Source organism: Lepus europaeus, chromosome 16, assembly GCF_033115175.1.
Source record: "Lepus europaeus isolate LE1 chromosome 16, mLepTim1.pri, whole genome shotgun sequence".
Taxonomy (NCBI): domain Eukaryota; kingdom Metazoa; phylum Chordata; class Mammalia; order Lagomorpha; family Leporidae; genus Lepus; species Lepus europaeus.
Genome location: NC_084842.1, coordinates 24857244 through 25001422, shown reverse-complemented (window position 1 = coordinate 25001422; position 144179 = coordinate 24857244). Strand labels below are relative to the sequence as shown.

Here is a 144179-nt window from a genome sequence, read left to right as displayed (position 1 = left end):
CAGGTACATTAGCAGGGAGTAGAACAGCAAGCAGACTAGCCTGATTCGTAACCCACACGAGGAGTGGGAGGCAGGCATCTTGAGTTGTGTGATTTTCATCCCTCTCAATGTCACAAAAGAGTCAAGGCAGAGCAGAGGAGCCCATTCCCTGGAATCTAGTGAGAGAAGCAGTCAGACCTAACAGCCCTGCCATTCCCATTCCCCACACCCCAAATCCTGCCTGAAAAACTCTTGCATTAAGACTGACTCTAACTCGTTCCTAATTTAAATAATTACAGTTTCACAAAATTACAGCCATTCCTGTCAGTGCTAAAGTAACCAATTAAGGGGTCTGCATTGTGGTAAAACTGCCTCCTGAGATACCAGCATCCCATATGGGAGCCAGTTCCTGTCCCGGCTGCTCCACTTCTGATCCAGCTCCCTGCTAATGTCCTTGGGCCCCTGCATCCATGTGGAGAACTAGTTGAAGTGCCTGGCTCCTGGCTTGTCCTGGCCCAGTGATGGCCTTTGCAACCATCTGAGGAGTGCACTAACAGATAGAAGGCCTTTCTGTCTCTCCCTCTCTCTCTGTAACTCTTTCAAAATAAATAAATAAATCTTTTAAAAAGTAATATAAGGCCGGCACTGTGGCTCACTTGGCTAATCCTCCACCTGCAGCACAGGTACCCCAGGTTCTAGTCCCGGTTGGGGCACTGGGTACTAGTTCTGGTTGCTCCTCTTCCAGTTCAGCTCTCTGCTGTGGCCTGGGAGGGCAACGGAGGATGGCCCAAGTGCTTGGATACTTGTACCCACGTGGGAGACCGGGAGGAAGTACCCGGCTCCTGGCTTCGGATTGGCGCAGCACTGGCCTTAGCAGCCATTAGGGGAGTGAACCAATGGAAGGAAGACCTTTCTGTCTCTCTCTCACTGTCTATAACTCTCTGTCTCTCTTTCTCTCACTGTCTAACTCTGCCTGGCAAAATAATAATAATAATAATAATAATAATAGAAAATAAAGTAAACAGTTAAATAATGTTGTTCCCTTTCACTGAAAACATTCTTTTGAAATAACGTTTATCAAGTTTTTTTCCTAAGGAAAATTAGGTGCATTTGAAAACTAGATAGAAAAGAATGCCTAAGGAAGTAGGCAAGTAGGCTTTTGTTATTGGCAACCGGTCCTTAACATTGATGCCATTAATGTTTGATGAGCAAACAGATCTACACACTGACCTTCGGCTCTGCTCTTGGTGCTTTTAACAAACAGATGCCCGAATAAACCGCATGAGCAGTCAACACCAGTGTTAGTCTTGGTTCTTAAACATGTTATCCCACGCTTATATTGGCTCAACATTGGTAAAAGATAATTGTTAAATAGCAATGTAGTTGGCATTATTTACAGAATGCATTAGCAAATGCATACAGTTTTACTGAGAGTGAAAAATCTGACTTTTAGATAATTGCAGTTCCAAATATGATGCATTGAGATGTGCTTTCAGGAAACCTTGTGATTATGTGTGCTTCCACTCTCTGGAGCAGTAGGAGAAGGCTTAGACAGAGCATACTATAGTTGTTTTTAGTGACAACATATTTGCTTCTTCTCATCATGGCCCATTCTTTTCCTAACCACTGATATGTAGAAAGGGGCAAAGGGGGAAGAAGAAAAGATCAGGCTGATTTTTCCTACAGTTCTATGGACCTAGTGCACCTTGAAGTGTAATTTTTGCCTCCTGGATTTTTGTAATGGCTATTTATGACTTTGAATAACCCAACACCACAGAACTGCAAACTTAAATGATCTATCATCTCTTCTGACAGCAGATAACTATTGCTGTACACCAGCTTGGTTAATATTCAAATCTTATATGTTATTTTCAAAAGCCTGGGAATATGGGAGGGGGGGAGGAAGGAAGGGAGAGGGAGAGAGAGAGAGAGACAGAGACAGAGAGACAGAGACAGAGACACAGACAGAGAGAGATTCTGGGCCTTTTGGCTAAGATCAAATGAGAGAAAGGGAAAGAGAGAGAATGAGACTGAATGTAGTAGTAGAAAAAAAATGATTAACAAAAATGTGAATACATGTAAAACAAATGTAAACATATCCTTGAGAAACACAGATACAGTTTTAAGAGTAGTTCAGCCTAGTTAAAAAGGAAAATCCTAATATAAAATTTACATATATTTTTAAAACAATCCACATGTTTTACATTTGACCTGATGCTATACTTGACTTTTATTAAAAATAAAAATACTGAAATGAATTTGAGTGGGAAAATATGCAAGCTCATTTATTTCAGACTCCCCTCCTGCCAACCCATCCCCCCAGGAGTGGTGCATGAGTTTTGCTGTCTGAGCCACAGATTCAATGAAGGACTTGCCCTTTTCATCCTGCAAGATGTAGCAACTGCTACATCTGAGCCACAGGTGGACAATGTTGTTTTCTTTCTGAACTTCACTGTCTTACCCCCTCCCTTACCCAGATATGTGATCCAACACTTTATCCGCACCTTCACTTATGCATTTTAATTATACAGTATACTTCATTTACACTGTTTTCCAGTCTCATTCAACCCTCTTCAGTGCTTGTTTTGCACTTCCAGTTGAAGCCATGCAATAATCACCTTGTAAAGGTATTATTCTTTATTCTGCAAATAGAAGAATTCCTCAGAGTAGATAGGTAGGGAGGTACATAGATAACTAATTGCTGCATAGGGATGATGTCAGATTGGAAACTTCATATGATCAGGAACTATTTATATCTTATGTAAGTTAACACCATCAGCATACCTGAATTCCTTTTTTGAGTGATAGAGGTTCCACTGTTAAAATTATGTTAGTGTGGACATATAGGACTTGTAAACATGGCTAGTAATAAAATGATATGGAGGAACCAGCATTGCAGTACAGCAAGTTAAGCCACCACCTATAACACCCACATCCCATATTAGAGCTGATCCAGCTCCCTGCTAATGTGCCTGGGAAAGCAGAGGAAGATGATCCAAGTACTTGAGCCACTGCCACCCACATGGGAGACCTCGAAGGAGTTCCTGACTCCTGGCTTTAGTCTGGCCCTGCCCTGGCCTGTGCTGCTATTTGGGGAGTGAACCAGCAGACAGAAGATTTCTTTCTGTCTTTGTTTCTCCTTCTCTTTCTGTCACTCTGCCTTTCAAATAAATAAAAATAATTCTTTAAAACAAAAAAAAGGCAAAAATAAGATAATTTGAGAAGATTCATATCTCAATTTTGATCTGCCACTGAGGCAGTCTAAAGCTGGCAGAGGGCAAGAAGTAGTTCTTTTCAGCCCCCATAACCACACAAGCCAGTTCCCATAATAAATCCCCTCTTATATACACATGCACATACAGTCATGTGTCACTGAATAATGGGAATATTCCTGATCAATGCATTATGGCATAGTTTGTCACTGAGTGAACCTCTTACACAAAGCTAGATGGTATAGACCACTCACTCAAGAGATGAGGAAAACAACAGATATGTGAGGCTGCTGCCAGCCTAATATGACATGCAGTTTTAGAGTAAATGTTTTTTATGAGTACACACTGAAATAATTACAGAAAGTATAGCATAGTAAATATATAAACCTGTAACAGTCTCTCCAATCATTCCCAAGTATTATACACCATAGATAATTGTATGTGTTATTCTGGTAGCACAGTAGGAGGTTTGTTTGCACCAGTGTCTTCAGAAATATGTGAGTAATCCCTTGTGCTTTACATGGCCACATTACAAGGGTTGCAGAGCTACAAGATGATGGGAGTTTTTCAGCTCCATATTATGTGGCCAGTCGTTGACCAAAACTGTTGCTATATGGTGCCTGACTGTGTATCCTGTTGGTTCTGTTTGTCTGAAGAACCCTGTCCAACAGAGGGGGAAATCAAGGGAAGCTTGCTCTTTACAAGCATTTTACAAGTTGTTGTGCATGCCAGTTACAAATATGGTTGGGCCACTGATTTCGCAGGCATCAGCAGTTGTTTGTGTGATTCTGAGAATTTTTCCCTTCCTGCTGGGTAGAATGTTCTAGGGTTGATGGTGCTGATTGACAAGAGCCAGTTGTGCACATCTCTTTTCCACTCCACTCTTAGTGGTAATACATTGGTAGTTTGACCTCAGCTAAGGAGGGAGTGTGTACAACTGCAAGCCGGCAAATACCTTAAGTTAGGGCTTTAGTTCCTTTCAGAGAGCTGGTTTACCAGCACATGGCTACTGACAAGTATAGGAACCATGTTTATTTTCAAAGCCATCATGGGAATGATCTATAGATTCAAACGATCATTTTGACAAACATCTTTGAGATTATTGAAAATGGTTCTGTCACATAAATCTTCAAGGGAGATGCTGAGAGCTTGGCGTTTCAGAAGTCACACAGCTGGAGTGTTGGCCCTAGTCCCTGCATAAGTGGTTTTCAATGCTTGATATTTTTGTGCTACAGCACCCGTCGGATGATGATGTTACATGCAACACAAGGTTTCGTGAGTAATTGTTAACATAACAACTGTGGTGGTTATGTATCCCATACTGTCCACAAAAGCAAGAATAAGGGAATGTGAGTGAAAAGAATAGATTGAAAATATTCTATTCTTAGGGATTCTGTTGATCAAATTATTCCTATTTTTTTGGAGATCATACCTCACAACTGATATTGAGTTAATAACCATGACTTTAGATGATATGTGGGTAAGAAGAAATTGTGTTCCATAGAACTCAAATTGCAGTTTTCCATCTTTAAGAGCAACCCAGGAGCAAGCAGTAGGTGCAGAGGTTAAATTGCTGCTTGGAACTCTCACATCCCATATTAGAGTGCCTGGTTTGAGTTCTGGCTCTGTTTCTGATTCCAGCTCCTTGCTAACACTTAACCTGGCAGGCAGCAGGTGATGAGAGACCCAGACTGAGTTCCAGGTTCTTGTCTTTAGTCTGGTCCAGTCGGCTTTTGCAAGCATTTCCAGTTGATGAAATACATCTCTGTCTTCAAATAACATGAAAAATTTTTTTAAAATAAATAAAGATTTAAGAGAATTATAAAAAAGTAACCCAGCTAAATATTATAAAAATACAGATCAGAAAACACATAAAAAAACACAAACTGGCCATAGAACATCATAGTACACAGTATTTTTTTCTTCTTTTCAGTATTTTTGTCTTCTTTATGGCCAAGAGCTGAGCTGTGCTCAATGAAAATCTAACTTTTCTATTCTAGAGATCATGATTTTTATGAATTCAAGGTCAATATTAAATTTAGTTTGTTTATGATTAGAATCTTTATCTTCACTACTAAGTGTGCTTCCATTATTTGGTTCACACACTTTGCATTTATATTGTATGTGTGTGTGCATATGTGTGTGTATCTTTGTGCTACAAATACCCTTCTAGCCCTTATGATTGATATCCTTGTTGAAAGCCTCTGTTTTGCCCCACACTGACTTTGATGCTGTATGAAAACCTACTGTCCCATAAAGAATTTTTGTTGCATTAAATAATTAGGAAAAAATACAGACTAATAAAGATTCCATAGAGAATATACTCTGGGATTGGATTAAGATGGCAGAGTAGGGAAGGGGCTTACTGCTCAAGTCTAGGAGAAGATAGCTTAGAAAAAGTGGGAAGAGTGCAGTCTTACGGAAGAGTTAGGGAGAAAACAGCAGAGGAAACGCTACACAAATTAGAGAAACACAGTGGAACTATGTAGAGGACAAGGACATGCACAACTTAGTACCCCAGGTGCCATGAGGCTCTGTACCAGCACTGGAGAGTGAGGTGAGACCAGACTGCAGCAGCACAAGCCACTGATGAAAAAGCTGCAGAGGAAAACCAGCTTGGAGCCCCATGGGCAATAGCATGCCCACTAACTAGAGAAAAAACAAAGCGGGGGCATGTTTTCTCTCTCCCCGATCACCCTGCAAAGACATCCTATAACAAACTGACAGAGAGCAGGTGTCATTTTGAACATAGGTAACAGCTGCAGCAGCTCATGTCCCTGCCCAGCAACCAGCCAAACAGAGACTCCTGGGTCTGGTAGAGAGAACAGATAAGGGATTGGGTGCTCATGACTTGGGAGGCTTGTGTGCTAGGACTGTGAAAACACTGAAGTTGCATGGGAGGACTCAAGGTGTGGATGGGACATTGGGCAGTCACTGTGGAGGCTCCACACAATCAGGACTCCCTGGTTACCTGACAAGAGACATTGCTGGAGAATCTGAGCTTACCCTGAGGACCACACAGATCCTTTGTGTGGTCCTTGTGGCAGAGCAGAAAAATAATATATACTCATTGGGGCTTTGGCCCAGGTACTGGTCTCTTCTGAGGAGAGGAACTCAGCTGACTCTATGCCAACAGACAAGAAGAAACCTCCCCTCTGATAAAAAAAAGAGAGAGAGAGAGATTTATAAACCTGGGTGTGTCACCTCAGACACCCTTGACCCTGGAGCACTGAACAGAACTCCCTGGCTACACCCATAACAAGTCTCTAGATAATCCCTGAAAGCAGACACTCCACTAATCCACTCAGACCTCAGACATGGTTCAAAGATAAAAGTTGCCACAGCAAAAAAACAAAACAAAACTAAACTAAACTAAAAAAGAAGAAACCAATGAGTATCTCCACAAATGCCGAATAACAAACGCACCAATTCAAAAAACTAGAATAAGGATGACAACATGACACCCCCAAAAGAACATACCACTTCAATACTAGATTGTGAAGACAATGAGATTGAAAAAATGCCAGAAATGGAATTCAAAAAATTTATCATAGGATTACTTAGAAGTAATCAGAAGCAAATGCATGAACTAATGCAATCTATACATGACATGAAAGAAAATTTCTCCCACAAAATTGAGATCCTAAAGAGAAATCAAAATTAAGTCTTGGAAATGAAGAATTCAATAGAACAAATATAAAATGCAGTAGAAAGACTTAACAACAGAATTGCTGAAGCATAAGAAAGAATATCTGACTTAGAAGACAAAGCACAGGAAATTATACAGTCAGATAAAACACAACAAGAAGAAATTAGAAAACTAAAAAAACACTGTTGGGAATCTAAAGGGTACTATCAAATGACCCAGCATGGGTTCTAGGAGTTCCTGAAGGCATGGAAAGAGAGAAATGATTAGAAGGCCTTATTAGTAAAATAATATCATTTACTAATAAAATATTAGTAAAATAATAATTTTTTTGGAAAAACTATTAAAAGAGACAAAGAAGGACACTGTGTAATGATTAAGGAATCAATTCAACAGGAAGATATAACAATTATAAACATATATGCACCTAATTACAGGGCACCTGGCTATTGAAAAGAAATGTTAAGGTACCTAAAGGGAGACATACACTCAAATACAATAGTAATGGGGGATTTCAACACCCCACTTTCAGCAATGGACAGATCAACCAGACAGAAAATCAGTAAGGAAACAGCAGAGTTAATCGACACTATAAACCAAATGGACCTAACGGATATCTACAAAACTTTTCATCCTACAGTTGCAGAATACACATTCTTCTCACCAGTGCATGGAAACATCTCTAGGATTGACCACATGCTAGGCCATAAAACAAGTCTTAGCAAATTAAAAAAAGTCAAATTCAATGACTTGAACAGCACTTGTCTTGACTGTCAAGGAACAGGGTTTTTTTTTTTTTTTTTCCAATAATGGAGAATGGGACTGGGAATGGGAGAGGGAGGAGGATGTGGGGTGGAAGTGGGAGTGGGAGGGCAGGTATGGTGGGAAGAATCACCACTATATTCCTAAAGTTGAACTTATGAAATTTATACTCATTAAATAAAAGGTTTCTTTGGGGAAAAAAAGAGCCAGGAACAGGCCCAGCTGGGTGTCTAGCTGTCCACAGCAATACTGCATGACAAAGGCTTATGTGACATCAGACAATAAAGTCAAGAGACCAGCAGGATGTTTACCACCAGAAACATTGCCTTTCTCCCTTTTGTCTATGATTTTTTGCCTTCTCTAAAAATTATCTATCAAATCATATAAATAAGATCAAATGTCTGATAATAATAATAGATAGAATTAAAAAGGAGATAATGTTCCAACATGGGAAGTAGTCCACACAGCAGACTCATAGAATGACAACTGCTTTAAATAGCACTCTGACCTCAGAGTCAGCCCTTAAGGCATTCTGGTCTCCCTGAAAAGCCCATGACAGCATTTCAGGCATGGAAAGCCAAGACACTGGGGCAAAAAAATGTCCTACATGAAGGATCTCTGTGAGAGAGACCCCAGGGGAAGGAAGGGGCCATCAAAGAAGGATCTACTTTTCTCTAAAGGGAGGAGAGAACTTCTACTTTACTTATGGCCTTGTCTAAAAACTGATAGAGATTGTGGATTCAAGAGGCTCCTATAGTCTTGGCAGCTCATGTTGAGAGCCTCAGGTGATCACTGACATCATGCATGAGTGTTAATTGTTAAATTAACAGCAGGAGTTACTGTGCACTAATTTCCCATGCAGTACCTCTGTCCTCAGTGAGTTGATAATGAAAATTAACTGTAAAACTTGTTCTCAAACAGTTTTTGTGTGTGTGTGTGTGTGCAAATTGTTGAAATCTTAGTATAGAGTTGGTCTGCTGTGTATAAAGTTAATTAAAAATGAATCTTAATGGAGGATGGGACTGGGAATAGGAGATGGAGGAGGAGGTGGGGTGGGAGGGCAGGTGTGGTGGGAAGAATCACTATATTCCTAAAGATGTACTTATGAAATTTGTACTCATTAAATAAAAGGTTTCTTTGGGAAAATATTCTATTGGAAGGTGAATGGTGATTTATGAGATACTTTATACAATATTTCTCTACAAAAATCCCTTTAGTTCTACTTCCAGCAGTGGTGGGCTACACTGTTTCAGATTTGCCACTAGATGAGATCTAGAAAAGCCGAACGATAATTTTTTAAACATCCAGGAATTAAGATGAACTGGAAATAGAGCAACATCACAGGGACTGGCAACCAGTTTTACATAGCTCAGTTCCTGATTGGATTAAGGTGACCTCAGACTGTTGGAGCCCCTAGCTTAGTATACTATAAGAAGCAAATGTAATCTTCTCTGAAGCTAAGCTGCAAGCAACAGGTATATGTTGTTTGCCAGACACTCTTTAAATACAGTCATGTATTGCCTAGTAACAATGATGCATTCTGAGACATGTGTCCATAGATAGTTTTGTCATTATGTGCACATCACAGAGTATGCTGATACAGACCTAGTGGGTACTGCTCACCACATACCTAGGACACATGATATAGTCTCTTGCCCATGGGCTGAAGACTTGTAGAGCAAACAGTATTGTAGGCAATTGTAACACAGTGTACTTTTGTATCTAAACATGTAATTATACAGAAAAGTTACAGTAAAAATGTGGTATTTATGATAAAAACTGGTAAACCTGTGTAGAGCACTATATAGTCAGCTTTTCATCATGATAATAAAACACCTCAAAGAAGCTGCATGTGAAGGAAACAGGCTCATTTTGGCTCAGGGTTTTGAAGGTTCACAGTGCAAGAAAAGTCAGGTGGGCCCCATGGGTTTGGCTCTCTAGTGAGGCAGGAAGATGGCAATGGTGGAACATTTACAGATGGTTCATATCTTGAACTATGAAGCATGCACACACACACACACACACACACAGAGAGAGAGAGAGAGAGAGAGAGAGAGAGAGAGAGAGAGACGGGACCCAAAGTGGCTTCTATAACTCCCCAGTGACCTAAGGCCCTCCGCTAGTTTGTGCTCTATTAGTACCATTAATTTATGACTTTGAGATGACTTTGAGGATTAATTTCCTATTAAGACCAAAGCAGGCACTGCCTGGGAGTGGAGTTTCCAGTACTGGAAGTTGATGTAGGTGATGCAGTGAATAGTGAATGTGAAGATCACAGATGAGCCTGCACACTTCATAGTCACTGAACGTGTAGGCTATGCTACATTTATAAAAATATTTTTCTTTCTTGAATAATAAATTAACCTTAGCTTACTATAAATGTTTTACTTTTTTGTAATAACACAGGTTAAAACACATATTGTACAGCTGTACAAACATTGTCTTTAGATCTTTATTCTACTTTTTTCCTATTTTTAAAATTTTAAATTTTTTTTGCTTTTCAAACTTTCCCATTAAAAACTAAGACATAAGCACACACATTAGCCTGCACTTCTACACGGCCAGGATCATCAGTATCACTGTCTTCTGCCTGCACATCCTGCCCCACTGGAAGGTCTTCAGAAGCAAAAACAGGAGTGGAGCTGTGAGCTCTTTTGACCACAAAGCCTCCTTCTGGACACCATCTGATGGGTCTGTCTGAAGCTCTTCTTAAGGAGGTGTCACTATTTTTAGAAATAGGCCCGTGTGATTGTTTGTTTTTCCATTATAGATTTGCCTGTGAGCAGGTAATGTACCATATAAGTTTCTTTCTATTAAAAACTTTTTGGAGGTGGGATCCATGTTTTCCAAGTTTCTAGGGAGCTTGTTGAAGTTTGCAGTAGCTTCTGTTAAACTATTGCTTGTAAGTGTTCTTGGAAGATCTTTTTCTCCTGTAGTTTCCTTTTTACTTTTGCTTCTTCTTCAGTTATGCATTTACTAGGAGACAGGAGTTTTTCAGCTCCAGTATAACCTTATGGGATCACTGCCATTGTTGTTGATCTAATTGTTGTTGCAACACCTGACTATTTGAGGCTATTGAAATGATAGCAATGAAGGCATGGATGAAGTGTTGGTATGTGCAAATATTCTCAATAAAAGGATATTGCAAGTTTTATAATATCAAACCAAAGCAAGAAACATTAGTACAAGTAAAAGAGCTATTTCATAGAGATAAAATAAAAGGTCAATCAATGAGAAAATGTAAAATGTCTTAACTTAGGTATTAATAACATACTTTCAAAAATATATGAAGATGAAACTGTTTGATAAATTTGGAAGAGTTTTGCCTGCTGTTGAGGTTCCTCTATAGATGCAATAAAAAATTGTCCTCAGATGTTATGTCCATCTGTTTGTGGCAGCCAGGATTGAATGGAATAACAGGAATTACAAAGTGGGGGAAGAACAGCATTTTTGCAACTCAAAATCAAACTTGTATAACAGTGAAAAACTTATGTCACTCCAAAAATCTAATCTAAAATGTGAGATTACAAAATATGTATATCAACAATTGACAGAATTAAAAGAACAAATCCAAAATAGTAGTGAGAACTTTTTAAATTGATACTTAAAAATTGTATATATTTATGGGATATTATGTGATTTTTAAGTCTTTATTTATTTATTTGAAATGGAGACCAACAGATGGAGGAGGAGAGGCAAAGACAGAAATATCTTCCATCCACTGGTTCACTCTACAAATGAATGTAATAGGTCTGGGCTAGGCTGAAGCCAGGAGACAGGAATGCCATCCTGATTTCCTACATGGGTGGCAGGGGTCAAAATACCTGGGCCATCGTCCTCTGTCTTCTCAGGCATAGTATCAGGAAGCTAGATTGCAAGTGGAGTAGTTGGGATTCCTGGTGCTCTGATATGGGATGTTGGTGTTGCAACTGTGGGTTAACCAGCCTGTGCCACAGTGCTGACTTCCCATGTAATGTTTTCATACTTGCATGCATTGTAGAATAGTCAGATCAGGATAAAGTTATCTATCTCTTCAAACTGATCATTTCTGTTTGATGAAAACATTCAAAATCATTTATGATCATTTTTAATAAAAGCATATCGTACATTATTGCTATTTGTAGTCACCAAACTCTACAGTGAACATCAGAACTTCTTTGTCCTATCAAACCATAACTTAGCACCCATTAACCAATGCAGTGGGAGAGTCTAACAGTATCTTTCACAGTAATTATGTATAATATTTTAGTAAGGTTCATCCATGAAAAATACCATCATTACCTTAGAGGAATTCAAACAACACAGTTATTACTAAAGTGGATATCAAATTTATTAAAAAATTGCAGTAAATTAGTGTATTAACAGAGGAAAAGATAGACAAATAGGCCCCTGAGTTATTATAAAAGTCAGGGCCAGACTTACTTGTACAGGCATGTTTGTTTCAAAGCTGGTATTGCAGATATTAATGAAAAAATCTTTGTTATGAGCTGGGTATTTGTGTGTGTCCCCAAATTCATATGTTAAAGGCCTACCCACAGTGTGCTGGTTATTTGGAAGCAGGACCTTTGCAAGGTAATTAGGTTTAGATTTGGTCGTGGAGGTGACACTCTCATAATGGATTAGTGCTTTTGTCAGAAGAGGAACACAGAGGTGTTGCTGCAGGTGATGGCCCAAATATCTTTCCATATTTACACAAGACGTCATGTGAGCACAGAGCTTCCGCAAGCCAGAATGAGGTCCCTCACCAAGAATCAAACCAGGCAGCCCACAAGCCTCAATCTTCCCAGCCTCAATGTCCGTGGTTTAAACCAGTCTCTGATATTTTTGTTGCGGCTGCTGAATTGACTGAAACAATGGCCCTTGCAATTGATGGTACATAGTCAATTGTACATTAAGAAAATTGAGTGACATTGACCACCTTTGTCACACTACACACACACACACAATTTCAAGTGGATTATAGATCTAAATAAGAAAGATAAAACAATAAAGCTTCTAAAAGAAAACAGGATACAATCTCCATGCCCTGGGAAAGTTCTCTTAACCAACAAGACCAAAAAATTACTAACCAGACAACAAAGGATTTACGGTTTATACTCCGTTAAAACTAAGAACTTCTGTTAACCAAGAGAGACCATTTACTGGAAGGATTTAAGTTACCACAAGCAGGCTTTGTGAGGCCAGCTGGCCCAGTAATTGTAATTAATTGTTGGAAATAAAGTCCTTTAGAAATTTGGTTTTGATTCAAGTTTAGCTTCTGTTCTGGCTTCATCTATTATCTCCATAAAAATTTCAGAGTCAAAAACCTAAATAGTCCCAGACTGTGCTTTAAAAACACGGATACAAGTATCATTCCCACGGAAGAAACTTATTATCATTTGACAAATTATCTTGATACAAAGGTATTTTTCAGTTGATGCTGATTTTACTAAAGGGCAAATCTTTATAATGAATTATTAGATATTTCTATAAATTAAGATACTGTTGTTGAAAAATTCCTTTCAAAATCAGGAAGTAGGAGTGGGTGTTTGGTATAGAAGTAAAGAGGCCACTTGAGATGCCTGCATCCTGTATTATAGTGCCTGAGTTCCAGTCCCAGCTCTGCTTATGATTCCAGCTTCCTGCTAATGCATACCTTCAGAGGCAGCAGGTGATGGCCCAAATATCTGAGTCCCCACCACCCATACTGGAAACCCAGACTGAGATCTGGGCTCCTGGCTTTAACTTGTTCAGAATGTATGAGAAGTGAACCAGTGGATGGAATCTCTCTCTCTCTCTCTCTCTCAAATAAAAAGAATATAAATAGAATTTTAAAAAAATCAAGTGCTGAATTTCTTTGACTCTAAGATGCTGTTGATTATAAAGCATTATTATTTTGCATTCACTATAAAGCAAAATGTTGCCTGTTAAGCTATCATGTAACACTTCCTTATCATTTAGATTCTAGTTTTATTACTACAGTAGATATCTGAGATTTAATCAGACTATAAAAATCACTTGTGTGCTGATACAAATTGAATATAGGTGCTAAACAAATTTCTGAACATTACTAACATTCTAAGATTGCTTCTTAAGAATCCCTCTTCTGCTGGGCAATCGGTATTTTCTGCGCTGTTGGAGCACAGGTGAGGCAGCATTTTAACAAGAATCCATTTAGATAAAAGAGCTATGGGTGTAGAGCTTTAAGCCGGCTAGAGTGAGTCTACACTTGGCACCGTGCATAAAGACATCTGATTCAATACTTTCTATACCTGTTCCCAGGACTGGTGAAGGTGAAACAGGTGCTCATGCAATGTCTGTAGACTTTCTTCCAGGTCACTGAATGAGGAAATTTTGAGAAATTGTGGTGAGTATACATAGCAAAATTCACTATTTGAATCATTTTTAAGTATACTGTTTAGGGCATTACATACATTTATAACACTGCATAGTCATTACCATCCACCTTCAGAATATTTTCAGATTCTCTGACCCATTGCCAGTAAATCCCTAGTCCTCCCTCCCTCCAGTTCCTGGCAACCAGCGTCTCACTCTCCATCTCTGTGAATCTGATTACTCCAGGTACCTTGTATGCATGAGATCATACAATATCTGCCCTTTTGTGTCTGGCTTATTTTGTTTTACATGGTGTCGTTAAGATTCTTCCATGATGTAGCGTGAATTGGACTTTCACTCCTTTTTGACTTAGTAGCATTCCATTGCAGGTTCATACCACATTTTTTTTTCCCATTTATCTGTCAATGGACACTTGAGTTGTTTCATCTTTTGACTATTATGATTAAAGATACCATGAGCACTGGTGTAAAAGTATCTCAGAGTTCCTGCTTTCTGTTCTTTAAATAGTCAGAAATAGGAGTAATGGGTAATGGTAATTTGATTTACCATTTTGAGGAACCACCAACTACCAAATTTTTCCATAGTAGCTGAAGCATTTTACATTCCCACCAGCCATGTACAAGGGTTCCAGTTTATCTACATCCTACATCTCTATCTTATGCCTATGTTCATTTTTTTTTGTTTTGAATAATAGCCACTGTAATGAATGGAGGGGTTCAGATCTTTGCTTTTTTATGATCAGCAGAGTGCAATTCTGGTTGCATTTGATGATGGACACCACCCAACATCCAAGATCAAATGTGAGAGACGCTAGTCTTAATTCTTACATCTGTGACTATTTATGCTGGAATCTTTGTGGATCTGAAATGGAAAGAAAACTGTATGTGGAATATTTTTGTGCCCAACCCTGTGCTAAGTGCTGCAGTGGGCATGGGGGAAGGTAGGGAACTTGTGTGGCTGCCAAGGTCTCCTTTCAGTTTTACTCACTGGGCAGTGGTGGCACTGAGAAAAGAGGAAGCTCTTCTCTGTTCTCATGTCTGCTTGGGTCACCCTTTGGCTTTCCCTGGGTACCTTGTGCTGTCACTGAATCAGACAGGGAGTTCTGCTGGTATCCCCACCATCAGGAAAGAGGGTTATACTGAAAATGGTGGTGAAACACTGCAGGAGAAAGCCCGACTTAGAGGTTTTGTGCTGGTGTTTGCAGGAATCTGGTCCACCAGAGTGGAGGCCTTGCCTCCCTCCTCTGTACTGTGAAGACTGTGATTAGTTCCTCCATTTCTTCACACTTTGATTAAAGCCAATTATGTGCTCAGGCTGGGGTTACAAGGTTAAGTACAACGTGATTCCTGGCTCAAATAGTTGTGGGACATTGGAATGTGGATGAGAATGGGATAGAGGATAGAATTGTCAAACAGATGGAGTAAAGCAGTGGTTCCCAGCGTGCCATCCTGGGCATCAGAGCCAGACAGCACTTGGGATTCTGAAAAATACAATTGCTCACCCCAGACCTGCTGCATCCAAAACTCTCAAGGCAGTGACCCACATTAGCAAGTGCTCAGCAGATTCTGATATGGGTGTTAAAATGTGAGGACCACTAAATTGAATTGTGATCTGATAAGCAAAATGCATTATGAATGGAAAATAGTGAGTACTACTACTTTGCCTTCTAAGTTTAGACTTTTTACTGTAGACCTAGTCCTAAAAAGTACATGGAAATGAATTTTATAAAAAAAATAATGAATAAATTTCAATCCTTGGCACCCAGATAAATTTATCCTTTAATTCTGCTTTCCCAAAAACTTTTTGAAGTGCCCTTGTATAGAACTTGTACAAACTCCCAACTGTAGTAATCTGAAATTCCATCTGTCTATTCATCATAATTTACTAAGGTTTTGAAGTTAGTAGACATTTATGGAGACCCTGTATAGTAATGTTCTATAAACAGTGATAGAGATCATACAGCCGATTCTCATTATTTCTAGTACTTATGTTTTATAAACCGGTGGCAAACACTGAAATAGTGAATGTTGAACCACTGCTTCTCTGTGGGAAACAGAGGGCTAGGTTCCCATCAGCCTCTCATCTCAACATTTTTATCAGTTTATTAATACATAATCTTGCCTAATGTGTATTTCTATATAAAGATACTTAATATATATTGCTGGTGCATTAGCATTGAACTCATAACCAAGAAAACCATAACTTGCATCTGAACAACACTTATCTAACACATGACTTTGATCTTCCTAAAGCGCTTCTCAGCCTTCTTGCACTTTGGAACACTACACAGCTGCTCAGCACAATGCTTGGGAAACATTTTCAACAGAGGAATAACTAACAAAAGGCACAGAATTCAAAACACTGGATGCTGAATAAACCTTTTTTAAAAAATGATTTTATTTATTTATTTGAAAGGCAGAGTCACAGAGGCAGAGAGAGAGAGAGAGAGAGAGAGAGAGAGAGAGAGAGAGAGGTCTTCCATCCACTGCTTCAGGTTCATTCCCCAGATGGTCCCAACGGCTGGAGCTGCGCCCATCCAAAGCTAGGAGCTTCCTCCAAGTCTGCTACGCAGGTGCAGGGGCCCAAGGACTTGGGCCATCTTCTGCTGTCCCAGGACACAGCAGAGAGCTGGATCGAAAGTGGAGCAGCCAGGACTCAAACCGGCGCCCATATGGGATGCTGACACTGCAGGCGGTGGCTTTACCCCCTATGCCACCAGCGCCAGCCCAACACTGAATAAACTTCTAAATACACACACACACACACAGCTTGGAGTATGCACTTTGGGCAACTCAAATTTTTCATCATTCTGCACATGTCCAAGAATGAGTACAATGCATAGTGAGCCTGATAAAAATTTCATCATGTAGGCAAACTCAAAAATATTGAACCAGAGAATCATAATAGTCAACTGTATGTTAATATTTCAGTTACATAAAATGAAATAGGTCTTTACAGTTAGCAGTACTATTATAAGAATATATCAAATAAGTTATTGAAAAATATATTTTCAGAAAATGTATTTCAGAAAATCTGATCATATTAAGGCTGCAATTTGGAAAATTGAATTCTTCATAGGTGGTATTTGGGTAATTATTTTTCATTTAGAAAGACTAATGAATTCTTTATAAGAGTATTTGCTTCAGGTTTTTTTACAGTCTATTGATAAACAAATAGTAAAATAAATATTAGAAATCAGAAGAAATATTAAGTATTAAATAATATCATTGACCTCATATATCCAGTGTAGCAGGGTATTTCAAACAGTTCATGGAAAATGCATACTATGAAGAAACCATGCTTGGATTTCAAAATATTTTGCATCAAAATAAATTCATCACTTAATTCTATTTTTTCCATGAACTGTTTGAAGTACCCTCACATTGAGTTAAAACATAGGAAACTTTCTGTTTCACTGGCTCAAAATAGTGTAACATTGACAATTTCATATGATCCTGCCTAATAATTATCATTCTTCAGAGATTTCAGCACTTATTTTAAAAATCTGGGTTATCATAACTTAGGTGTTTTATTTTGAATGGTGAACTAATTTCTTATCTTTCTATAATTTTAAAAAAGCTTATAAACCTTATATGTTATCTAGGACATTTTTATACTCTTCGTATTAAAATATCTAGTAATTTTTCACCTGCTATCTTTTTTTGGACACAACATTTCAGAAACTAAAAATCTCCTTTATATTCTTGGGAAACCTAAGGAGCTTTAGCTTCTCCACATCCTTTGTAAAGACATCAGGGGTAGCCCTGCATGGACTGAAGTATGGTGTTGAAATCAGCCATGCAGCTGACAGCTAAGTCAGAATGCTGGCTTTGCCATTCACCAGCTTCTCTACAACTTGGAGTTCTAATCTGCAGAAGGATACTAACATAGTGCTTCCTTTAAAGAATGATTGTGAAGCTTAAATACACCAACATATGAGTATATTAAGTGTCTAAACCAGGGCTGGACATGTGGTCCACATTCCAAGAAATGTTAGTAACTATTGTTATACATTTTATAATATATATTTGATATATAATTTTTATAATATATATTTGATATATATAAAATAGACCCATAGTGAAAGGAAGCAGCAACAACAGAATATTATTCAGACTTCAAAGAATGAAATCTTGTCATGTGTGGCAAAGTGGGTGGACTGTGGCAAAGTGGGTGGACTGGAGGACACAATGTTGTCAAATAAGGCAGAGAGAGAAACACAAATAACACATATTCTTCATATCTGGAATGGTGATTACTATAGCCTGGGAGGGTCAGGAGGGAATAGAATTTGGATTTTGGACAATGGGAGCCAAATTAGAGGTAGAGTGAAGGAATGAGTCTCTAGTATTTCACAGTAGAGTAGGATGACCATAGTTTGCAGTAACCTATTAAATATTTAAAGAGGAGAGAGAAAAAGGAGTTCCAAGACTCCAATCACAAAGTGATGTCAAAGAGAGGGAAATGTTGATTGCCTGCTTTGATCAGTTCACACTGGATACATGCATTGAAATGTGTCACCCCTACCCATAAGTATGGACAATTATTAATAAAAAATTCAAAAAAGCAAATTGGACTTGATATGAATCTTACAGGTAAACTGTTACAGTCAGGCTGGACTGATTGAAATAAATAGGTTTACAGGGGCCAGTGCTGTGGCTCACTTGGTTAATCCTCTGCCTGCAGCAGGTTCAGGGCACCAGGTTCTAGTCCTGATTGCTCCTCTTCCAGTCCAGCTCTCTGCTGTGGCCCAGGAGTGCAGTGGAGGATGGCCCAAGTGCTTGGGCACCTGCACCCGCATGGGAGACCAGGAAGAAGCACCTGGCTCCTGGCTTCAGATTGGTGCAGCGTGCCAGCCGTGGCAGCCATTTGGGGAGTGAACCAACGGAAGGAAGACCTTTCTCTCTGTCTCTCTCTCTCACTGTCTATAACTCTATCTGTCAAATAAAAAAAAAACAGGTTTACCTGTGGTATCTCAATATTTCTGGCTCTTGGTTTTCTTTTCTTAAATGAGCAGTCACTTTTCAGGGTAGTTGTGGGGGTAAGAAGCAAGGCGTGTGGTCTCACTTCATTTGCCTCCATCCAGGTGACTAATCTTGGAAGTTCTCTGTTGTGGGTGCCAGATATTGTTCACTGCAAGAAGAGAAATCCAGTAAATTATAAATCTTGAAAAAAAAAAAAAAAAGAAAGAAAGAAAAAGGACATGCTATTAAAATCCGTCTCCAGGAAGGTTTTTAGTGATAAAAGGGGAGAAATGGTGACACCCAGTGACCATCTGGCAATATTGCATGCAAACATTTCCATCCCGAAGTGAATTATGTCATCATATTTGGCTTTTCCTAGCCATTTTTTTTACATAAAAAATAAAGTGTCTAGTATTATTTAATATCAGATTCTCCTTATATTTTTTAAAAGTTTTTAAAAATGTATTTGAAAGGCAGAGTTACATATATATATATATATATAGAGAGAGAGAGAGAGAGAGAGAGAGCGCGCGAGAGATCATAACTTCCAGCCAGAAACACAATCTTCCTCTGCTGGTTCACTCCCCAGATGACCACAATAGCCAGGCCTCCCCTGTGGGTGCAGAGCCCAAGGATTTGGGCCATCTTCCACTGCTTTCACAAGCGCTTTAGCAGGGAGCTGGCTAGGAAGCAGAGAGCCAAGACTTGAACCAGCACCCATATGGGATGCCGGCATTGCAGGTGGCAGCTTAATTCATTTCCCCATACAGCTGGCCCCAGGTTTCCCTTATTTTAATTTTCTGTAATCATTTAAAAATAATAACCTTGGGGCTGGCATTGTGGTATAATGGGTTCAGTTGCCACTTGCGAAGCCAGCATCACACATGGGTCGCCGTTTGAGTGCCTGGTACTTCACTTCCAATCCAGCTCCCTGCAATGGCCTTGGTAAACAGCAGATGGCCAAAATCTTTGGACCTCTGACACCCACTTGGGAGACCCAGATGAAGCTCCTGGCTTCTGCCTGGCCCAGTGCTGGCCATTGTAGCCATCTGGGGAGTGAACCAACAAATGGAAGATCTCTGTCTCTCCCTCTCTGCAACTCTTACTTTCAAAATAAATAACATTGTTTTAAAATCCTATAACATTCAGTACTTAAGTAAATTATTTTTAGTTTTATTTTCAATAAGATACTAATTCCATATTTTTCTATAATTTTATGTAAACTGTGGACTTCATAGTTTACCTAATACTTTCTAAAATTTTTATAACCCTACCATAAACTAATAAAACATGATGTTATTTTATTTGTATACTCTGAATGTAGCTATTGACTTGTAAGATAACTATGTAAAGGTGGTTAATGGAAGCATTTTAAAAATACTTTTCATTTGAAAAGAGTTTTAGATTTACCTCTTGTATTATTAACATCTTGTATAATTATTAGTATCTTATATTACTATGGTACCTTTGTCATAATTGATGAACCAACACTGATACATTTCTATTACTGGCTGTTTCATTCTAACCTTGCCAGAGTGTCAGGGTTCTGCAAGAGGGTGTGTGTGTGTATGTGAGAGGGAGAGGGAGAGAGATTTGACATTTATTTAAGAGACAGGGACACAGGGTCTGAAAGAGAAAGAGAGAGCTCCCATTGGCTGGCTCAGTCCCCCAAAGCCCCTAATTGCCTGGACTGTTCCGGGGTAGAAGCTGGGAGCCAGATACACAATCCAGGTGGTCTCTCACATCGGTGCCAGGAACTCAGACTGGAAACATCCTGGCTGCCTCCCAGGGTGTACACTGGTGGGAAAGTGGACTCGGGAGCCAGAGCTGGGAGTGGAACCCAGGTACTCTGACGCGGGACCCAGGTATGTAGACCTGTGTCCCAGCCACCAGGCCAAATGCCCGTCCTGAGCAAGGCTTCTTTTAAGGAACTGACTTACATTGTTGTGGAGGCTCGGTAACTCCTACGTCTGCAGAGAGGGCGGGCAGGCTGGAGACCTCAGGGGCGGAAGAGTTCAAGTTGAAGTCCACAAGACCTAGTGCGGGCGGAACTCCTTGCTGCGAAGGGGAGGTTGAGCGGGAGTCCCTGGAGGCCTAGGACTGCGTGAACGCGGCACCCGCAGTGCCCGGAGGGCGCCCGCTGCGCTCCAGGCCCGCCGCACCCACGCGCGCCTTCACGGCGAGGGGCCGGGTTCCCGGGGCGGGACCGCCTCAGTCTCCCTTGCTTTATGACAGACCCAGTTCGGACGCGCGCTGCTCCTGGGGTTCGCGGCCTGTCTCTCCATAGGGGCCTGCGCTATACGTTCATCAAAGGCGAGGCGCTCCTCAACACCTCATCTCCAGACCCCTGTAGGCTACACCTCACCGAGGCAGCGCACCTGGACGCCTGGCCGCAGCTCCCGGAAGGGGCGAGTGAGACCTTCGCTCCTGCGCAGCTGGTTTGTAGGAGACCCGTGCCCTCCACGTACAGATTCATGTATTTATTTCTAACACCACGGCATGACAGATGTTTTGTGCCTGAGGTTTGGGACGTTTGGGCCTCTGTCAGGTTGTTTCTTGTGCCCCTTTGGTGCGTCAGCCGTGCGCGCTGTTGATTTTCTTGCAATAAGCTCCAGGTGTATCTGGTATTCTCCCGGTCCCAGCCCCAAGTCAGCGGGGAGGGTGGGAAGGTCAGGCCCGGGGCCCGGGGCCCGCGGTCGCTGAGTGCCGCAGAGTGGCCTCAGGTGGGCAGAAGGGGCCGTGACGCGCTTTCCCGGAGGTCGAGGCCCCAGGCCAGCCCCGGCGGACGGAGGGGCAGGATGGGGAGCAAGGGGGCGACTCCTCCGCGGAGGAGGAGGAGGAGGAGGAGGAAAGGGCGTGTGCGCAGAGCTAGGGAGGCGTCGCCCCGCCGGGGCTGCGCCGGAATCCGGCCTTGGCTCGGCTAAGGATCTGGAGAGGAGCCCCGCGAGCAGACCCGGCGGAGGGCGCCCCGGGCCTCCAGGCTCGCGGCTCCGGGGCGCGGCTGCGCTGCGTGTGCGGGGCTAGTGCGGCGGAACGCGCAGGGCTGGGCTGGCGGGGAGCCCAGGCCCCGGGCGCGCGGGGGCGCCCGGCCGCCCGCCGCCTGCGTGGGGCCTGCGCGGGCTGCCACCTTCTGGCGGCACCTGGAGTTCCGAGCGCCGGGCCGGACCCCGGCCTGGGGCTGATCGTGATTGGGTAAGTCTCCATCTGGGAAGGGAAGTGGAAGGATTTCCCCTGTGGTGTGCTGTCTGTGTGCCGGTGTGCGTGATTCTTCCCTGCCCGCAGAGCCGGGTCCATTCATGAAATCCCGGCGTGCTGACATCATCATCATCCCCTCCCCGGGGAAGCCGAGCGGCAGCTGTCGCGCGTCCGAGGTGACTTCTCCGTCCACCCCAGGCTGGGACTGGCCGGGCTGAAATCTGGGCATTCTGAGTGTCTCATATTGCAAGGAGCAGCTTCGAGATGGCCACCGCCGAGTGACCTGGCCTCTGTGAGCCTCACGTCCAGAAAATCACCCTGCGTTTTAACCCGTTCAGAATACAGCGCCCATCTCGGTGCTTCCAGATGAGACTGCAGCGTCTTGAAAGCGCTGAATTTCTGAGTGCAAGATGGCAAGGAAAACGTTAAAAAAAAAAAAAAAAAAGTTCAGTGCAAAAGTAAAAATAGATCCCTGAATCATTAAGTGGGCTGGAATGCAGTGATTCTTGGAGACTGGGACACAGCCTTATCGGAGTGCACCAACATGTTGCTGTGGTGCATTCTGTGGTTGTACTTGTGAACCCAGGCTCTGTTTCCAAAGGAGCAGCTCTAAGTGTGCCGCGCGAGACATTTTATTGCCCCTAAAATTTAAACGTATAGACAGGAACCAGGGCAAAATTGTTACACATCTGTGTGTTATGTAATATATGCTTGATAAGCATTCCATTTCATTCAAGTTTTCAAATATGGTAGATCACATATAGATTTACAAGCTTTTTAAAAAATATTATTTATTTATTTGAAAGAGAGAGAGAGGAGAGCGAGACAGATCTTCCATCTGCTTGGTTCATTCCCCAAATGGCTGTAACAGCCAGGGTTGGGCCACGCAGAAGCCAGGAGCCAGGGCTTCTTCTGGGTCTCCCATGTGGGTGCATGGGCCCAAGGACTTGGGCCATCTTCCACTGCTTTCACAGGCCATAGCAGAGAGCTGGATTGGAAAAGGAGCAGACTGGACTAGAACCAGCATCCATATGGTATATCAATAGCTCTGGCAAAAACATAGCATCTCTTGTGTGGCAAGTATTTTAAGTGCTACGTATAAAATGAATATGGTGTAAAGATCACAATAAAAAGTTTGAATGCCAAAAGGGATCTATGTAATATAAAATGCTATTTTGGGGCCGGTGCTGTGGCATAGCAGGTTAACACCCTGGCCTGAAGCACCGGCATCCCATATGGGTGCCAGTTTGAGACCCGGCTGTTCCACTTCTGATCCAGCTCTCTGCTATGGCCTGGGAAAGCAGTAGAAGATGGCCCAAGTCCCTGGGCCCCTGCACCCATGTGGGAGACCCAGAAGAAGCTCCTGGCTCCTGGCTTTGGATCGGCGCAGCTTGGGCTGCTGCAGCCAACTGGGGAGTGAACCAGTGGATAAAAGATCTCTCTCTGTCTCTCTCTCTCTCTGTCTCTCTCTCTCTGCTCTCCTCTCTCTGTGTAACTCTGACTTTCAAATTAATACATAAATCTTGGAAAAAAATAAAATGTTATTTTGACTACAAAGAAACCATAAGAACACAGCATTTTTGTAGCATAGAATATGGCATTTATAGCAGTGAGTTGACAAAATGGTTTATTTAGCACTGAATATATAAATGCTTGACATGTTTTATCTATTTTAAGTCTCTTACCCACACTTCTACCCCCCATAAAAATCCCTGCTAATATAGTAATATATGTTTTATATATATTTATTTACATATTATATATAGTAATATATGTTTCATTTCTATGGGAATACATAATTCCCATAAAAGAGAAGAATGTGCTTGCTGTTACCTGTTCGGAAGATATTTTGAGTAGAGGGAAGCAAATGTTTTAAGAGGTTCATTGAAAGAACATTTTAATGATTAACATGAACTGTGCTGTGCCAGTTAGGTTTAATTCTATTCAAAAATTAAGTATTTTTTTCTGCTTTAGTTACTCATTAAATTCTAATGCTTTCAAGCTCTCCAAAGCTCAGAACAAAAGGGATTGAGGTAGATATTTGTGTGACTTCTTAGTGATTCAACAGGATTTGATATATTTCACAATGAGTATGTGATCAGTGGTGAATGACTGGAGGCTGATTGGGTTGTACAGGCGTAAATGGCCCTGGTCAGGGGATGAGTGGAACATGAACCCCAGCCCGTGTTCCACTTGCCTGGCTTTGTGCTTTGACGTAGCTGTGTCTGACCTACTGTCAGCCGTATGGGACAGCTTGGCCTGTTCTGGCTACGTCACAGGAGCTGCTGTTGTTTCCCAATAAGGTACGTGTGGGTGAATGGCAGCCTTCCTCGAGTCCTAGACCTGCTTCTTGAAGATGGTGTGTGTGTGTGTGTGTGTGTATGTGCGCGCGCCCACACACTCCCACATTGAGGGGGCATGGCAGGAGAAGAGGAACTATTTCATACAGAAGGATATTTAAAAAGTCTTGATGAATAATTCTATACGGTGACATTTAGGAAACTTCATGTTCTGTTTTTCAGAAGAGGACTGTCAGAAGGCGCTACAAAGCACAGCTTTCCTGCGAAAGGCAAAGATCCTTTACCTCCGCATTTTACAAGGAATGTGCAGAAAGCCATTGATAAATACACCTGGTAAGAATGGATTCTTGTGATTGCCCCTGACAAACGTGAGAACCGAAGTCAGAGAGCGGCCATGCATTTCTCAAAGTAAGATGCAGTTTTATTTTTAAGCTAGTGAAACATGCAGAAATATTTTAGAATTAACGTGCTGTGAAAAGAACAAGCGTATAAGCATTTAATGAAAGAATGAATTGGGCAGCGAGAGGTAAGGTCACTGACTGGTGCAAGCTCTTCCCAGTGAACTCTGTTTCTGTTGCTTGTGTCCCTCCCTGCAGCACGTCCCCCTTGTCACTGTCGTCCAGCGGAAGGCGCACGCCCACAGAGGCCCACAACCCCTGGTCTGGCTCTGCCACACACAGCTCAGCCACCGACTTGTCCACGGAGAGGAGCTCAGTGTGTTCTTGGAGAGATGATGTATGTCTCAGAATATTTTACATAATCCTAGGATTGTAATTTATAAAGAAGAGTCGCTTTCTTATGTTCAAAAATCCTTCTACCAATTATAAATGTGTTATCTATTACATAAAAACACATAAAAAAGCATTTACATGTTACATGTAACAATATTAAAATGCCAAAAGATGGAGGAAAAAAATCACTCATACTGTCATAACTAGAGTCTTAACTGCTGATAATTTCATCTATGCCCCAAAAATGAGCCCCCCCCCCCACACCCAGTATTATACATGACTTCTTATATGGCAGCAATGGAATTCAGGACAGACTCTGACAATTAGGAACGCAACAGAAAAATTTTGGAAAAGTGAAATACTGAAGCATCACCATGATAGAGAATTCTCTGCCCCCCCCCCAACAAAATTCTAAGTCAGTCATTCATTTTCACTCTACTTTTGTCCTTGTGGGAGTAGGATTCTTAGCTAGGTGAGCTTTTAGTCTCCAACTAGGGCTTCTGGTAAGAAATCTGCTGACTTTGCATCTTCTGTCTTTCTGTCTTCTCCAGTTCCCTTGAGAATCCCAGGAGAGCCTGTTCGGGAAACCTAGCCCTTTAGACTGGAGCCCCCGCTACAGTGCCTGGGGTGTTGCGCTTCCCCTCCTTGCTCGTGGCCTGTTTTCCTTTGCTTTCTTTAAAAACAGTTCTCTGTTCCTCACAGCACATCTGGCTCTGCTTCCTCGAATAGTTACACAACAGGAGTGGTAGCAAGAAGGGCTTGGGGGGAGGGTATTGGAAGGGAGTCAGCCTGGAGTTGCTCAGAGAACTTTTTCAAACAACACATGACTCCCTCACTGTGATCAGTCGCCTCCTACTTCCCACTTCTGTGCACCTTCCCTGTTGTACCCTCTCACCTCCTCTCTCATCACAGCTGTGTCCTTGGGAGGAAGGCTGAGAGCTGTTGCTTCATGCCTTCCACATTCTGGGATTCTTTTAGTACAGATTTCCATGAAATGACTAGGGAGATTCTTAGAACTTCTATTTATAGAATTTAGAATATTCCAGATCTTCCAAGTTCTTTTCATTTTAATTTAAAAATTTTACTCTTTAATGAGAAACTCTTGCAAAGCAACAAAATGGGAAAGAGAGGAATTGAAGTGAGCTCTTCCCTATACACTAGCTGCCCAGTTCCCTCCTAGGAGTCAAAATTGTTTTGCCTCATTTGCACTGTAAACGAAATAATTCAACTACCCTATAACCTGGGAATCTAGTTTATTATCAATTTCAGAGAAGAACTAACATAGAAAATAGTGAATAGCATTCTACGAAAATCAAACATGAATCGGCCGTTTCTGGTCAGGTATGGTTGACTTTGTTGCTTTGAGTGGAGGTTTAGATTTCAAATTAACATGCTCCAAGAAGAAAATGTGGCTGAGGCTCAACCTGCGTGGTGTTGGTTCTTCCCGTTCCTGTCATGTTTATGTTCTCATTATTGGCTGTGGGAGCTGTGGGATTGTTACCTTCCAGAGACCATTCTGGAAAGAGTTTTCTCAGCTACAATTCACTGCAGCCACAGTACAAGAACATCTTTTAGGGCCAGTCAGAAAAATTTAATACTCACACAATAACCACACCTCTTGGGATGAGATAATCAAGGGCTTTAAATTTTTGTTTCATTGATAAAAGGTTAGTAGCCCTTTTACCAAAGTGGCTTTCTTTTTCATGGTGCTATCATAAAAAAAAAGTAGCTTGTACAATTTTGCAGGTATGCTTAAGTACCTCAGGTACGAGAAAGTAAGGTGTACACAAGTCTGTGAATGTATATGCATGTATGTGTGTGGGTGTAGACATACAGGTGTATGTATGTCTGTGTATCTACATTCTTGTTTCTATCAGTGTGCATACCTATACCTGTCCCTACGTATATGCAAAATCTCAGAACTCATTGCTCATTTGTTATAAATTATCTCTATTTAATAGTTTAAAAATCTGGGGTTCAGAATGAGATGTAATTAAAAAATTGGAGCACTGGTATGCTTGACTGCAAAACCTATATTTTTACCATGGTATACTCCCTCCTCTATAAGAGGTTACTTTGAAATTCTAGGTATCAATGAGTGTGAAGCCAATAGCATATTTCTGCAACTTTCCGTGTCGTAACTAAATGTGCATTTCTGTTTTAGGAATTTGATAAAGCAAATGCACAGAAAGTGCAACAGTTATTTTGGGAGGTCGAGGAGATGCTGTTTGAAGGGAAAGTGACCCTTCAGACCCAGAACCTGCTGGCTGAATGCAGCGAGTGGGCACAAAGGTCCCTCCATCTGAGGTAGGGATATCATTCATGGAAATTCTTTGGGGTGGTGTTTGGACTACCCACCTCTGATCTGAGCTTAATACAGTCAACAGAGTTTGATGGAAAGTACTTGCCCAGTCAAACCAAAACACGGCCCTTTATGCAAAATCACATCCTTTGTTACATGGTCTAAGGAAATAGTGAGACATCCCAATACTCAAGGGTCTTTAATTTCTGAGATGCAAAGCTAGCTCATCCTCAGAAAGACTGACATGACATATGCAGCAAATTTAGGAATAGCAGGAATGATCTTTGACCTCCACCTTCACTTGAATGTGGGCAGTGAGTGAATCCTTAGAATGTGTAAAGGCTGCAATGGGTGGGCAAAGTGCATGCTGAACACCTGGATGGGTGACTGTCTCATCCCCATCCTCAGTCATCTCTTGTCTGTCTATAGAAGGTGGAGAGTATGGATGGAGGATGAGCGAAGCTTTTCTTCCTTCGGTCACTCAACCACCATCCCTAGGGGAAAGTCTATCTCAGTGTCTCAAGTTCCTCTGTGTCATATTTGGGCAGAATAAACTAGAACACTCATGCCAATGTTGATGGATTTCTTGGTCATCTAAACGTAGGCAACGACTTTGACTAAGTTCTTGCCCATGCAGTCCTTCTTCAGCCCCTTGCCTTCAAGGGTGTAGGACGTCTGCTGAGTACTAACTGAGGGTGCCTTTTTTCTGGCTATAGGGCCCTTACCAAAATGTCAGGAGCTCGCACTTGTTCCTCTGATGTGATCTTACATAGTTAAGATAAAAATGAAGGAGGGAAGGTGGCAAATGAAATGAAGACAGGGAACATAAGCCAAGTATCCACGATGTGCATATTTATTAACATCTATAGAGGGTGTCTGTGCCGACACTACCTTACATGCCCCCAAGTCTAACACACATTATCTCTAAGCCATCATCAATCCTGCAAGGAAACTGTAATTCTATTTTGCAAGTGAAAAACGAACAAGTGAAATCATTGGTTTGGAAACCTGAGGAGACCTTTGCCTCCAGACCTCTAGTCGGTGGTTAACAAGGGCTATCTGACTCTCTCGAAGCCTGGGCTTGTGTTGTGACACTGTGAGGTGACTCACGTACCCATGCACAACTTACATCACACATATGCCTTCAAAAGCATTATGGTGTTCTGCTTTTAAAGTTGCAAAGCATCTCTCGCTTGGCTGAACAAATATCTACAGTTTTTATGTGTCTGTTATTTTTTTTTTCTCTAATTAAAAAAGCTTGGTAGCTTCTTAATTGTTTTTCCTTGCAGAGTATTAGGAAGACAGCTCATCTTGCCAACTGATGAAGGGTTCCAACATTTCCAGGGCAGCGTGCCCTGCTGGCCAGTCCACAAACCCTTGCCTGATGTCTGTGAGCACAACAGCAACATCAAAGAGTATGTTCATATTTGTTAATTTAAAAAAAAGTTGCAAATTGTCTTCTGGTTATGCTTTTTGTGCATTTATCTCATCCATGTGCCATGACCGCACCAACTATGGAGTTTGGATTTCAATGAAGGACAGGTACAGAGAATATTTTTGCATAAGACGCCTCTGATTCTAAATCGCTGTGTATATCCATGTCTCTCTGTGTTTATGTAAGTATGTGGAATACACACACGTGTGCATGCAGGAGTGAGTTTTACCTTTTGTTCCAGAGGCACTGTGACAGGTGGGCTAGATGTAGAATCGGACACTGTCGTGTTGTGATGTTTTTTCAACCTCAACGCAGTAGCAGAAAAAACAAATAAGGCTCTATCCTGTTTTCTTTTGCTAACAGGTTTTAGAAAATCATTTCATGCCATTCACAAGTAGTCGGAAGTGTGCCATGACATTGTTCCCTTGAAGCAGAAAGGGTTCACTCAGAATATTGTAGGTTTGAGAAGCCTTAAAATTTTTAATGATGTCTGTGTCAAAATATTTTTAAGAATATAAGTTTTTCTGAACACTCTATGAGTGTTCTGGATTCTGTGCATTCTAGGTAGTGTGAAGACCCCATAATTATGCAAGCATTGCCTTGAGGATGTTTGACAAACTTCCATATAGACTCCATTGTTTTCCTACAGGTTGTACATCTCGGGCTCTCAAATTATCCCTGTAGTACTCCCAGCCTCTGCCCCGCTGGGCCCTGATGGCACAGAGATTGATGACCTAAGGGCATGCCCATCCCAGGAAGAAGAGGTTTATGATGTGGATGGGAAGATTGAAGAGTATTTCGCTTTTGACAGAAAAGAAGAGTAAATGGATTTCCTTTTACATCAACTGCGTAACATGATACTAATTTAGTTGACATGCATTTTTATTATATGCTCATTTAGTGTTTTGTGTGTCTTTTGCTTAAAATATTCCTGTTCTTTGGAGAGTAATATACTGCCCAAAGTTTTTAGATTCCAGCAGGAAGTGTGAGTACTAGAGTGCTGCTTTCTGCTCTTCCTGACAGCATGGCACAGAGGGAAAAGAAGAGTTCCTTCAGTGTGCCATGAGACCGACAAGGATAGCAGTGACCCCTGCCAGGGGTCTCCTGGGCCCCTATATCTGGTTGCCCAAAAAGACAAATGGAAAATTCCAGACTCTGCGTTAACTGTGTATTGTGTCCTTAAATAGAAGCTGCAAATATTGTGTAGTAAGAATTTGCCTTGCTTTTGAAAATAATGCTACAATAAGTCTGGAAATGTTAATTCACAAGAATTGAAATCCTCCCAAGCATCTTTTCTGATTATAATGGTATGGGATCACAAATCAATAGCAGGAGGAAACCTGGGAAAGTCACATATGTGATGAAATTAAACACACTCCTGAACAATCAATGAGTCGAAGAGGAAATCAAAAAATATCTTGGGACAAATGAAAATGGAATCACAACATGAAAAAAATTATGGGACACAGCCAGAGCAGATCTAAGAAGGAAATTTATAGCAGTAAATGCCTACATTAAAAAAAAATAATCTCAAAGAACTTAAATTGACACTTGAAGGAACAAGAAAAAGCACAAATTAAGCCCAAAGCTAGTAGAAGGGAGGCAATAGTAGAGATCACAGCAAAAATACGTGTCATATTCATTATGTGTATAAATGTCCATAGATGATTAGATAGATATCTGGATACTTCTTAAGTTTAACCATTGATACTTTCAGTAATTGGAATGGGTTTTTATCCTTAGTGATGATGAATGTCTTGAACAAAACCCAGCTCACCATGGTCGGAAGCGACATAAACATGGACTACCTCCCATTTCTCCTCATGACTGTATCAAAGATGCTGTGGTGGCAGAAGTGTTTGATCACGTATGGACCAATATGATAGAAATATTGGAAGATATGATTAGGAAAAACTGGGAAACTACACTCACAGGTACTTATTGTAGAATTTGGCCTGATGAATAAAAACAGTTACCCCTGTTCCTCAACTTTGTACTTCCTCCCTCTGCTGTGCCCTAGGTGGTCCATGAACACGGCCAGAGTGAAGAGAGTAGGCTTTCATGCTCTTAATTACAAGAGATCTTTAATCACATCAAACAGGATAGTATTATTTTTTTCAGTTGTAAAAATAATTCATATACATTCTGAGGAAAAATACAGAAATAACACAAGAAAGAGTTAGTGTTTTTATTGTGGTAAAAAAAAAAAAACAAAAAAACCTTACCTAACCAATCTCTAATAATGGGATATTTTTGGTTGCTTATGACCTTATTTGTAAAGTGAAATTAAATATAAATTAATTTAATTTATTATAATTTATAATTATAACAAATTAAAATCATAATAAAATTAAATTAATTGAACATATTTCATTATATAAATCAATTAAATAATTAATAAAATAAAATTGAAATAACTAATATTTAATTTATATTAATTTAATTAATTAAATATAAATAATGCAGTGATCACTTTATTTACCTTCATTTCAACATGTAGGATGTCCTCTAAGTTATTTAAAATTCAACAGAAAAAATCGTAACAATATCCGTGGTAGACACTGAAAACTAGTGTGTAACAAATTTGTACAGCAAGGCAATCATCATGTTAATTTAAATTTTTTATAGCCAAAAAGATTAGTTGGGCTTTTATCAACAGAGAATCTGTATTGATCCACTGTATAATGTCTGTTTCTCTACACATCACTGACGTGACGGTCATGCCAGCTGTTCCTCCATGGGGGCCTCTGCTGTTTGGGGCAGTATTCTTTTACCACTGGCCGTAGTATGAGTTTATGGTAACTCGGGAATAAATGTTCTCTTTCAAGAGTGAATTTTAAGGATTTTGTGTAAGATAATCTGTTATTTCTTACCATATTGCTTTTTCTGTGAACACAGAAGGAAAAAAACCAAAAGAAAAACTGAAAGTAGCTGGAACTCGATCTCCACATACACTCACTGCCCGTGTTGGCACCGATGTGTCAAGTGTTCCCCCATCCAGAAGTTCTGACACTCGCAGCCTAACCCTGGCTCCCCAGCTTAACCCGCCCCAGGTAGATGCTGTTATACAAGTCTTTCTTTTTTCTTTCCAGCTTTGTGTCTTTGCCTCAGCTTGTTAAGAGTGCTAGTCTATTCAATTCTGTGTTCATAATATTGGGTTTGTTTGTCAGTAAGAGCAAAATGGAATATGATTATTTCATGACATTAAAAAATACATTTATTATGGTACAAGAAAATTTAAAATTTCATCTTTTAATTCCATTTTCCATGAATCTTTTGAAGTATACATATACACACACATGTACGTACACACAAGAAAAGGCAATATAGTTGGTGTAGAGAATTTGAGATTTATATAAAGATTAAAAGTTTGTAGTCTGACAACCACCTATTAGCTCTGTGATCTCAAACTAGTCCCTTTCTCTCAAAACCTCACTTTCATTATCCATGGATTCATCACATAGGAAGCAGTGAGAAGGAAAGGAGTTAAGATTGTACAGTGTGTGGCATAGGGTAGGCACTCAATAAGTGCCTAAAGTAAGTAGTAAAATAAGCTTTTATTATAACAAGATGCTAATTATATATAATATTTGTAATTAGATGTGCTTTAGCTCATAAGTGCTGTGGAATTCAGAAGCAAAATATCAGACCTTTCATAAAATAAAGATTAAGACATGAACTAAATCTTACCTAAATGATAGGTAAGATTTGTTAAGTGGAAAGAAAAGGGTGAGATTAAAAACTGCACTTAATGTAGGAGCAAATACAGTGTTTATTCATAAGCTTGAAAGGGCAGGCCTGACTAGGTTCTGTGGTTCAGAGAACAGTGCATTAAGTAGACTCTAATTGGCTTGTTATACTATCTAGTGTAAGGTCTTTACAATAAACCATCTGTGTCTTTTCTGTTCCAAAGAAACTTGGGTGATTGCTACCCGCTTATTTTGTGGTGTTTTATACAGCTCTGTTGAATCCAATATAATATTCCCATTCTGCTAAACATGAGGTATGAATCTCAGAAACCTGAGATTTATATTTATAAAATATATTCTCTTCATTGAATTTTTCTCACAGCCAATTTGAGGGTGCCATTTGTTTCCTGCTGCTTCCAACAGGCACGGGTAATTAGAATGGTAGTGGATTTTTAAATTTTTTCTCAGATTAAATATTAAAAGTATTAAGAATTACTCAGATTAAATATTAAAATATTAACGATTAAAATATTTTCTCAGATTCATCGCTTCTCCAACAATTTGTGCAGTGATCTGAATGGTGTGATGACAATTCAAGCAAAACCACTTCAGCAAAGACCTGCTTATTTGGCAGACAGAACCCAGTACGTAGATGACGCACCCAGCCTCTTCCCCTGGCTGGAAATAATGGTGCGCTGGAGATCATCAAGACCCCATGGAAAACTGGCCTGGCTGATCCTCTGCCTGCGGTGCCAGCACCCCAGGTTCTAGTCCCAGTTGGGGCGCCGGATTCTGTCCTGGTTGCTCCTCTTCCAGTCCAGCTCTCTGCTGTAGGCTGGGAAGGCAGTGGAGGATGGCTCAAGTGCTTGGGCTCTGCACCTGCATAGGAGACCAGGAGAAAGCACCTGGCTCCTGGCTTCGGATCGGCACAGTGCGCTGGCCGTAGTGGCCATTTAGGGGGTAAACCAACAGAAAGGGAATACCTTTCTCTCTGCTTTCTCTCTGTCTCTCTCTAACTCTGCTTGTCAAAAAAAAAAAAAAAAAAGACTCCATGGAAAATTAAGAATATAGTTATAAGATTGTAACAGCCAGCGTGCAAAAGCAGTTGATTTTAATCTCAACTGGAAAACAATGACTATTGTGTAACGGTTTGAGAGAGATGAGAACAAGGAAAGGGAGCTGTGAACCTTTAATCTTGTTGGATTTCCTATTTGATTACAAAGAGAAATGGAGATGTTTTTTCTTACAGAAATGGACATTGAATGATAGTCTATGTCCAATCAACAAGTGGCTTAGGAGTATGTTCTGTATAGTGGGCACTGTCTAGATAGTACCTAGCAAAGCACAGCTAGAAGGTTCCCTGTTCCGCATGGCATCAACATCTGAGTAATTGCATGAACTCCTCTCTCCAGGAATGAACAAGAGGACAAAGCATCAGGTGTGGGGACCAGTGCTGTTTCCTCTTCACGCCATCGGCTGGGACGCATGGCGGATACTCGTGGATTACAAACTTCTGCAAAGAAAACACCAGTGCATAGGAGGTTGCCTTCTCTTACTGCAGATTCACAGAGAATAAAAACCCCCAATGTGTCCAGTGATGGAGTTCTCAGGGGAACAAAGCTGTAAGTCTTGTTGGTCTTGTGGTGTACTGCGGGTCACATGGGACAGGGACATTTGTAGTTAGGGTTGATGCATTATTCTAGATGAAGCATCCTCTGTCGGACTTTATGTGAACACTTTCTAATGAGTTCCTTTGAGTATCTAACATTAATTCCATTCCAGTAGTGTACTTAACCATATGCAAGAATAAGAGTCAGACAGTGTACCTGTAGTACAGGCAACCAGTGAAAGGAAACTCTGAGAGTGGAATTATCTTAGGTTGATTTCAGTAGGCTCATTTGTAAAACTAATAATGATTTTACATTACAAATTAAGGCTTATTTTATTATATATAAAATACTATGAAGCTAAAAGCACAACCAATGTACATATTACCTATTTAAATTTTTTTAATTTATTCATTTGAAAGGCAGAGTTTTAGAGAGAAAGAGGCAGAGAGATGGAGAAAGAGGGGCGGGGGGTCTAACATCTGCTGGTTCACTCCTGGCCAAGGCTGGGTCAGGCAGAAGCCAGGAACCTGGAACTCCATCCAGGTCTCCCTTGTGGGTGACAGGGGTCCAATCACTTGGACCATCTTCCACTGCTCTCCCAGGTGTATTAGCAAGGAACTGGATTGTAAGTGGAGCAGCTGGGACTCAAATCAGCACTCATATGGGATGTTGGTGTTGCATGCAATGGTTTAATCAGCTGTGCTACAACATTGGCTTCTTATTTATTGTTAAGTTTTTTTTTTTTTTCCATTCTATGCAGGGATTTCAGAAGATTTGACCTTAAGGATTAACCTGAAATCAGTGCCTATTAGAAAAATATTTGTTTCCTTTATTGCATAATTTAGAAGGAGCTTTCCAGGGAGTTTCCTCAAATGTTAGGCAATACTTAGGTTAATAATAATAGGTAATTTATTGATTGCTTTCTTCATTACCAACACTTGGTAAATGAATTACATTTGTTATCTTATTTTATTCCCTACCCATGAACTTTCGAGTTGGTGCTCATCCCAAATCTAAGATGAGGAAGCAGAGGTTGAAAGGAGTAGAATAGCAGTGAGGGGCAGAGCTGGGGGCACTCACAGGGCTCTCTGGCTTTGGAGTGCACCCTAACTCTCTGCCACAGGAAGGGAGGGCCTGAGTGTAGAACCCCTTGAAGGAGCTGTAGGAGTGAGCAACTGCGAACACTCAACCAGTGATCTGGACTTTTTCAAGATGCGTCCTGGCACCACTTTTAGCTTCTTGAAAGGGCACTTTTTTTTTCCCCTGCCATTTGAGACTGATATGAGCTGTGTTGAAGTTGTTCCCATCAATTCTTTGAAGATAGCCCTCATTCTTCTGTTTTCATGGCCACCTCACATCCTCCTTCATCCCATGCTGGTGTCATGAGCACATGGCTGATTGATTCTTCCTTCCAGCCTACCTGGGCTCCCTGATCAAACTTCCATCAAAACGCATTTCTATTTCCTATTGAAATAAATTGAGAAACCTCAAGTGTTACAGTCCCTCCATGTTTTGTCCCACAACCTTAGTAGACCAGTGTTTTCAGCTTTTTTGTTCATAATTGCCTCGCTAAAAAGCCCCTTCTCAGTTGCTCCCAGACCCACGGAATTTAAATACCGCAGATGCAATGCATATCTATATGTAGAGCTGTCCTTTTTATACACAAGTGCATTATTTTTTGTCCCTGCAGGGCCAATTTTTGCCCCATTGCAGGAGCCAGTACTCTCTTGACTGTGCATGCCATGCCTATTTTCTGTAACCTCTCTTCTTCCACCTTGGTTTTGATCAGGCTGTCTTCCTTCTGACCTGCAAACATGCCAGCTGTGCATCTTCGTACTTCCATCATTTTGATCATACTCTTTCTCTTTCATTGAGATAAACTTTTTTTTTTGAAATTTTCAAGGTACCAAAAGTTCACTTGGAGCATTAGGATAATACCAAAAACATGAGTAGAAATCAAAGCTCTCCTGTTTGCCTCTCACATAGAAATACAGAAATGACACTTGTTAATACATTTCATATTAACTTTGCTTAGGGTTGTATTTTTTTCCTTTGTTTCCATTATATTTTCCCCATCACTAGCATTGTCTTGTCATCATTTAATGTGATAATTTTTCATATACTTTTTTCACTTAACATTATATCATTCATAATTTCCATACTGTCAAATGTTTTTGAAAGCATGGTTTTAGTGACACCAAAGTAATCACATTGGTATATGATTCTCATTAAGTATTGCCCTATTATTGAAAACTTTTCATTTTTTCTATATTATCGTATCATAATATATTGTGAACATCATTTTATATCAGTTTAAGTAAGAATATTTTCAATTGTTTCCTAGTGATACAGTTAGAGAGGGAAAGCTACTAGTCAAAAGTTATGGATACCTTTATGGTTCTTGAAGTATTTTGCCAAAATGCTTCCCAGATTGGCTGTACCTATTTATAGCCCTACTGGCTATAAAAGAAGACTGTCTCCTCTCAGCCTCTAAACATTGGGTACTACCTGTACTATTTTAAAACATTACAGTTTTGCAGGTAAAATATTATCATATGATAACTGTCATAACTTTTTAAAATAATAAATGAGTCCAAATCTGTTTTTAGAATATCTACTATTATGTAAAAACCAGATTTTTTGATATTAATGTCTAGTAGGGATAGTCTCCTACCAATACTCTTCTTTTATTAAATTTTGTTTTGACAAATACACTTCACAGTTTGCCAGATTCAAGAGGGAAAAGTATCACATTGGATTGCCTAGCACTGTCTATTAAAAAACAGAAAAATTTAGTTCACAAAAATTTTTTTTACATACATATATATTTTAAAGGCGAAGTTACATAATGAGACAGAGAGAGAGAGAGAAGGATAGAGATCTTCCATTCACTGGTTCACTCCCCAAATGGCCTCTATGGCCAGAGCTGGCCTGGTCCAAAGTCAGGAGCCAGGAGCTTCTTCTGGGTCTGTCACATGGGTGCAGGTGCCTAAGCACTTGGGCCATTTTCTGCTGCTCTCCCAGGTACATTAGCAGGGAGTTGGATTGGAAGTGGAACAGCTGGACTTGAACTGGCACCCATATGGGATGCCCGCAGTGCAGGTGCTGGCTTTATCCACTATGCCACAGCACCAGCCCAGTTCACAAAACTGAGTTCACAATATTTAGTTTTTTTTATAAAAGAACATTTTTTGCTTCCATGTTCAAATTTCCTTTTTTGTGACCTTAAATACATTTTGTAGTTTTCTTCATCTGGGTCCTGCATGTTTACAATTAATTTTATCCTTGGTGCACTGCACTACTCTCCAAATTGTTCCTCTGCCTACATTCAGGACTGTATACTGTAGCACTGTGTTAAATGCTGTCTTGCATTGTTCTGTAATTACTTCAAGTGTTTTCATCCTGTTTTCAATAAATTGTCAGCTCCCTAAGGGGGGGAGACACATCTGCAATTGCTTCTGTATTCTGCACAGTTCCTAGCTTAGCCAGAGACTCCGGAAATCTAGATGGACAGTCCTTTGAAACCGGGACAGGAGCTGGAGCCCCTGCCTCCCCTGTATCATCCTGAAACTCAGCTCTCTGTGCTTGAGCTTCCCTTCAGAAGGCAGATTGTGAGGAAGAGCTCAGACCGGAAGCTTCAGGGTAGGGTCGGCTCACCTTTGTCTCTGCACCTCCGTGTTCAGTTATGTGTTGTTGTGTTTACAGGCAGACGGGCATAGACCATGTGTCCGCTCCTCCAGTTCAGACCTCCCGGAACAGGTTACCTCCCATAGGCTCAGAAACCGGGGAGCAGAGCTCAGCGGTTCCTGGATCCCGCCCTGTTTCTGTAAGACAGATCTCATTATATTTCAGTGCACCGTTTCAATGGTCTGCTGGGAAAGAAATAAGTAAAAATAAAGTTGGCATGACCTAGTGAAATCAATAACGTAACACAATGATCTGATGAGCTGTGTTCCCAAATGCCTGTGTAATCTGTCTCTGGGAAGTAAGTGGTTTGTGAGAGTTTACAGAGGGCGAAAGGGTTAATCCATTCTTTCGTGAAGTAGAAGCAGGGCTTGAGCTAGATCAGCAAGTCCAGTCGTCAAGGAAATATCTGAGGGTCAGGATGGTGTAGCAATGAGAAGGACATGAAAGTTAGATTAAGAGACAGGTAGACAGATCCATGTTTGGATCCTGCCACACAAATTATAGGATTTGGTTCAAGTTACCTTAATCTCCCTGAATATTAGTGTTTTCTGCTAGAAGAGGAGAATAACAACTCCTACGTCAATGAATTGTTACACAGATTAAATGGATTCCTACAGGTTAAACAATGCCTGGCATTGATGCGGAGCCCAGTGGGGTATGGCCCTGGTCGTTGTGTGAGCTCTGGTTTTTACAGTTAACCTGTGCCGTGTTTCTTGCAGTGCAGAGGCAGTGTCTTCTTCACTCGAGCTCATCTCAGCCATGCGGTTGCAAAAGGTCTGGGGAAGGTACGCGGCTGGGAGCACGTGTAGCCAGGTTCCCCAGATTGCCAGCGCCCCCTTGCTGCATCCTGATACACGTATCATGCATCTGTTTTATGCAGCACGGAGAAAACCCTGTTGTTAGGAACATAAAGGCCTAGAAAGAGAAACACAACTGAGGCAAGGTTTTCTTTTCCTTCCTCCCGTGTCCTTGAGCACAGCTATAGAATTCATTCCCAGGAGGCAAGAGTTGCACAGCTTTAATGTTTAACCTTAGAATGAAATAATGAAAAAAGATAAGGCCACATGAAAAAGTCTGATGCTCCCTGCACAAATGCAAAATTACATTTCTATTGTAACTTAATAGTAAGAATTTTATGTGGTCAAAGCTTTTTGATTCCTACTTCTCTACTATGGTACTACTGCTTGATCAAGTTTAATAATGCAATTATATAATTAAAATATATTTAGAGTCATTCCTAGACCTTACACTTAGCAATATCTAGATAAAAGTTTTCAGAGCAGTAAGTGAATGAGCAGATGAGTGAGTAATGGAAGCACGTATGGACTTTCTTTCATCGTTTTAAGGATTTCATTTCTTATAAGCAAGAACGTGTTATCCTTCATTTAGCACAGGGGACGGCACATACCCAGCCGCGTGTTAAGTGCAATGCCTGACAGCATGGAAAGATCGCCCCTTCGAGAAAGAACGGTGACCCTGGAACAGCTTTCGAGGCCCAGCACCACTCATACGTTCCGGGTAGGTTCTCTGCTCACCATAACTGTGATTTTAAAAAACGTTTGATCAAATAAAACTGATCCTTCATCTGATTTTCCTCCTAGCCATTGGATACGCCTCGAAAAGGTTCATTGACACCGATGGAATTTGCCCGACACACATGGACAGGTCAAAGTATTTTGACAGGTCAGCTTTTCCTACCTATGAAGAAAATTATGTAATTTGTGAGATTTCAGCTTTCAGGAAGTGAAAGTGAAGATTATCTACACCGTTAAGCATGTTTGACCAAGTAGTGGGGAGAAGCAAGTATTTATGGTTTCTGGTCTGACCTCAGAAAACTCTGTCCAGATCACACCTGCAGAGACAAGCACTTTTCTGCATTAGTTTCTAAAGAAGATACTCAAATGCTCTTAACTGGGGTAGGGGTGCTCTCTCAGAAATAAAAAGGCAGACACTGTTTTAGAAGACCTAACTGTCTCTGTTCTCTGCTATAGAGTTTTCATGCTTTTCTTCTAAATGAAACCCTAATCTAGGATTCTCTCTGAAGCTCTAATAATGCTTGAGCGAATTAATACAGGTTTGGGCTATTGTTTAATAGCATAAAGTTTTATAGATAAATTCATATTCTCAACCTAGTATGCTATTTGATGAATGAAGTTTTAATTTGAATACAAGACAGTGATGTTTCAATTTCTAAAACTGTTGCCAATTCTTACATTATAATTTTAAAAGATTTGATTAGTTATTTATTTATTTGGAAGGCAGAGAGAAAAAAGAAGAGAGGAAGATGTTTGATCTGCTGGTTCACTCCCCAGATGACCACAATAGCGAGAGCTGGGCCACACCAAGGAGCAAGGAATTTTTTCCCACAGGAGTGGTAGGGGTCCGAGTACTTGGACCATCATCTGCTGCCTTCCCAGGTGCATTAGCAGGGAGCTAGATTGGAAGTGGAACAACTTGGACTTGAACTGGCATCTCAGTATGGGATGCTAGTATGACAAGCAGTGGCTTAACTTGCCAAATAGCAACATTGGCCCCCCTGCAAAAATTTTTTTCCGAAGAGGTTGTATTGAATCTTCATAAGGCATGCTTCTCTGGAATCTGATGTTGGGTTTCTATGCTAGCTCTACCTTCCACATGCTGTGAATCTTAGGAATGTCCCAACCTCTCTGGACCTCAGTTTCTTCTTTTGAAAATTTTTTACTTATAGTTGGAGAGGGGTGGGGGAGATAGAGAAAGAGAGAGAAGGGGGCTAGAGAGGGAGAAAGAATGGGGGGGGGGGTCTTCCATCTGTTGGTTCACTCTGCAACTGGCCACAACAGCCAGAGATAGGCCAGTTGAAAGCCAGGAGCTAGGAGCTTCTCCTAGGTCTCCCACATGAGTGCAGGGGCCCAAGCACTTGGGCCATCCTCCACTGCTTTCCTTGGTGCATCAGCAGGGAGCTGGATTGGAAGTGGAGCCGCTGGGACTTGAACTGGTGCCCCTGTGGGATGCCTGCACTGCAGGTGGTGGTTTCACTTGCTATGCCACAGAGCCAGCCCCAGTTTCTTCTTTTATAATTGGCTGGATGGATAAAATAATTGTTGGAAAGACACCTGCTGGATGCCTGGCATATATTGCTCAAAAATTACAAATCATTTATCTTACGTGAAACACCTAGGATAAATTAATATTTTAAGGGAAAATTTTAGTGTATTATAATTCTGAAAACAAGTAGTATTGTGTAACACAGATTAATCATTGTGTATATCAACCCTTCTATAGTTCTACAGTGTAATGAATATATAAAGGGCTTCTATATATATTTTCATATATACAAATATATATATATTTTAAAGGGCTTCTTGAGCCCTTTAAAATTTCCTGCTATGCTAATAGCTCTAGGCTGCTGTGCCTTTTTGTTGCTTGTTTTCCCAGTATGTTCCTGGTAGTGTGAGCTGTCATTGTCAATGACAATGGTACTTTTTCAAAGGGCAACTGTGCCACATTATCAGGTATCACATTTAACATAATTGTAGATGTCTGGGAGGAAAATAGGCACTCAACTTTCTTTATTAGTCAACAACGATGTTCTAAAAAATGCTCACTCTGCACTAAGTTCTTTGCTAAAGGCCAGGATTCACAAAGCAAGGATGTTCTGATCTGTGCTCAAGGAACAAGATGGGAAGGGCTGTAAGAGTTGTAGGCAGGGGGCCGGTGATGTGGTGTAGCCTGGTAAAGCCGCCACCTGCAGTGCTGGCATCCCATATGGATGCTGGTTTGAGTCTTGGCTGCTCCACTTCCAATCCAGCACTCTGCTATGGCCTGGGAAAGCAGTAGAAGATGGCCCAAGGCCTTGGGCCCCTGCACCTGTGTGGGAGACCCGGAAGAAGCTCCTGGCTCCTGGCTTCGGATCGGCACAGCTCTGGCCATTGTAGCCAATTGGGGAGTGAACCAGCAGATAGAAGACCTCTCTGCCTCTCCTTCTCTCTCTGTGTAATTCTGAGTTTCAAATAAATAAATAAATCTTTAAAAAACAAACAACCAACCAACCAAACAAAAGAGTTGCAGGCAGGACCAGCACGCTTGATGTTCAGAGAGGCTTCAAGGGGGTTAGGAGCCAGAACTGGGCTGTGAATTTGTGTTATATTTGCCTTCTTTAATCTTTCACCAAATACCAGGGCAGTATATTCTCTTAGCAGTCACTTAGACACAGCTGTCATTATTGGTAGTCAGAGGCCTTTTCATTTCTAGTGATGTGACAAGGGATAGATAAGGGAGATGCCCTTACATTTTTTTTTTTTTTTGACAGGCAGAGTGGACAGTGAGAGAGAGACAGAGAGAAAGGTCTTCCTTTGCCGTTGGTTCACCCTCCAATGGCCGCTGCGGTAGGTGCGCTGCGGCCGGCGCACCGCGCCGATCCGATGGCAGGAGCCAGGTGCTTCTCCTGGTCTCCCATGGGGTGCAGGGCCCAAGTACTTGGGCCATCCTCCACTGCACTCCCTGGCCACAGCAGAGAGCTGGCCTGGAAGAGGGGCAACCGGGACAGGATCGGTGCCCTGACCGGGACTAGAACCCGGTGTGCCGGCGCTGCAAGGCGGAGGATTAGCCTACTGAGCCGCGGTGCCGGCTGATGCCCTTGCATTTCTAAGGATATATTTCCTTTTTCTCTAACAAATCGGCACATGGCTTCCTTGGTGCCTTTATTTCCAGGTCAAACGCACCAGAACTCTTCACTTAGCAGCTTTTCATTTGTTCTGTGCTAGACAAAAAATACAGAAGAAGCTGGGTGGGTGAGTGGGTGCCCGCACTCAAGGAGGGAAGGCTCTTGAAGGCAGAGGCATTTCTCTTGCCCTGTGGAGTAGTGGAGCTGCCAGAGCGCCCTTAACTCTCTAGGCCCCAGGGACCTGGGTCTGCCTCGAAGGTTCCTGCAAACCCGCCGGTTCTGGGAGAGTGGCCAGCACCCAAGCCTGTGTAGTGGGGGCACACCCTTCCTTTTTCTTGCGACCCTAATATAAGATGTTTTCAGGACTACAAGTAGGTCCTAGTTTGTGCAAGAATGAAAGTAAAACATTTTGTTCCTTTCCAAAAGTGCCATCCATATGTTATATATGAAGTACTCCTTCTGGGAGGTTGAGTTTTTAATGTTTTAGTAGGAATTCATTTTGGGTTGGTGTTTTAGGTTCACAGTATCTGCCGAAATGTTTTCAAAGGACAACTTTGACTTCAAGAAAGAGATTCCAAGTGGCGTCCTGACGTGACTTCCCCAGTCCTGCGGCCCTGACTGGAGCATGCAAAGGCTCAGCACTCCATTCATCATGTGAACAACGGAAGAACCAGTGTTATGCTGTGTGTCTGTCTGTCTGTCTGAGAATGTGCAAGAAATATAAATAAACCACTTTAACTTTGCATTGCAGACAATAAAAGTCAGACTCACTGACCTTTTCCACTGGATGCATTCCTAAGGCCCTTTAAACTTTGTTCAGAGGACCCTCATATGTGTTTCAATGCCATTATTTTATCAGTCACATACACATAATTAGTCAAGTGTCTGTGTCCACACCTTATATTATATTCATAGATTATTATTATGAGTATACTTTCTAGAAATATGCCATTTTATACTGTACCTTGCCTTATTTTTGATCTCACTCCATAAATAATTTCCCCCCAAATACTAGTCACTGTAGGTACTACTCCTTCCCTAACAAACGGTAAAGCAACTCATTTCAAAGTACCCCACATTTGGTTTTTTATAGCTGAATATAAAGAGTTAAAATCTACAAATTATGTTAGTATCAGTTCTTAGATCCATTTTGGTATTCTGATACCTCAAATCAGCATTTTTTCTCTTTTTTATAAGATACATTTTATTAACCTAATTTTCACCAATCCAAAATAAAATGTTATGCCTATATAACATATAGCTGTAGAGTACCTTATTTTCAGATGTATTTCTGACTGCAGGGAAGGGATTGTTGCCTTCTTACAGAAGGTGGAAATGGAAAAGTATGTTGAGACTGGACTTAACGCTGTGCTTTATCACAGTGAGAAAAACAGAATTGAGCCCAGAGCCTCGTCTCCATTGCCCTTCATCTTCTCCACCTTCCACACCACGGGGCAGGTCAAGAAGAAGAAACAAGTGTCCACTCATCTTTTGGATGCCCTTAGCTCCTCACTTAGGGAATATTCCTGATGTTTAGACTTCCACACAAATAAGACCAAGGCATTTTGAGAATTTTCTAAATTATTCCCGAACATCAGCTTTGGAAACTTAGAAAAAAAGTCTTCATTTAGCAGTTGTTAAACTTGAAGACTTTCTAGTCCCACAAGTGGCCTGTTCTGAGCTGCCTGGTTAGGTGCTCACTGGTCCATCATTACAGCCATCAGAGCTGTCTGACGGGCTCTTTCAGAGCTATTTAGGTATCTTACATTAATTTCTAGGAACCATCCAGCTTCTTCCTCACTCCGCATAAGCTTCTCAGACGGAAAATGGCTGGAATGCTACCTAAGTGGACATGAAGGTAGTGTATTCAAGATAAATTATTTATTTATTTATTTTTTATTTTTTTATTTTTTGACAGGCAGAGTGGACAGTGAGAGAGAGAGAGACAGAGAGAAAGGTCTTCCCTTTTGCCGTTGGTTCACCCTCCAATGGCTGCCGCGGTTGGCACGCTGCGACCAGCGCACCGCGCTGACCCGATGGCAGGAGCCAGGTACTTATCCTGGTCTCCCTTGGGGTGCAGGGCCCAAGCACTTGGGCCATCCTCCACTGCACTCCCTGGCCACAGCAGAGAGCTGGCCTGGAAGAGGGGCAACCGGGACAGAATCCGGTGCCCCGACCGGGACTAGAACCCGGTGTGCCGGCGCCGCAAGGCGGAGGATTAGCCTAGTGAGCCGCGGCACCGGCTGATAAATTATTTTTCTTAGAGAACCCCTGAATATATTTTATGGTAGCTTTACCTTCTTTGGCCTCAGAGGTTTACAAATAAGAATATGTAAAATATTAGTTTGGTAAAAAAAAAAATGCTTTCATAAATAGAACCAGGCACAGTGATCTTGACTATTCTCCAAGTACTTTTATTGGAAGATAAAACACCAGTCAGAGATTACTTAAGAAATGGGTTCTGTCATTGGTGTCAATAGTGAACTTCTTTTCTCATAGCAATTAATGTTTTACACCCATGCTAAAGATAATATTTTGTTTATTAGTTAAAGGAGATTTAGAGATTAATGAATAATGCTTATGCAAGATGGTGGTTTTTCAACCAACTAGGTAAAAATTAGGGAAGTGTTTTCACAATAAACTACCTTGCTTTATAAAGGAGCCTTATCTTAGAGTTCTCTTTTAAAAATCAAGAAAGAAAAATAGAACTACTTCTGAGATCAGTTTTTAAATTCAGGTTGCTGACTACATTAAAAAAAGAGTAAATGAAGAAATTTAAAAATAAGAAAATATAAAATGCCATAAAATTTCCGGATTTTATAAGTTTAATATAAAAAGTATATTCATGTTGTCTTGATCTAGAATGGAATTTCTAAACCAATTGAGAAGTACATTTTTGTAATATAAACCATTTGTGTACTATATTTTTAATGTTCCTATGATTATGAATCATAATCCAGGGTTTCAAATTTTTAATAATTATAAAGGTGTTGAAGAAGTTTTCAAATATTCATTATATTTGCAAAAGCGTCTGCAGATTCCCAATTTTTATACAGTTTGTGCAGATCTCTACTTTGCAGTTTTAATACACAAGTATTCATTCATTTATTTCAAAGTATATAGCAAACTTTTCCCAGTGACTGAAAATGTATATCCATGTACATTTTTTTTTTTTTTTTGACAGGCAGAGTGGATAGTGAGAGAGAGAGACAGAGAGAAAGGTCTTCCTTTTTGCCGCTGGTTCACCCTCCAATGGCCGCTGTGGCCGGCGCATCTCGCTGATCCGAAGCCAGGAGCCAGGTGCTTCTCCTGGTCTCCTATGCAGGTGCAGGGCCCAAGGACTTGGGCCATCCTCCACTGCCTTCCCGGGCCATAGCAGAGAGCTGGCCTGGAAGAGGGGCAACCGGGATAGAATCTGGCGCCCCAACCGGGACTAGAACCCGGTGTGCCGGCGCCGCAAGGCAGAGGATTAGCCTGTTAAGCCACGGCGCCGGCTCCATGTACATTTTTAATGGCTTTACCTCCTTCAATGTAATCTTTGTTTGAGAAGATGAAATTCCTTTGTGGTAATCATCATGAATTATTACGTTTAATCAGATTTCTTTCTGTAGGACTTTGAACCATTGGGCTGAGTAAGACAAAATCTTTTCCCTAAATGAACTCAGATTGCAGTGGAAGGGACAGACTATAAACAAATAAATAAAAATGTAAGATCAGGTCAGTAAGTGCTATGAAGAACAAAACCAGGCAAGATGACAGTGGAGAAAACAAACTTTAGCTAGAGTAGTGGGAAAGTCTATATTACAAGGTAATATTTTAGCAAAGACCTAAACAAGATGAGAAAAGAAGCCATGTAGATACCTGGGAAAAGGAATTCTAGGTAGAGGACAAAACGCACATACCTAAAACAAGGGTAAACGTGCAATGTTTGGGGAACAGCAAAGGGGTCTGAGAAACATGTAATGCAATTAGCAAGAGGGTACACAATAGGACATGAAATTGGTGAGGTAACAGAAGCTGAGAGATTAAAATCCTTTTTTGTACTATAAGAAATTCTAAGTACAGTCATTCCTCTGTATCCAATGGGATTTGTTCCACCAAGTGGCTACCAAAATTTTAGGATGCTCAAGTCTATTGCATAAAATGGTATAATATTACCCACACACATTCTCCTTTATATTTTAAATAACCTTTAGATTACTTATAATACCCTATACCATATAAATACTATGTAAATATTTGTTATTTGTTATACTGTATTGTTTAGGCAATAATGATGATTTAAAAATTCTATACATATTCAGTACAGATGCAATTTTCCCCTAATAATTTCAATCCACAGTTGGTATAATCCATAGATGCAGAATTCAGAGGTATGTAATTTGAAATCACAAGCTACTGAGAGTTTTGAGGATAGAGTGATATAATTTGCAACAGATAATCATGTTTCAGATTAAGTGATAGTGACAGGTTAAGAGTAAATGTTAGGGTAGGCCGATGAGAAGTCACAGAACTTTGGATATGCTTGAAATTTGGGCCCATGATATTTGGTGTTGGATTAGATGTGAAATGTAGCTACAAAAAAAAAAAAAATCAACAATGATCCCAAAGCTTTTGGCTTAACACTTAAAGCATAATGTTAACATTTACCAAAACTGGAAAGCTTGCAAGTTTGAGAACATGTTGGGACATCTCTGCATAAAGATGTTGAGGTAGTTGCATATCTTTCTCTAGGGTTTGGAGAGGAGGTATAGACTGGAGCTGTAAGTTTGAAAATTGTCAGCATATACAGTAGATGGTATTTAAGTACTACTATGAGGTAACCAAGAGAGTGAATTTAGAGAAGAATTGGGGAAATAGTTGTGAATCTTGGGCATTTTAATATCTAGAGTTCTCAAATGTGAAGAAAAATCAGCAATGCAGACCAGGAAAGAATAGCTGGTGAGGGAGAATAAAAGTAAAAAGAATGTGAATCCTCCAAGTCAAATGGAAAGGAAAAGGTGTTTAAGGGAAATGATGCCAAATTCTTTGATGACTCAATTTACATAAGATCTGAGAACTGACTTACAGATTTAGTCATGTGGAAGTTACTGGTGACCTTGACAAAAATCTGTTGGTCAGATGGAAAAGGCAAGTTCCTGCTTGCAGTAGGTTTAGGAAAGAATATAAATGTTTTAGCTATCATTGTCTATGGAATGGGTGATAGCAAAGGGCACGGATATGCTTAGAACGCATTTAGAGAAGTGACTCTCTTGCCTAGGACCAACAGTATCTTGATAGAACACTAGGAAAAATTAATCATGCAGTGCATATAAGTTCTTTATATGTTTTAATTTACCCTCGCACTGCCACGTGGAAAGTATATTATGAACCCTATCTGACAGATAAGGAAATTGAGGCACAAGGAGATTAGTTACCAAAGTTCACACAGTTAAGATGTGGATTTGAACCAAGGCACAATGGCTCCAAGGTCCCGCTTAATCTTTCCGACCATTATACTGTAGTGTCTACCCATAAATATTTTCAGGAGACAGTCTACATATCTCAGTAATTTGTTCTCATAGAGGAGTTGCAAAGATTAATGAAATTAAGCTAGAAAGAACATTTTAGAAATCGATTTTCCGGCTGCCGCTGCGGCTCAATAGGCTAATCCTCCGCCTGCGGTGCCGGCGCCCTGGGTTCTAGTCCCGGTCGGGGCGCCGGATTTTGTCCCGGTCGCTCCTCTTCCTGTCCAGCTTTCTGCTGTGGCCCGGGAGTGCAGTGGAGGATGGCCCAAGTCCTTGGGCCCTGCACCTGCATGGGAGACCAGGAGAAGCACCTGGCTCCTTCGGATTGGCTCGGTGTGCCAGAGTAAACCAACGGAAAAAAAAAAAAAAAAAAAAGGAAGACCTCTCTCTGTGTCTCTCTCTCACTGTCCACTCTGCCTGTCAAAAAAAAAAAGAAAAAAAAAAAAAAAAAAAAAGAAATGGATTTTCCCTGTGATGGAGAGTAACTTGTCCAAAGTAAGTCTGTTTGCCCCAAGTGGAATAATTCTGAGTTACTAGGCAACCTATTGTTGTCTTATTGCATAAGGTGAAAATGAACTGGAATGATGCTCATTGTGCTCTACTTATATAATCAGATGTTATACCTATTCTCCCAGTATAGGCTGCTGTTCTCTGTGCACAGGGAGGCAGCCTGTCGGGTTTCCCCCACTCCACAATAAATGTTTTCCTTTAAAGAAAAATCAGACTTTATAAGTGATAAAATTAATTGTACTGTTTTTTTTGTTGCTGAATGTCTAAGAAATTCTATAAAAAAATTGTAAAGGCATTGTGAGATGATGTGGAGTTGAATAATTACTCCACATCCTTTATAACCTGCATAACCTTTTGCACTGAAGTCAAACTGTGTGTGTATATAAGAAATAATTGCTGGAAATATTAATCATATACAAAGTAACCTATAATGACACTGTTCAGTGCATTTTTATATTTTTAGTATGTGCCACTTTTTGCAAATATTCTCAAAGAAGGCTGATAATAAAATGTATTTCTGTATCACCATAAAAATGATTTATCAAATTGACAGCAAGAAAAAAGGATAGATGGTGTAGCATAGCAATATCAGGAACCAAAACAGGCATGCTGTGACAGATTCTACAGATGTTAAAATAGGTTGTCAGTACACCATGAATAATTTTATTTTACAATTTTGATAAAGTGCTAAAATTTTCTGAAAAATACAACTTATTACCAAAGGAGAATAGAAAAGTTGGCAATAATTTAATTCTATTAGAAGACTTAACTCTATTAAATCTTCCCACACAGAATTTCATGTCCTAATGATGTTACTGGTTAATTCTTCCAAATATTTAAGAAAAAAATTATCATCAATAACACTAATATATAGAAACTCTTCAAGATAGTAGTTATTTTGCATGGTTACCATAACCATTATTTGAAATCTGATAAGGATGTTACAAAAATAAAGCAAGTTACAAGCCAACCTCATCCCTGAACATAGATGATAAAAGTCCTATACATGATAATAGCAAATCAAATCAGACATATATGAAATGCATAATACATACCATCCAAATTAATTCCAAAAATACAAGTTTGGTCAATAATCAATGCAACAAGTAATGTAGAAGAAACAACCATGTGATTTTCTCAATAAATGGAGAAAAATCTTTGAAAAAATATCCATTCATACTAAAAATTCTGAGTAAAGTAGAGAAAAGAGAACAACTGTCTTTTGATAACAGCATTGAGGAGAAAACATATCCCTACAGCAAACCTCACACTAGTGGTAAAATATTAAACTATTCCACATGAGATGCAAAAGTGTCAACTGCCACCACGGTTATTCATCATTATATAGGTATCTCCTCCAGCCCGAGAGGGCAAGATTGAATTATTAGTCTTCAGAATTGGGGATTTTGCCTTGCAGTTAGGACACATCCCATATCAGAATTCCTGGGTTAAAAAACACAGCTCTGGCTCTTGACTTCAGCTTTCCACAAATGTAGACCCTGAGAGGCAGCAGTAATAGCTCAAGTAATTGGATTCCTTCCACTCGTATGAGAGACCTGGATTGTGTTGCCAACTCTTTGCTTCCAGATTTGGGGTTTGGAGACATGGATGTGAACCAGTGGACAGGAGATTTATCACATTTATTCAATCTCTCTCTCTCTCCCCTACCTTACTTCCCACCCCCTTACCCCACTTTTCAAAAAAAAAATCTAGGAAGAAAAAAGTTTGATTTTCCCCACCAAAAATAGATTTTCAAAGATATACTATAGAAAATCCTAAATAATCTACAAATGCGATTTAAAATAACGTGATCCTAGCCAGACCATTGAAAACAAGATCAATATAGTCATTTTCAAGGCCCTATACTAACATGAATTAGATAAATATTATAAAAATACAATTTATAATAGCCTCAAAAAACCAAGTATCTATGAATCAACTTAATGAAAATGTGTGTATCATATTTCTTCAAGGAAGCAGAATTAATAGGAGGTAGAGAGACAGATAGGTAGATGGTAAACAGATAGATGATCGATATGGAGAGAGAGGGAGAGATTTCTTTTAAGGAAAATTCTGACATCTGGGGCACACTGGAAGGCTGGATATTGAGGAAAGAGCTGACACTGCAGGATGGAGGCTGAGATCCACAGGTAGGGAAGCTGAAATTTATAGGGTTGCTATCTTGAGGACAAATTATTTCTTCTTCAGGAAACTTGCCTTTGCTCTTGAGGCCTTCAATTAGACAAGGCCTACTTACTTTATGGAGGGCAATCTGATTTCCACAAAGTCTACTGATTAAATGTTAATCACATCTAAACAACTTTCAAGGGGTAGTCAAACACCTGGGAACCATAATGGAGTTGACAAATAAAATTATCCATTACAGTGGACAAGACTTACTTAAAGAAAGCCATAAGATGTTTCTGGGGGAATTAAAGAAGATCCAAATAATGAGTTTATGTATCGTATTCATGGATTAAAAGACTCAGTATTATAAAAATGATCATTTTCTCCAAATTGATTTCTATATTTAGTTCAACCACAATCAAAATCCCTTCAGGGAATTTGTGTGTGTGTGTGTGCGTGTGCTAATATTATTCTAAAATTTATATGGAAATAACAAGAGCTCAAAATATCAAGATAGTCTTGTAGGGTTTGAAAAATAAGATAGCTTAGTCTAAGAAATACATAATTATAATAATTAAAATAATCTGTTGTTAGTACAAGGCTGGGCAAACAGAGCAATAAAACAGAATAGATCACAGGTATGTAAACAGTCACCTGATTTGTGACAAGCTGTCATGGCAATGCATTGATTAAAAGGATGATTTTTCCATTAAATATTGGATATTCATATTGCTTCTGAAAAATGGATGCTGCACTGTACCTCCCTACCACATACACACAAATATACTATAGCTGGTCCATCTAATATGATCTAAATATGAAAGATAAGATTATAAAGCTTCTAGAAGTTAACATAAGGATAACCCCTTTGTTGTAGGCAAAGATTTTCTAAACAGAATATACAAACTATTAACCATAATCTAAAATATTAATAAAATGGATTTCATTAAAATTTAAAACTTTATATTCATCCAGAGACAGCCTTAATAGAGTGATAGGGAAACCTGTAGGAAAGAAGATATTTGTACTATATTTTGACAAAAGATTAAGTCAATTATGTAATTTTATATAATTATTGATTAATTAAATATAACTTTAATATTGCTAAAATATATATAATTCCAATGTTAAGCATGGGTAAGCAATTTAGTAGACATTTTCAAGATGGCTTATAATCTTATAAAAAGATGCTCACCATGATGTCATTAGAAAAATGAATATTGAAACCTCAGTGCAATACTACTACACAACATAAAGAATGTCTTCAAAACGATAACACCAGAACTTAATAAATATATGGAGCAACTCAAACTATTTTAGATTGCTGATGAATATGTAAACAGCTACAACTTTGGAAAACTGGCAATAATTATTAAGGCTAAAGATATGCACACCGTATGACCTAGCAATTCCACTGTTAGGTATATGTTCAGCAGAAATAGGTGTATATGTATATAAAAAGACATAAAAAAGAGACCATTAAAGTTATTCATAACATAGGAAAATTGGAAATAACTGAAACACCCATTGGTAGTAAAATGAATAATAAATTGTGATATATTCAAACAAAATGGAGCAGCATACATCTATGAAAAAGGGAAAATACTACATGCAGTAATATAGATTCATCTCACAGACACGACATTGAGTTTGAGAAGCAGATACAAGAAGTATATGCTATAAGGCTGCATGGTTAGCATGTAATCTTAGTGATAGCTACTTGGAAGTGATGATGTTCGTCCATCAAATTGTACAGTTAAGTACTGTGTACTTTATTTGGCCTTGGTATCTGTGATTCAAAATTTGATGACAAAGTTAAGTAAACAGATAACATAGTTCCAGTCAGGAACTTATTTTTTATAATTTAAATTAAATATCTTTTTTAATATTTATTGCAAGTGACGGAAAAATTTAGAAAATAAAGTCTTAACATTTCCAAAGCTTTTCTTGAAGTTTATAACATAATCTGTCCCCTGGCCATACTCTGAAAAGCACTGGTTTTCAGCAGGGGCCAATCTCAAAGAGGAGGGGGAGGGGCTTCCTTTTACATAGAATGAATATTCAGGAGGGAAAGAAAGGAGATACCTTCTCCACTTGGATTGGTGGGGTGAAGCTGACAAGCTACAGATATTAGGCCCAGATTGCCTTCACTTTGGTAATGTAGTTGCTCATTCCAAAAGCACCTTCACGTTTATTTCATGGTGAACATTCTGAAGTACCACACTGCGTACTCTGTCGCCCGTGTCCGGTAGGAAAGATGGGGACGGGAATAAAAGGATAAGACTTTTATTTTGTTGTCCCTTTTCCTAAATATCTTCTGGACTCCTTAAAGACAAAATATATTAGCCTGCCAGTCTGGGTCTCTACTCTTGCGCCACCCAGCCTCGACACAGTCTCTTACACTGTTCTCTGCAGGAGATCCTGTGCTTTAAGCAGGGCCCCTCACTGCCTCTGGAAGCCTCCATACCCTTCCCTGGTCAGCAGCATTTTGTAGTCGTGCCATACTTGCTGCTCCTGTCTCCACTTCTTCAGGGCAGAGGTTATAGCCTTTGCTTTGTCCACAGAGATTGGCAGAGTCAGATGCAAATGGTAAGCCTAGTTACACAGTCCTTGTCTTTGTCATAGAGATTAGAGCGTCAAGTAGAGATGAACCATAATGCTGGTTAGAGTCCTTGTCTTGTTCATGGAGATTATCAGCGTCAGATGCAGACAAATCATTTACTTTTATAGCTGCAATTGACCTTCCAGCTCAGCCTCAACCCCTTAGAGAGGAAACTAAAGCCCACGGGACACACTTAAAAATATTAAATAAACACGTTAATTTTTTTTAGAAAGGCTTAAAGTGATTAAACAATATAGAGGTGAGTAAAACAAAAAGTCTAAATTTCCGTTCTCCAATCCCAATCTATAGAGTTGACGAGTATTTTTCCCAGATATTAGCGTAGATGTACAGAAACTTTTTCTTCTAAAGATGACATCACGTTCTGTACTCTTCAGCAACTTTTTTCCCCCCACTTAATGTTTTATTAATCTCTCTCCATGTCAATTCCACAGAGACGACTTCGAAAAAATTCAACTAGAGAGAAGCCTCGGGCATGTTTTTCTCTACATTAACCTAGCCTCGAAGATGGCTGTTAGCTACCTGTACAGTAGCTGCAAGTAAGCAAACCCAATTAAGCAAAGCAGGAATCAGGGCGTTCCCAAGGCTATGTCCCTAAGACTGCTCTGAGGGCCTGCGCAGGGGCGCAGTGGTTTAAAGTCTTGGTCTGCAGTGCCAGCATCCCATATGGGCACCGGTTCAAGTCCTGGCTGCTCCACTTCCAATCCAGCTCTCTGCTATGGCCTGGGAAAGCAGTGGAGGATGGCCTAAGTCCCTGGACCCCTGTACCAGCGTGGGAGACCCGGAAGAAGCACCTGGCTCCTGGCTTCAGATGCATGCATCTCCCACCATTCTCTCTCTCTGTCTTTCAAATCAATCAATCAATCTTTAAAAAAAAAAAAAAAAAGACTACTCTGGATCAAAGAAGCCGGCTGCTCTTCAGGACTTAGCTGCAGAAGCCAGGCCACAGTCCGCCCCGTCTGGGGCCGGTGCCAGGGGGCACGACAACCTGGCAGGTTGCGCAAGGAGCTGTGAGGTGAGAGAATTCCAAGCCAGCTACCTCTTTATTTCAGTTTTACAGCCTACCGCTCACGCTAGTCTAACTCTCCAACCCTACCCCGGGCCTAGCAGTGGGGTCCCCTAACCCAAAACTCAGCCCACCCTGGCTGGCCGCAGGGAGTCTTAACTTCCTCTCCACTCCGAAGCTGCCCTACATGTAAACCTTCCTTTTCCCCGTTTCAACGCCCCAAGCGTCTTCACACAGTTCAAAACAAGAGCCCAGAAACCGTGTTCCGGTCTTTGGCTTTCGGCCGGCGCCCCTCGGAGGCCGGCGAGCATCACGGAGTCTTGGCCGCTCTCAACCCCCAAGGCGGTGGAGCCTGGAAACCTCTGCCCTGGGGCCGGGGAGGGGCAAGGCGATGCCGTGGGTGTGCGGCCAGCTCTGCTTCCTCCTCCTGGGCACGCAGACACCCCACCCCTGGCCGCCATTCCTGCCTCCAGGCCTCCTCCCGGGACCCGCGCACTTGAACTTGGAGCTGGACTTCGCCGGCAGCTCCGCCCCCGGCCGTGGCCACCGCGGTTCCCGAGCCGCCGGCCGCGAGCGCCCTGAGGGAGGATGTGGCTCTGGTTGGGGCTCGTCGGACAGAAGCTGCTGTTCTGGGGCGCGGCGAGCGCCGTGTCCCTGGCCGGCGCTTCGCTGTTCCTGAACCTCCTGCAGATGGTGGCGAGCTACGCGCGGAAATGGCAGCAGATGAGGCCCATCCCCACCATCGGCCGCCCCTTCCCCTTGGTGGGACACGCGCTGTATATGAAACCGAGCGGGAAAGGTAAGGCTGCGGGGTTGCTCGCGCGCGCTCGCGGCACATCCAGCTGGAGCGCATCCCGGAGCCACGCCCGGGGGTCCGAGCGGCTCCTCCCCGCGCGTCTTCGCCGTGGACCTGGACCCCGGAGCCTGAGGCCCGGACTGCCAGATGAGAGGAATCCCGGTTGCACCCAGTGTTCCCTTGGCCACCTGTTAGAGTTGCTAGTGCCATTCCCCGCCCAGCCCTGCCACTTCATCCCGCAATACACATTTTCTGTGTCTAACATAGAATGAAGTATTTCCAAACGCCTCCTTTTTTTTTTTTTTCCTTTTTTTTTTTTCTCTTTTCTGCCCTCTTCCTAGCTGCTCAGAACTCTCTGACTTTGGAAAACAAGACTGGAGCTTTGCATGCCCCCTCTCAACCCTCCTCCTGCATCACAAGTCTGGGCCGCTACTTCCATTCCTTCTTGACCTTCATATTTCTGAGGAGGTGGCATGATCAAAGATGTTTAGATGGCAGTTTTTCAAAGTCTTGTTTATTGAAGGGTGAATTAAGTTAGAATGTTCTCAAAAGCACCTGGCATTTGCAATCTTCCATCAGCGAGTGTGAGTTAAGCCTTAGCACTTCATTTTCATGAGTGTGTACGTTGTGACACCCAGAGTTGAAAAGATTGTCCCCAAAGCTCATGTGTTAAAATCTGGGGCCTGTGCCATGGCGCAGGTTAATCCTCCACCTGTGGTGCTGGCATTCCATATGGGCGCTGGTTCTAGTCCCGGCTGTTCCTCTTCTGATCCAGCTCTCTGCTATGGCCTGGGAAAGCAGTAGAAGATGGCCCAAATCCTTGGGCCCCTGCACCTGCGTGGGAGACCAGGAAGAAGCTCCTGGCTCCTGGCTTCAGATCAGCCCAGCTCTGGCCATTGTGGCATTTGGGGAGTGAACCAATGGAAGGAAGACCTTTCTCTCTGTCTCTTCTCACTGTCTGTAACTCTACCTCTCAAATAAATAAATAAATTCTTAAAAAAAATCAATCCCATTCCTCTGCAGATTAGTTGTTAACAATATTTTTACAGGCTGGGCATTAACTCCAAAACTTAACAGATAGTTTCACTTTCACTTCTGTTTCCCCAAATAAAAACAACACTGTCATTCCAACTTCATGGGAACTCTCATGAGAGAATCTTTACAAGAATATTGGAATTATTTTCTGGCAGAAGAAATTCAAGTAAAATGTTTTGCCAACAAATATCAACATGACTAATTTTACCAGCACTTCAACAACACATATATGAAGATGAAAATCACATTGGTAAAAATCAACTTGATTCTTACTAAAAGAAGAACCAACCTCCTCTTCTGAGATTTATGATATTAAAAAAAATTGTGTAGAAATATAAGCCCCCCCTCCCCCTTAAAACTGATGTCCTTAAGAAGTCTCAAGGGCCGGGCATTGTGGCATAGCACGTTGGGCCGCCTCCTGTGATGCCAGCATCCCATATGGGCCCTGGTTTGAGTCCTGGCTGCTCCACTTTCTATCCAGCTCCCTGCTGATGTGCCTGGAAAGGCAGCGGAGGATGCCCCAAATACTTGGGCCCCTGCCACCCACATGGGAGACCTGGGTGAAGCTCCTGGCTCCTTGTGTTGGCCTGCCCCAGCCCTGGCTGTTGTAGCCATTTGAGGGGTAAATCAGTGTATTGAAGATCAATTGATCTCTCTCTCTGTAACTCTGCCTTTTAAACAAATAACTCTTTCAAAAAAGAAAAAGAAATCATACAATATTTTTATGGGCATCCCAAGAATTAAAATTTCTAGTAAGACTTGTTTCAAAACAAACTGTGAACTGATTGGACTATTTAAAGTAATTCGCTTTGGAGTTACTTTCTCAAAGAGAATGACAATATACTACTATTTATAAAGTGACTTTTCATTCCATCAATAAGTACTAGATTTTGGCACCAGGAAAACAGTTGCTCATTTTCTAGCTTTGTAACCAAGTTGTTTGAGAAGTTGTTTAATGCTGTTAGAGGTATTTCTGTATTTGTTAAGGTGGTTATATATTAAAGTTATTTTAAAGATTAAGTTTAATGCATGCAAAGTGTTCAGATTGCTGTCGAGCACTGTGTTAGAGTAAGTTCTTTGTCAATCAAGCATTTACTCAGGGTTGAGGGCTCTGCTTTGTGCCCAGCATTCAGCTCAGCCAAGCTGAGGGTGCTGAGAACGTTCTAAGATGTAGTCTCTGATCTCAGTTACACTGTCTCTTTCTTAAGAGGCGATCCTTTCTGTGGCTGTGTCCCAGTTCTGACCTCAGGAATCTCATCTTGAGTATGCAGTTGGCTACTAGCTGGCCTCTGAACTCTAGCCTCAGTGTCTGTTTTGTTCATGTCTGCCTGCCCCAGCGATTGGGCCTGGTAACTTAAACCGCAGATTCAGACTTCCCTGGCCCGAAGGCAGGCACATCAGCATGGAGCAGGACGTTTGGACAGTGGTGATTTGACCCAGCCTTCTTTACAGCAACTTTGATAGCTCTTGAGGCACTGTCGCAAGGTACTGGTTATGGTGGTGTGCCTGGTGTCTTGACACAGAGTCAGATTCCACCATTCACTAGCTCTGTGGTATCAGGCAACAATGAAAAGGAATGCACACTTTGGCACATCAAATCTTAAAAGTAATTATTCCCTCGTAACTAACATTCATTATGTTGTACTCACTTGCTATGAAAAATATTATTTTGAAATCATTTTAGGCCTACAGAAAAGTTGCAAAAATAGTACAGAGTTCACATCTGTCCTTTACCCAGCTTACTGTAATGATACCATATTATATAATTTGTCTGTTTTTCAAAATGAGGAAATACACATTTGCACAATACCATTAGCAACATTTTTTCTTCTTGAATTGAAAATTAATTTTTTTCTTCCAGAATTTTTCCAGCAGTTAATTCAGTACACAGAAGAATATCGACACCTGCCACTGCTGAAACTCTGGCTTGGGCCACTACCAGTTGTGGCTCTTTATAATGCAGAAAATGTGGAGGTGGGTATGTGGTAAATAAGACCAGTATTGCACTGTGCATCTGGCAGTACAAGAATCTCATCAGAATAAATATAAGAAATGTGTTCTTATATTTCATTTAGCACAAAGAGCATCTCATTAAATATTTTAGGCTTTTAAAAATATTTATTTTATTTATTTGAAAGGCAGAGTAATAGAGAGAGAGAGAGAGGGAGAGATAAAGAAAGAGAGAGAGAGAGGGAGAGAGAGATCCTCCTTCTGCTGGTTCACTCCCCAAATGACTGCAATGGCTGGGGCTGGCCCAGGCTGAATCCAGGAGTCAGGAGCTCCATCTGTGTCTCCCATGTGAGTGGCAGGGAACCAGGCACTTAGGGCATCTTTAGTTGCTTTCTCATGCACAGCAGCATGGAGCTGGAGTGGAAGCAGAGCAGCCAGGACTGATGCTCTGATATGGGATACCAGCATAGCATAGCAGGAGGTAGCTTAACCTGCTGTGTTGTAGCATAGGCTTCATATTTGAGGCTTTGTATGTACCATCCATTGTCTCTCAGGTGAACGCTAGGGAGACCAACATTACTAAGTTATCTATGCACATGCTTTATCAGGTAACAAAATATTTGTTCTCTTTTAGAGTTTGCAGAAAGATATATATTTTTTCCAAGTTGGCCTTGAATATGCAGGTAGAGATGTGTCCATAGCAGGACACTTGTGCAAAAAGCCTGGGGAGCATCCTGTGTCCATCCTCGATGCTCATCATTTCTCCTACCTGACTTTGAGTCCAGATGATCCAATCACACTCGTGCTTTCCAATGTGACCTGATGCTGGAGATAGCCAAATGTGTATTTCTAGCTCAAGGCTTTGACCCAAGCTTCACAAGTGCTTTCAGATCGTGACAACTTGAATGCCTCAAACTCATGTACCTGAAAATGAACCCCAAATGTCCATCTCCTCAGGTGTAGTCCTTCTCCAGACTCACCTGCTGCCTGTCCCCTCCTCCCCACCCAGTAAATGAGTCCTCTTAGATTCTAGTCCATAGCAGGAACTGGAGAATTACCTTGGGTATTTTTCTTTCCCCCAACTCTGTTTAGTCCCCTAAATTGAATGAGTTATACTCTAATTGAATTTCATTGAGGCACAGGAATGAAAGTGAATGAGAGAGGAAATAAAAGTTATGAATATTGCCTTAAAAGCAGTTGTGTCCTAGCCAGGTATTCCTGAAATTAAACTTGCTCTGATGTCTATATATGTTTCAAATATTTTTTTTCTCTCTTCCAAAGGTAATTTTAAATAGTTCAAAGCAAATTAACAAATCCTCTATGTACCAGTTCCTAGAGCCATGGCTTGGCCTAGGACTCCTTACAAGGTATGTCAGTGTACATGTGAAAAGCAGTCTGATAGAAACAGTTGCTTCTATGTATAACTTGTTATTTCAGAAGGTGACACAAAGTCGGTTTTCAGCAGCAATGCAGTACTATTAAGAAGCAGAAGGGAGGCTGGTGGGAAAGGTTCTGCTAACTGACGGACAGGCTTCCTGGGTGGGCAGTCATCTCTAGCCATGCTGTGACTATCACAAGGTGCCAAGGAGAACTAGTGCGTCCCGATGGATGAATGGAGTAAAGCAAAGGAGTGTCTGGGGCAGGAGAGTCTAGAAAATCCAATCAAAAAGGCTGTCAGCCCCAGAAAAGTACATGGAGCACAGTGACCTCAATCCTTGAATGGCATCTGAGGAACTGTGACCATGACTCCATCCTCTGAGGGAGGGCCAAGCAAGAGAAAAGCAACTCTTCTGGAGGGATTTTGGAGAGCTGGATCACAGTAAGGTCAGGGAAGGATCATGGACATGTGAATATCTGAGGACTAAGGTACTGACGCAGTGGCAAAGACATTATTTTTAGAAACTTGGAGCTTAGAAATTATGAAAAATTCTTAAATTTTTCAATTTTATGAATACCACTTTAAATATTATTATTATGGAACAATACCCACGATATTCATATTTTATACTAATATATGAAAATTATATAACCATCTTTGTCATGATGATCGAAGCATTTGAAGATCTATAGGTTAAACTGCTTCAGAATTTTGTTGACTTGGCTATGTTCATGCTTTATCTGTTTTGGATGTCACTCTCTTTGATTTGTAACCATATATTGCATTTCTAGTACTGGACACAAATGGCGCTCCAGGAGAAAAATGTTAACACCCACTTTCCATTTTACAATTCTGGAAGATTTCTTAGATATCATGAATGAACAAGCAAATATATTGGTTCATAAACTTGAAAAACACGTTGACCAAGAAGCATTTAACTGCTTTTTTTACATCACTCTTTGTGCCTTAGATATAATCTGTGGTAAGTCTCACGGGTTTGTTTACAAAGTTATGGTGGAATGGCCCAAATAGAAAGTAGCATTCCACTGGGAAGACTAACGAAGGGGTTGGAAAGGACACTGGAATCCTTGGGATGGTTCTGCTGACTCAGCCTCCTGGGAAGCAGCAGCCACTCCCAGGGTTCTGAGCAGGGCAGCCAGGGAATAAAGAATGGAACAGGGAGGAGGAGAAGCAGGAGGTACGAGAAAAGAGCAATGGGGAAAGAACAGTTCTGAGCTATGTAAGAACAGAGCAAGACTTGTGTCTTTTTTTTTTTTTTTAATCTCTCACTGCAAAATAAAGACAAGATGTATGCATGAATTCAATGTTTGCTTCTCATTCGTCTTTTATAGAAACAGCAATGGGCAAGAATATTGGTGCTCAGAGTAATGAAGATTCTGAGTATGTCCGTGCTGTCTACAGGTAAACACAGTCCTTTTAATTATTTTAAAATTATTAGTGACTGAGGCTTAACACATTGCTAATAACTTTGCTGTTTTGTATCTTTTGTTATTTCAAAATTTTTGTTATTTCAAATTTTGTTATTTCAAAAATTTAACTTGGTCTACCACTGTTGCTTAGTAGGTTAAGCAGCTGCTTGAAATGTCAACATCTTACCTTACTGTGCAAGTTGGAGACTGGCTACTTTGCCTTCAATCCAGATCTCTGTTAAAGTACTTGGGAAGGCAGTGGAAGATTGAATAAGGAGTTAGGCACCCTACTGCCCATGTGGGAGAACAGGATGGAGTTCCTGACTCCTGGCTTTGTCCTGCTCAGCCCCAGCTGTAGTGGGCATTTAGGGAGTGAACTGGTGGGTGGAAGAGTCTCTCTTTCTCTCTCTGTCCCCCTTTCTGTCTGTCACTCTTTCAAATAAATCAATAAGTAAATCTTAAAGAATAATAAATAAAAAGTAATAAAAATTACCTCATTATTTATTTATTTTATTTTTTTGACAAGCAGAGTTAGACAGAGAGAGAGAGAGAGAGAGAGAGAGAGAGAGAGAAAGGTCTTCCTTTTCCATTGGTTCACTCCCCAAATGGCTGCTACAGCCGGTGCTGGACCAGTCCGAAGCCAGGAGCCAGGTGCTTCTCCTGGTCTCCCATGGGGTGCAGGGCCCAAGCACTTGGGCCATCCTCCACTGCCTTCCCGGGCCACAGCAGAGAGCTGGACTGGAAAAGGAGCAACCGGAACAGAACTGGCGCCCCAACCAGGACTAGAACCTGGGGTGCCGGCGCCGCAGGCGGAGGATTAGTCTAGTGAGCCACGGCGCCGGCCACCTCATTGTTTAAGCACGTATAAGGGAACTTCAAAACTTTGTGGAAAACTGGAATTAAAAAATAATGCTAGGGGCCAGTACTGTGATGCAGTGGGTTAAACCTCTGCCTGCAGTACCAGTATCCCATATAAGCACTTGTTTGGGTGCTGGTTGCTCTGCTTCTGATCCAGCTTCCTGCCAATGTGCCTGGAAAAACACTGGATAAAGGCCCAAATCCATGGGCTTCTGCTTCCCACTTGGGATACCTAGGTGAAGCTCCTAACTCTGGCTTCTGTCTGGCCCAGCCTCAGCCATTGTGGCCATTTGGGGAGTGAAGCAGCAAATGGAAGATCTCTCTTTACCTCTCTCTCTCTCTATTACTCTGCCTTTAAAATGCAAAAATACATTTTAAATATAAAAAGATAATACAAATTTTCCATGAACTCTTTGAAATTTCTTCATATTTTAACAGTAAAGAAGTGGTTATACAAATTATGGCATATCCAGATTATGCAGTAATTTAAAATGAGTATTTTTAATATAATTGAGGTTCCATTATGATGTGATGTGATACTTAGTGACAACAAAAATATAAAAATTTTTGGTAGTTATGATAATCACTATAGTATAAAGATTCATAGAAAAGAAAACTTAAATACTATACCAAAATGTTAGTTGTGGTTTTCATTATTTTGTGTATGTGCTTTTCTTACTGTGTTTTGTTTTGGTTTTAATCTTCTTATATATTCTTCTCTGAATAGGTATTATTTTTAAACTGAAATCATCATTTTTACATTAAAACTGCTTGTGATTCTTCAGCTATTAAGAGACAGGACCAAGATTTGATTTGATGTATCCTAAGTCCATTGCACATTTAATTGCTTCTTTAGAAAAGGTTTATTTATTTATTTGACGGGCAGAGTTACAGAGAGAAAGGGAGAGGCACAGTGAGAGGAAGAAAGAGAGAGAGAGAATCTTCCATCCACTGTTTCACTAACCCCAGTGGCTGTAACAGCCAGCGCTGGGCCAGGTTGAAGCCAGGAGCCAGGAGCTTCATTTAGGTCTCCCACATGGGCACAGGGTCCCAAACACTCTGTTGCTTTCTCAGGCACATTAGCAGGGAGTTGTACTGGAAAAGGAGCAGTCAGGAATTGATCAGGTGCCCATTTGGGAAGTGGGTACTGCAGGTAGAGGCCTTAACTCAGTGTGCCACAGCACTAGCCCCAACATTTCATTTTAACAAACATTTTTTGAGCATGTATCATCTGCCAGCCCTTGCACAGGCACTGACTGGCTTTATGGTGGTACATGAAAAAGTGCAGCATGGGGGACAGGCATAAACTTATGAATTACTGTAATTACTGTAAAACAATTAGGTTGGTGTTGGAGAGGGAAGCAAGCACATGTCCTCTGAGAGGAACTCCAAGCTGGTCCTGAAGGGACGGCCATGCTATGGTCTTTCTGCTCTGTCACTGGAAACAAAGCAGGTGTTGCGGGCAGCACGTGCTAAACGTGAATTTAATGTGCACTTCTTGTAGAAGAGGGCAGTCAATTTTTGTTTTATTCCAGGGGAGTGATCAAATAAATAAATAGACCTTAAAATGAGGTAGACATCATATTAGCCTTTGCTACAAAAGCCCCATCTGGCCTTGGGATATTGGGAACTCTCCTGAAGAAACAGAAGTAGAGACCAGAAACTATTTGGTAGAGATGATTTACAGAAGATGCTTCATTCCTCTAAAGAACTTCTAAAGTTTTATTTTATTTACTTGAATGGTAGAGTTACAAAGAGAGGGAGAGACAGAGACAGAAAGAGATCTTCCATTCCCTGTTTCACTCCCCCAAATGGCCACAGCATCCAGGTTTGGGTCAGGCCAAAGCCAGGAGCCAGAAACTCCATCCTGGTCTCCTATGTGGGGGGCAGAGGCCCAAGTACTCATCTTCTGTTGCTTTTCCAGGCTCATTATCAAGGTGCTGGATTGGAAATGGAGCAGCCATGACTCAAACTGGCAGTCGATGGGATGCCAGCTTCTCAAATGCTGGCTTAACACATTGTGTGTGTGTGTTTTTTTTTTTTTTAATCTTTAGGAGATGTGTAATATCCCAAGCCTTTGTTGTTGATTATAGAACGTGGAGCTCTTAGCACTCTCTAGGACCAGTCATCATCATTCCCCCCATTATTAGTTTCGTCGAAGCCAGACACCAAACATGTGCCTAAGAAACAAATATTTCCGATGGAATCACTGGTGCTGCCTTTGCCTTCTTTCTAGGATGAGTGACATGATATTCCGAAGAATGAAAATGCCCTGGCTTTGGCTTGACCTTTGGTACCTTATGTTTAAAGAGGGATGGGAACAAAGAAGGTGCCTTAAGATCCTACATAGGTTTACCAACAATGTAAGTTCTTGATGGTTTTTATTGTGGTAAGCCAAACATAACATAAAACTCATCATTATAACCATGTTATAATTCAGTAGCATTTGGTGCATTCACCTTGTTGTACAATCACTGCAACTATCCATTTCTAGAACTTGTAAGTTTGTGATTTTTGTGTTTTATATACATACCAATGTAGAGCCACTTGTCTGTGCTTCATGAAATAAAAGTTAAACCAAATGATCATGGAAATAAGTGGTCAGCATAATTGCCTTTAAATTATGTACTCAGCGAATACTAATTAAGCACATGCTAAGTGCCAAATAATATACAATTGTTGGAACTATAATAAGGAGTAAAACTTGTGTGTTCCCTACCCTAAAGGAAGATGGCTTAGTAGCAGAGGGTATCTCTGCTACAATTATTTGTAGAAACAAATAATTGCAAAGTGTGCTTTGATCTATTTTAGTAGCAGAGGTTATCCATAGTAAATAATTGCAAAGTATGATAAGGGATATTAATATTTATTAATAAACAGGATGCTGTGCTAAAGGAATAAAGAGACAAAGATCTACATATGAGTCTGCTGGAAAATGTTTGGATTAGACAGTGGTTTTCTTTTTAATTTTTAATTTTTTTATTTTTTTGATAGGCAGAGTGGACAGTAAGAGAGAGAGACAGAGAGAAAGGTCTTCCTTTTGCCGTTGGTTCACCCTCCAATGGCCGCCGCGGCTGGCATGCTGCAGCGGGCGCACCGCGCTGATCCGATGGCAGGAGCCAGGTGCTTCTCCTGGTCTCCCATGGGGTGCAGGGCCCAAGCACTTGGGCCATCCTCCACTTCACTCCCTGGCCACAGCAGAGAGCTGGCCTGGAAGAGGGGCAACCAGGACAGGATCGGTGCCCCGACCGGGACTAGAACCCGGTGTGCTGGCGCCGCAAGGCGGAGGATTAGCCTAGTGAGCCGTGGCGCCAGCCTCTTTTTTTTTTTTTTTTTTTAAACAGGTAGAGTTATAGACAGTGAGAGGGAGAGAGAGAGAAAGGTCTTCCTTCCGTTGATTCACTCCCCAAAATGGCCACTACAAGCTGGTGCTGCACCGATCTGAAGCCAGGAGCCAGGTGCTTCTTCCTGGTCTCCCATGCAGGTGCAGGGCCCAAGCACTTGGACCATCCTCCACTGCCTTCCCCGACCACAGCAGAGAGCTGGACTGGAAGAGGAGCAACTGGGACTAGAACCGGTGCCCATATGGGATACCAGCGTTGCAGGCGGAGGATTAACCAAGTGAGCCACGGCATTGGCCCCAGACAGTGGTTTTCAAAGGCAAAGGACTTTTAAAGTTGTGACTTGAACTTGGAAAAGATTAACAAGTAGATGCTACTATTTTATTTCCAATTCAAAAATAATAAGGAAATAGAAATCTTGTGAATATAAGATATCAATCTTTGTGTTTAAAGATGTGCTTATCACAAAGAAAGATTTCTTAGAAAATATACACCAAATTATAATTTAATGTACTGAAAAAAGCTATTTTTTTGTTTGCCATAAATTTTGGTTAAAGGTATTGAAATCACTTCCTAAACTTGAGTTAGGCTCAACCACAAACAAATTAGGTGGCTAATAATTCTATAGGTGCTAGACGAATGAGGTGCTGGCTTGAGTTCTCACAGTGGATTATATAGTAATCACCTGGTGGTAGAAAAAAAACCAGTAGGTCCTATTTTACAATTCTGTTTCCCTTAAATCTCACACATTAATATCAATGCTTACTGAGATCCAGACTACATGGACAATATTACTCATTTAATAAATCTTGAAAATTACATTCACAGCTGAGCACTTGACACCTGGAGTTTCATAATGAATAAAAGCAGGAATGTTGTTTTGTCCTCAAAGAGCTTAGAATATATTCATGCCTGCCACTAGAAGCAGCTTATGTTAAATATAACCAGATTAAGTTTATGGGCTTTGATTCTTTTATTCATCCATTCTTAAAATGCCAGGAAGGACTCTAGAGGCTGAAAATACATCATTGAACAAAGACAAATTCGTTGCCACACGGCTGGCAGTGTTAGAGGAGAAGGACACTAAATAATATGTCGGGGGAACATGAAGTAGGGATAGGAAGATAGAGACTGTTGGGGACTAAGGTAGAACGATCAGGAAACCTGACTCTGGCAATGTGACAATGGCGGAGAATTGAAAGTAGAGAGGGAGTAAACCAGGCAGGCATCTGAGGAAAAAGCATGGCAGACAGGACGAGCAAGCACCAGAGTGAACTGACCAGGTCAACACACCGTTTCTTTTCTCTAGCGCAAAATGAGATTAAGAGTGATAAGTAGCCTATTATATGATGATTGCATCCTCTCTGCCACTTCCTGAAACCTCTAGGGCATTAGTTAGCAGACTATGATGCCATCCCCTTGTCGCAAAGATAACAAAAATAACACTTGAAAATGAGGGATTTGATGACATGAAGTTTAAAAGTTTCACTAAATAACGCTGTAAAAGTTAACAGAGACTTTACTCTGTTTTCAGAAGAGACTAAGTTGTTGTTGGGATGGAAATAGAAGGACAGGTTTAGGAAAAAAAAATAAGTTGAACCAGCATATTTCCATGGGAAAAATGTGCTAGAAGGCCTTCTCAAAGTGCAAACAGAAGCATGGCTGGCATTTAAATCACACAGGTCATCGCAGAGCGGGTCAGTGAGATGAAGACAGATGAAGAACACAAAGATGCTGACAGCAGCTGTGCCCCCGCCACCATCAAGCGCAAGGCTTTTCTTGACTTGCTTTTGACTGTGACTGATGAAGAAGGGAACAAGCTCAGTCATGAAGATATTCGAGAAGAAGTCGACACCTTCATGTTTGAGGTATTTTATTATTGTCTTAGTATTTTCAGATATCATTAACAACTTCTAGTTGGTTTTAATAAATTGGTCAAATGTTAAAGTAGTTTAATATAGCTAAAGAATATTCATTGTATTATCATTAGAAAGTACAACATGTAAGAACTTCATTAAGTACTAGTCAACTACCTTCTTCAGAAAATGATTTGACTAATGATTAATATTTTTCTTTTTTTTTTTTTTTTTTTTTTTTTTTTTTTTTTTTTTTTTTTTTTTTTTTTTTTTTTTTTTTTTTTTTTTTTTTTTTTTTTTTTTTTTTTTTTTTTTTTTTTTTTTTTTTTTTTTTTTTTTTTTTTTTTTTTTTTTTTTTTTTTTTATTAAACTTTTATTTAATGAATATAAATTTCCAAGGTATAGTTTATGGGTTACAATGGCTTCCCCCCTCGCATAACTTCCCTCCCGCCCGCAACCCTCCCCCCTCCCGCTCCCCCTCTCCCTCCATTCGTGTAAGGATTCATTTTCAATTCTCTTTATATACAGAAGATCAGTTTAGTATACATTAGGTAAAGATTTCAACATTTTGCCCACATAGCAACATCAAGTGAAAAAACTACCATTGGATTACTAATTATAGCATTAAATCACAATGTACAGCACATTAAAGACAGAGATCCTACAAAAATTTTTTTCAAATTAATTAATTTTCTATGCCATTTCCATTTTAACACCAGGTTGTTTTTTTTTTTTTTTTTTTTTTCCTTCCTTTTTTTTTTTTTTTTTTTTTCGTTTCCAATTCTCTTTATATACAGAAGATCACTTCAGTCTATAATTAGCAAAGACCTCATCAGTCTGCGCCCACACAGAAACGCAAAGTATAAAAATACTGTTTCAGTACCAGTCATAGCATCACTTGGCTTTAAACGACACATTAGGGACAGATCCCACATGGGGTGTAAGTACACAGTGACTCCTGTTGCTGACTTAACAATTTGACACTCCTGTTCATGGCATCAGTAATCTCCCTAGGCTCTAGTCATGAGTTGCCAGGGCTATGGAAGCCTTTAGAGTTCGCTGACTTTGATCTTATTCCGATAGGGTCATAGTCAAAGTGGAGGTTCTCTCCTCCCTTCGGAGAAGGGTACCTCCTTCTTTGATGGCCCCGTTCTTTCCACTGGGATCTCACTCACAGAGATCATTCATTTAGGTCTTTTTTTTTTTTTTTTCCATGGTATCTTGGCTTTCCATGCCTGCTATACTCTCATGGGCTCTTCAGCCAGATCTGAATGCCTTGAGGGCTGATTCTGAGGCCAGAGTGTTGTTTAGGACATCTGCCATCCTATGAGTCTGCTGTGTATCCCACTTCCCATGTTGGATCTTTCTCTCCCTTTTTGATTCTATCAGTTAGTATTAGCAGATACTTGTCTTGTTTGTGTGATCTCTTTGACTCTTAGGGCTATCAGAGCTATCAATTGTGAGCTGAAATTGATCACTTGGACTAGTGCGATGGCATTGGTACATGCCATCCTGATGGGATTGTGTTGGAATCCCCTGGCACATTTCCAACTCCACCATTTGCGGCCAGTCCGATTGAGCATGTTCCAAATTGTTCCTCTCCTCCCTCTCTTTTTCCACTCTTAGATTTAACAGGGATCTCTTTTCAGTTAAATTTAAACACCTAAGAATAATTGTGTGTTAATTACTGAGTTCAACCAACAGTACTAGAACAACAACAATAACAGCAAATACCAAAAAGGATAAAATATTACATTGTACATCTAAAGTCAGGACAGGAGCTGATCAGTTCATTGTTGCTTATAGTGTTCATTTAATAGGTTTCCCCTTTGGCGCTCAGTTGTCACCGATCAGGGAAAACAAATGATATTTTTCTCTTTGGGACTGGCTTAATTCACTCAGCATGATGTTTTCCAGATTGCTCCATCTTGTTGCAAATGACTGGGTTTCGTTGTTTCTTACTGCTGCATAGTATTCTATGGAGTACATGTCCCATAATTTCTTTATCCAATCTACTGTTGATGGGCATTTGGGTTGGTTCCAGGTCTTAGCTATTGTGAATTGAGCTGCAATAAACATTAATGTGCAGATGGCTTTTTTATTAGCCAAATTAATTTCCTTTGGGTAAATTCCAAGGAGTGGGATGGCTGGGTTGTATGGTAGGGTTATGTTCAGGTTTCTGAGGAATCTCCAGACAGACTTCCATAGTGGCTTAACCAGTTTGCATTCCCACCAACAGTGGGTTAGTGTTCCTTTTTCCCCACATCCTCTCCAGCAGCTGTTGTTGGTAGATTTCTGAATGTGAGCCATTCTCACCGGGGTGAGATGGAACCTCATTGTGGTTTTGATTTGCATTTCTCTGATTGCTAGTGATCTTGAACATTTTTTCATGTGTCTGTTGGCCATTTGGATTTCCTCTTTCGAAAAATGTCTATTGAGGTCCTTGGCCCATCTCTTAAGTGGGTTGTTTGTTCTGTTTTTGTGGATTTTCTTGATTTCTTTGTAGATTCTGGTTATCAATCCTTTATCTGTAGTATAGTTTGCAAATATTTTTTCCCCATTCTGTTGGTTGCCTCTTCACTTTCCTGACTGTTTCTTTTGAAGTACAGAAACTTCTCAATTTGATGCAAAACCTTACAGAAAGAAATAGAAGAGGATACCAAAAAATGGAGAAATCTTCCATGCTCATGGATTGGAAGAATCAATATCATCAAAATGTCTATTCTCCCAAAAACAATTTATACATTCAATGCAATACCCATCAAGATCCCAAAGACCTTCTTCTCAGATCTGGAAAAAATGATGCTGAAATTCATATGGAGACACAGAAGACCTCGAATAGCCAAAGCAATCCTGTACAACAAAAACAAAGCCGGAGGCATCACAATACCTGATTTTAGGACATACTACAGGGCAGTTGTTATCAAAACAGCATGGTACTGGTACAGAAACAGATGGATAGACCAATGGAACAGAATAGAAACACCAGAAATCAATCCAAACATCTACAGCCAACTTATATTTGACCAAAGATCCAAATCTAAACCCTGGAATAAGGACAGCCTATTCAATAAATGGTGCTGGGAAAATTGGATTTCCACATGCAGAAGCTTGAAGCAAGACCCATACCTATCACCTTACACAAAAATTCACTCAACATGGATTAAAGACTTAAACCTACGACCCGAAACCATCAAATTATTAGAGAGCATTGGAGAAACCCTGCAAGATATAGGCACAGGCAAAGACTTCCTGGAAAATACTCCAACAGCACAGGCAGTGAAAACCAAAATTAACTTTTGGGATTGCATCAAATTGAGAAGTTTCTGTACTTCAAAAGATTAATATTTTTCTTAAGAAAACCCAAGGTTAGTCAGACTTTTTCCCAGCAAGAGAGCAACCAGAAATTGCTCTCAGTTCTTTTTATTGCTCCTGCTTCCTCTTAACCTCCCAATCCTACAAGTCCATTTTTACTACATCCTTTGTAAAGTTCTAACAAGTGAGCCCTTAGTTAGTGCCATGAGCTGGGTTAGCGAAACATAATAACAGCCCTCCTATAAAGACTTTAACAGGGTTGTGATTCTAAAGGGATTTCTGGTCTTTAATTTTAAAGAAAAAGTGCATTTCACAAATATCGTTTTAAGTATTGCATTAAGTATTACAAAGAGTGGCGTTCTCTATGTGTGGAATGCAAAATGAAGATAACAAAAATGGATTTTGAAATACTCATATAGTAATATCCCCCAAGGAAAGTGAAAGGTGTCAAGTTTTCAATGGCTCATTGCATGCTAATCTTTGTGTTGGCTGCTGCTACTGCAGCCACCTAGATAGAATGCAAATGTGAATGCATTCTTATTTTTTTAAAAAGAATTCTGTACTTATTTGAAAATCAGAGGGGAGAGAGAGAGAGAGAAGGAGAGAGAGAGAGAGAATCTCTTCCATCTACTGGTTTACTTCCCATATAGCTGCAACAGCCAGTGCTGGACCAGGCCAAGACCAAGAGCCAGGAGCTTCATCTGGGTCTCCCATGTGGGTGGCAGGGGCCCAAACACTTGGGCCATCTTCTGCTGCTTTTCTCAGGCCACTAGCAGAGAGGTGGATCAGAAGTAGAGCGGCTGGGACACAAACTGGCACCCATATGAGATACCCACATTGCAGGTGGAAGTTTTGCCTGCTATGCCCCAATGCCAGTCTTTCAGGTATTCTTTTTAAAAAAAATATTTTACTTGGAAAATAATGATTATATATGTTTATGGGATACATATATACATTGTGGAATGACTAAATCTGATTGATAGGCCTATATCACCTCACATGCTTACATCTTGTGGTGACCATTTAAAATTCATTCTTTTAGCAATTTTGAAGTATGCATAATCATTTGTCACCAAGCTATGTAGCAGAACACCAGAACTTATTACTACTATCTAAATGGAACGTTTTTCTTTAAAGATTTATGAGAGAGAGATAGAATGAGAGAAGCAGTGACATGACAGTGGCATGAAAGCAGACATATACACCAATGGAACAGAGTAGAAAGCCCAGAAACAAGTTCACAACTTCATAGCCAACTGATTTTTTACAAACATGCCAACAACAAAGAGGAGAAAGACAGTCTTTTCAATAAATGCTGCTGGGAAAATGCTGGATATCTACATGCAGAAGAATAAAGACATTTTATCTCATCCCATATACAAGAATCAAGTCAAAATAGATTGACTTACATGTAAGACCTGGCACTGTAAAACTATTGGAAGAAAATAGGGGAAAACCTCAATGATAATGGTCTAGGCACTACTTTTTTGGATATGAACCCAAAAGCACAGGCAACAAAAGAAAAAAGAGACAAATAAGATTGCATTATCTCCCTTTGTGGAGTAAGGTTGTCCAACACAGCAGAAGAAAGCTGTTAGGATTCCGAAAAGCCTAGTTCTAGTTCTGCCTCTGTAGTAATTAGCCATATGAGATAATTCTGATCAATTCAAATCTGTCACAATTTCTTTTTGTGTTAAAGAGAAGAATGGAATCAATCATTTTAAACTTCTTTTTCAAGAGAGTACTTTATTGAAAAGAAATCTTAAGCAGAAAATGGACATTCAAACATGCTAAAAAGTAGAGAGATGTTAAGTATGTATGCTCTGGAATTAAATCCCAGCTCTAGCATGTTCTAGAAGTGTGACTTTGCTCACCTCACCTGGCCTTTCTGGCCTCAGTGTTTTTTTTAAAGCCTATCTATTTTTTTTTTATTTATTTGAGAGAGAGAGAGAGAGAGAGAGAGAGAGAAATCATCTGCTGGTTCATTCTCCAAATGCCTGAAACATACAGTTGGCCCAGACCAAAGCCAGGAGTCAGGAACTCCATCTGAGTCTCTCAGATGGGTGGCCAGGGACCCAAGCACTTTAGCCATCACCTGCTGCCTCCCAGGGTGGACAGTAGCAAGATTCTGGATCAGAAGCTGAGGCAGGTCTCAACTCCAGGCACTCCAATATGGGATGTGTGTGTCCCAAGGGACATCTAAACGCACTTTTCCACAACTCTCACCCATCAGTATTCTTATTTTAATAGCACAGGCCTTATTTAATAGTCACAATGACTATTAAATAGTCTCATAATGACACTTTGAAAAGTGTACCAAGAACTGTGCCTGACACATAGAAAGCGTACAACAGGTACTAACGCTTAGTATTTGATGTTGAAGTGAAAAGACCTCACATCTCCTCCCTGCGCATGGACACACACCAGCAAACACACACATATACTCAAGCACACTCATACACACATGTACACATATGTGCGCATGCACACACAGACATACATACGACTCCCACCAGTAATCTCTGACTTATGGAAACACCGAACTAATGATCTCTTGTGCCCTTGGTCCTTTCAATTCTAGTTCTTTTCTTCTTTGCATTGAATAGGTAGTATCCCATGAGTTCCTATAACACTGTGACCACCATGGGGTACGTACAGCCCCAGACTTCTTCCATTTCATCGCCCAGGGCCCAGCCATTAGATACTAAAATGCTTGTCCCTCTCCTCTTCCACCATGTGCTTCAATAAACTGTGCTTTATGTCTTGCTTCCTCTTGCTTGGGGATAGCAGAAAAATGAAAAAGTAAAGTCAGTCCAGTAAATGTGTTTTTTTACAATTTGATTTGGCCTTCCACTCACAAACTCAGGAAAATACATTGAAAATTATTTAATGAAGGCAAGAGAGTACTTCCAAAAGTTGTGGCAAAATGGAATTAAAAGAAATGCATTTGGGTGCAGAAGTTTTTGAAATCCATGCATAGTTTTTTTCATAACATGCATTTATCACAAACTTTTTGAAGACCCCTTGTGTCTTCAAAAAATATTTCAAAAAATACGTTGCTCCAAAAATAAATGTATCTTTTAATTCCATTTTCTGAGTCTTTTGAGATACACTGATACTTTTCATGTAACTCAGTAAACAACTGAGTGAAACGGGCCAGATCTCGTCTGAAGTTTCAGAATTTATAAAGGTACTGCCTGTAAAAGAAAATGCAGTGAGGCTACACTATCACAGACTTGTAAAATACATACTTAAATAAATCGCAGAGGAAGCTTCAAACAATCCAATTTCATAGCTGATTTATAAAACAAGAACCTCAGTGGTTTCTGCTCAGAGAATGAAATACTACAACAATCACTTGCATCACATCGGGAAAAGTAGAAAAGTCAGATCATCATAGAGGACATGATTGCTCTCTCTTTTTATTCTAGAAGTCTTAGTCACTGAGCTCTGCCACAACTACTGATTTTCCCAGTACTTCTTTTGTCCCTAAAGGCCTCAGCATTTTGAAGGAGATCAGAGGCTAATACCTGAAAAATGGAATGGGTGGCGGCTAGGGATGCGGTGTAGCCAAGATCAGGCTTATCCAGGCCACACCATAGTTGTCCAGGGGTACAGCCTGGGCTGTGCCTTGTCATGGGAATCAGTTCCTGTCTCTGCCTCCTACTAAACTCTCTGGACCTGGGAAAGTGATGTAATAACCTTTTTAATACAGTTTTTGCCTCAGTTTTTAATCTCTAAAATGTGAATATCGGTAATGAGCATTTCTTGGAGTTATCATGAAGATACGTTGAGTTAGTTTCGGCACAGTCTTAGCATTTCGCCTAAAAAGGAGCAAGTATTGAATGAGGCTGTTGATCAGCTTCTTAATATAAGTATTACCCATACACATGTCTGCCTGTGGTGACCTCCGTCAACAGGAAAATCCTGCCTTTCAAGTGGGGGAAGGTGGAGAAGTACGGACCTGCCAGGTCGGCTCATGAAAGACATGTTTTCTCATTAAAAAGGTCTAACTCGCCTCATTTCCTTGGAATGCCCCCTCTCAGAACAGCCCACCGCTTCCCTCTGGGTGGGCAACACCGTGAGGCAGGGAAATGGCATCTCCAAGCACAAACCTCCATCTAGAGAGACTGCTTTGCTTGCTTGTTTGCTTCTCAGTGAAATGAGATGCTGTATGGAGTGACGTTCTGATGATCTGAAGCCACATTGCAGCTGTCAAATCCAGAGACCCTTCAGAACAGTTACTAAAGCCACTCCTAATGTTCTCAATATACGTCTGCTTTTCAAGCTATTCTTGTTTTCTTAACATTTGTAGGGCCACGACACAACTGCAGCGGCAATAAACTGGTCTTTATACCTACTGGGTTCTCATCCAGAAGTGCAGAGAAAAGTGGACGATGAACTGGATGAAGTGTTTGGTATGTGCGGCCCCTTTGCTAGTTCGGTTGTGGGTAATCCACCTAAGAGAGGAGCGCCGTTTGGGCTGGAGGATGTGTTCCAAAGGCCCTGGCACAGGCAGGGGGGCTGATAGCTTCCAGTTCCTGTCTCCTTTGCAGAACCTCCTCAGTTCACTCACAGTCATTCGGCAGTTGCCCGCGTGTGACTGCACTGGGAGAGATGGCAGAGATGCACAGAGAAACGTGATTGCCCTCCAAAGTCCCCTGTCTCATGGGCTCCACAGACACATGTGCATAAAGCATGGAGTCGTGGGCTGAGTGCTTGAGTGAAGAAGGCACACAGGAATCGGGTGGTGCTAAACAGAGGGGTAAAGTAAAGTTGTTTCATACTGAACTGCCTGACTCCAAATGAGAGAGAAACTGTGTGAAGCCGGTAGGAAACAAAATTCTACTCTACAATGAGCAAAGGGCCTGAGGCTGAAGCCATGGGGCCATCCCAGGCTCTCAAACCTGCCTTTTCCCTCTGCTGTCCTTATCATCCTGAATTTTGTTTTCCTGATCGTTGCTCCAGGCTAAGTGTACATGTTCAAAACAAGAAAAGGGGGGGCCAATAGGAATGAACAATGTGTGTGTATTACTTTCCTGCTGCTGTAACAACTTCCACAAACTGGGAGGCTTAAAAACACAGACATTTATTCTTTCATAGTTCTTGATACCAAGCGTCCAAAATCAGTATCACTGAGCCTTAATCAACTGATTGCTAAGGCTGCACTCTTTCTGGAAAAATATATTCTTTGCATATGAAGAAATACTGACTGCTAGTCTTCCTTGGGTTATGGCCACATGACTAAAATCTCTGTCTCTGTTTCACATTGCCGTTTCGTCCATGTGTGTGCCTTTTTATTGTAAGGGCACTTATTGTAGCATTCAGGGCCTATTTGAATAGTCCAGTGTCATCTCCTCATCTTAAGACTCTTGATTTAATCAAATTTGCAAGGATCTCCCCTGCTTTTTAATTCAAATAAGGCAACCTTTATATATACCAAGGACTAGGACCTGATATTTTGGGAGGGCTGATTGTTCTGCCTACCACAAAGGGGCTACCCTCAGTTTTATCCTCCTTTCTTAAAAAAAATATTTATTTATTTATTTGAAAGGCACAGTTACAGAGAAAGAGAGAGGGAGATACAGAGAGAAAGAGACACAGAGAATCTTCCATCTGCTGTTTCACTTTAACTCACCAAATGGCTGCAAGGGCCTGAAGCCATGAACCAGGAGCTTCTTCTGGGTCTCCCACATGGGTTCAGGGGCCCAACCACTTGAGCCATCTTCCACTGCTTTGTCAGGCTCATTAACAGGAAGCTGGATTGGAAGTGGAGAAGCCGGGGCTCGAACTGGCATCACCTATGTCAAAGTGGTGACTTTACCCACTGCACCATAATGTCAGCCTGTTTTATCCTTTTTTAAAAAAATCATTGGAAGGTTCCCAATCACTGGAAGGTGAGAAAGAAACAATCTGGATCATCCAGCCATCAGTGTGGTATCTGATGCCCTTTCGTGGAGTAAAAAAAAAAGGAGAAGGAAAAACAGCTGGAGAGGGAAGGCATTTTAGAAAGAGGAACCAGATACACAGCCACACAGAATGGAGAGTTTGTGGCATGGAGGGTAATTGTGATGAACGAGGGAGAGCTGGAACTCAGGGCATGTGGTAGAATGCATTCAGGAGTGAGGGTGGAAATGCAGTTTTGTGTTCAGATTGTACTGGAATTGAGATTTCATTTCAAGAGGTAAGAATGCAGACAATCTAAGCTTGTTTCTATTCATGCAGTATTGTAACATCTCTCGGATTGCCTCAGGGAAGTTAATTTGGTATTGCAAAAGCTCAGAAATTCTTTTGGAATAGGTTCACATTATTATTATTTTTTTTGTATTCCCTGCAATTTCTAGCTCATTGATCATTTCACAAGTGTTTTTTACTCTCACATAATTACCAGCACAAGAATTATTCCTGGAATCTGTTTAGCTGTTCCTCAGATTTTTCTGCATATTGTGCCTCACTTTTTCTTTTATCCTGAAATTAGTTCTAAAATTTTTGAGCAAATAATCTTTGGGTGCCAAATTGCAAATATTGATTCCTTTTGCTGTTTTATTTAAATTTATTTATTAGGGAGAGAAACAGAAAGATAGCATGCTCTCCATCCACTGGCTCATACCCCAAACTCCTATAATAGTGAGGACTGGTCCAGCTGAACCATTACCACTGCCTCCCATGGTCTAGGTTAGCAGGAAGCTGGAGTCAGGAACCAGAGCCAGGTGTCAAATCCTGGCCACTCCATTATGGGATATGGACAACCTAACTGGCATCTTACCCGCTAGGCCAAATACCTGCTCCATGCAGTGATGTTTAGTACTTGCTGTGTGATTCTCACTACTGTCTAATTCCAAAACATTTTTACCTCAAAAAAAAAAAAAAAACCCCACAAAAAAAAACCCCAAAAAACAAATAAAAACTGTACCATTAAGCATCATCCCTCACTCTCCTTTTCCTTAGCCCCTGGAAACCACTAATTTACTTTCCGCCTCTGTGGATTGGCCTCTATTGCGTATTTATTGGAAATGGGGTCATGTATGGGCTTTTGTGTTTGGTTTCTGTGTACTCAGCATACTGTCTCATTTTATTATGGTTATGCATTAGGAGTTCTGCTTTATCTGTGGGGATTTAACATTCACTCTCTTGATTCATATATTCTTCTTTGATGCCCCCTTCCTCCCAGCCCCGATAGTTCCTTCACTGTCAACTTATACATTTGCTTTGATCAGGGAAGTCTGATCGTCCTGCTACCTCAGAAGACCTGAAGAAACTTAAGTATCTGGAATGTGTTATTAAGGAGACCCTTCGCCTGTTTCCTTCTGTTCCCTTATTTGCCCGTAGCCTCAGTGACGACTGTGAAGTGGGTAAGTGTTCCACAGCAGGACTAGGAGGGCCAGTGGGTTTGTCTGTGGCGCCTGTCTCGCTCCAGTCTCACGACATATTGACCACTTCTCCACAGCGGGTTTCAGAGTCGTCAAAGGCACACAAGCAGTCATCGTTCCCTATGCATTGCACAGAGATCCAAAATACTTCCCCAATCCTGAGGAATTCCGGCCGGAGCGGTTCTTTCCCGAAAACGCACAGGGACGCCATCCTTACGCATACGTGCCTTTTTCTGCGGGACCCAGGAACTGCATAGGTTTGTATTCTCCAGATTGCACCCGCCCCTTCTGGCCCACATGGGAGGGTTTCTCACACTGATTTCTTTGAGACGTGGTGTACCATTGCCCTTGTGCAACAGTCTTAAACTCTGGTGTCCTTTCCCCTCCACTTTACTGTGGCATGCATTGTAGTTTCAAAACATTACTGTCAGCGCCAGTGGTTCGGCGAAAGTGGGTAAAGTCGCTTCCTGTTACTCCAGCGTCCTTTATGAGTGCTTCTTTGAGCCCCGGCTGCTCCTCTTCAGATGAGCTCGCTGCTAATGGGCCTAGGAAGAAGCAGAAGATGGCCCACATGCTTGGGCCCAGGGCACACGTGGGAAACCCAAAAGAGCTCCTGGCTCCTCCTTGAGGCCTTTTGGGGAGTGAACCAGGGGATGGTAGATTCTCTCTCTCTCTCTCCTCTCTCTCTCTCTCTCTCTCTCTCACACACACACACACACACACTGCCTTTCAAATGAATAAAATGAATCTTTAAAAAATTACTGTTAGTTTGCTAGGGCTGCCCTAACAAATTAGCACAGACTGGGTAGCTTATAAAGCAGAAATGTATGCTCTCACAGTCTAGAGGCTGGAAATCCAAGATCAAGGTGTTGGCAGAACTGGTGTTTTCTGAGGCCTCTCTCCTTGGCTTGCAGATATCATCAAAGGAAGAGATGATAAAACCACAGGCACCTGGCAAGCACTACAGCTGCCTTCGCTTGTGGCTGCACTTGGTCTTGTCTGTGTGCGCCTGTATTCTAACTTCTCAAGTCAGATTCTATTAGGGCCCACCTTAGTGACCTCATCTAACTTCAATAACTTCATATACCCTTAACCTAATTAAGGTGGATTGATTAGCCTGAATGACCTTTTTAAAAATTTATTCACTTATTGAAAGGCAGAGTTAGAGAGGCAGAGCCAGAAAGAAAGAGAGAGAGAGAGAGAGAGAGAGAAAGATCTTCTGCCTGCTGGTTCACTCCCCAAATAGCTGCAATGGCCGGAGCTGAGCCAATCCGAAGCCAGGAGCCAGGAGCTTCTTCCTGGACTCCCATGAAGGTGCAGGGGCCCAAGGACTTGGTCCATCTTCTACTTCTTTCCCAGGCCATAACAGAGAGCTGGATTGGAAGTGGAGCAGCCAGGACTCAAACTGGCGCCCATATAGGATGCCAGCACTGTTGGATGCTGGCACTGCAGGCGGTGGCTTATCCTGCTACACCACAGTGCCAGCCCCCTGAATGACCTTTTTAAAGATCCTATCCCTAACTATAGTCATAATCTGAAGTAGTGGGGTCCAGACTTTTACAACTTAATTTTTTGGGGTACACAATCCAGCCTGTAATCAATTTCATGGTGGAGTCTAAAAATATTGTGGATTTTAGATGAAAGTATAATTTATTGTAGTAGAAAATTCATTTATATTATAATTTTTAAAAAAGATTTATTTGAAAGGCAGAGTTAGAGAGAGAGAATATCTTCCATCCACTGGTTTACTGCCCAAATGGCCCCAACAGGTGGTGCTAAAACTCCATTTAGATTTCCCACATGGGTGGCAAGGGCCCAAGCACTTGAGCCATCTTTGGCTTTTTTCCCAGGCACATTATCAGGCAGCTGGATCAGAAGTGGAGTAGCCAGGACTCGAACCAGCACTCATATGGGATGCTGGCATTACAGGCAGTGGGTTACCCTGTTGTGCCACAGGCCAGTCCCATATATGATTAGTTATGTTTAAACTGATTTTTGTTTTTGTTGCTTTTAAGACTTGTATTTTGCAAAACAAAGAATACTTACCTTATGTTAGCTGAACTACCTAAGAGAAATGAATGTATACCACCATGTATTATAAAAACTTGATTTTTCTCCTTCTGTCACTTATATAAATGCAGGCATGAGAAAAGGGGGCCAGATTTCAATGAGTGAATCAGAATCATGGTTGGTGACTTTCTGGCAAATAAAGACTCAGGACACAATCTGAAGTAGTGCTTCTCCAGTCACCCTGACTGAGTCCAGGATGCTTCCAGGATACTGCTGAAATGCAGAGTCCCTGGTTGACCCCAGCTATTCAGGTGTACTGGGGGGGAACAGGAAAAGACACTAAGAACTTTCATTTTTGACTCCAAGTGATTTTGATTCTCCTTGCTTACTATGAAAATATAAAATTGCTAAAGGGCCTATTACTTCCTATCTGTTTAACATGTACCTGAAATTAAAGTAATGGTTTACATTAATTTGAAGGTCAAAAGTTTGCCATTATGGAAGAAAAGACAATTCTTTCCTGCATCCTGAGGAAGCTTTGGGTAGAATCCAACCAGAAAATGGAAGAACTTGGTCTGGCAGGAGAGTTGATTCTTCGTCCAACGAATGGCATCTGGATCAAGTTGAAGAGAAGAAATGCAGATACAGCCTAACTATATTATTGGGCTGTGCCCTTATCATGGAAAAAGTCTTCTGTAACTGAAACTTGGCATTACATTTATAGAACAGAAGTTCTCTACTCCGAATCCCTATACCAAATTTTTCTTGTCACTACTGATCTTGGGGTCAGGTCCACCAAAGAGAGAGTCTTTGTATTTTAATCACCATCATAGATGCAGAGCTACCTGAATCAGTCAGTATCCAAATAAACATATACACATTTATCAACAGAGGGATCCACAGACCAATTCCATTTCAACCGATGGATCCAAAAGATAGACTTTAATTGAAGTTTCAGGATTTTTAAAAGGTGTTTGTTGACTCATATGTACACATATATGTATGTATGTATCTACATAAAATATCATTTGAAAGGATGAGGAATTAAGTGGTTTGATTTAAGGAGATTAGTTATTTGAATTTTACCAGTGATTCAGCTATGGTAAGAAAAATTATTATAGTACTTTTCAGATTTTACACTTAGTGCAGATTACTTATAAATGACTTTCAGTTTTCCTTTTGACTGTACCCATATGGCCTTCATTTCATTCTTCATAGAATCATGGTTGTCTTTATATGTAATATATTATGGGAAGAAATTCCTTTTGGTAGCCTTCAGTCTCTCACTGTGCCTCAAAGGGTGGGTTAATGACTTTCGCAGCGGGGTTGACCTTAGGATACACCTGGCTTATTCTCCTGTATATTAGAAGGGAATGGAATCAACAGGCAGATAAGCCTCTGCCCAGAGGTTGAGACAGGGTTGGAACTAGATAGAGATCTGTCCTTTTATCATCCCCACCCCTACTCTGATGTAGTTTCTTCTACAGTATACTGGTGCTATGTGGAGCTCAGGTCCATGACTAGATGTACTGTTAGAACATAAGACTTCTGCCTCTGATTTAATCATCTATGTGCTGAAATTCTTCCCCGTTTAAAGTCAAAAAGAAGTCATTCGTCTATATTTAGTAACCTAGAAATATCTCACTTGGTGTAGGGTTAGACCTCTAGTTAATTCAGTCCTCACAAATGTGACTCTCAAGCTGATAACTAACACCCCTTCCCTGAATTTCCATTCCACCAACAATACCTCTACTCCTTCACTGATTTTTGAAGATTTCTTTTAAGAACTTATTTAGCAAGTTTCTTTCTCAACTTCTCGAAGGCAATAACAGAAACAGCAAATTGCTTGGAAGAATATCTGTTCTTCATAGGAATCAAAGGAAGAGATGATAAGATCACAGCCATCTGGCAAACACTGCAGCCTGTGACATTTAGGGCAGGGCCAGCAGCTCAGTGCCTGCTGATGAGTAGTCAAGGAAATAGGAGATACAATTGGAGAAGATGCCCATCAAATGCTGTTATCTAGAAAATGCATATATGTAGAAAGTCTCCCTCACAGATGATTTTGTGTCATTAAAGTTTTAATTGTCATCAGTATTGTCATTGTCTCAATTTTATCCACTTTCATTTAATCCATGTTTTTGAAAATTTGTAGTGAACCTACATTAGACATTGAATTACATTTAAAGTAAGACATTGCTTCATATTACCTTTTCATACAAGATTTTCATTTAGCCCCAGAGTAATTTGTTAATCATATTTTAATTGGTAATTCATTTAAAGCATGTCAGAATTGGAACTGAGAAATTATGCCATATTCTGTAGTATCAAAATATGAGTGCTACAGCTCCCTGCTAATGCACTTGGGAAAGCAGCAGAAGAGGGAGATCAGGATAGAATTCCTGGCCCCTGTCTTCAGTCAGGCCTGACCTTGGTTGTTGTCATTTGGGGAGTGGATCAGAGGATAGAATATCATTCTATGTTTCTTTCTCTCCTTCCTTCTGTCCTATCCTACCAACCCTCCCTCTCTTCCTCCCTCCCTTCCTTCCTTCTGCGAAAATGTTGATGTAAAATTTTTATTAAAAAGGTGTTCAAATATCTGTTTCCCTATTATCTGTCATATTCCTGATTAAAAGAGGTAGCTCAAGGAAAATAAACAACATTTTAGTCATGGTTGTTACGTTTTATTCTAAGAATTGATGCTGGTTTTACTCCAAAAGGTGAATCAGTGTGCAGCCAATTCATAATGGGTGATAAAACAAATGCCTCATTTGAGTGGATGTCTGCCCTAACAAAGTATTCCAGGTGCTGTTGTCAGAGAGTGACTGTGAATTTCTCTAATCTGAAGAATAAACTGGAGGGGACGTAGAAATAGCAGAATATGTTGCTCTATTAATAGCAGGAAATGAAAAGGCTACCTATGAATCAGCAATCCACAGTGTCACTGGGGCCATGGAAGCAGATGGTGCACTTTGGAATTGGGACTTTACTGGTTGTCAGACAGCTGAGGAATGTCAGTATCTAGACCAGCTGACTTATCTCACAGTTAAGAAATGATGATCACAAAAAGATAATCTTTTTTTTCCTTACCATGGAATGTAAATGAAAGATCAAAATGTCTTTCTTTCCATCATCTAATGAGATGCCAGACAGGTGCATTTAGAATTTTTTAGTTTGGCTGGAAACTCCCCTTTTTATGGGAACAGCATCCTCCTTGTTTGGGAAACCACCCTTCAATAAATGCTGCCCTTCTTTCCCCTTGTCCATTTGCTTCCTGTCACCCTATGCATGTGATTTTACTTGGAGCATGTGGTGCACTGACACCCTATGTATGTGGTTTTACTTAGAACTGTCATGTTCTTAGTTGGCTCCATTTTCTCAGTCTGAGTGGAATGATCCAAGCAAATTCAAACCTCCATGGGTATTCACAGTTGGAAGTGAAGAAATGGAATTGTCTGTTTCCTTTGGAAGGAACTTCAGGTTGTGAGGGTCAGTGTGAATCAACCATGGAACCTCAGGAGCAGCTGCTGGGAGATGGAGTGAAGGTGATGTGTAGAGAAGCAGAAGAGAGAAGACATGGAATCCTGAAGAAGTCCAGATGTATTCCCTGTGATGCTGAGGCCCAGCTGCATGTTTTCCCTGCCCACTGTTCAGTGATTCAGCTCCACTGCTTTGCTGAAGATGATTGTCTTTTTTTTTTTTTTTCTTTCTGACAGGCAGAGTGGACAGTGAGAGAGACAGAGAGAAAGGTCTTCCTTTTCCGTTGGTTCACTCCCCAATGGCCGCTGCGGCTGGCGCACCACGCTGATCGAAGCCAGGAGCCAGGTGCTTCTCCTGGTCTCCCATGGGGTGCAGGGCCCAAGGACCTGGGCCATCCTCCACTGCACTCCTGGGCCACAGCAGAGAGCTGGCCTGGAAGAGGAGCAACTGGGACAGAATCCAGCGCCCCGACCGGGACTAGAACTCAGGGTGCTGGCGCCGCAGGCGGAGGATTAGCCTATTGAGCTGAGGAGCAGGCCAAGATGATTGTCTTTTACTAACAACCTAAAGCAACTTAGTGCTTGTAAGGTCAGCCGCAGGATGAAGAAAGGGGCCCCACTGTTTGAACATGATTTTAGCTCTTTACTCTATTTTACTTATAGCACCCAATAATTCACCTCTAGGCTGGATTAGCAGTACATGACCATACATTTATCTGTGAAAATTGAGAAAACACAGGGCTTCTGTTTCTTCTATCTAGTAGAAAAATTAAGGGCCCCGTCTTCATTTTAGAACACAACGTAACAGTCTTGTTTCTTAGTTCTGCCCTAATGAATCTCCAGATTAATTACTCATCTTTTTCTTTCTCTAGCTAAACTGGTTTTATTCTAGCTAAACTGGTTCAGATTTTCTTTCTGGCTGGCTGTATTCTAAGTTTCAGGGACAAATTTCTTATCATTCAAGGTATTTACTAACATTGGACTCATGGATCTTGCCCCTCATTATCTTATCCAGAAGTTCAAAATATGGATACTTTTTTGGGACTCTTGGGCCCAATTCAGTTTCTAAATTAATTCCAGCCCTTAACTTCCCATGCCTGTCCTTTTGATTCTAGGAGATATATTTTGGCACTTTCTCACTTCTTCCATCATATTTTCTCTTTGTCTCTCTCTCTCTTTCCCTCTCTGTTTCTGCCTTTCAAATAATAAATGTTAAAGAAACTTTATTTTATTTATTTGAAAGACAGAGTGACAGAGAGAGGGAGAGAAAGAGAAAGAGAAAGAAAAAGAGAAAGAGAAAGAGAGATGTCTTTCATGTACTGGTTCACTCCCCAAATGCCTTCAAAGCCAGGACAGAAGCAAAAGCCAGGAACTCCATCTGGATCTCCCATGTAGGTGACAGGAACCCAATTCCATCTTCTGCTGGCTCCCAGTGCGTTAGTAGCAGGAAGGTGGGTGAGACAGTAGTTAGACTTGAACTCCCACTCTGTTATGGGATGCAGGTGTCTGAAGTAGTGGTCTGCTGTATAATAGTTTTAACAACACATAAGAACATTCAGCAAAGTTAAGATCACACCGGTGATTGGTACAATAATCATTTTCAATTCATTTAAGACCAACAGCTAATCGTGGCCTACATGTATGACTGTGACTGTGATAGGTAAATTAGATGGTGCACAACTGTTTGTAAAGGGACCACCCCATCTTGAGTCTGTTTTTTCTTAAATGATTTAATTTTTTGTTCACGTATTTCTTTATTCAGCATTTTACTCTTTCATTCAAAAAATGTCTGCCAAATACTACTCATGGTAGTGGTGAAAGAGCAGACTGAGGTTCTAATCCCAACAGCAGGACATGGTGACAGTGGGTAGCAGAAACACAATAGAGAAATGAGCAAAGAGGTGATAGAATGCCAGGTAGTGATAACTGCTCTGAAGAAAAATAAAGCATCATAAAGAGGCAGGAGCGAGGGAAGATCTATTTGAGATGAGAGGATTCAGGATGGTGTCTACGAGGAGATGACGTTTGAACAAAGGTCTGGCTGAAGTGAGTCTCGTGCACCAATCTCGGACAAGAGTGCTGAGGACAAGGGAGACAGAGGACTTGGAGCAGAGATGTCTGAGTTCTGGAGAATTCTCTTTCAAGCTCATTGAGTTTGCTGGAAATGTTCAGTTTGTTTGTTTGTGTTTGTGGTTATGGGACTGAAAGCCTCATTTTCTTCGTGACGCGGCCATAGATCGCTCTCAGGTCCTTGCCCACAGCCTTTTCCATCCCAAAGCCAGCACCAGGGAGATTCCTGCTGTCGAGTCTCTCTGAGCAACAGATCGCAGAGATCTCTGCATTTACAGGGTTCTTGTGCTAACAATTCTGATTATCCCGAAGTCAGCTGTTTAGTAATCTTAATTACATCTTCAAAATTGCTTTTGTCAAGTAATAAAATCACAACAGACTTGATAGCTCATTGCGTTCAGTCTCTAGGATTAGGAAATTTGGGAGAACAGTTTAGAATTCTGTCTGCCATTTGTATCTTTTCCACTTAATTCTGATTTGCTTCTCCTGAATCCACAAACGAATTTTAGTTTTATATATTGTATTACTAGAAAATAGCTTATGTTTCAGCATGAGAAAAATTTAAACTAAACACAGAAGAATACCTAAGTAGGTTAAAATTTATAATCTAGGGAAACAAACACCCTCTGAGGATTTCTGCTACGATTTGAAGGCAGCTACTTTTGTCCCAGCCATCTTGTTTACTGTTGAGCCTGGTAACAGATGGGATCCAAAATTAAAATCTCTTTTGCTGCATAAAGCAGGGGTTCTCTTTTGTTGATTGCTGGTGTACCCGTTGATATCCTGAATTTAAAATCAGTGCTACATGCATATTTATAGATGCTATTTCATTACAGCCAGAAAATATTTTATTGGCACCATTATTCTACATTTTTAACAAATACAGTTTAGCATTCCAGTAATTTACATAAAATATTTGTTTATGAATCAACTTGCACAAAATCTAATTCACTTGTTAGAATGATGTATTGTAACTTTGAATAAAAAACAAAGAAGATTTAGTGGGCAAGTGATTAAGGTCTTTAAATATTTTAAAAAGCACAAAAAGAGAAGTAAATTATTCTGTGGGGGTACAGTAGTTGTAAGGAAGTGTATTTCAATATATAGGAAGGCTCTTTCTTAAAAATAAAATAGAGCTTCCTGAGCAGGATCCAGGCTGCCTGGAAAACCATAATGTTTCTTTCCAGTTGAATAATCCCAATAGGGAATGCTACACTCTATGACAAAATGCTATCATGAAATTTCAGCCAACTTTATCTGTAAAGGGCCAGATACTAAATATTTTTTGTCTTTGTAGGTTATACTGTTTCTGTCACAAGTTTTTACCTCTAGTTGTAAGATGAATGTAGGTGTAGGCAATGCATGAATGAATGAGTGTGACTGTATTCCAAAAAAAGTTTATTTACAAAAGGAAGTGTTGAGCCAGATTTGTTCTTTGAACTATAGTTCCTCAACTGTGATGTATCACATTTCTGGGTTGGATTGGAGGAGGACCTAAACATCAACCAAGTTTTTTATGTATCTAAAACTTTAATGTTTTAGGATTCTTTGGTTGGGTTATAGGAATACACGGACATCATTTGCTGAAATAACCCCCTGGGAGGAGTTGTCCCTACACAACCCCTGTTCAGGTGTGCCTGTAGGCGGATCTGATGGAAAAATCTATTAGATGGATGAGATTTAAGCTGCATAGCACTAAATAACTGGGAATGTTATGCACATTTTTAAAAATGGAAACATGTGCATGCATTTTGTGATCCTAATGTGAAGCAGGAATTTTTCCTCCTGAGTTATGCATTGTAACATATTTTTCTATTTTGATGATATTTGCATTTAATTGGTTGAGGTCAGATAAGAAAAGGAGTGACAATCAAGCCAATAATAGATAGTGACCAAAGGATTCCAGTTAAATAATACATGTGGATGAAGTTGGAATTTCTCTTAACAACCAGGCTGCAGGATTGTTATAAAAACTTAGAGACATAAAGTCTCTTTGAAGAACAGCTCCCCTTTGTTTGGTCCCATGTTTTGTTTTGCTTTATTTCTGAAATTTTGAGAGAAAAGAATATTATAATTTGTTCAAATGAAATTGTTCTTTAGAGCATGAGTGCTCGTTCCCATGGACTGGAAGACAGGAAATGAGGGCCAGTCATTTTCACCCTCCCCTGATGTTCAGAGATTATTTCTGCATTGATTTATTCCTGAAATCTACTGTATGTTTTTCTTAAAGGTTATCATGAACCTTAAAAATATTTTATAATCATCATTTTATGTTATAATTTACATTTTGTATATAATATATCCATTAACAGATTTTTGTAGCTATGGTTATTTTTAATACTTTGGTAGTTTAACTTTTATACTAGAGTTAGAAGTGATTTTTGTACATTATGGTATTAGAGTACTCTGAATATGACTATATTCTTACAATGTTTTAACTTTTTCATGTGCTTTCATGTTGTTAGTTAGCATCCTTTCATTCCAACTTTGTGAACTTCTTTCAGCAGTTTTTGTAAGGCAGGTTTAGTGATGATGAACCCCCATAGTTTTTATTTGTCTGGAGAAGTCATTATCTCTCCTTCCTTTCTGAAGGCAAACTTACCAAGTAAAATACTCCTGGTTGACAGTTTTTTATATCAACCCACAAGATTTCTGCTAAGAAATCTGATAATCTTATTACAACTCCATTTCACACAACAAGTTGCCTTTCTCTTGCTACTTTCAAAATTTGCTCTGACTTTGGAGAAGGTGATGATAATGTGTCTTGGTAAATGATCCCTTTCTATTTAATTGATATGGGGTTCTTTAGGCTTCATAAACCTGAATGTTCATTTCCCTCTCCAAATTTGGGAAGTTTACTGAAATTATTTCTGTAATTACTTTGCTATGCCTTTCTCTTTCTCTTTTCTTCTAGTGCTCTCATAAGGCATAAAGGTTTTCTTGATAGGGTCCTATAAATTCTATAGGCTTTCTTTCTTCTTTTTGTTTCTCTAAATGGGTTATTTCAAATGGCTTGTTTCAGATGTTCCTGATTGTTTATTCTGCTGTATTGAATTTACTTGAAGCTCTATGTAATTTCTTGATTTGGTCCTGTGATCTTCAGTTCCAGAATTCCTATTTGGTTCTTTTTTAGGGTTTCCATCTCTTTATTGTCATTCTCATGTTGTTCATTTGTTATTTTCTTGTTTTTGTTTAGTTGTCTCTCTATATTCCCTTGTAACTCATTAATCTCCTTTAAAACAGCTATTTTAAATTCTTTGTCAGACAGTTTGTACATCTCACTTCTTCAGGGCCAGTTACTTTATTCCGTTCCTTCAGTGCGGCCATGCCCCTCTGTTGGTTTGTGATTCTCATGGCCTTGTGCTTGGTTTGTGAATTTGAAGAAGTAGGCATCTAGTCCATTGGTCACAGACTGCCTTCAGCAGGGAAAGCCATTCACCATCCTGTCCATTAAGGGTTTTGCTGCCCGCCATCATGTAGGACCAATGGGCAAACTTGTTGCTGGAGTCCTTGGGCACTCTGGTCTGGTTCCTGGGTCAGTGGATGGGTGCACCCGAGTTCACAGGGGCTGGTCTGTTGCCTGGGTCATCAGGGGTGAGTCTGGATCTTGGGTTTGTGTGTGTCAGCCTGGTGCCAGGGTTCATTAGGATGGGCTGGATCAGTGGAGCGAGAGGGGAAGGCCTGGGTTCAGTGGGGCCCCCTGGATCTTGTGTGTAAAGATTTGCTTGAAGCCTAAATCTTTGGAGGATAACTTGGTACTGGGACAGATTTTGAGCCTGAATCTACTGGGGTTAGCCTGGCACTGGAGTTGCTTGGCACCTAAATCCACAGGAAGGAGGCATTTCCTGAATCTATGGAGGCTGTCCTGGCACTGGGGTCCATCATGGTGGGCCTAGCACCTCTGTCCAAAGGGGGCTGGCTAGAACACAGGACCATGGAATTTGGCATGGTCCTGGGGAAGTCGTGGGGACCTGATTCTTCAGGTGCATCCTAGAAATTAGAATTATGGGGGGCCAGTTTGGGGTTGGGACAGGACTAAATTCTGGGTTTGTGGAGATCATCCTGGAGCCTAGAATCCCATAGGCAAGTCCAATCTGGAGGTGACCTGAACTTGGAGCCCCAGGGACTGTTCTGGCACTAGTGTGGCCCTGGAGGCTGGATCTGCAGGAGACAACCTGGAGATTGGGTCAGCCCTGGTACTGGGGTCTGTGGTGAAGCTTGGTGCTCGTGTTACTCTCCTTTCCCTTTGCATAGGGTAATTCTCTCCAAACTGTGTTTTCCAGGCTCAGGGACAAGATGATACAGGTAATGTGAAAATGTTCTTCCTATACTCTTTAATGTATCTTTTCACATTTTTATGCTCTAAGCAGGTACTATAACCTCTCGCCTGGATTCCTTAGCTTTTCTTTTTACTAAAGATTTTATTTATTTATTTTAGAGGCAGAGTTGCAGTCAGAGAGAGGAAAAGACAGAGAGAAATGTCCTCCATCCACTGGTTCATTCCCCAGATGGCCACAACGGCCAGAGCTGCGCTGATCCAAAGCCAGGAGCCTAGAGCTTCCTATGGGTCTCCCACTTGGGTGCAGGGTCCAAGTGCTTGGACCATCTTCCACTGCTTTCCCAGGTCATGTGATAGTTGTTTGGCAAGAGGATGAGTACTGAAAACTCCTATTCCACCACCTTACTGACTTCCCTTCATGAAATAGTTAATACATCAAACAGCTGAACCCAGGAATAGGATGATCGTGGAATATGTTGACAGGACAGAAAGCTGAAACAGTTGGCAGAAACCTAAAGTCAATATTGGAGACAAGTAAATACTGCCTGCGATGCCACATTAGGAGGGCTTGAGAACTGCTCATTTTTAAGTGACAAGAGACTCCCTCTTCTCCAGAACCACGGAAGCAATTGTGCTTTCAGGTAGCAAATTTCTATCATTCTTAGCTTCCAAATAAAGTGGGGGTTTTTAAGGTATAGTTTTTACTTTAAGAAGAAACTATCAGCTTATGCTCCATTTTCCTGAGTATTCAGAAAGTCTAGAAGGAAATGGTATTCTTGTACATGGGAATGTTTAAATGTGAAATACTTTTAAATCAAAGATAATATGTGATTGGTTTAAACTTTTTAAGTGGGCTTGAGTATTTTCAGAGGTTTGTGGGATTAGGGACAGGTGTGTTTATTACCATTATTTACAATGATTTTCTTTTTCTTAAGTCAGGAAGTTTCATAGCTGTTTAATTCTTCTCTCCCAATTACCCCTCCAAGATTACTAGCAATAGAGGTGGCAAATAAGCAATAAAAACCATAGTCCTCTAGTGGTCTTAATTAGTTTCTTGGAAATCATACATTTTTCTAAGTCCCTAGACACAAAAATGTGCCAGCCCTCCCCCTTTTCTTTATAGTGGTGATTGTATGCTTTGATTTGCAATTCAGACATTTATGAGAAAAATCTATGTCACCGTAAATTAAGGGTCATGTTAAATACATTTTAAATATGTTCTAAAATCAGCATAGTTACATATGCATTGTTTTCTTTTTTAGGATGATTCCATTCAGGCAGGCAGCTTATTTCGTTTGCCTGTTTACTACAGTTTCCTGTGGTAAGTGGATTATTTGCAAGGCACAAAATGAAGGGTGTGTGACAGACAGGAGAGGAGAAGCAAGACACACCACCCCTGGAGAAAGCTTCTGAGATTGTTCAGGACAAGTGTCCTTTCAACGCCTGGTGGCAAGGACCACTTGCTAGATGTATTGCCCTGGAAACACATGGCAGAGTCAGGGGGAGCCCAGGAGTGATGAGGCCTCAGGGCACGTGAAAACAGACATGTCTGTTTGGGCACGACTCTCTACAAAGCAGATTTCAAAATAATCAGCCCTCTATTTATATCATCAATGTTAAAAAACAAACTTTGCCTGAAAATTCTAAAGAACACCAGGCATTTGGTGGTGTCAGGATGCAATACAAGTATCTGATAGGTACATGTCATGGATTTGTCACTCTCCTAGGGAACCATTTCAGAAATCAAAGTACCTAGTTTAAATTTAACTTAGTAGACCGTTTTCCTGAGTAGTTCCACATGAATCATTTACAATACCAGGTTTTCATCTTTTCTTTCTCTATCCACTCCATTAATTTTCAGAGAATTGGAATGATTCACTGTTTTTCATTAGCCATTGTAGAGTGCAGTTTTCTCTGTGCTACTACTGGGGATGGATTTTTTTAAAACTTACTTATTTTTATTTATTTGAAAGGCAGAGTTACAGAGATGGGGGTGGAGGGAATGTGATCGATCTTCCATCTGGTTCACATCCCAGATGGCTGTCACAGACTGGGCTGGGCCAGGCAGACGCCAGGAGCCTGGAACATCATCAGGACCTCCCCTGTGGGTGGCAGGGGCTCAAGCACTTGGGCCATGTGCAGCTGCTTTCCCAGTGTGTTAGCAGGCAGCTGGATGGGAAGCGGCTGGGCCTCCAACTGGAGCCCACGTGGGGTGCCAGAATCACGGGCATGTCATGTCATGTCAACTTCAGATGTCTACACCACAATGGTTCTCTACTTACCTCTCAGATGTATGACTAAGGAAAACCACCTGTGTGTAAGGTTTACATTTGTAAAGAAATATAATTCCTCCAGGAAAGAGCTTATCTTCCACCCCACCCAAATCACTAGGTCCCTCCATCTGTTCTCTCAAACCCAATTGCCTATCTGAGCCACCATCATTACCAATGACAAATCCATTGAATACTGAGAAAGAGATGCTATGGCCCATGGTCACTTCAGGTTTTTCCTCTTCCCTCCAAATAAACCATTCTAGGAAAATCAGAGGAGTAAATAAGAAGAAATGGAGAAGTATATATCACAGGCAGTCCTAAAGTATAGAAACAGACACTGTTAAAAATCATCTGCTTAGTAGGCCAGCGCTGTGGCATAGTAGATAAAGCCACTGCCTGCAATGCCAGCATCCCATATGGGCACCGGTCTATGTCCCGGCTGTTCCACTTCCTACCCAGCTCCCTGCTAATGGCCTAGGAAAGGTAGTGGAAGATGACCCAAGGATTTGGATCCCTGCCACATAGTGGGAGACCCAGATAAAGCTCCAGCTACTGGCCAAGCCCCTGCCACTGTGGCCATTTAGGGAAGTGAACTAGCAGATGGAAGATGTCTCTTTCTCTCCCTCTCTCTTTGTCCCGTGGACTTTGAAATAAATAAGTAAATCATCTATTTAGTCTTTCAGATTTCTTTGGTCTTAGATATTTTTCTACATGGATTTATTTATAAATTTTACAAAGCTGTTAACTACAGATACTTAATTGGAAATAATTTCCATTTACAACCATCTTTTTTTTTTTATTTTTATTTTTTTTGACAGGCAGAGTGGACAGTGAGAGAGAGACAGAGAGAAAGGTCTTCCTTTTGCCGTTGGTTCACCCTCCAATGGCCGCTGTGGTAGGCGCGCTGCGGCTGGCGCACTGCGCTGATCCGACGGCAGGAGCCAGGTGCTTATCCTGGTCTCCCATGGGGTGCAGGGCCCAAGGACTTGGGCCATCCTCCACTGCACTCCAACCATCTTTTAATGTGAATAAATATGCATTATATTTTTTTAGAGTTTTTGCTCTTCCTTTTTAATGATAACTTGGTATATGCATTCTTGCACACATATTCAATTATTTCTGTAGAATGATTTCGGAAGTGAAAATACTAAACACATAGATGTGAGTGTTTTGGAAGGTTTTGTGACATATATAATGAAATTATTTTCCAGGAAGTTTTCCTAGTTGAACTTTTCTGTCAGCCTATGAGAGTGCTCATTTATCCTACATGGGTCAGCTCTAAGAGCTAATGCTACTTCCTGGCCTTGCATATATTCACCTTCCTAGAGACATGATCCTTACTTATTTTTGAGCATCTGCTGTCTCCCAGTTTTCATCCATGTAATTCTGGTGATGTGGCATCTGATACTGACATCAGGCCCGGAGCCTGTGACCCAGCCAGACTCAAAGCAGGAAGTTTATACATCATGCTGGTTTAAGGGCCCGATGAGAGCCAAAATCTTACAATCAGGCTTTTGCTTAGACTTCTGGAAATAAGATTCAAGTTTTCTTCCCCACCCCCAAATTGACTTGAAATATAAAAGATTATAGAGGCCTGACTGCTGGTACTATTTTGCTACTTTGTGGAACTTGAGACCAATGGCAACACCAGGCAACAGAACAAAAGGATGGAGAAAATTGTAAACTGATGCTATCGGTTGATCACAATGTTCAGTTATTCCTGAAGCCAAAACCACTATCACATTTTTGGTTTCTGTATCAGTAAATTCCATTTATACTCAAGCAATTTTGAATTGCAGTTTCTATCATTTATAACCCAAGTCACTACATGATTTAGGCTTTATGTTTTCCTTTTTACTGATTTTGTGGAAAAAATGGCATTTAATTGCATTAAATCACCTGTATTTGTGATTTTTTTTTTAAGATTTATTTATTTATTTGAAAGGCAGAGTTACAGAGAGGCAGAGGCCGAGGCAGCAAGAGAGGTCTTCCATCTGCTGGCTCACTCCCCAAGTGGCTGCAATGGTCAGAACTGGGCTCCAATCTAGCTCTCCCACATGGGTGCAGGGGCCCAAGCACTTGCACCATCTTCTGCTGCTTTCTCAGACTGTAAGCAGAGAGGTGGATCAGAAATGGAGCAGCTGGGACTTGAACCAGCACCCATATGAGATGCAGGCACTGCAGATGGTGGCTTTACCTACTACACCACAGTGCTGGCTCCTGCATTTGTGATTCTTATTATATCTTATATACGTACTAGTCACTTATATTTCTTTTGTAATTTATCTCTTCATATTTGTTAACTAAGTTGTTTTGTTTCTAATTATTTACTTTCAACAAAGTTGGAAGAGACCTAATGTAGTATGGAGTTTATAGAACTTTTAGTATTAGATCATTATGTGATTTTTGACAGTTCAAAGAATTTAAAAATTTAGTGACACTATAATAACAAAGCTTATTCTATACCTATTTGTGTATATAAGATTTCTTACTGCTTACATTCTTTTTTCTTTAAAAATTATAGTGATTTTATTCTACTTATTTTCTTAAAGATTAATTTTAATTAATTAATTAATTAATTTGAAAGAGTGACAGAGGTAGAAAGACAAACAGAAATAATCCATCTGCCATTTCATTCACCAACTGCCTGCAACAACCAGGTCTAGGCCAGGCCAAAACCAGGATCCAGGAACTCCATCCTAGTCTCCCACATGGGTGGCTGGAAACCATGTAATTAGGCCATCTGCTACCTTCCCAGGCACATTAGCAGGAAGCTGGATTCAAAGCAGAGCAGCTGGGACTCAGGCTGGCACTCCGGCATAGAATGCTGATGCAAATGGCAGCTTAATCCAGGACACTGCAATGCCAGCCCTTGATCTTCTTCTCCTTACTGCTTGTGTAATTTTTACAAAGAAGGTTGAATAACTTGCCCAACATGCATGGGCATGGAGGCCCATGTGATAGCTATGCAAGCTATGGGTTTTATGATTTAACATGTAACAGTGCTTTATGCACTCTCTAAAAATAACACAAACTAGACTATCACTGCCATCATTGTCATTGCCAGCTTATGAAGTCAAGCGAGAACATCTAATAGAACTTTGCTTCCATTAAGCTAAGAAGCTGATGTACTTCCCTTTCACTGTCTGACTCACATGGCAGTTCACAAAGGCTGGATCACAGAATGGCACTGGCATTCTTGTGTCCCTGCATGTGCACCGGGATGGGCAGGAAGAATCTTGATACTTATGAATGACAAAAAACATCCATTGTCTAAAAATGGGCTCTTTATAACTAGTGTTGTCACTGGACCAATTACGCAGTGTTGTCTGCATGTATGAAATCTAGGTATAGACACTTAAGAGTTTGTATTCCCAGAAGTTCCCAGCTGAAGAGATCTCTGCTCTTTCTAAATATAAATGCTACCTAAAGAGGTAGTCATTTTAGCTACACTTCTGGGCGAAAGAGTAGCAATTTTGCTGAGCTGAGTTTTCCTAATGGAGTTCAGGGTCAGAACCCCCAGAGAAGCAGAGAAAATGTTTGTCTTCAGTGCGTAATGAAATACATGTTGTCTAAGCTGCACAATCTCTGAAGGAAATTCAAAAATACATACTACTTAAACGAGTGCCTACTGTCCCAAGGGATAAACAAGTGTGACACTGGAATACTTTGTGGTTAGCAGACTGTTGACTGATTAAAACAAACCAGCTACCTGAGCTGGAAGGCTTATTAAGTGGACTTTGGACTTTGAAATAATGTCTTTCATAGTAAACCTAAATTACGTACTAAAGCCAGACACTTAATTTTCTAATAATAGGTGAGTTGCAGGGTTCTTTGGAGCTGTGAATAATTCCAATCAGCAAGTAATTCTAAATTTATTTTCAATTTTGTCTATGCATGCATTTGCTTACACCATCTATACAAATGAGCTTGTAAAAAGAAGTAAATATGCAATAACTGTCCATTTTCTTGACTTGAACTGAGATGAGGATCCATATTTAACACTGCATCCTAGAAAGGGGGAAATGACTGGAAATCAGAAGGGCTGGCTTTATGTCTCAGGTCATTCATTAGCTATGCGGATCTCGGGCAAGTCAATCCATTCTGAAATTTAGTTACTTAACTTCTTTTTAAAATGAAAAACAGGGGTTGCCTCTGTGGTGTAGCGGGTAAAGCCGTCATCTGCAGTGCTGGCATCCCATATGGGTGCTAGTTCAAGTCCCAGCTGCTCCGCTTCCTTTTAGCTCTCTGCTATCGCCTGGGAAAGCAGTGAAAGATGGCCCAAGTCCTTGGGCCCATGCATCCGTGTGGGAGACCCAGAAGAAGCTCCTGGCTCCTGGCTTCAGAAAGGCACAGCTCTGGCCATTGTGGCCATTTGGGGAGTGAAGCAGCGGATGGAAGATCTCTCTTTCTCTCTCTGCCTCTCCTTCTCTCTCTGTGTAACTCTGACTTCCAAATAAAATAAAAAATAAAACAAAATAAAAAACAATTAAATGTATGTAATAAACCTACCTCAAGCTTAAGTGGTGAGATGCTAGAAATGTTTTTGTTATGAAAATGTTCTGATAATAGATCAAATATCATTGTTTTTAAGGCATGATATTTTCATAGCACATTAGGCAATGGGAGAAAATCAAGCAAGGTTTGCATTTTTAATGCGGGTAATTCATGTGCAAATTATTGTATGACTTAATGAAAATGAACCAAGTGTTTTATACAGAAGTGCCAAAAGTATTCAATAATACTATACATTGTTCAAATATTTTCCTCATTATATTTTATTTAGCCTCTATCATTGGAGTCACATTGTAAAGCTCTTTAAGTCATCAGCAGGAGAAATGAGAAGGTTAAGGCTACAGATGCATTTCTATTAAGATTATTTGCACTCATTCCAAATTAATTTTCCAATGATTCCATCACAGGGTGTCTGACTCAACTATACAAGAATGCCTTCTTCAGAGGCGGGGATGTGACTTCCATGTACAGCCCAAGTGCCCAGCACTGTCAGATGATGTGCACCTTTCACCCCAGGTGTTTGTTCTTCAGTTTTCTTCCAGCAAGTTCAACCAATGATGCCCATAAGAGGTAAAAGCTGATATTGGTGGCCGGCGCTGTGGCTTAACAGGCTAATCCTCCACCTTGCGGCGCCAGCACACCGGGTTCTAGTCCCGGTTGCGGCGCCAGATTCTATCCCAGTTGCCCCTCTTCCAGGCCAGCTCTCTGCTATGGCCCGGGAAGGCAGTGGAGGATGGCCCAAGTCTTTGGGTCCTGCACCCGCATGGGAGACCAGGAGAAGCACCTGGCTCCTGGCTTCGGATAAGTGAGATGCGCCGGCCACAGCGGCTATCCACATCTCACTATCCACTCTGCCTGTCAAAAAAAAAAAAAAAGCTGATATTGGTGAAGCCAATAGTTTCTCATAATGATGTCAGTTGTGTGCAAAAAGGTGTAGCAAATCACAGGGTTGTTTCTAAAATGGGATTCAAGGATCAGTTTCATCAGAATCCCCTAGAGTCATTTCCACAAATGCAGGTTCCTAGGCCACAAGCCAGATCTACTGATCCATAGTTTCTTTGGCTTGCATATCTTCATCCAGGGTTGTGGAATCTTTGTTCTGCCAAAGACCATTTGGAAACTTATAACATCATTCGTGGGCCATATAAGATTATCAACCTAAAAGTTAGTCTGCCATAGACGTATTGAATTTTGAATCTCACCTGCAGTTGCCTAGGCAAGGCCAGAACAAATGATTGTGTGGGCCTTGTGTAGCCTGCTGGCTGGACATTCCTCAGCCATGCTAAAGTGTAAAAGGCTAGTCATTTGCATTTTCCTTTTTTTTTTTTTTTTTGACAGGCAGAGTCAGGCAGTGAGAGAGAGAGACAGAAAGAAAGGTTTCCCTTTTTCCATTGGTTCACCCCCTCAAATGGCCGCTATGGCTGGCGCGCTGCGGCCGGTGCTGTGCCAATCCGAAGCCAGGAGCCAGGTGCTTCCTCCTGGTCTCCCATGCAGGTGCAGGGCCAAAGCACTTGGGACATCCTCCACTGCCTTCCCGGGCCACAACAGAGAGCTGGACTGGAAGAGGGGCAACCGGGACAGAATCTGGCACCTCAACCAGGACTAGAACCCGGTGTGCCAGCGCCGCAGGCAGAGGATTAGCCTAGTGAGCCGTGGAGCCAGGTTTTCCTTTTTAAAAATTCATTGATGTATTTGTTTTGAAAGGCAGAAAGAGAGAGATATCTTCTATCCACTGATTCACTACAGATGCCCACAGTGGCCAGGGCTGAGTTAGGCAGAAGCCAGGAACCTAGAACTCACATGTGTGGCAGGGACCAAAGTATCTGGGCTGTTATCTACTGCTTCTCAGGGTGTCCAATAGCATGAAGTTGGATTGGAAGTAGAATTGGGGTTCAAACCTAGGAACTTGAATATGAGATGCAGGTGTCAAAAGCAGTGTCTTAACTGCTAAACCAAACACCATCTCAGAAGCTAACCATTTTCTAAGTCTTCAAGAAAAATGGCTGAAAATCATCATTGTCTCAAGAAAGAGTCTAACAACAGATGAATATTTCACCTGAATAAGAAAATACACTTAACTGCCTGGTGTATATTATCTTTATGGATAGTACAGCCTTAAGAAAATATAAATTTAGACAAGGATTTTGTTGTGAATAGAATTAGTAAGATACAGAAAATGCAGCCTTGGGATATGCTAATTCTGAATGGTGCCTAGGTAAGCCAGTGTGGGCACCCATAGTACTTGTGTTGTATGCATGTATCTATGGGAGTTCATATGCCTGTGAATATGTACCATTGGCTTGTCATTTGGAAAAGTATGAATATTTTAAAGATAGCTGGCAATTAAAAATCTTGTTAGGTAATGAAGATGCAGCCACAATTCACCTTAATTTTTTTCATTTTGATCAATATTCAGAATGAATTTTTTTAATTGTTCCCTTTCTGTATCATAAATCAGGGTCACTCACTTTGTGTTTAAAAACTAGAAATTGGATAATCATTCTCTGATCTTACATAGTAAACTTGTAGAGAAAATGCAGACTGTATATGAGTATCCTCACTAAAAGTTGAGTTAGAGTCTACACTTCTTATAAATAATGAAAATAACAGTAAGAATAACATTAAAAACAAAAATAAGCCTTCCATTAAACATAGACTGTAAGGAATTAATAAGCAAGGAGAACACCGTTCAAAGATTCAACTCTTATGACTGACTTAATTTTTAAGTAAATGAAAGTATTTACTAAAACACTCACCTGTTGGGAACATAATTTCTCCAAAGTTTAGGAACACAAGAAGTATCATTGACTCTTTTATTACCTTTTCGTACTTAAAAATTGATGAGTATGAAGAAAAACAATGCTCAGGTAAGCTATCACAGAGGCCATTGGATGTTGTGGAATTTCCTCCAAAAATCGTCCTTCCAGCAAGTATCAGAGCAATGGTATTATTTTCCTTATTCCTTGATTTGTATAAGTGTATAGAAAATGCTAGACATTTTCTTAATGCGTGTTTATTATTCTACTTCCTAAGTGGAGCTACTTTTTAAAACAGGTTTGGTTGCTTCTTGAAAGACAGTGTTACAGGAACCTTGCCAAGAGTGCATCGGACAAATGCAATTTCTGGACATTCCTTAAAGCAATGTGGCCATCAAATAAGTGGTAAGAAATGGATTTCTTGCTAAATTTGAGTTAGTAATGGCTCCATTGGAGAACATCTTTCACTCACAGCCTGAACTGCCATGGACTTTGGAAAGGAGCACTCAGAAAGACAACAGAGTTATGGCAGTAAACTGGACATCAAAGAAGGGACTTTATTCATCCTGACAATCCTGGTGTCTTTATCAATAAGCACACACATGCTTAATGAACTTGTGTTGTTAATGAGGTTACCACTACAGTGTAAGATTTGCAGAAAGTGAATACATAACCAGGAAATAATCTCCCCTTTCATTCTAGGTAAGAATCTTCAAGAAAACAGAGAGAACATCTCTATCCCTCTCCCAGTTTCACTTCCAGTTTCATTTCACCATTGACAATTTTTACACCAGTCATTTTCAACCAGAAGTGATTTTGTCTGCCTTATCTCCCTGGGGCACATGGTAGAGTCTGGAGACACATTTGTTTGTCACAACTGGGGAGCTGCTACTGGCATCCTGTGGAGTGAGGCCAGAGATGCCTCAAGGCACAGGGCAGTGTTCCATTGCAAAGAATTTTTGGCCCCAATTGTAAATAGTGCTATTGACAAAGGATTTAGGAAATTTTATTGTATGCCCTTAAGCCCAGGTTAAGGGACTAGATTCTGTACATCTTGCAAGGAATAATACTTCCTAGAAGAAATTTTCAGGACTAGGATGCTGGAGAACTTTAATTTGATACTTGTTGCTACTGGTGCTTGGGAAACAATTTCTAATAGTATAGTATAAATTTTAGATAGATGAGCTATTTCTCTAACATGACTAGAACTTATCAGAATGTGAAAAGTGCTGAAAATATTTTTTCAACTGATATGTTGGTGGAATCTCTTAAAAAATGCTGAAATTATATATCATTACTATATTATCCATATTATATTAACTTTATAAGTTAATTTTAATTTCCTTTCCTTTCCCATTACCACCATCCCCTCAACACACACACACACACAGCCATGGAAATTTGTGTGTGTTTTAAGATTTATTTATTTGAAAGGCAGCGTGACAGAGAGGGAGAGAGAAAGAGATCTTCCATCTGCTGGTTCCTCCCCAAATGGCTACAATGGCAGGGGCTGTGCCAGGAACAATCAGGAGTCAGGAGCCCCATCCTGATCTCCCACATGGATAGCAGGGACCCAAGAACTTGGACCATTTTCTGCTGCTTTTCCAGGCATATTAGCAGGGAGCTGGAATCAGAAGTGGAGCAGCTGGGACTTGAACTGGAGCTCTGATATGGGATGCTTGCACTGCAGGAAACCACATAACCCGCTGTACCACAATGCCAGCCCCTGACATCTGTGTTTTAATCAGTTAACAAAAAGGTGCAAAGCCTTAATCATAAAGCCTTAATCATAATCCTGACTTAGCGAAGACAATACAATAGTTTACCTGAAGTGGAATGCATTTTTTCATTTTATGAGCTCAAATTTATAGATTAATTTATTTTGTATAAATTATTCAATTAACTATTTTTTGCAATTATTGCTTCTGATAGAAAAATTAAGGGAAAAAGAGTTGTTGTGCCTTTCTCAGTACTCCATAGTTATTGTTAGTTTATTCCAAAACTAAGTCTTACTCACTGTGTCTGGTTTTAATGTTCCTTTTTAACTCTCCTCAGATATCTTGAAGTGAAAAATTGCTCTCAGGTACATAAAGTGTTTAAACTTGGGATCAATTTTAATTAAAAAACATTTACAGGTAGATGTATGGCTTTCAGATAACCATAAAGTAACCATAAAGAAAACTTCATTTGTAAGTATCCTATCACAACTCTTAGCCTGGCTTTTCTTTTTTCCCATGTGCAACAAAATTAGATTTCATTACTATAACCAGCAAATCCCTCTGCACATGAATGACTGGGGATAATACACCCCCATGATTACTTCAATATATTGTTTGCCTGCTAATTGGTCTAGTTTCTGTCTTTTTTTACCATTGAGTTTAGTTTTATGACTTCAACCATACTTCCTAGGAGGAAAAATTTACATATATTAGGTTACTGGTTCATACTGCTGGTTATATTGTTTATTTAAGCAACAGTTTAGCTAATAAATCTGAGACTTTTAAAAATAAATCTAATTTTTCTCATTGTCTGTTGAAATATACTATTTGCATAAACGTCTATGGATGGGTGTTAGGTGCAGCAGTTAAGATGCCGTTTGAGATGCCTGTGTCCCGTATTGGAGAGCTGTGGTTCAAGTCTTGGCTCTGTTTCTTGCTCCTTCTTCCTGCCAAGATGCATTTTGGAAGGCAGTAGGTGATAGCTCAAGTACTTGGTTCCCTGCCATTCATGTGCAAGACCAGGATGGAGTTCCCAGCTCATGGATTCAGCCTAGTCTAGCCCAGCAGGTATTCATGGAGTGAACCAGCAGATGGAATAACTCTGTCTGTTTGTTCGTCTGTCTCTGTCTCTATGCCTTCCAAATAAATAAAAATGAATAAGAAATTAAGAACTTATTTCATTTAAAAATAGCTTAAATGAAATTTAATAAAAATTTAAGACAGAAATGGAAATGTTTCCATACATGTGTAAAAAGTCTCCACATACTATAATAATCCAACACAGACTCTCAGTGGCAAGGAGTACAGATGCAATTCAAAATCAGGGGTTCAAAACAGAAAAATAAGAAACAAAGATAAAGACGCTCCTGCATTCAGTGTAAGAGGTTAAAGGGACATAACATAGGGCCCTGGCACACATTATCAGGGTCCTTGCTATTATTGCCTTGTTCACTTTCCAACACCCACTACCAATTTCAGTGTGAAATGTTACCTGTTTTGCTTCATGCACCTTGCCTTTCAGGAAGCAAAGTAACTCCTTTCAAATTCTGCTATTCCTGGGGGAAAATAAAACCACATTTGGTTTTGTTTATTTCAAGTAGAGTTTGATAATTAAGTAATATAATATTTAAATCTCCTGTTTAATAGAGTAGTTGCCAAATATGGAATGTTATCATTCACAATTAGCCAACCCTGAGGCCAGCACTGTGGTGGTCAGCATCCCATGTGAGCCAGTTCGAGTCCTGCCTGCTCCACTTCCCATCCAGCTCTCTGTTATGGCCTGGGAAAGCAGTAGAATATGGCCAATTCCTTGGGCCCCTGCACCTGTGTGGGGGACCTGGAAGAAGCTCCTGGCTCCTGGCTTCAGGTTGGTGCAGCTACAGCCGTTGTGGCCAATTAGGTAGTGAACCAGCAGATGGAAGACCTCTCTCTCTCCCACTCTGTCTCTCTCTCTGTCTCTCTGTAACTTCCTTTCAATAAATAAATAAATAAATAAGTCTTTAAAAAAAATTAGCCAACTCAAATGTAGTTGATCTACCTCCAGAAAAGAAATTGACAGAATTTTCTCTATGTCCTTCATTTGTACAGCTTGCCATCGAGCCACTTACAAAGGAATTGATATGAGAGGAACCAATTTTAATATATCTAAGGTTCAAAGTGTTGAGGAGTGTCAGAAACAATGCACTGACAATATTCACTGTCAATTTTTCACATATGCCACACAAACATTTTATAATGCAGAACACCGGTAAGTAAAATTCAGCGTTTGTTGTTTATGATGGTGCTTTTAAGATTTAATTGTATTCTGCATGACTTCATTTATTTTTTCAGCTGAAGAGCAAAGACGGCTTTTAATAACCACTTTCCTTATTTATTTCCTAATACTATTGTCATTTTTTCTAAAGCAAGTAAGTTCCATTTGGTCTACAGATAGGCTGTCTTGTGGAATGAGGTATTAGTGATGTAAAACGAGGTCTCCCACTCCATTCTCACCCTAATGTTCTCTGTGTGGAAGGGCTGATATCTACTGGATTAAGAATGTAAATCCTTAACCCACTCTTTATCAGTGACATTGTTCTGATTGCCTTGTTTGTTTTCTACTGCCCATGAGTCATTTCTTTGCTGACTATTACCTGGACTGTTGCATGCATCGCAAAATTTAGGAAGCAAAGTAACCTCTTTTCTTCTCCTTCAGGAACAATTGCCTTCTAAAGAAAAGCACAACGGGAACGCCCAGCAGTATAAAGTTGCTGGATAATGTGGTGTCTGGATTCTCACTGAAGCCCTGTGCGCTTTCAGAAAGTGGTAATTATGTGACTATTTTTCAATCTGTGACTCCAGTGAGCAGAATAAGAGCCCCCAAAAGATGTCCAGGTGCTAGTCACTGGGATCTGTGAATGTGTTACTTGGAAAACGATTCTTCAAAGATGTGATTACATTAAGGTCTTTCAGATGGGGTGACTGTCCTAGATTATCTAGACAGCCCAATGTAGTCACAGAGATTCTTATAAGAGAAAGAGGGAGGCAGAAGGGTCAGAGTCAGACACAGAGAGATTTGAAGATGTTACACCACTGACCTGGAAGATGGGGAAAGGATCCGCGGTCCAGGGAATGTAGGGGCCCCCAGCAGTTGAACAGAGCAAGGAGGCAGGTTCTCCTTTACAGGCTCCCAAAGTAACAGACCTCTACTGACATCTTCATTAGACCATCTGCAGGCTTGTGATTTCTAGAACTGTGAGACAGTAAATTTGTGTTGTTTACTTAAGTCACTAAGTTGGCAATCATATTCCGATTACCGCAGTAAACGGAAACTAATATAGTGATATTGCGGAGAAAACTGTAAGGACATTTCATGATGGTGTCCATTTCTAGGGAATGATTCTATGATGACTCAATAAAACCTTACAGTTTCAGATATACAAGTATAGGTCATTTCCATTGAATCATCCAGAAAATTTCTGTAAAATTTCCCATTACTTAGCATATCAGGGTACAGCTGCTCCCCAACATAAGATAGGTTATATTCCAAAAAGCCTGTTGTAAGTCAAAAACACTGTAGGTCAAAATTATGTTTATTACACCAACCTACTGAACACACTAGCCTAACACACAGCACCCTGTAGAGTGTTGGTGGTTTCCCATTGTGCTTGCAGGGCTGTCTGGGTGCTGTAGTTCACTGTGCTACCCAGTATAGTTGTAGAATATCATACCATCTATCACTAGCTCAGGAAAAGATCAAAATTTGAAACATGGTTTCTACTGAATGCATATCACTTTTGTATCATCATGAAGTTGAAAAATCATTAACAGAGTCATTGTAAGTCGGGGATCAGTTCTGCAAAGGACTGAGTGCTGGCTCTGTGCCGAACCCTGTATTGGTTGCTGGGTCAGGGCCTCTCTGTGGAAGACTCGGAAGTTGGCAACAATGCATCTCTTCCTATTTGTCTTTTTTCCCTGGACACCCCTCTCCATGTTGTGCGCCTGCTTTTTTGGTTCAGATTTACTGATTATTTAATTTTAATATTCATATTTTTCCTGGGAGAGCTTTGGAAGGTGTGGTCTACAGGAGGAAGGACTCTGTTCAAATGCTTTCCAGCCTGCATGCAGCACTGTTGCTGACAGCATTTGTTGCACTCTCCCTGAGGAACTGACAGCTCCTGCTCTGCCTCAGGACCTTCACAGCTGTTGCCCACAGTCTAATCTCAAACTGCTCTGTGCTTGCTTTCTTGTTGAATTGCAATGAATTCTCATATTACTTCAATCTAATTAAACGGCCTTACAGAGTGATAAAAATGCTGGATATTTCAGGAAATGGCTAGCGATCCTAAGGGCATGGCTTTTCACGGGGCATGATTTCCATAGTCCTCAGGGAACACCTAAAGGCCAAATGCCTCCTAAATCTATAGCAACTTTGTCTCTTATTCTAACTCGTCAGACAAAATTTCTAAGTCGGACATGATTTGTAGTCATCACCATTCATTGATGTTTTGTGCTTAGTACTTCTCAAAATTGAAAATCCTTTGTACTTTTTCAAAATTGATATGACATTGCTGGATTTTTTTTGCCTTTCCAGAAGAATTTTAGGAAGCATGTTTATTTCTGAAAAAAACAAAAAACAAAAAAAACAAAATGATAGCTGGGCTTTTAAAGTATATATTTGAGAAGCAAAGAGACAGAGAGAGCAGTCATCTTCTGGTATACTCCCCAAATGTCCTTAATGGCCAGGACTGGGCCAGAAACCAGGAACTCAGTCCAGATTTCCCACATAGGTGGAGGAACCCAACCATTTGAATCATTGCTGATGCCTCCCAGGCTTGCAGTAGCAGGGTGCTGGTGTAAGAGCAGAGCCAGGTGTCAAATCCAGGCACTCCAATACCGGACACAAGCATCTTTACCACCAGGCCAAATGCCCACTCCTGACTAGGATTTTGATAGGGAGGCACTGACTCTGGATCATTTTGGGGAGTTTGCCATAATAACAATATTAACTTTTCTAGTTCATGAAGATGAGTTTTCTATTTATTTAGATCTTTTAAAATTTTTTCAATGGTGCTTTATGGTTTTGAGAATGAGGTTTATAATTTTATTGTTAAATATACTCCCATGAATTTTATATTTTTTGCTATGATTATAAATGGATTTGTTTTCTGATTTTAATTTTAGGATTGTTCATTTCTTGTGTGTGGATAAAAAAATTTATATTTGTATGAATCTTGTAATCCTGCAGCTCTCTACTGAACTCATTTATTAGGGCTAACATTTTGTTGTGGACAACTTTTCTATGTACAAGAGTATGCCATCTGTGACTAGAAATGATTTTACTTCTTCTGTTCCAATCTGGATTTCTTTTATTTCTTTTTCTTCTATAATTGCCCTGGCTAGACTCTCCAGTATAATGCTTACATTTTGAGACATCTTGTCTTATTCCTGACCTTATGAAAAAGGCACCCAGTCCTCCAAGAATATCTATGATAACTGGGTTTTCCATAGATTACTATTATTACATTTAGGATAGTCTCTTTCATTCTTTAATTATGAAAATATAGGGGGATTTTTCTTAATTTCTTTCTGCTCCTATTACAATGATTGAGTGTTCTTCCTTCTTTATTTTAATAATATTACACTGATTTTTATGTTGATACAATTTTGCATTTGTTGCCTAGCCCCTACAAGGTCATGGTGTATGTTTCCTTAAGGTTCTGGATTTCATTTGCTAGCATTATGTTAATGATATTGAGTCAATATCAAATAGTAGGAGGTATTATATATTTTTCTTGCAGTGTTTTTGTCTATATTTGTACTAAGGTAACACTGGCTTTATAGAGTAAGTTGGGAAGAATTCTTGATTTCTTGGGAGAGCTCGTGAATTACTGGAATTGAGTTTTTACATATTTAGTAAAATTCAGTAGTAAAGTTATCTGAACCTAGGTGTTTCTTTGTGGGAAGTTTTCTGATTAGTAATTCCATTCCTTCACCTTTAATGTGTCTATTCAGATTTTCTGCTATATATTTTGTCAGTTTCAATCATTTGTGTTTCTAGGAATTTGTCCATTTTTTAAGGTTATCTAAGTTGTTGGCATACTGTTGTTTATAGTATCTTATAATTCATGTTATTTCTGTTATGTTGGTAGTAAAGTTCTCTCTTCCAATACTCATTTTTATAATTGATTTCTTGTCTATTTTATTCTTGGTCAGTTTAGGTAAGTTTGTCCATATTGTTCATCTTTTCAAAGAAACAACTTTTGGTTTTGCAGATTTTTGTTAACTCTCTATCATTTCTTTTCACTATAATTTTTATTATTTCCTTCCTTCTTCTTACCTTTTTTTTCTTAAATAATTTCTAAGGTAAAGTATTGTTACTCATTTGAAATTTTTCTTCATTTTTTTCTTTTTTTAAAGATCTATTTATTTGAAAGGTGCAGTCACACACACACACACACAGAGAGAGAGAGAGAGAGAGAGAGACTCTTCCATTCACTGATTGACTTCCAATATAGTTGTAATGGCTAGTGCTTGGCTAGACTGATGCCAGGAACCTGGAGTTTCTTCTGAGTCTCCAACATGGGTGCTGGGGCCCAAGGACTTGGGCCATCTTCTGTTTTCCCATCCACTGTTTTCCCAGGCACATTAGCAGGGAGCTGGATTTGAAATGGAGCAGTGGAGACTGGAACCGGTGTCCAGATAAGATGCTGGTGTCACAGGCTGTGGCTTAGCCCGCTGTGCCACAGCACCAGCTCCATTTTCTAAAATGCCCAGAAACAGTGAGTGTCTCAGCCTTTCCAAGCTTCCAAAGGGCTCTGGTTGGGTGGTATGGCATGCCTTTGATAGGCAGCCATTATATAACTTTGCCTTAGCCTTTACTTCCTATTGGTGAAGGTGCAATTGCAGGTTGGGATAGACATAAGTTCTCTTCCAGCTTTAATAATCTATGATGTTTTCAACAGCTTACTTATTTATTTATTTTATTTGAGAGGCAGAGCGTGGGACAAGGGTATCCTATCTAATGGCTCACTTCCCAAATACCTGCAGTGGCCAGGAGTAGGCCTTGCTGAAGTTGGGAGCTAGGAACTCAATCCAGGCCTGACCTAAACCATCACTATTGCCTCTCCGGGTCTGCATTAATGGGACCTGGACTTAGGGGCCAGAGCTGGGCATCAAAACTAGATTCTTTGATATGGGATGTGGACGGACCTCCCAACCGGCACCCCAATAACTAAGCTAAAAGACCACCTCTATGCTTTATTTTTTCCTTTGATTAGTTGAGGTGTAATTTCCTAGTCTACCATATTAAGGTATTATGAGATATGATGTCTCTTGACGCAACTACATTTATTTAAATTATGATGGTTTTATACTTCCCATAATTGCTGTCATCATTCTTTAAGGTCCCATAATTTTAATGAAATTTCTATTGTGAAATTGAGTAAACTGAGTACATAATAAAACTGAAGAAAAATAGGAAATATGCTATTTTATTTGTATCTCATAAATACAACATTAGGTAGGCCGGCGCCGTGGCTTAACAGGCTAATCCTCCACCTTGCGGCGCCGGCACACCGGGTTCTAGTCCCGGTTGGGGCACCGGATTCTATCCCGGTTGCCCCTCTTCCAGTCCAGCTCTCTGCTATGGCCCGGGAGTGCAGTGGAGGATGGCCCAAGTGCTTGGGCCCTGCACCCGCATGGGAGCCAGGAGAAGCACCTGGCTCCTGGCTTCGGATCAGCGAGATGTGCCGGCCGCAGCGGCCATTGGAGGGTGAACCAACGGCAAAAAGGAAGACCTTTCTCTCTGTCTCTCCCTCTCACTGTCCACTCTGCCTGTCAAAAATTTAAAAAAAAATTAAAAAAAAAACATTAGGTACATAGTAATTCTTCCCATCGCTCCCACCCTCTCACCCACTTTCCACCTCCCTCCTCCCCCCTTTCCTGTTTGGTCTGAGAAAGAAAAAGAAATAGGATGAAAGAAAAAAAAAAGCAAGAACAGAATAAAAAAAAAGAGAATTGTTTCTCAACAGTCTAAACAAGAGAAATATGCTTATTTAAGGAGAAAAGTGGATGCTTTCCTATTCTTATTTCAGTGCATAAATGTGACTTTCGTTCAGCTGCCATGTATTTTTGCTAACCTCTTTTTATTAAGATCTTTTCATAATACTCAGGGAAATACAGCATAAAATCTCATGTTTCTATGGCCCAATTTAGGGTCAGGATAAAAAAAACAGGAACATTTACTGAGTAACAGAAACACTGCATTTGTGGAGAATACGGTTGACCAATACTACTTCTCTAGCCTAGGGATTTGATCTTATTGTTGAGATCTTATTAGTGAGGCCAACTGTGGCTTTTCCAAAATGGCAAACAGTAGGTTTGGGAATATTTGAAATGACATTGTTTCACTCAGAATGTCCAGTGCCGTGAGTAATCAATATTCCTAATTTCTTTAGTTGATGATGGCAAAGTATAAGCAAATTGAGCTTTCTGTCATTGAGGAACATCTTCCCTCTGTGAGTTCACAGGATGCCACATGAACCTTTTCCAGCATCTCGCGTTCTCAGATGTGGATGTCGCCAGAGTTCTCACTCCAGACGCTTTTGTCTGTCGCACCATTTGCACCTATCATTCCAACTGCCTCTTCTTTACGTTCTACACAAATGAATGGGATACAGAATCGCAAAGGTGAGTATGAATGTGTGGTGTCTGCTGCTGTTCTTTTTTTTAAAGATTTATTTATTTATTTGATAGGCAGAGTTACAGAGAGGGAGAGAGACAGAGAGAGAGAGAGAGAGGAAGAGAGAGAGAGAGAGAGAGGAAGGTCTTCCATCTGCTGGTTCACTCCCCAGATGGCTGCAACGGCCAGACCTGCACCTATCCGAAGCCAGGAACCAGGAACTTCTTCTTAGTCTCCCACACAGGTGCAGGGGCCCAAGGACTTGAGCCATCTTCCACTGCTTTCCCAGGCCATAGCAGAGAGCTGGATGGGATGTGGAGCAGCTGGGACTTGAACTGGTGTTTATATGGGATGCTGGCACTGCAGGCGGCAGCTTTACCCGCTAAGCCAGAGTGGCAGCCCCTGCTGCTGTTCTTTCAACACTTTTGTATCTCAAATTTGAAAAAGGATTTTTTTTTCATTTCCCTCAAAACACACAATTCTCCAGTTTAAGTAGGTACTAATCTGCCAGGTGCAGATCAATTATGAGATTAGCAGGCTTTTCTACCCACCTTCTCTTACAAACACATCAATGAAACAACCGCCATGAGGAAAAACAGATCTGACGCTTTTCTTACTGATCTCAATGTTTTCTATTAGCTTGAAGCAAAACCCACTTGCTGACTATATGACCTCAGTGTGGGAGCTCTAATGGCTCCATATTTCAGAAATGAGAGCTCTGTTGAAAATGATCACGGTTCTCATCCAACCTCTTTATCCAGAGATAACCCACACCTTTCTTTACACACAGTGTAGAGCTAAGAGAATAAGATATAGCTATATAATAACATCAGCAGCATAAATCCCCAGAATTCATTCTTTGATCTGTTTTGTGTGTTGTGTTTCTAATTAGAAGGCAGAATTTTACCATTGTCCTCCCTTCAGGTTATCTGTACATATTAATTTTTACCAGAAGGAGATGTGGCTTGATTTACATTTAATCCCTTTAATTTCTTAGAGTTCTATAGTCAATTTACTTTGAAAAGAGTATCTCAGGAGAATAAACTTTGCAGAGTTGCTTTTTTTTAAATGTAAGCTGCTTTTCTATTTGCCTAGTGCCTGTAATTCAGTTTCTCTTCTGTTGTTTCTTTTTTTTTTTTAATAGAAATGCGTGCTTCCTTAAGACTTCTAAAAGCGGTACACCGAGTTTCCCTACTCCTCAAGAAAACACGATATCTGGTTATAGCCTTTTAACCTGCAAAAAAACGTTGCCTGGTAAGGTGACTCAATAATATTACATTAAAGTGACAATTTTTATGATTTTTTTAGGAAGTAACAGTGATGAAACAGTCCTCAAGGTACCAGAAACTTGAGTGACTAGGATTTATTGCTTTTATCATTCTTTATCTTTTTACATTTATAACTGGCACAGAACCCTGCCATTTCAAAATTTACTCTGGAGTCGACTTTGGAGGAGAAGAATTGAATGCAACCTTTGTTAAAGGAGCGACCGTTTGCCAAGAGACTTGTACAAAGACAATTCGCTGTCAGTTCTTCACCTACTCTCTACTCCCAGAAGACTGTGAGGGAGCGAAGTAAGGGGACGTTTCCTTGACAATCAGCAATTTTCTTGAGTGCCCTTTCCTTCCGTGAAAATTTTGACTTACATGCAGTCCATTTTTTCTAGGTGTAAGTGTTCCTTAAGACTGTCTTTGGATGGTTCCCCAACCAGCATTACCCATGGGACACAAAAGAGCTCCGGTTATTCTTTGAGACTGTGTAAAACTGAGAATGGATCTGGTAAGTAAACCGCACTTTTTCATTGAACTGTAACTGTCCATGTTGCTTGGAGAGCTTGCTTAGTCTTTCATAATGGAATCATATATTCTGTTTTCTTTGATGGAAGGGGATTCTGGTTGACTTCTAATTCCAACCATTAGCTTCAATGCTTTCTTTGTAGTTTGCACCACAAAAATAAATGCACGCATCGTGGGAGGAAGCAACTCTTCTAGGGGAGAGTGGCCCTGGCAGGTGAGCCTGCAGGTGAAGCTGGCAGCTCAGAGCCACGTGTGTGGAGGGTCCATCATCGGTCACCAGTGGGTCCTAACTGCAGCTCATTGCTTTGATGGGTGAGTTGTGGATGCAGCTTATCTTGCCTTTTCATTTTGAAGGAGTTTCTCCATAATAATGTGACTTTATTAATGGAGAGTTATTCTCTTCTCATACAAGACATTTTCAAGAAGGATGGTGTTTAAATTAATTAAAAGCTACAAGGATCAGGGAACTGACTAATTTGACTCATTAGAACAGAGTGAGGCCTTTTGGTGGGACTGACTCCAGGTGGATCATTTGTCTAAAGAGACTAACAAAATTCCCAGCTGTTGCTGCTTCTACTCACCTCTCCCTAAATGCATTTTTCAAAGACTTGTTTTTCAGACCAAAAGAAATTTTACTTTCTGCTCTTTGATTCACAAATGTACTAAGTAATAATAATAAAAAATAAAAGTGATAGCGTATTGCTATGCACATTTCAATGAATATAATTTGATGTAATATTTCTATTTTATCAAGCAAATAGTACATATAGAATTCTGAAGTTTTAAAACACTTAAACTTTATAGTTAGGACAGAGCATGAGTCACAGCTTTGCCACTTACTAGAATACAACCCTGGATAATTGAGTAATAAAATAGTAGTCCCTTGGTTAATAATATAGTAGTCCTTTAGCATCCAACACCTCTGAGGATACCAAAATCTGAGGATGCTCAAGTCCCTTATAAGAGATGGCGTATTTCTACAGTGCCTATTTGTTAGGTTACTGAAAGGATTAAATGACAAATTTAAAATGTATAGCACTGTACCCAGAACATAAAAAATCATTCCAAAGTATACAGCATGATTACTTCATTCAATAAGAAAAGTAAAAACGGACAAAGAATATGAATAAATACAAGAGATAGTGAAAGACCTTTTAATCTCTCAAAAATAAATATGAATCAAGGTATTTTTGTTTGAGGAAAATTCATCCCTTCTTTATCAAAGGGGAGGGCTCAGGTTGCCAGGTACCTGGATTGAAGATATTGCCTCCCAAATATAGCAGAGTCAGAGGCACAGATGGACAGAGCACGTTGCCACCTAGGGGTATATGGCTTTGCTAAGGGAATGAAGTTGTCTTGAAGGAAAAGGCCCAGAGGGAAATAATAAGTCTCTTTGTTACTAAATGCATCCCAATTTGGAACTAAGAATTTTCGCCCTTTCAGGCTTAGTGTTGAGATTTAGAAGGCACAATAGACGTGGAAACACTGTGATTTAAATGAAAGAAGACCACCTTGCACTGAGGGCTCCATTCTGCTCCTCCATAACCCTGCGCAAGCATGACTTGCACAGTCAGCTGATACTAATGAACATTTCCAGGTCTTTTCAAAAATAAGACTTTATTTTTAGATGATAATTTTGGGTTAGCTTTGTATATATTCTTTTAAACGCGGATTTAAATTTTTTCATACTTTCTAAAATACAAATATATTTTAGACAACACAAAAGTCCTCCCAATTTGCTCTAGTCGAAGGGGTTGTATAAGATCGGTCTGACTTGATAGCTCTGAATTCAGTGAATGCAATTCCTTTCAGAGTTTGTGAATTTAGGTTAACTCTCCCATTATAAATTGTTCGAGTCTCTCCCCATTGCCGCTTTTCTCAGAGTTGGGCAACAGCAGTCTTATATTTTCACTTGAAGCAAACATGATATAGTTGCAGAAATGCACATTGCTCAATATTTCAAGACTTCAGAAATTTAGTATTGCTGCTGTTGGTGATGACAAATTGCCAGGAGGAGAAATTAACTAGGAAAATACATGGTATATGCAGTATTTCTTTGCCAGTGCTTTGTGGAAAAGGAACGTGAAAGAAAAAAGGGACAGTACCAGAGGATAGTCCTTCCAGTTTCAAACAGGCATTGATTTTTCTTTCCTAGGCTTCCCTTTCCAGAGATTTGGCGCATTTATGGTGGAATTTTATATCTGTCTGAAGTTACAAAAGAAACCGCTTTCTCACAAATAAAGCAGATTATTATTCACCCTAAATATAAAATCTCAGAGACTGGTCATGATATCGCCTTAATACAACTTCAGGCTCCTTTGAATGACACCGGTATGTAGCATATTTAAAGGGAAGCTGCACAGCTGTCTTGGATTAGTTCTTCCTGCCAGTTTGAATGAGAAGGGACATGTGGAGAGATTATCTTCATTTTCTGGCTGGTGCAGTTGAGGGAAATTGAGAGTTACCGGGGAAGTGAAGTTACTCAGGGATTTCACACAAAATCTTTTCTCGTTAAGGGGCAAGAAATATTCAAAGAAGAATACAAATGCACATACAGGATTGAGATAATAGGCTTTGGAAATACCTATGCCCTCTGGACTTCATTAGACAAGAATAACAGAATCAGAACTGCCTTAGGTTTATTATTACAAGAAGTATATTAGGGCGAGTGGGACCAGGTTATGAACTTCTGGACATAGTATGGCTAGGGAAGAGCCTGATGTGCAAGGCAGCCCAGGAAAACCCAGAGCATCATGGTTTAGGGGCTGACTTTGAGGCGTGGGGCTCCACAGAGCTGCCTGCCTGCTGTGTCTACTAAGGACTTCTGCACCTCCAATTTCCTCACCTGTAAAATGGGGCTGGTGATTACTCCATTGGTTGGATAACAATTCAGTTAATAAATAAGAGCACTTCCTGGAACAGTGCAGACTCCTGCTCCAACTATTAACTATGGGGTAGCACACTTTGAATAAGGCACAAGAACTTCTAAATGCTTTGAACATTAAATTTGGGTTCTGAGTTTTTGATAAAATTCAGAAAATTTTAACATCAAATGTCATGTGAATGGTATTCTGATGGTGAGAAATTTTCTTGAATCATTGACCTTAGAAAGAAAGCAGAAGGGAGATTATTGGTGCTACTCTGTGGAAAAAGCACTACAGGAGAAGGAAAGGATGTCTTTTCATGACTAATATCCATAACTTTAGTTAACCAAACTCTAATTTAAAAATTACCTTTCAGATATCCAAAAACCAATATGCCTCCCTTCCAAAGATGATACAAATGCAATTTATACCAACTGCTGGGTAACTGGATGGGGCTTCACGAAGGAGAAAGGTACAGCCCAACATTTTCAGTGTTTGTCCCAGAGCGAGTCTTGAGTTGAATCAGCTTCTGTCTAAAGTCATGGTCTTTCCAATTTATTTATTGCCAAATATTTATTCAGTGGTTCCTAAAGAAGATGTATTTTGACTTGGGCCTCGAAAAATCTGTAAGGTAACATCTTAAGCATCATACTTCATAATAAAGATCATCTGTTTGGCTTTACATCGAAGATTGAATCATTTAGGGCTGAAAAAGCCACTCAGTTCCATCTTATGCTTAGTATTAGTAGTGTTCCTGTCTCCCAAAACCATGTTGTCTTTTGATGTTAACAACCAGGAGATGTGTCAACTCTTTTGTGCCTAGTTCTTAATTTTCCTACAATCTGATAAAGCCTGTGAACCACTTCTCTAACAATGCTTCTGCATGCTTAAATAAAATGCATAAGATTATAAATGAAGCCAGTTAAATTATACTGCAGGTTATCAAAATTACTTAAAAAGATGTCATATAGTAATATGTGTGCTTGTTTATTCACATATATTATTTAATAGGTGTTTTAATATCTGTCATAATTTTGAAACTGTAGTGAGCACAATTGATATTTTCAGTTATCTGCCATGAGTGTATTGTGATATGAAGCTATCTGGATCTTGATTGATGGCAAAGTCATAGGTACTCTTAATACTAATATGTTTGGTGCTTACATTAATAACTAGAGAGAATATTAGACTTCAGTTGGAGATTAATGAAAACAAGAGTGTACTTTTTCCTATTCATGTTCATGGGCCATGTACATTTTTGTGATAGGCCCTAGGTTAAGAAACCCAGTTTATGGATACTTGGAATATTTCAATTGTCCTTAAACTTTTCATGAAATGGACCATACTTCCTTTCCAAAATTCTGTCTCTGAGAGATACTATGGGGCGTAGCTCTCTGAACTCCCTACATCTTTTCTGATTTAGTTCTTTATTCAACAAAAATCTTCCCTTGGGACAGGAAGAAATTAAAAGTAACCTTAAATAAAATAAGCCTCTCACCATATATTCAGTGGGGCACTTGAACATTGGTGAAGATTAAGTTATTTCTAAATAAATTTGTCTTCATGGAAATACTTGCATCTGCTCAAAGAATAAAGTCGTCCTCCATTGTCAGAGGGTTTTTTCCCCCAAAATTTATAAACTATAATTTGAATATATAGAATAAAAAAAGAGGTAAGAACTTCCAGAATTTTGAATTGTAGGCAATAAATATAAAAAGGGATTACTGAGGGAACTTCTGTTAGGAAGAGAGAATAGTAGAAAATCTGGAAGCAAAGCGTGTGGTCAGCCTACATTGCTGGGATTGTCTTAACAATAGTAAGATATGAGGGACCAGTACATGGTTCATTCTCTCTCTCTCTCTCTCTCTCTCTCTCTCTCTCTCTCTCTCTCTCCCTCTCTTTACCTCTAAACTTCCAAACCTCACTGCCTGTTTTTCTCCAAAGACATAACCCCAGTAGTTTTAAGACTTTAGTCTTCTTTTCATATTTATTTTATTCCCTCCCTCTGAAGTTATATGCTGGTTATTTCACAGGTGAAATACAAAACATTCTACAGAAGGCAAATATTCCTTTGGTAACGAATGAAGAGTGCCAGAGAAGCTATAGAGATCATGCAATAACCAAACAGATGGTCTGTGCTGGCTATAAAGAAGGGGGGAAAGATGCCTGCAAGGTAACTATTATATAATACATAATAGGCTCCTTGAGATAATTTATTTCAAAATATATTTGATGATAGTATATTTCCTTTCAGTTGTTTTTAAAAAATTCAGAGATAAATGATCTAGTGATTTTATTAGTAACTTTACCAGTTTGATGTGTATATAATGTACATCCAGTATGGTTTATGGTACATATGTCACAATCTGTGCACGTGAATGCTACACATAGGGGAGGACAAGTGTGGATGCAGCATTTGTGCTAAAATATAAGAACATTACTTATCTTTGACATTAAGACAATTATGTCAAAATTTCCCTGGCCGGCGCCGCGGCTCAACAGGCTAATCCTCTGCCTTGTGGCGCCGGCACACCGGGTTCTAGTCCCAGTCGGGGCACCGGATTCTGTCCCAGTTGCCCCTCTTCCAGGCCAGCTCTCTGCTGTGGCCAGGAAGGGCAGTGGAGGATGGCATGGCCCAAGTCCTTGGGCCCTGCACCCATGGGAGACCAGGAGAAGCACCTGGCTCCTGCCATCGGATCAGCGCAGTGCGCCAGCCGCAGCGCGCCAGCCGTGGCGGCCATCGGAGGGTGAACCAACGGCAAAAAGGAAGACCTTTCTCTCTGTCTCTCTCTCTCACTGTCCACTCTGCCTGTCAAAAAAAAAATTTCCTTGTAGAATTTACCTCCTAATAGAAAAGGGAATAAACTGAAAATGCAAGCATACACTATTAAATCATTTTTATCACATCCAGCAGCTCATCTGCATGAGGTATATGAAGAACTTCAAGAAACGGTGTGTGTATGGTGTGTGGGATGTGTGGAGTTTGATTATAGAATTTAAAGAATATCGCTATTTGAATGACATCTGTCATATAACATTCTATATTTTTCTGCCTATTGTGACACAGGGAGATTCAGGTGGTCCCTTGGTTTGTAAGCACAACAACATCTGGCTTTTGGTGGGCATTACCAGCTGGGGTGAAGGCTGTGCCCGCAGAGAACAGCCAGGTGTCTACACCAAAGTTGCTGAGTATGTGGACTGGATTTTGCAGACGATGCAGGAAAAGGATTGAGACACTTACGCTGCAGCTGGCTGTGTGAAGAGGCCGCATGGTGAAGGAGCACCACTAGTTCCACAACCTGGGATCAAGTCCAATTCTGAGTGTTGGAGCCCTTGTCTGCAAAACATGGAGAGTGCATCTACCTTACAACCTTGTCATAGGATGGAAAAGACAATACACACACAGCTGCTGAGCACCCTGTCCTTCAAGGCATGCTTTCAGCTCCGACTCTCTGGGAGCTAATAACAGAGGATGATGGAAATCGCCACGACTGATTGTGAACTAAAAGGGCAGAAGAGCATGACGAGAAAGTGTGACACACACCTGGAAATAGGTGAATCCAGATTCTAGCCCTGAGCATGGGGTCCTTCTAATCTCAGTGCTTCTTCTGGAGCTCAATGTATCTCAGAGTGTAACTCTCTGTGTCTCACCTGCCTGCTCTTGGAAACTTGCCACTGGGGTGGGCACTCCTGGCACAGGAAGATAAGTCGCCACTTGCAATGCCCTCATCCCATACTGGAGTGCCTCATTCCAGTCCCAGCTCCTCTGTTTCTGATATCCAGCTTCTTGCTAACCTCATGAGCAATCAAGATTCTGTTCCAGGCTCCTGGCTTAAGCCTAGCCCAGTCCTGGCTGTTGCGGGCATTTGGAGAGCAAACCAGTAGGTGGAAGATTTTTCCCTCTCTTTGCTTTTAAAATAAAATGAAAATAAATATAAAAAACAAATCCGCCTGCTTCACTTGGGGTGAAGAGCCAGGAAGCTTGGGTTTTGCTCAAGCCTGTAGGGAGATGACTTTGCAATGTCCACTTCTACAAGGAAGACAGATTACCTGATTCTGGGAGAATAAGCCACCTTTTCATCATGGCTGCATTGAAACCCAGGCATTGCTAAAAGAAAGGCATGTGGAGGGGCCCCTGGGGCTACAAGTTTTTCTAGTTGCTGCTCTTGCAATATGAGAGCGACTTCAGAAAGTTTGTGGAAGATAGGATTAAAAGATACATTTATTTGGGTGCAAAATTTTGAGATCGATGCAATGTGTGTTTGTAATGTTCATTTTCTGTGAACTTTTTGAAGACCTCTCAAAGGTTCAGTGTACAACCTGCCTATGGGGCAAGGAATCTGCTTTGCACAAAGGCACTGATTTTGAGGTTTCAGAGGATATTGGGTTCTACAATGGTGGTGCAGGGAGCATTGTTAAGTATAAAGTTAGCAGACTTGCAAAGGAATGGTGGTAGTAAATTACCATAAACTGCTGGTCTAAATCCTTACGCAGCACAAATTCCAAACTTGATAGTGAGTGCTACAATTGAAACCAGGTGGCTTGATTCAGTTCGGTTATGCTGAGTATCATTTACACAGAATTGGTGGTTTACAAAATGCTGTGTAGGTCAAGTAAAAAAATAAAAGAGTAAAGATTTCTAAAAAAGGTTGAGTTTTTCTTTCCATACTCAAAGATACAGTGAGTGGGGGCAGGGATAAATATGGGAAGAGCTGCAGGAAATCATGAGGTATGACTTATCTTCAGGCCATTGAGTTAAGCTAAAGAGTTAAGAATTTACTTCAGAAGCCAATGGCTTTTGTAAAATGTGGCTAGATCCATGAGTTGATTAAAAAGTACAATTTCACATTTTACTCTTGAATGCAATAAAGGTATTTGTCTTTGTCATTTGTGGATATTGTTTCATAGTTCAAAGGGAAAAATGATTTGCCATAGAAATCTTGTATCTTGGGGTTTTGACATTGATAATTCTAGTGGGTGTTTAAACAGGATTTTGGAATGCTCAAGAGTAAACCTTTGGCTTTTGTTAGGGAATGAGCTAGTTTGGGCAAAACAGAGAATTGTGAAATGTGGAACTTTCCCCAGGCATCAATTATCATTTTAAAGTTGCCAATTGGAATCCAGAATACTGGAATATTCTCTTTATTACTCACCATGTGTTCATGCACAGGGGTGAAGAGAGAAGCCCTTCATATAATAAGTGCCTCAAGGGACTAAGAATCATGTAAGAGGCTAAGCAAGTGAGGTTACAATGACTTCCCCCTCTCTGCTCCATTGCACTGTCGGCAGCTTTGATGGGTGCTCTCTCTCTCTCACTCATATTACATACACATGGGCATTCAGTAAATGTTCAACAAATGAATGATCTTTACTACAAGGATGAGGCAATGGAGGCTTGAAGAAATAAAAAGAAGCAAGTTCAAGGTCACTGGCAAAGAAAGGGCAAGGACTAGGTGTGGCATTCATATCCCAGATTATGTCTTATAGACCCACATCATGTCACCTCAAACTGTGAGAAGAATGGTAACAGAGGTATTTATAACTTTCTTAACATCTAAATCAGTAGTTTTCAACCAGGGGCAATTTTGTTCCCACTTTACACTGGGGCATCTGGCAATGTCTCAAGATATTTTTGGTTGTCATAACTCAGGGTGGGGGGTTGGCACAGGCTGTAGTGGGTAGAGGCCTGGGATATTACTCAACATCCTACAATAGCCCCTCACACCAAAGACTCATTGTATCCCAATGTTAATAATTCCAGCACTGAGAAACTCTGATCCAAGTTCAGCAGTGAAGTGCAGCGATGGTAAGCCAGAAGTTGTGGGGCGTGGAAGTCTGTGCCTTTTATCAAAGTGAATTTTGATGAGAAAAAGAAGGGGCTGCCAGAGAAAGTTGCTTGTGGTTGTGACTGAGGGGGCATCTTGTCCAGCACTGTGCTTTTGTGAGCCTCTGGTCCCAACCTGCATTTTAGATCACAATATGCCCAATACACCCCTCACCTGTGATCCTAACTGCTGACTTGAACTTGGGTCCCTGTGCACTACATTCTAGACTCTTCCTGAGATTTTTCCCTGTGTTTCCCAAATTTTTTCAGGTTTCAAAAATATTTTATTTCTTAACAAAGCAGTTTACCATTAAGAAAAAAGTAGTCAACATCACAATTTTGAACTGCAATGCTTACATTGAAAACTTTTAAAAGACTCACTGTCAGTTTGAAAGAAAGGCCTATTTAATCTCAAAGAGTTGCTGTGTAGTTAAGACACTTATTCTGCGTATTTTCTAACATTTATTTCACAGGTTTTAGAGATTCCACTAGTTACATCAATCAAACTTAGGAACAATTTTTTGGTTTTCCAGTGAAGTGTGTTTATCATTTGGAGTTCTGTTTCTCTCCAACGGGTTATTGTTTTCCTGTTTGGATTGGAGCTTCAGGAGAGAGATGAGACTTCAAAGAGTAAGCAATATAGGGAACTTCGGGAACTTCTATCATCTCTTGTAGCAGCTTTCCACAAAAACCTTTCTTGGTGTACATTTTTTTTAATTTTTTTTTTTTTACAGGCAGAGTGGACAGTGAGAGAGAGACAGACAGAGAGAAAGGTCTTCCTTTGCCGTTGGTTCACCCTCCAATGGCCACTGTGGCCGCCGCGCTGCGGCCTGTGCACCGCACTGATCCGATGGCAGGAGCCAGGTGTTTCTCCTGGTCTCCCATGGGGTGCAGGGCCCAAGGACTTGGGCCATGCCATCCTCCGCTGCACTCCCGGGCCATTGCAGAGAGCTGGCCTGGAAGAGGGGCAACCAGGACAGAATCTGGTGCCCCGACTGGGACTAGAACCTGGGGTGCCGGCGCTGCATGGCGGAGGATTAGCCTATCGAGCCGCGGCGCCGGCCCTTGGTATACATTTGTTACTCGATATTGGAGCCTCACAAAACACATTGCATCATAAAGATGTGCTTTTTAAAAATTTATTTACATGCATTCATAAATACAACATCAGGAACATAGTAGTTCTTCCCACCATACCTACCCTCCCACCCCTCCTCCACTTCCCTCTCCTGTTCCCTGATCTGTTCTTTACCAAGATCTATTTTCATTTGAAGATGTGCTTTCTTTTTAATGGAAATAGAATGTACTTAATTTTCAATGGGAAATTCAGGAAAGCAACTAAGACTCCTTATGCCAACAATGCGTTACTACACATTGGTAATAGATCAAAATATCTGAGGAACTATCTTCCAGATGGAACATTACAATGGTGTCTTTTGTTTTTAATTTTTTTGACAGGCAGAGTTAGACAGTGAGAGAGAGAGACAGAGAGAAAGGTCTTCCTTCCATTGGTTCACCCCCCAAAGGCCGCTGCAGCCGGCGCACTTTACTGATCCGAAGCCAGGAGCCAGGTGCTTATCCTGGTCTCCCATGTGGGTGCACTTGGGCCATCCTCCACTGCACTCCCGGGCCACAGCAGAGAGCTGGACTGGAAGAGGAGCAACTGGGACAGAATTCAGCGCCCTGACCAGTACTAGAACCTGGGGTGCCGGCGCCGCAGGCAGAGGATTAGCCTATTGAGCTGCGGCACTGGCCACAATGGTGTCTTAGCACTTTATATAAAGATCCTTCCAAGTTCAAATCCTCCTTAATTTTATGCCTGATGGAAAAACATGCTGGCTTCTCTCTTCAAAAGTTATGTAATGGGGGCCGGCACTGTGGTGCAGCGGGTTAACGCACTGGCCTGAAGCACCGGCATCCCATATGGGTGCCGGTTCGACACCTGGCTGCCCCACTTTGATCCAGCTCTCTGCTGTGGCCTGGGAAAGCAGTAGAGGGTGGCCCGGGTCCTTGGGCCCCTGCACCTGCATGGGAGACCAGGAGGAAGCTCCTGGCTCCTGGCTTCAGATAGGCGCAGCTCCAGTCATTGTGGCCAATTAAGGAGTAAACTATCAGCTGGAAGACCTCTCTCTCTCCCTGCCTCTCCTCTCTCTGTGTAACTCTGACTTTCAAATAAATAAATAAATCTTTTAAAGAAAAGTTCTGTAATGAGTTTGTGTAGAGCTCCATTTCAAGTTACCTTCATGTTGGTGTCTATTCTCTCATTATTCCTTAGTAAGTTATCTTTTTTGTTCTCAGGTTGCCTTTTCCTTAGGAAGTTTTGAAAGGGCTGTCCAGTGTCCTTCATCTCAGGTCATCTTTCCTCTCAGGCATTGGGCCATGATGGACTCAACACTCTTTGACTTCAGAAAGTGTTCAGATAAAGTCACTGGCAACCGAATTATGCTAGACGGGAAGTGAGATTATCTATGTCCCCAAATACTTAAATATTCAAAGCAAACTGGTGTTGTTTTCTAGGTTCAGAGGGTCACACTCACATTATTAGCACATTGTCCCTGAACAAAGTACAATGCTTCCTTTGGTACACACAACTTCAGCAAGATCTCTAAAGGGGATAAATGTCATTTTGCTTCTCCTCTGCTCTTCAGAATATTGATTCTATTTATCAACCCAAGATCTAATTTTGCTTTTCTATGGAAAATTAGGAAATTTCACTGAACCATAAAATTACATTTCTTAAAAAAATTTATTTAGGGGCAGGCGTTTGTTTGGTAGAGTGGTTAAGTCACTATCTGGAATGCCTGCATTTCATAATCGAGTCCCTGGTTTAAGACTCAGCTACTCCACTTCCAGTCCAGCTTCCTGCTAAGGTGCATCCTGGCAGGCAGCAGAGGATGGCTCAAGTAGTTGGGTCCCTGCCATCCATCTTGGAGACCCGGATGGAGTTCCTGACTCCTGACTTTGGCCTGGCCCAGCTCTGGCTGTTGTGGGAATTTGGGAAGTGAAACAGCAGATGGAAGATGGCTTGATTTTTATTTTCTTTGTTTTTCTTTTCTTTTTCTTTTCTTTTCTTTTCTTTTCTTTTCTTTCTTTTTCTTTTCTTTTCTTTTCTTTTCTTTTCTTTTCTTTTCTTTCTCTCCCTTCCTTCCTTCCGTCCCTCCTTCCTTCCTTCCTTCCTCTGTATCTCCTTCCTCCCTCCCTCCCTCCCTCCCTTCCTTCCTTCTTTCCTTCCTTCCTCTTGTCTCTCCTTCAATAAATGAAAAATAACTAACTAAATAACAACTTTTTTAGAGTATCAGTTTTCAAAAGTGAGATTTTTTTTTTTAAAGAGGTTGATTCCTTATAACAAATCTTATCTGACGAGGTCCCTGAAGAGGTAACATTATATGATGAATATGATGGGAAGATGGATTTACATGAGCATGACACTTGCAGCTCACATGGTTTTTTATTTTTTAAAGATTTTTATTTATTTATTTGAGAGATAGAGTTACAGACAGTGAGAGGGAGAGACAGAGAAAGAGAGTCTTCCATACTCTGGTTCATTCCTCACATGGGCCCAATGGCTGGTGCTGAGCTGATCCAGAGCCAGGAGCTGCTTCTTGGTCTCCCACACAGGTGCAGGGGCCCAAGTGCTTGGGACATCCTCCACTGCTTTCCCAGGTTATAGCAGAGAGCTGGATGGGAAGAGCAGCAGCCAGGACTAGAACTGGCACCAACAGGGATGCAGGCGCCCCAGGTGGAGTATTAATCTACTGTGCCACAGCGCTGGCACCTACAGGTCACATTTTACCTCCTGCCAATGCCACAGCAGCTGAAGTCTCCTCCTTCCACTGCACTGCAAATCAGAAAGTTCATCTGGCTTTCAATGGTTTATTTTCAGGCTCAAGTTTGGCTAACAGTTGATATCTGGAAGTGTGACTAAGTGCAGCTTGGCTAGCAAGCATATTCCAGGTGAGTCTGCCTGTCTCCTGAAGCGCACAGGCAAATTCAAGTTGTTCAGCTGCCTGTGTGTGACACCTGCATGAACCCACAGTAAAAAGAAAAAGAAATCTAATGTGTTAAAAAGCTAGCAACTCGATAGTACATTTCTGGCACACTTTTAGGACTTTCACAGATATACAAAGAAACAATGTTACATAACATTGGAAACTGGTAAAGTAAATATTCAAGTGAAGGGAACATTACCTACAGAGGCTCATTTAGCACGGGATGAAGACAGTTTTGAAAGAAGAAAGGCGTTCTTACTAAGAATTGTAGCAAATAAGCACAAAGGTGTTTCCAGGTATGGTTTCAAAAATTATTTAATATTTCTCTCAATGCTTGAAATATCCTGTTTAACCATGGGTAATTTGAAAAAAAAATTTACAGTAGAGAATGATTTTAAAGTGGGTCTAATTTAATGTTTTAGTTAATATCCATAACCAATTTGAGAGGAGATGCAGAATGAAAGAGTAGAAATGTCTACTTAGTATTTTACTAATTAAAAAAGACATTAAAGAGCAATGCTTAAAAATCAGAAGTGTTGATTTGTCTCACTAATGAGTCAGTTTTCATAGGAAATTCTGTTCAATGCTAAGTGGAGATAAATACATTGATAATCAACTACAACTATTTATCAAAAAATACATCTATAGCATATTCATTAAATACAAAATTCCATAAGTAGAAATTCATTCAGAGCTCTTAAAAGATATACAGACAAACCTCAAAGATGGAAATCAAGGGAATAAACTGAAAGAGGAGATGGAAATACAGATGGAAAACTGGAGTGGGGACAGCAGTCAGATAATGGCGATGAGAAGGACCTGATAAGCAGTGAGCTGGAGGCACAGACAGGGAGGGAAGGAAGAGAGGGGGCCACTTTTCAAAACTGTGACAGTCTTGAACATTTCACAAAACCTCACTAAAGAATGTTCTGAAATTTTGAAGCCGTTTGATTAAATGTTACAATAGGAATTCTGTGAACACTATTGAATTAACTACTCCTCTCCCTCCTTATTTCTTACAAATCCTGATGTCAGTAAACTGCTTCTAAATTTACATTTTGTGTTCTAAAAATATGCACATTTTTCTTTTTGTAGGATGATTTTATCATATCAAATGTTACATTTCATTTTACTTGCCTCAGTTTCTGGTGGTAAGTAGAACTTTATCTTAAGTACAGAGTGAAACAAAAACTTATTGCTAACTTGTAGACGGCAAAACAAGGACACATAAGCCCAGAGAGGGAAATAACACCACTCTTCCTACACATGTGAGAGAATCCTATGCCATCTACTCCAGGGAAAGAAATGAAATACTTTGGTTGATTTTCCACCCATGACTCCAGGGATGTTTAAAGCAGGGAAGGAAATTGAGGTGAAGAAAAATAGTGAGGGTCTATATCTATATCTTTAGCTATCTGTATCTTACATCAAATATATACCCTTCTATATAACACATTTAAATGCTATTTAAAAATATTAAAAAGAGAAGTCTGATTTGGCTCATCGATTAGTTTTCCATCAAACAGTTCAAAACAACACAACACACATTCAAAAGCAATTTTGTGCTGAAAAATATATGTAAATATTCATACATCATTTATGTATTTTAGTGATTTAGCTACTGGTGCAGCCTACATCGTGCTCACTATACTTGTCTATAAATTACTTAACTAATATTTAGTAGGATAGATTAGTATTTCTTAATTCTTATGTTTATTCTTTATTCAAGATAAAAGTTCAAGCATTCCTTTGACAATAACTTATGTATGCTTTGTGTGATTTCTAGCATTGTTGTTAGCATTTTAGCCACAATCGACCCTTTTTTCTGGCTTATATTTAAAAATATAAAATCTTGGTAAAATATTTAAAATAAAAAATTTCCACTTAATGTATTAAACTATTCAGTACTTTTCATTGTGACAAGATTGTTATCCAGGTTATTATATTCCTTCATGGTCATTGTTTTACAATTGTATTGATATTTTATTGAGAAAAACTTTCAGTATTAATTCTAATGATTTTTTTAAAATGGCTACAAAAACTTCATGTGTTTATATACATTCTTTACACATAGATATGGAACATTAGCAAAACTTGACCACATCCAAGGTCTAAAACAAGACTCAACAACTGTTAAAAGTAAACTGAGCATAGTATTCACATTAGAATTGAACCAGAAGAATGTAACAAAAAGGCAACCTGAAAATTCTAAATGTTTGAAAATGAACCACAACTTTTTTGTAAATATGGCTCAATGAAGAGAAAACATTATGGGTTTGGAAATATATTGAATTTAGTTATAATTAGAATATGGCATATCGAAATTATAGGATGTAGCTGAAACAGTCCTGAGATCAAAGGTCTAGGCTTGCATATTTACTTTAGAATAGGGAAAAGGTACAATTTAATCACATGAGACTACAGCTCAAGAAGGTAGAAAGAGAATAACAAATTAGCTGTAAAGAACCAAGCAGGCAGACAAAGATAAAGCAAACAGCAGATACTAATTAAACGGGAAGCAAACTCTCTGTATATTAGGGAAGGTCAACACAGTCACGCTTTCCAGTCCATTCTATAGCTGGTGTATTCTTGGCAAAATCTGAAGGGAACATTCTGAGAAAGAAAAAACTCACGGGCCTTTTTTTTTTCTCATGGATATACATGTAAATATCATAAACAGAATGTTACTAAATTTAATCCAGCACTATGTTAAACAAAATAAGGATGATCGCATTGCAGCACTGCAACACAGTTGGGTTTATTCCATGAATGAGAAGCTGTTTTAAAATTGAATAATCAATAGATGCACTACTTTTGGGTATACACCAAAAAACGGGAAAGCAGGGACTCAAAGAGATATTTATATGCCCATATTCAGGTACCATTATTTGCAACAGATAGAAGCAATTCAACTGTTCATCAGTGGATGAATGAAGAAAGTGTGGCATATATATATATATATATATATATATACTGAAATATTATTCAGGCTAAAAAGGGAAGGAAATTCTGACACATGTACAACATGGATTAATTTTGAAGACATTATAGTAAGCAGAAGAAACCAGTCACAGAAGCACAAATAGCGTAAGTTGTACTTATATAAGGCACTTAGTCAACTTCACAGAAACAGAAAGTAGAACTAGAGAGGTTACCAGCAACTGACCGGGGAATAAGGAGTTAGCATTCAATGGGTACAGAGTTTCTATTGGGGAAGTTGAAAAATTCTGGAGTTGAATGGTGTGATAGTTGCACAGCATTGTGAATAAACTTAATTCCATAGAACTAAACACTAAAGATGATTAAAATAGCAAATTTTATGCTATGCATATTTTACCACAATAAAAATAATTTTAAAAGTAAGTATACTGCAGAAAAATATTTGGAAAAATTCAATTCATGATAAAAAAAACTCTTAGTGAGCTCAAAACAGAAGGGGATTTTCCTCATTCATTAAAGTTTATCTTAAACAAAAACCCAAACCAAAATCTTTAGGAAATCTAATACTTAATGGTGAAATATTGAAAAACTTCTCAAGGTACTAAGAACAATCTAAGAATACCCACTGTTATTTCCATTAAGTATTATACTGGAAGTCAGTGTAATTAGAAAAAAAATAAAGGGGAGGATTCTCACAGATGAGAATATATATCTAGAAAAATCCAAATTAACCAATCTAAAAACTATTTGAGTCAAATTACATTAACAAGAAGTTTATATACAAAGTCAATACACAAAAGTAAGCATTTGCTGGTCATGCACACACACACACACACACATGCAGAGACTAACCTAAATTAAACTTTTTACTGGCATTAGCTGCTGTGTTAGGAATTTGAAAATCTGCCTTCTGAAATTAAGAGATCCAATTACTAAGCAATATATTCTAAGATTAGCACATAAAATGTAACTCATGACATCTGTTGAACTTATATATAATTTCTATATTAGCAATATGGAATTTATAAAATAATTAATCTCCCAAATAATATTCTTATTAAAAGTAGTATTTTAATGCGGTACAAATGCTTTGCACCAAAAGGTAAGATTTCTGTGGTTAATGGGAATTTTTTAAGGCAGAATGGACTCTCCATTAATGAGAAGCTGCCATGCAGTTCAGCTGGAAGCAGAGTTTTGGGAGAAGAGACAAATTCCCAGGTAATTCTTGGGATGGTTGTGAATTCTGGAGAAAATCACGTGCTATACAGAGGTATATTTGGGCAATTTAGAAGGTGTTTATGATTGCTTTTGAGGAGGGTGTATCACAAGAACCTCGGCTCTCTTGTGACATTGATCCCTTTGGCAGTTAATGAACTCCATTCTTGGAGTAATGCTTCTAAGCACATAAAATAAAAAGAGAACTAGCAAGGGAGTCCATTATACTTAAGCATGGCTAGTGAAAATACAAAACAATGTGATATAGAAATAGACAGGGTTTTTATGAATACATTATGTGACAGGATTTGGTGGTGGGTCAAAAACTGCACAGTAGTAATTACCACCAGGTTACTAAGGAATGATAATGAGTTTTTTTAAGTCTGTGATTAATATGATGAAGTCACAAATATAATAAATATTCATGTGGTTTACAGCTTCCATCAACAATAGGAGAATTTGCTACTACTTCAGTTACATGTTAGTGAAAATACAAATATTTCCTTTCCCAAGTTAATAGGATACAAACCTTTTGTGGTAGTTCTTGCTACCTTGCACCCTCATACTTTCCTACATATCTGTCTGCATGATGATTGTTACAATAAATATTTGAGTTTTATTTTATTATGCTCAAAGTGTTTTCATTTTTGTTCTCTATATTTTTTTTTAAATTTATTTGACAGGTAGAGTTATAGCCAGTAAGAGAGAGAGAGAGACAGAGAGAAAGGTCTTCCTTCCGTTGGATCACTCCCCAAATGGCCGCCACGGCTGGGGCTGTGCCGATCCAAAGCCAGGAGCCAGTTGCTTCCTCCTGGTATCCCATGTGGGTGCCAGTGCCCAAGCACTTGGGCCATCCTCCACTGCTTTCCTGGGCCACAGCAGAGAGCTGGACTGGAAGAGGAGCAATCGGGAGAACCCTGTGCCCATAGGGGATGCTGGCGCCATAGGTGGAGGATCAACCAAGTAAGCCACGGCGCCGGCCCCTCTCTATATAATTTTTGATATTAAGAAGACCAAGAGGTATATAGCAGTACCCTTCAATGCCAAGATTAAAAACTGCAAACTTTTATCCAATAACTAAGGAACAAATAGCCTAAACACTACATACAATCAGGAATATTAGTTATTTCTTTCTCTCTCTCTCTCTTTTTTTTTAAGATTTGTTTACATGAAAGAGTTGACAAAGAAAGAGAGAAACAGATCATCCATTTGCTGGCTCACTCCCCAAATGGAAACAGCCAAAGCCAGGCCAAAGCCAGGAGCTAGGAACTCCATTCGGGTCTCTCACATGGGTGATAAGAGTCCAAGAACTTGGGCCACTGTCTGATGCCTTCCCAGATGCATTAGCAAGATCAGAAGCAGAACAGCCTGGATTCCAGCCTTTGCTCTGACAGGGGTCATAAGCAGTGACTTAACCCAGTGAGCCAAAATATCAGCCCCATAAGTTTCTTTCTTGAAACAGAAAAATTTAAATGTTATGCAACTTACTGTTTAAAAAAAAACACTTATTTATAGTTTCAGCTAAAAAGGATTCAGTTATGTTTTGAGGGTCTAAAGTTCTTTTAGTACATTAGCCCATTTTAAATGGTGAAACAATGTGGTCTGCTATCATATCCAGGGCCATCAGACACTACTGGAAAGTGACCACTCTGGAAGGGGCCTTTGTTTCACATAAGCACAGAATTTGGAAGAAGAACAGTGATGAAGAAAGGGAGAAGCAAGGGGCATTCCAGGCCTGGATGGGATCCTAAAGACTATCTTTTGCCAATAAAAAGCTGTGAATGATTCAATTATCCACAAAGCACTCTGTGTGTCTAAGACAATCACTCACAGGCACAGTTCCAGTGAGGAAAATGTGTTATTCTGTGAGTCTCTTTTCCTTCCAAGGCTAAAATTCAAGAAGCCAATATAAAGCTGTTACTGTCTTGATTTCCAAGGTCAACTACAATCTTGTTGAGTAGACCTACTGACCTACTTGCCTGGCCTCTGTGAAGTTATTACCTGACTCAATATGTGTACACTAAACTCCAAAATAACCTGTCTTGTACATTGCTTCACAGAATGTGTGATTAAGCTGTTCAATGACATCTACTTTCAAGGAGGAGACATTACTACTGTTTTTACACCAAATGCCAAGCACTGCCAAGTGGTTTGCACCTATCACCCAAGATGTTTGCTCTTCACTTTCATGGCTGAATCATCTGTAGATCCTACTAAGTGGTAAATGGTTATGTTTCTAAATGGAGGAAAGAGATTTGAGAATCCAATTATCCATTACCAAATTTCCATTATTTAATGCTAACAAGGAAAAAATAAATAGTACTTCAACTAAGATGTTAAATATTATAGGGAAAAAAGGATGGTGTTTAGGCAGGTTAGAGAGGAACAAAAATGCCTATCAGGGTAGATTTTTCAGACTCTGTTGCAGTCACAATGTTAATACTATAATTTCTTTCTTGTTCTTTTCTATTTATTATTGATATTTTGTAATACTTAAACTAGAACTTTATCCTATTAGAAAAAATTAAATATTTATAAACATAAGTTGAAATATTGTGTACAGTGATCCCATCATCATCAAGACTTACGTTTTTTTCTTTATCTAACTATATATGTATACATATTTAACCACTGGAAGTAATTTTAAAACATCATGACATTTTAACCCATAAATGCTTCAATATTCATAAATCTATGCAAATGACATAAGAAATTTTTTAAAAATTCCCTCTTCTGGTTACTTTTGTACCCCAAATATACTTTATTGCTGTTAATCAAACTGTGTCAAGATTCACAAATTACATTTGGTTGTTTTGTCTCCATAGTCATGTTTTTAAAATTCTAGAATAGTCTCCTACCACTTTTGTGTCAACATTGATCCTGAAAATTCAATGATATAGTCTTTCTACCAAAATTAAGTTTAAGACATTTTTGTGTATTATGGCTACATTCACAGATATTTATAGAGCACTCTGAATTTATAAAATTTATTATTCTGTCATTTAGAACTGGGATCATAATATTTTCTTAACAAGGCAGTGGGTCAAAAGGTAAAATTGAGGTTATTATGCAAATACTTATACCATTTAAATTGTGACCACTTAAAAATATAAGAATCATATTTAGCTCATGGGTCGTACAAAAACATGGTGATTTTAAACTACATTCCACCAACAGGCCATAGTTCATCTATGCTTGTTTGTTTCCTGTTAAAGAGAAGTGTCATGTGTGGTCTCTTCAATGTAGGAATGTTGAAATGAAAAGCAAACTCAAAATCTTGCTAAGAAAATATTTGCTTTGGCATGAGCTGGAGGAGTTTGTTTCTTTCTCTGAATTTCTGCTGCATTTTAAAATCTACTATTTTAAAACATAAATTCTCACTCAGTAATTTTTTTAAATAGGTTTTCTTGCATCCTGAAAGACAGTATTACAGAATCACTGCCAAAGGTGAATATGACAGGAGCCATTTCTGGGTTTTCTTTCAAGCAATGCCCACACCAACTAAGTGGTAAGATGTCCTGTTAGAATTAATAAATAGTAGTCATTGTGATATATACATATTGTCACATCAGATATAGCTTAATGGCTTTAAAATAAAATGCTGCTATGTGGAAATAAACTCTCTTTCAATATAGAGTAACTATTGCAAATGCAAGCCTGCCTCCTCTTTCCCCTGTCCCACACTATAGTTCATCAAAATTTCTTTGCTTGGTGATAAGACATCTTAGTACTTAGCTATCATCATTCCTTATTTTCTTTTTATTTGCCAGCCTAAAATTTTATGTGGAAGCCATTATCAAACCTATTAAATCAAATGATGCAAATATAAAGATTGAAGTGACCCTTGGCCTTCACAGAGAAATTGTACTTGAATAGGTTAATGAATGAATCAGTCATTCAGTGGAGTTAAGGAGACAGGAGAGACTAGGTCAGAACATCAAATGTGAATTTACAAGTCTAAAACCTTTGTGAGATAAGGACTTTGGAATTACTGTAGTACTTCCATATGAATACAGCAATGTAGTAGGTTAAAATAAAAACAGAGCAGGCCTTTGGCTTAGCAGTAAGACACCTATGCTCACATCCCCTGTCAGGGAGCCTGGTTTCCAGTCCTGCTCAGCTCTCCATTCTGGCTTCCTGTTAATGTACACACCTTGAAGGCAGCAGGTGATGGCCCAAGTGATTGGGTTACTGACACCTACATGGAAACCTGGATTGAATTCCCAGCTCCTGGCTTCCCCTGGCCCAGTCCTGGCCACTGAGGGCATTTGAAGAATGAACCAGCTGAACCACTGTCTTTTAAAAAGTTAAAATAAAAAAAAAAGGGTATCTGAGGAAAAGTGGATGAAAAGTATAACAAGTCAGGAGGAACAACTGCTAATATAGAAATACTGCAGTGGCCCCTGGAATCTGTTGGATACTGTTATTTTGCACTTTTATTTCCAGCCTGCAACAAAGATATTTATGTGAATCTAGACATGCAAGGTATGAACTATAATGGCTCTGTAACAAAGAATGCCCAGGAATGCCAAAAGAGATGCACAAATGACGTCCACTGTCACTTTTTCACGTATGCAACAAGGCAGTTTCCCAGTGCAGAGCATCGGTGAGTGAGTGTGACTTAAGCCCAAGGATGTTGACGTGTCTAGTGAAAAACAAAATGGTGATTTATTACAATTTTGCAGCAACTTAATGCCAAAATTTATTTTCAGCTTCTAAAAGACACTTCTATTACTCACAGTTTTCTTCATGAAGAGTGCACTGAAAGCCTCATTTGGATGCATTTCATGGCAAGGAGTCTTTTAATGACCTTGTTATATAAATATACATGCTTAGCTCCATCATAGCTAATTGTAGTGGTGCTGTGTTTTACATTTGATAACTTTGAAATAGCTACAATTGATCTGATTGGAAAAGCCCTTCCCAGGATAAAAGATGTCACAACCTAACCTCATAGAATAAAAAATAAAAGCACACTCATCTCTCTCTATAATAATAGCTGCATATCAAGACAAAATAGGCCGGCGTCGTGGCTCAACAGGCTAATCCTCCCCCTAGCGGCACTGGCACACCGGGTTCTAGTCCCTGTCGGGGCACCGGATTCTGTCCCAGTTGCCCCTCTTCCAGGCCAGCTCTCTGCTGTGGCCCAGGAGTGCAGTGGAGGATGGCCCAAGTACTTGGGCCCTGCACCCGCATGGGAGACCAGGAGAAGCACCTGGCTCCTGCCTTCGGATCAGCACGGTGTGCCGGCCGCAGCGCACCAGCCGCGGCAGCCATTGGAGGGTGAACCAATGGCAAAGGAAGATCTTTCTCTCTGTCTCTCTCTCTCTCTCACTGTCCACTCTGCCTGTCAAAAAAAAAAAAAAAAAAAAAAAAAAAAAAAAAAAAAAGACAAAACAACTGAAGTCTGCTCCACTCAGGATTTCTGAAAAACTTCAGGGATAAATCTATTGCATATGAACATAAAAATGTCTCTAATGACTAAATCAGTGTTCTCTTTTTAAAAAATTTATGAAGGAAATGCATTATTAATTTTTTATATTTAGAAATATTTGAGATGACCTCTATTTGCATAGTGAACTGCATTTATCCAGAATCCAATGAAAAAAGTTAAATAAGTTCAAATGACTAATATTTGGATTTTAACATTGGACTTTAATATTCTGCTCCCCACAGTTATAGAAAAGAGAAAAATGGAAAGCAAGCAAAGTATCAAAGATTTATTTTAAAACAACAATGATTTTTTAAAATTAGGAATTAGTTTTCCATGGCTTGTCTGTAGCTCATACCGAGAAATATCTTTTGTCTAAGAATTCACACAAGGTGACCTGCAAGCCAAGAAACTGAGAGTTCCTTATCAGTACTTTAACAAAAATGTTCAAGTATTAAACTTGAGAAGGGCTTGAGAAATCAGTCATTCATTCACTCCTACTATTTGTGTCACGACTTTTCTTCAAGCTGTCATTTTAGTGATGAAGGAATCAAGTTCACAAAATTCCCAGGACTACTGGGAGCCTTGGAGCAATGCTGGGACCCAAGTCCAGCTGTCTAATCTTCCCTATGGATGATCTTCAAAGTCATTCCCGTGTTCTAAGGTCCAAGTCATCTCTCCAAATGGAACTTCTTATCATCTCATAGTTTTCCTTGCACTTAGGAAAATAAGAATTTTTTCCACTTGTGTTTTTATTCAGGAATATTTGTCTATTGAAGTACACCCAAACAGGGACACCAACTGGAATAAGGAAGCTCAACAAAGTGGTGTCTGGATTTTCCTTGAAATCCTGTGCACTTTCTAACCTTGGTAACTATTGTTTTCTTAATGAAGTAATCTAATCGTTCAGTATGTACAAGGCTGATGATATGTAGTAGCTCTCACTTAGGATGCTAGTTCACACTCACTGATAAAATGGACCCAGTGATTTTTTTACCTGCTTCTTGTGATAGGTTTTCATTGTGTGCTATAAAGTTACAGCTCAATTTTGTTACATTTTTATTTAGTAATATATAGAAAATATATTTCATAGGTAGGATTCCAAGAATCCAACGCTAGACCTCATTTTTAAATTTCAAGTTTAAAATAATTGCAACATTGTTCTTAATTTAAATAAATTTAAAGATCTTGGGATAAACTTAATATTTTAATATGGAATTTACAAATAGTGTGACTGCAATTTCCATGATAATGCTGGTGAACCGATTTCCTAATGTGCTTTCTTCTGTCACACAGCTTGCATCAGGGACATTTTCCCTAGCACGGTGTTTGCTGACAATAACATTGACAGTGTTGTCGCTCCAGATGCTCTTGTCTGTCGCAGCATTTGTACTCATCATCCCAATTGTTTATTTTTTACCTTCTTTTCCCAAGAATGGCCTAAAGAATCTCACAGGTGAGGAGTTAGGATGAAGGGTAACTTGTACTTTCTTTAAAAACAGCTGATCACTGTTCATCATAAAATTATTCTTAGTAACTAAAAAGTTAATCTAAGTGTACTGTGAAGAGAAAGTAGTAGAGAGGTATTGTAGATTAGAGAGAATTAAAAGATTAGACAATCAAATGAAATGCACAATCGTTAAGTGGATCCTTGTTTTTAACAAATATGTAAAAGAAATTTTGGGAATAATTGGGCAAATTTGTGGACTAGCTATTAAATGATGTTGAGGAGCTGGCATTAACTTTGTTAGGTGGAATATAATATTGTGATTATGTAGGAAAAAAAACCTTATTTTTTTTAAAAGCATTCCAAAGTATTTGGGAGTTAATTATCTTGATATTTATCATTTAAATACCTGAGCAAAATAAATAGAAAACACAGGAAATTTTTTTTTTCCAAAGGGCAGTTCAATCCATTGCCCTGTTTAAGATCATTGAACCAGAAGCAGAAATGGCAGTGTAATGTCAAACTCAGTGTGGAAAGGGAGAAATGGAAATGAAGACTGACACCAAGAAGGTTGAGTGATAGTAGAGGGGAGCCGAAGAATTGAGGCCATTTCTCTCCTGATGGGAATTAACCTAGGATACCACAATAGCAGAGAAAATGTCTTTGATCATCAAAGGGACACTTGCTGGGGTTGCTGACCCTCATTACCAAAAATATTTAGAAATCAAAATTAAGTTGGCTCCAAAACCCAGATCCAATATTGAGTCAGCTCTCCATATTTGTGAATTCTGTATTCATGAATTCAATCAACTTTAGAAAATATTTTTATAAAATTGTGTCTGACTGAAAATGCAGACTTTTTCTTGTCCTTATTCCATAACAACTATTTACATAGAATTCACACTGCATTTGGAATTACAACATAAAGATGACTTCAAATATGTGGGATGATATGCACAGGTTACAGGCAAATACACCATTTTATATAAAGGATTTGAGAATCCACAGATTTTGGTATCCTTGGGGTTATGATACTGAGTGACAACTGCATTATCAGATTCAGAACTCTCAGGGATCTTGATATTTGCTTGACTTGGCTGTGTCATTGTTGCGAGTGCCCCCAAGGCCAATGCAGCAAAGGAAAACCCTTGAGTTCCCTGCCTCTTAGGCAAGTTTTATTTTCCACTGAGTATGGCTGTAATTTCAGAAACACCTGGCCTATTAAAAAATATATATCTATTACTTTCACTTACTAAACACATTTAATACAATTTAGTTGGTGCCTACTGTGTTCCAGATATTGTTCTAGATACTGGGGATATTGTTAGTGAATTATGAAGATAAAAATCTTGCCTAGTTGGCCCAGAGTGGAGTTGACAGAAAAGCAGTTAGATTAGGACATATTGTCAATATGGAGCCAATAAATTTGTTGATAGATTGGATGCAGGTTTTGAAGGAAAGACAGTGAGTGAAGTCACCAAAATCTTTGGGTAAAGGAATTGGAAAAATGGAAATGCCAATGGCAGTGATGTGGAAGACTTCATGAGGAGCAGATATCATGGGGAAGAGATGCCTTTCAGACATCTAGGGAAAACCATTGAATTGGCAATTAGAAATGGAAGTCAAGTTCATAAGAAAGAGTTAAACTAGATACCAACACCATACAGTCAGTAATTGAAGCCATGAGGCTGGTGAGATTATCAAAGAATTAAATGAAACATAGAAGAAAATAGATTCAAGGATCAAAACTGGCAAATTCAGAAATCAGAAAAATGCCTTTGTAATTTATTATTATGTTAATCACTAATCTTTTTTCTCTTACTCTCATCTTTTATAAAATTACCAATCACACTTGAAAGAGGAGTACCACACATGGTCCTTAACACAGAATATGATGGGAACATGGCTGTAAACTAAGTCTTGGCTATCCAAATTTAAATTAAGTAAAAGTAAATCAATCTGAAAAATTCACTTCCTCATATAGATTAGCCACATTTCAAGTGCTCAATAGCTACATGCAACTAGTGGCCATTGTATTGGATGGAATAAAGAATAATTCATAGATCATTGTTCTATTGGACATCTCTGCCCTGGACTGTGATTTTGTGTTATTCAGGAACAGGCACCTCCAAGAAGATGCTGCCATGTTGTGGAGTCGCTGATGACTTTCACTTGCCCCCTAAAAATCCTATAACAACAGCGGATACGAGATTTCTAGTTTATGTGAAAATTCTTAAATCTTTTAGAGGAATGGAAGAAAATAAAGAAGATACTAAGAATAGTGAAACAGAATAAGCTTAGAAAAGTTTTACAGAACCAAGTGGTCGTTTTGAAACTGTCTGCAATCAATGGGTCATAGAGTGAAACTCAATGATTCATGGCACATTCTTTCAAAATAGGAAAAGTTTTGCTAATAGATGCCAGCAGAAGCTGATCTTACCTTCCATAGGTGCTGTAAAAATGTTTTTTCTTTGATATGTTTTATGTGTTGTGTTTTTATTTCAATTTTCTTTTTGGTTAGAAATCTTTGTCTCCTTAAGACATCTGAAAGTGGATTACCAAGTACACGCATTCACAAGAACCAAGCTCTTTCTGGTTTCAGTCTACAAAACTGCAGGCATAGCATCCCAGGTAAGCAATGAAAGTACTTCTGATTGATATCAGCAAGTCTTTAGGAGACTGATGAATGTTAAGGTTCTGAACCTTATATCTGATATGTGATTTGTTGTCTAGTATTCTGCCATTCTTCATTTTACTATGACACTGATTTCTTGGGAGAAGAACTAGACATTGTTGATGTGAAAGGGCATGAAGCCTGCCAGAAAATGTGTACCAGTGCCATCCGATGCCAATTTTTTACCTATTCTTCATCTCAAGAATCTCGCAACAAAGGAAAGTAAGGCATATTTATGTTATCTAGATGCCCATGTCCCATTTCTTTGTGAGGTACATTACATTCATACCCCTTTGTTTTTAACTGTAGGGGCACATGTTATTTGAAACTTTCTTCAAATGGCTCTCCTACTAAAATACTTCATGGGAGAGGTGGCATCTCTGGATATACATTAAGATTATGTAAAATGGATAATGGTAAGTGCAATGTCACTCAAAAAACATATGAATGATTTATTCAGTGCAGAATAACACATAACAGAGTCAAAAATAGAGAAAGGAAAAAATTAGAAAAATAGCTAATTTAGCAATTTTCTGTTATCTTCACTCCTATCACCCAAGCTAATCATTTTTTGAAGGTAAATTCTGGGTTTTGACCAAATTATTAAATTTCTAATATTAATTGAATATGTGTTTAAATTTGATGCATTTATTCAACTGGTGACACTCAAACTCAGCTAGTGCTCTTATGTCTGGTTGCTATTGAGACCAAAAATGTTTCTTATTATACCTGATAATTGAATTAATCAGTACTTTGGCTAATCAAACTTTTTTTTCTTATAATCTTTGTATGAAACCTAAATAACCATCAACTGTTCTCAAAGTTATGTATCTACTCATGAAACACTAGAGTGACTCATTTTCAGGGGGCTTCATTCTTCCATATTCCCTGCAAGAGTTCTGCAGATATGAAAATTGGCCAAAGTTAACCTTGATTTGTAACAATGAGTATGCTTAGGCACAAATACAAAGGTTATCTATATACAAGACTTACAATTAACAATAATTATGATGAAAATCAGATCAGCAGTGTTTCTATCCCAGTGGTCAATTTCTAAGCATAGAACCAAGGGATAGTTTATGTACAAGTAGAGTTGTTCTAAGGGACAGAATCCCAAAAGGAAAGAACAAACTACAAACACTTCCCCCTAAATCACTGTGGTAATATATTATGGCTTTGCTATTTTAAGATTTTTTAAAAATATATTTAATTTATTTCAGAGGCAGAGAGACAGATTCAGAGAGCTCCCAACCACTGGCTAACCCTCCAAATGCCCACAATGGCCAAGGCTGGGCCAGGCCTAAGTCAGGAGCCAAGAACTCAGTCAGGGTCACTCATGTCAGTGGCAGGGACCCAAGTCCTTGATTCATTACCTTCTGCCTCCCAGGGTGCTCATTAGCATCAAGTTGGCACAAGGAGTGGAGCTGGGACTCAAACCGGGGCACACACTCAACCCTGGGGTACAGATGCCCTGAGTGATCTCAACCACTGAGGCAAACATCTGCTCCATTTTACTATTTACTAATTTACATAAAGCTACATATTTTTGACTTTATTGTTTAATGTCCAATGTTATAATGCATTATGGATTAAGGTGCAACTGAGATTTAATGGATAAAGTGAAAGTGATACCCATGCTTTAGAAGTTTACAGTTTTAAATGTATAAAAATTGGGGCAGTTAGAATGCTTGCTGTACTGGGTGAATCAATCCTTAATGTCTGTGAACTTATCTCATGGAACTTACAGAAGAATATTTCGCTCAATGTTAACATCCTAACTAGTAAGTTATGCCTGCCTAGAGTTTATAGGTGCTCTCATGAAAATCTCTGGATGGCTTCAGCATCTTATAAAAACCAATCAAGTTGTATTTCCTACTTTCTCTATTTTCTTCACAGTAAATTTGCCCAAGACAATAAGAAGCGCTCAAAATAATTCTGTCATTTTGATTCCACTTCTTTTTTCAATTTTTGAAAATTTATATAAAGGGAATAAATTTTATGTATTTCATATTTACAAATTTAAGAGTATAGTGATACTTCCTACACTATCCTTCCTCTCTCCCTTGTTCCCACACTCTTCTCCTTTCTTTCTTATTTTCTTTTAATTTTTACTATGTCATACTTTACAATCACAAGTTTAATTCACCACTAAATAAAGAATTCTACAAGTAGTAAGTAGAAAAATCACTGTTCCTCAAGAGTATAGACAAGGACTTTAAACAATAGTCAATGGAGGGACACTTAGAAAATTCTGTTTTGTATTCAACATCCTTCATTATATTCTCTGCTGAAATTATAGACTCTTGCCTGTAGGGTATACAGAATATATATCAGGTGGAGATTGATAATTGTGGGAGAAAGCATTAGAGAAAAGAAAATAAAACCTTGGGTTTTTTAGTGCATTTTCTGAAGTAAGTAAATTATATCACCAAGTTTTACTGTACATTAGTAGATGAAATAACACCCTCAAAGGACAGGATATGTCTGTCTGTGATGTTTATCATGTCCTAGACTATTATTGGTTTAGAACATAAATTAATTTTCTGAAGATAAATAACAATGCTTTTAAAAGAAACATTTCTTAATAAATTTGAACATTCTATTTTCAGCATCTTGTTTAAACTGAGAAGCCAAATAGTGAACATAAAGAACTATGACCTGTACCTCATTAGGTCTTACATTGAGCTATTTATGTACAGTTATAGCTTTCCTTTGTAATTTTCCTATAATTTACTTTATGCTCTTTATGTCAGAAGTTTCAGAAAAGAGTTAAAAATATTTTAGAATGTCCCTTCAAAAGAAATATCCCCACTCTTTTTTAAATATATATTTTTAATTTATTTAAAAGGCAGAGTTACAGAGGGAGAGGGAGAAGGAGAGACAGAGACTCACTCTCCAAATGTCTGCAACAACAAGGGAAGGGCCAGGAGGAAGCCAGGAGTCAGGAACTTCATCTGAGTCTCCCACCTGTGTGCAGGGGACCAAGCACTTGGACCATCTTTTGCTGCTTCCCCAGGTGCATTAGCAGGGAGCTGCACTGAAAGTAGAGCAGATAGGTCTTGAACCAGCATCCATATGGGATGCCAGTGTTGCAGGGGAGTGGCCCAACCAGCTACACTACAACTCCAACCCTACTCCTATTCAGACATAAGTGAGAACACCATCCCGGCTCCCACAAACACATCACATTCATTTTTACCTCAGCTTGCTGGTAGCTGGTGTTGCCTTCTCAACTCCTTTTCCTGTTCTGTCCTTGTATTTGAAATCTCCTCCAGTATTGTATGCTCATTTTCCTATTGAGGGAAAATAACGGCTTGGAAATATTGAGTACTCGTACAAAACTAGTAGACATCTAGGACTTGGCATTTCATGGGTGGCTCTTCTGCTAACTGCACACTCCTCCTGGAGCTCAGGACATGAAGCTGCTCTCACCCTCTGAGCTCTGCCATTGGAAGTAGTCTGGCCAGCATGTTGGCATCAGATGGGAACTTGTTAAAGCAAATTTCAACATTCCCCACAGACCTACTGAATAAAAATCTGTGTTTTAAAAGACACTCAGGTGATCCGCATGCACTTGAAGTTTGAGATGTGCTGCTCTAGAATACCGCCACCTGTGAACATCTCCCTCCTGCACCGTCTGTCTGGGTTTTGCAGCCAACTTGGCCAAAACACCAGTCAGGAGCTTGTGTTAGTGTGTTATGCAACACAGAAAGTAGATAGGAGATGGACTGTCCTGTCCAGGGCGACAGCCAGGAGGGGAAAGAAAAAGGGGATGAGTCAGTTAAATCATTGGAGAGTGCCAAGGTGGTCCCAGGAGAACCTCAAACTGTAAACAAGGCCAAAAAGCAGAAGAAATTCATGGAAAGAAACTCAGTCCTGTTTTGGGTGTGGGTAGGAGCCAAAGTCTGCCCCCAGTGAAGGGGAGGCGTCAGGCAAAGGCTGCAAACTGAATGGAAGGTACTCAAGTTTTGTTCATAAAATTAATTCTCAAACTTCCCTAGGGCTGATTCAAAAACTAGATTTCTGGGCTCCACAGCTGGAGTTTCTGATTCACTAGATCTGAGGCAGGGCTCAGGCATTTGGATTTCTAACAAGTTCTCAGGGGATTCTGTTGGTTTTGGAACTACTCTTGGGAAACTCTTAAAAACCATCAGTATCAACCATTTGAAGGATAGACTGCCTTGTGGCAGCTGATGGATACGGCAGCGTTTCATGTGGCCTGCGGTTACAACATGACTTTGTCAACTTTCATGTGCATGGTTTGCTTTATCAATTTGATGATAAAGTCTTCAACTCAATGTCATGGTGACCTATGGAACTGAAGGAATATTTCTTCCTTTTCTTAATTTTTTTACTTGAAGGAGCATAACTACTGATGGAAAGGTAACAGTGGGAAGCTACTCACTGCAATCTTTCTGTTGTAGTGTGCACAACCAAGATCAAGCCCAGGATTGTTGGAGGATCTGCCTCTCTTCCTGGCGAGTGGCCTTGGCAGGTAACCCTGCACACTATGTCACCCACCCAGACACACCTGTGTGGAGGCTCCATCATTGGAAACCAGTGGATATTAACAGCTGCTCATTGCTTCTATGGGTCAGTACCATTGCTGTTTTCATTAGCTCACCAACCACACACACACACACACACACATATGCAAACTATTACTAGAGTATCAGTAAACAAATATTTAAAGGTAGATTTTTCTTATTTATTAAGTTAATTTTCTATCTTTAGAGGGAAAAAAAGCAAAAAAAAAAAAATCAAGAAATACTCATGATCTACCAGCAGTTGAACAGGTGCAGGAACACAGCTGTTTGACTGCATGTTATCTGACTTTCCTAATTAAATGCACACATACTTTCAGAAGCTTTCTTGCTTTCTATAAGAGCTTATCACCCTCTGTGCATTGTGCCCAGGACTAAACTCACATAGAAACGCCTGTTCTCTGAACCAAGTCTCATTCATATTCATCCTCTCTCTCTCTCCTTCCCTCCTTTCCAAATGTAGAAAGTTTATTATGCATCCTTGAATTGGGTTCCTTGTTTATGTCATTTTCAATATTGGCCAAACCTAAATCTCCACCTGAGGAAACAATGCAACCCAGAAAATTACAGTATGCCAAACTTCCTCCTTGCTCGTTACTGTCCTCTGAGTTGTTTCCAAGCACAGCTTTGTGTGCTGTTTTGTTTCGTGTTTGTTTTCTGCTCAGTGTGCAGGTTCGTACTATAACCCAAGGATACATCTGAGCTCCGGAGTCCCCTTTACCTTTAACATTTGGGGAAATGCAGTCAAGCAAGTCCACAGGAATTTCTCAGGATCACAGACTGTCATGAGCAGCGTAGAGACTAGCACCCAGGACGTGTGTATAAGTGTATGTGTATGTGTGTATTGGCAAGTAGGAAAAGCATTTGTTCATTCTATATGCTCAATATAAGGTTAATGCTACCTCAGTACATTCATTATAAGCAGGATAAATGAAGAAAACTTTAGGATGAAATCACTTTTTTCTACCTAAAAGCCTGTCATTGGCAGAAAATATTAATAATATTAGTAATAGTTAAAATGCTATGAAGTTCAAAATGTTTGGGAATTATTTAGTAAAGTTAATTTATTTCTTCCTGTTGCTTGCTCCTTAGGATAGAATCTCCTAACATTTTGCGTGTCTATGGAGGAATTTTAAACCAATCTGAAATAAAAGAGGATACGGCTTTCTTTGGGGTACAAGAAATAATAATTCATGATCAATACAAAGCTGCAGAAAGTGGGTATGATATTGCCCTGTTGAAACTAGAAACAACAATGAATTATACAGGTAGGTGGAATTTTGACTGGAGAGTTAACCTCAAAGGAGACCTAGCTAAAACAGTTATCACTACTAGGTTCATGGTCTGTGCCTGCCATGCTCTCTCTGTGTTACTATCACATGAGGGGTTCTGTAGAGCTAGTCTCTCAATTTGTTGAGAATGAAATTCCATTACATTTTATTTTGGGATTATTGTGAAGATATAAGTTTTCTTCAGGCTTCTTCAGGTGCATAGAATGACATGAACATGGGATATAGAAATGTATGACCAAGCAAAAAGTGAATATAGTAAATGGAGAAGATATAAATAATGTAAAAGAAGAGAATCTCTAAGAGAAGGGAGATACATTTTGCTTCAGACAACTAACCTATGATTTAAAAAATTTAGATTCACAACGACCCATTTGCCTACCTTCCAAAGGAGACAGAAATGTAATTTATACTGATTGCTGGGTGACTGGATGGGGGTACAGGAAATTAAGAGGTAAGACATGCCTTGAAATATGCATCATCCTAAAAAGAAAGAACACATTTAATCATCACCTTTTCTGTCTATCAAGCCACACAGCTGAAATGTGAGTGAGACAACACTCTTCCACTGTAAGAATATATTAACCCATGTGGAAAGATAAAGCCACCCACGTGAGGATAATGCCATGTTTGATTGGGAATTTTGAATATGACTAACTCTCTGTAAAGACTAATTATGTTTTAATGAAATTTAATGTGAAACAGCCCTTTTCAATAAATGTTCTAAGTTTGTTATCCAATTGTTTTCTCTAAAACATAATTCCAGTTAGAATCATAGTTAATTTTTAAACTTAACTAACAGTAACAAAATATCA

At 40.0% G+C, this 144179-nt stretch overlaps 4 protein-coding genes and 1 long non-coding RNA gene across 8 annotated transcripts in view; 4 read left to right on the top strand and 1 right to left on the bottom strand.

Moving 5' to 3' along the window:
* The window catches only part of FAM149A (family with sequence similarity 149 member A), a 45341-nt gene extending 1748 nt beyond the window's left edge, over positions 1-43593 (top strand). Inside the window, exons 2-14 of the mRNA XM_062213145.1 lie at positions 24617-24727; positions 24991-25129; positions 27290-27432; positions 28717-28842; positions 29512-29682; positions 30606-30796; positions 31761-31915; positions 33092-33195; positions 33964-34173; positions 37867-37987; positions 39238-39366; positions 39450-39531; positions 43007-43593. Of these exons, the coding sequence (XP_062069129.1) occupies positions 24617-24727; positions 24991-25129; positions 27290-27432; positions 28717-28842; positions 29512-29682; positions 30606-30796; positions 31761-31915; positions 33092-33195; positions 33964-34173; positions 37867-37987; positions 39238-39366; positions 39450-39531; positions 43007-43080 (1756 nt within the window). The 3' untranslated portion in view covers positions 43081-43593. The remainder of the gene's footprint in view (positions 1-24616; positions 24728-24990; positions 25130-27289; positions 27433-28716; positions 28843-29511; positions 29683-30605; positions 30797-31760; positions 31916-33091; positions 33196-33963; positions 34174-37866; positions 37988-39237; positions 39367-39449; positions 39532-43006) is intronic.
* On the bottom strand, positions 16385-21014 carry LOC133775391 (uncharacterized). Its single transcript, XR_009868241.1, has 3 exons — positions 20840-21014; positions 18901-19068; positions 16385-16563 (listed from the first exon to the last, which is right to left on the bottom strand). It is a non-coding gene; the product is annotated as an uncharacterized LOC133775391 (long non-coding RNA).
* Positions 43594-54638: 11045 nt separating the features above from the next.
* Positions 54639-81696, top strand: LOC133774881 (cytochrome P450 4V2). 2 transcript variants are annotated; one of them, XM_062212849.1, is made up of 11 exons: positions 54639-55059; positions 57953-58065; positions 59323-59408; positions 60211-60401; positions 60772-60841; positions 63944-64070; positions 66731-66916; positions 74535-74637; positions 77437-77571; positions 77667-77846; positions 79731-80032. In XM_062212849.1, exons 1-11 carry the CDS (start codon positions 54849-54851, stop codon positions 79817-79819), a joined length of 1491 nt encoding a protein of 496 aa, XP_062068833.1. In that variant the 5' UTR covers positions 54639-54848; the 3' UTR covers positions 79820-80032. The 2 variants fall into 2 exon arrangements, with proteins under 2 accessions (XP_062068833.1, XP_062068831.1); XM_062212847.1 differs by lacking the exon at positions 79731-80032 and adding an exon at positions 80080-81696 and having other exon boundaries at positions 54650-55059.
* Positions 81697-89951: 8255 nt separating this feature from the next.
* On the top strand, positions 89952-118898 carry KLKB1 (kallikrein B1). Of its 2 annotated transcripts, XM_062213301.1 has the most exons (15): positions 89952-90068; positions 90690-90748; positions 96623-96785; positions 99270-99376; positions 102778-102937; positions 103385-103494; positions 109200-109359; positions 110496-110605; positions 110763-110925; positions 111018-111130; positions 111291-111459; positions 113303-113478; positions 114388-114483; positions 116045-116184; positions 117079-118898. In XM_062213301.1, exons 2-15 carry the CDS (start codon positions 90691-90693, stop codon positions 117241-117243), a joined length of 1890 nt encoding a protein of 629 aa, XP_062069285.1. In that variant the 5' UTR covers positions 89952-90068; position 90690; the 3' UTR covers positions 117244-118898. The 2 variants fall into 2 exon arrangements, with proteins under 2 accessions (XP_062069285.1, XP_062069286.1); XM_062213302.1 differs by lacking the exons at positions 89952-90068; positions 90690-90748; positions 96623-96785; ... (1 more) ...; positions 102778-102937; positions 103385-103494 and having other exon boundaries at positions 109239-109384; positions 110490-110605.
* Positions 118899-124002: 5104 nt separating this feature from the next.
* F11 (coagulation factor XI) overlaps positions 124003-144179 on the top strand; it is a 21795-nt gene continuing 1618 nt past the window's right edge. Inside the window, exons 1-13 of one of the 2 annotated variants that reach the window (XM_062213520.1) lie at positions 124003-124120; positions 124920-124975; positions 130040-130199; positions 131381-131487; positions 132426-132585; positions 134171-134280; positions 134707-134866; positions 137379-137488; positions 137591-137753; positions 137841-137947; positions 141956-142124; positions 143168-143343; positions 143723-143818. In XM_062213520.1, coding sequence (XP_062069504.1) covers positions 124921-124975; positions 130040-130199; positions 131381-131487; positions 132426-132585; positions 134171-134280; positions 134707-134866; positions 137379-137488; positions 137591-137753; positions 137841-137947; positions 141956-142124; positions 143168-143343; positions 143723-143818 — 1573 coding nt within the window. In that variant the 5' untranslated portion in view covers positions 124003-124120; position 124920. The remainder of the gene's footprint in view (positions 124121-124919; positions 124976-130039; positions 130200-131380; positions 131488-132425; positions 132586-134170; positions 134281-134706; positions 134867-137378; positions 137489-137590; positions 137754-137840; positions 137948-141955; positions 142125-143167; positions 143344-143722; positions 143819-144179) is intronic. The other variant, XM_062213521.1, reaches the window with a different exon arrangement.

Bases quoted from the DNA above. Each gene is read 5' to 3' on its own strand.
- LOC133774881 (XM_062212847.1), top strand. From the start codon at position 54,849: ATGTGGCTCTGGTTGGGGCTCGTCGGACAGAAGCTGCTGTTCTGGGGC. The intron at 64,071-66,730 runs GTAAGTTCTTGA...TAAATCACACAG, and splicing joins TACATAGGTTTACCAACAAT to GTCATCGCAGAGCGGGTCAG. The intron at 74,638-77,436 runs GTATGTGCGGCC...TGCTTTGATCAG, and splicing joins TGAACTGGATGAAGTGTTTG to GGAAGTCTGATCGTCCTGCT.
- KLKB1 (XM_062213301.1), top strand. From the start codon at position 90,691: ATGATTCCATTCAGGCAGGCAGCTTATTTCGTTTGCCTGTTTACTACA. The intron at 110,926-111,017 runs GTAAGGGGACGT...CATTTTTTCTAG, and splicing joins GAAGACTGTGAGGGAGCGAA to GTGTAAGTGTTCCTTAAGAC. The intron at 114,484-116,044 runs GTACAGCCCAAC...GTTATTTCACAG, and splicing joins GGGCTTCACGAAGGAGAAAG to GTGAAATACAAAACATTCTA.